The sequence below is a fragment of the Xiphophorus maculatus genome, chromosome 9, assembly GCF_002775205.1.
Source record: "Xiphophorus maculatus strain JP 163 A chromosome 9, X_maculatus-5.0-male, whole genome shotgun sequence".
In the NCBI taxonomy this organism is placed as follows: Eukaryota; Metazoa; Chordata; class Actinopteri; order Cyprinodontiformes; family Poeciliidae; genus Xiphophorus; species Xiphophorus maculatus.
Window position 1 is genome coordinate 16,336,038 of NC_036451.1, and position 141,132 is coordinate 16,477,169.

General features: G+C 39.1%; 10 protein-coding genes across 13 annotated transcripts in view; 5 read left to right on the plus strand and 5 right to left on the minus strand.

The window, feature by feature from the left end:
* The window catches only part of LOC102226072 (lipoprotein lipase-like), an 8,361-nt gene extending 5,891 nt beyond the window's left edge, over positions 1-2,470 (minus strand). The window contains exons 1-2 of the mRNA XM_023339901.1: positions 2,196-2,470; positions 1,279-1,484 (exon numbers count right to left, since the gene is read on the minus strand). Of these exons, the coding sequence (XP_023195669.1) occupies positions 1,279-1,484; positions 2,196-2,301 (312 nt within the window). The 5' untranslated portion in view covers positions 2,302-2,470. The remainder of the gene's footprint in view (positions 1-1,278; positions 1,485-2,195) is intronic.
* A 13,174-nt stretch (positions 2,471-15,644) lies between these two features.
* Positions 15,645-25,021, minus strand: safb2 (scaffold attachment factor B2). The gene is made up of 20 exons (XM_005806382.3): positions 24,728-25,021; positions 24,389-24,479; positions 24,018-24,079; positions 23,697-23,921; positions 23,126-23,159; positions 21,960-22,311; positions 21,598-21,641; positions 21,428-21,516; positions 19,874-20,023; positions 19,174-19,247; positions 18,966-19,012; positions 18,776-18,861; positions 18,479-18,621; positions 18,283-18,376; positions 17,979-18,172; positions 17,769-17,895; positions 17,478-17,542; positions 17,337-17,395; positions 16,386-16,440; positions 15,645-16,267 (listed from the first exon to the last, which is right to left on the minus strand). The coding sequence occupies exons 1-20, from the start codon at positions 24,878-24,880 to the stop codon at positions 16,150-16,152; spliced, it is 2,262 nt and encodes a 753-aa protein (XP_005806439.1). The 5' UTR covers positions 24,881-25,021; the 3' UTR covers positions 15,645-16,149.
* Positions 25,022-25,853: 832 nt separating this feature from the next.
* On the minus strand, positions 25,854-38,157 carry LOC102232994 (mucosa-associated lymphoid tissue lymphoma translocation protein 1-like). Of its 2 annotated transcripts, none has more exons than XM_023339133.1 (17): positions 37,946-38,157; positions 37,452-37,623; positions 37,111-37,277; positions 35,635-35,765; positions 35,391-35,547; positions 35,122-35,300; positions 33,926-34,022; positions 33,678-33,728; positions 33,409-33,501; positions 33,124-33,327; positions 31,444-31,621; positions 31,295-31,369; positions 31,068-31,195; positions 29,428-29,577; positions 29,176-29,333; positions 27,764-27,901; positions 25,854-26,999 (listed from the first exon to the last, which is right to left on the minus strand). In XM_023339133.1, the coding sequence occupies exons 2-17, from the start codon at positions 37,571-37,573 to the stop codon at positions 26,568-26,570; spliced, it is 2,460 nt and encodes an 819-aa protein (XP_023194901.1). In that variant the 5' UTR covers positions 37,574-37,623; positions 37,946-38,157; the 3' UTR covers positions 25,854-26,567. The 2 variants fall into 2 exon arrangements, with proteins under 2 accessions (XP_023194901.1, XP_023194899.1); XM_023339131.1 differs by having other exon boundaries at positions 33,409-33,504.
* Positions 38,158-39,791: 1,634 nt separating this feature from the next.
* mrpl54 (mitochondrial ribosomal protein L54) lies at positions 39,792-41,900 on the minus strand. The gene is made up of 3 exons (XM_005806384.3): positions 41,691-41,900; positions 41,449-41,605; positions 39,792-40,339 (listed from the first exon to the last, which is right to left on the minus strand). Exons 1-3 carry the CDS (start codon positions 41,815-41,817, stop codon positions 40,207-40,209), a joined length of 417 nt encoding a protein of 138 aa, XP_005806441.1. The 5' UTR covers positions 41,818-41,900; the 3' UTR covers positions 39,792-40,206.
* A 134-nt stretch (positions 41,901-42,034) lies between these two features.
* Positions 42,035-45,113, plus strand: fam32a (family with sequence similarity 32 member A). The gene is made up of 4 exons (XM_005806386.2): positions 42,035-42,161; positions 43,407-43,554; positions 44,627-44,680; positions 44,898-45,113. Exons 1-4 carry the CDS (start codon positions 42,088-42,090, stop codon positions 44,964-44,966), a joined length of 345 nt encoding a protein of 114 aa, XP_005806443.1. The 5' UTR covers positions 42,035-42,087; the 3' UTR covers positions 44,967-45,113.
* Positions 45,114-45,179: 66 nt separating this feature from the next.
* fh (fumarate hydratase) lies at positions 45,180-47,114 on the minus strand. Its single transcript, XM_005806387.3, has one exon. The coding sequence runs from the start codon at positions 47,019-47,021 to the stop codon at positions 45,522-45,524; it is 1,500 nt and encodes a 499-aa protein (XP_005806444.2). The 5' UTR covers positions 47,022-47,114; the 3' UTR covers positions 45,180-45,521.
* Positions 47,115-48,529: 1,415 nt separating this feature from the next.
* On the plus strand, positions 48,530-55,597 carry hdgfl2 (HDGF like 2). The gene is made up of 16 exons (XM_014471524.2): positions 48,530-48,773; positions 49,193-49,269; positions 50,181-50,322; positions 50,677-50,868; positions 51,106-51,228; positions 51,327-51,395; positions 51,499-51,679; positions 51,792-51,876; positions 51,989-52,286; positions 52,381-52,511; positions 52,613-52,680; positions 53,095-53,165; positions 53,249-53,350; positions 54,043-54,199; positions 54,270-54,387; positions 54,522-55,597. Exons 1-16 carry the CDS (start codon positions 48,702-48,704, stop codon positions 54,619-54,621), a joined length of 1,986 nt encoding a protein of 661 aa, XP_014327010.1. The 5' UTR covers positions 48,530-48,701; the 3' UTR covers positions 54,622-55,597.
* A 1,049-nt stretch (positions 55,598-56,646) lies between these two features.
* On the plus strand, positions 56,647-83,869 carry ap3d1 (adaptor related protein complex 3 delta 1 subunit). 3 transcript variants are annotated; one of them, XM_023339389.1, is made up of 34 exons: positions 56,647-56,990; positions 60,096-60,191; positions 60,929-61,009; positions 61,157-61,237; positions 61,349-61,456; positions 61,646-61,775; positions 62,533-62,672; positions 63,065-63,138; positions 63,244-63,293; positions 63,519-63,568; positions 63,886-63,934; positions 66,744-66,889; positions 67,354-67,502; positions 67,599-67,829; positions 67,916-68,147; positions 68,240-68,385; positions 68,514-68,655; positions 69,002-69,073; positions 69,392-69,467; positions 69,637-69,836; positions 70,502-70,575; positions 72,594-72,759; positions 72,949-73,098; positions 74,537-74,590; positions 75,822-75,917; positions 76,181-76,339; positions 76,478-76,525; positions 77,148-77,168; positions 77,534-77,723; positions 77,803-77,891; positions 78,593-78,678; positions 79,099-79,220; positions 81,150-81,229; positions 81,501-83,869. In XM_023339389.1, the coding sequence occupies exons 1-34, from the start codon at positions 56,895-56,897 to the stop codon at positions 81,594-81,596; spliced, it is 3,780 nt and encodes a 1,259-aa protein (XP_023195157.1). In that variant the 5' UTR covers positions 56,647-56,894; the 3' UTR covers positions 81,597-83,869. The 3 variants fall into 3 exon arrangements, with proteins under 3 accessions (XP_023195157.1, XP_023195158.1, XP_023195159.1); XM_023339390.1 differs by lacking the exon at positions 77,148-77,168; XM_023339391.1 differs by lacking the exon at positions 74,537-74,590.
* A 727-nt stretch (positions 83,870-84,596) lies between these two features.
* On the plus strand, positions 84,597-98,818 carry LOC102228562 (ubiquitin-conjugating enzyme E2 R2-like). Its single transcript, XM_005806391.2, has 5 exons — positions 84,597-85,041; positions 94,441-94,527; positions 95,071-95,168; positions 96,066-96,200; positions 96,295-98,818. The coding sequence occupies exons 1-5, from the start codon at positions 84,859-84,861 to the stop codon at positions 96,515-96,517; spliced, it is 726 nt and encodes a 241-aa protein (XP_005806448.1). The 5' UTR covers positions 84,597-84,858; the 3' UTR covers positions 96,518-98,818.
* Positions 98,819-107,122: 8,304 nt separating this feature from the next.
* On the plus strand, positions 107,123-118,292 carry c2cd4c (C2 calcium dependent domain containing 4C). Its single transcript, XM_005806409.2, has 2 exons — positions 107,123-107,658; positions 110,584-118,292. Exon 2 carries the CDS (start codon positions 110,636-110,638, stop codon positions 111,893-111,895), a length of 1,260 nt encoding a protein of 419 aa, XP_005806466.1. The 5' UTR covers positions 107,123-107,658; positions 110,584-110,635; the 3' UTR covers positions 111,896-118,292.
* The last annotated feature ends 22,840 nt before the right edge of the window (positions 118,293-141,132 follow it).

The following is a 141,132-nucleotide window of genomic DNA, read 5'->3' on the forward strand; positions in this document are numbered from 1 at the left end:
CAGGTGAAACTGTGATCTGCGTATGAACAAAAAAAAGAAAGAAATATCTCGTCAGGGCATTTTGCAAAGGTTTGCAGATAAATGCTGATAGTCATGTTTTGTGCTGTTGATGCACAAAACATGCATCAACAGCACAACAATCTTATTGTGCATCAACAATTCAAAGAACTGTGAAACATAAGATTGTATTAATGTAACCAAGTAACATCAGTTTCTCATCGAGTTTGCACTGTCAAGGAATCAACTGGTATGAGAATCTTCACTGTGCTAAATATGAGTAATAATCCTGAACATCAACATGGTGTAGTTGCTTTGAAAAGGGAAGCAAAATCACTCAAACTGCTGCTAAGATTATATAGCATATAATAGTTTGAGTATTGCTATCACAACTTTTGTATTTTGCATCATAAATATTGACTGTGCACTACTTCCTAAGAGGTTATTGGACAGTATTTTATCCCTTTTGGTTTGCCATTCTGCATTTTAAATGCCTCACATGAAGTGAGCTGGTTAATTAGTCAGGCTATCTGCTCTGATAGCCAACCTGAAGTCAGCTTGTGACCAGACATGCTGATCACAGCAGTGTGTGACTTCTTCATTTTCCACATCATAAACTGCCTGTGTTTTCTGAGATTTTAACCATTTCTGAAATATTCCAAATTTGTCTTTCTTGTAAGCAGAGGTGTAGAAGAATTATTTTCGTCATCTGACAGGCAGTGAACAGCAGCAGGTTAAAGGACAAAGCAGAGCTGTGTTTTCTATATCTCAAACAGCTGGAGAAAACTCAACCTCTCTTGCATTTACTATCAATATTTCTTATTAGCACTGAGCGAGATCATGTTTTCATTCACGTATATGTAACAAAAAGTGTTTTCTATATAGTAACCAGTTTTTTTTTTTTTTACTTCCATAGTAGTTTAGCTTGTGCTGCAGAAAACATGTGGGTGACAATGCACACATGCTCAGGTTAATGTCTGAGGTCAGCTGCCATATGGCGTGATGTATCCAGCACTGCCTCTGTGTTCTGTTGGAGACTGGCCAAGGTATCATCAGGTTCAAATTGTGCAGCATGACTGGTTTTAAATCAAATTACAGCAGAAGATGCATGCATGGACTGTGTGCTTTTCCCCCTGCACAGCTTGTGTTTTTTGCCATCATATGTTGGAGGATTTTTTTTTTTTTTTTTGTCTCAGTGTCTGTGATGCAATTTTAGCTTGCACTGCCCAAACATAGCTGCGCAGAAGCTTTGCGTACAAATTTAGTTTCAGTGTTACTTACCGTCCAGCCATGTATCACAATGAAGGTCTGGGTTTCTGGGTTGAACGCGCACTCGGTGATGGTTTCTGGTCTGCCGGCCACCATGTAGCACATGTCATCATCCGGGAGCTCGGCGGTGCGCAGGGAGAACTTGGACACGATGTCAGTGAAATCCGTCATCCATTCAGTGGTGGTTGGCACAGGTGCATCGGTGACTGTGCTGTTTGCTGTTGCAAAACAAACACCAACGGAGAGCGCGGCGGATCATTGGGGTTAATCTGTTCTGTCAGGTTGGACAATTAGGATTTGTTCACAGAGAAGCATTTTAAATGCTGGTTGGCTGATTGCTATTAAAGTAAATGTGCGTAAGTTAATTGTGAACGACATGGGGTTTTTTTACGCAAAAGTGACTGAATAAGGCGTGACAGTGTCGCCCCCTTTTGTCCTTTCTGAATCTTTACCGGGAAAACTTCATTTCTTGACACACGATAGCATTCCTACATTTTTAATTAAACCAAATAACTGAATGCGGGTTTTTCAGTTTCCCTTTAAATGAATCGTTCTTTATGGATCGGAGCGAGTGTTAAAAAGAGTCGGTCTAATTAAAATTCAACGCTCAAACGGTGCTCAAACAGTTGTGTTTTTATTATTTAAAGACGAATAAACCTTAACATCTAAATCAACTTTAACCAACGTTTCCTCCCTCTTCTTATCTATCCTCAGACAACAACAAAAAAAGCTCCTGCCTGCTGCTTTTCGCCACGCACAGATGGAGCTGAATGCAGATCTGCGCTCTTTTTACAGACGGATTATTACCGGTAAAAAGTGGAGCCGCGTGCAGCAATAAACCTGCTGTCCACATATTTATCCCCTGCACCTGTTTCTCGTTTTGTTCTGTTTGAAACTGTATGTCTCGTCAGAATAAATATGGTTCTTACCAAAAGCAGTCGAGTTGGCGGTGGGTTCAACATCTGAAGAAAAAGTTGCATGGATGTTTCCCAAAGTTATCCAAATAGTCACAAAGCAAATCATTTCTTTTCCCATACTGTTACTGAGTTATTCTTTTGATTTGGATTTCCTGATTTTAAAGTAATTAATATTATTATTATTATTTTGGTTGGTCGAATAGTTGTGGATCCACTTAAACCCAAAGCACCGGTGACAAAGTGGTGTGCTGTTTGCGGTTTAAGGGTGAAGTTGCTTATGGTCTGTAACAGTTGCTGCTGCAGGTCATCTTAATGGGTGGCTTATTTGAATACTCAAGCGTGATTGGCTGGAGTTTTTAGGGGGCGGAGACTAAACGCTGTCCCAGCTCTAAAAAAAAAAAAAAAAAAACCTAAGGAGGTTGGTCATCCTGCTGTGAGGAAAGCGGGGCCCCTGGCAGCCAAGCAGAAGGTTTCATTTACAGAGCACCATTAATGTCAGCTCCCAACTGTCCGCATGTCTGGTTTTAGTGATTACACGACACTTTCCTTTGATCTGCTGCCAAAATGATGTGGCAATAGGTATTTTTTGTCATGCATTAGGATATTCAAAGGTTTATAACTAATTTAAAAAGCACTTTTTAAACAAGTTAGAGAAAGAAAACCTAATTCCTTGTGTTTGTAGGAAACATTTTATTTTTAGGACAGCAAGGTTGTTAGCACTGCTGCATTGCAGCAAAACAGGATGGAATCCTGGCCAAGACATTTTCTGCAGCAGGTCCAGTTTCCTCCTCCAGTCCAAAAACATGACTGTTGGGTTAAATTACCCCTTGAATTGGTCCTTGGTATGAGTGTGAGTGTGTGTGGTTTGGTTGTTTGTTCAGTGTATATTTAACTGTCCTGTGATGGACTTGTGACCTGTCCAGGGTGAAGCCCAGCTGAAACCTTGCAGAGATATAGTAGTAGGCTTAGACAATGGATGGATTTACACTCAATTCTTTCATTTTATAAATATCTAATTCTGACAAATTTGACAATGCCAGAAGAGATGCACCCAAGAGACCTGCAGCTATAATTGCAGCATATGTAGCACGGATTTTTATTTGGTTTAAAAAAACACATACAGTATGATCATCTAGATCAGGGGTGGGCACTCCTGGTCCTCGAGGGCCGGTGTCCTGCAACTTTTAGATGCATCTCTACTTCAACACACCTGAGTCAAATAATGAGGTCGTTAACAGGACTCTGGAGAACTTGACTGCACTTAGGAGGAGATTCAGCTGTTGGATTCAGGTGTGTTGGACCAGGGAGACATCTAAGAGTTGCAGGACACCGGCCCTCGAGGACCAGGAGTGCCCACCCCTGATCTAGATACTGGACACTACTAAGTGTCAATAGTTTTTGAAAGGCACTGCAAAGATGTGCAACAAGCTCTAAGCAGAATCTTGAATGGCATTAAGAATTTATTAGTGGGAGATTATGTCATAAGGCAAGTTTTCTCTATTTATTCAGAACTATTTCAGTTTTCTGTTTGGTAGAAAAATCCAAACACTGAACAGCCTTAGTAATTCATTTTTTCTGACCCATGTTCACCACCACCAACCCATCACCCACCAGCCACATCAGCAACACATATTTCCCTCATGACGTATGCTGTACTGTTCATCTAAATTTTAAAACTCATTCCTCTGTAGTAGCTCAAAGGTCCCCAAACCCAAGCAGAACAAGTGATGGACATTTTCTGGCAGAAAGCTGCTCCACTTCCTTCGGCTCCTTCATGTAATAGAAGTGAATCAGGAGTTTGGGGAGTCCGCTTGGTCAGATCAGCTTTAAGCTGTGAGCCATGATGAGGAGACATGCAGCATGAACCCATCAGAAAACTTTTATTGTTAACCATCTGCTAGAGCACACTTGTCAAACTCCAGTCCTGGAGGGCTGGTGTCCTGCAACGTTTAGACGTGCCTCTGCTGCACCACACCTGAAAAGAATACCGTAATTAGGTCATTAGCAAGGCTCTGGAGAACTGATCTACACAATGAGGAGGCAATTAAGCCATTTGATTCCGGTGTTTTTTACTGTGGCACATCTAAAGTCTGCAGGACAGTGGCCCTTTAGGACTGGAGTTTGACACCCCTGTGAATCTAGAGTGTGGACACTAATCAGAAGCAGTCTTCTTATTCTGAGGAAAATATTCATGGTCCAACTGGCAAAGCTCCACTGCTCTGTGGGGCCTCACTGTAAGTGTGGGGGCCCCAAGCAGCTGCTCTGTTAGCGTGAGCATCAAGTTCTATGGCATACGCCGCTGTAGTTGCATTGTTACCCACTGTAGAAGGAAGACAGATGTTTCCTGTGTACATTGAAAAGAGGCAAAGGTTTAACATCACTTTTTCATGTTGAGAGAACTGTGTCACCTGAAACACACGATTTATGACTTTTACTAACTTCAGAAATTACATAGAAGACAAAGCTGAGAGCAACAAAAAAAGATTTTTTTTTAAAAACTGTCTGTCTTTCCCCTTTGTAAAGAGGATGGGGCATTGTTGTTGGTGTGCTTTCAGACTGGGGCCCACTGTCTGATAATCCGTCCATACATTCAGGATCTCTCACATACATGACAGCTGTGTGGGTGTGGTACGCAGTTCCACTTTCTCATTGGCTGACCAAGACTGAAACGTTTTCCAGAAGAAACCCTCATACCTCTTGAGAAGGACATTCTCTCCTCATATCAGGTCACGGGAAATAAAAACAAGATGTGGATTCAGACACCATGCACACTCTGTGCCTGAGCTTCAAGCATTTTGCCCCGTCAGTTCAGGGAGCCAGCTTCAGTACAAGACGTGAGTGTGAGTTACGAGATTTTGAGTTTAAAATTGACTGTTGTCATTACATCACCCTGAAAGCAAAAAGCATAGACTGATGGAGAATATAAAGTAGAAGAAGCACTTTTATGATATTGCTCAGAAAGATGCCATGTTTCTTAACTGTGATAATAAAGTGAAATGTGTCAAATGTGTTGTGCAGAAACACAGACATGTGACAAACCCTATCCATCACAATAATTCAAATTCAAAAATACTTTATTGATCCCAAAGGAAAATTAAATATCACCCTCTTGTCTTGAATGCTGCACAAAGCTTTTAACCCATGCCTCTTTCATTTTAGTCATTCAAAACCCCAAATTTTCTTTTTTAATCTTTTTACATTGTTTTTATTCATGATTTTTGCCACAGAAAGTCCAACACAGCTACCTTTTCTAAAAAGTACCGACCTCAAAATTTGGCATAGAATGGATTTGCGACTCGCAAAACCTTGATTGGGAACATACTTGAGGTGACAAACTAAACAGTTTTGAGATCTTTAGAAATAATCTCAAATAAGAAAAATGACAAAAAGTAAAAGTTAGAGAGACACTGATCTATGAAGTCAATTATTCTTCTTCTTTGAGCCCATCGGAGGACAGTGAGGCACAGTCATATTGTAGTAACCATTTTAACACTATCTGAGCTTTGGGACATGGTGCATTATCCTGCTGGAAGTATCCATCAGGAGATAAACTGTGTTCATAAAGTTAGCAACAACTCTCAGATGGGCTTTGAGTTTAAATGAGGGTCACTTGGTACATAGGAACCTAAGTAACACAAGAAAATTTCCCCCACATAATAACACTACCAGCAACTGCCTGAACTGGTGTTACAAATCAGGATAGATTCATCCTTCCCTGTTCTTTTATCCCAAATACTGACTCTACCATCCAGAAGATGCAGCTGAAAATGAGGTTTTCCACACCAGGTAGTAATCTTCGTGAACTTTTGTGAATTGCAGCAGCATCAGTTTCTGGTTGTCTGCCAGCAGTGGCTCTACAGCTGCTGTAGCCCATCTGGTTCGACATGTTCTTCATTCAGAGCGTATCCATTCCGCTCCGACCTCTGACATCAACAGGGCGGTTTTGCCCAGTTTGAGTTTCAGCGAGTTTCGCCTCATCGAGATGCCTAAATGCTGTAATCTAATTGGCTAAATTGCTATTTGTGTTAGGTTGATCTTAGGTAGCAAGGTCTACCTAAGATTTCTTGCCCAATAGCGTGTGAGTCAATTCTGTTGGCAAAACATTTCTGACCGGTCAGGTCATGGGGTCACTGTGGACTTGTTTTCTACTGACACACATCAGAAGTCGAATGAGCAGCTCACACAGGTTGATGTGAGTCACCAGCAGTCATGTGAACTCAGAGGTCCAAGCTGCTTTGGAGGAGTCAGGGGACACAACGTCTAGCTGTTCTGTGCATCTACTGTAAATGACTGCAGCATGTCTGTATGTGTCTGTGGAGAAGGTAATGCTTATGGGCCGAGCAAAGGGTCCAACCCAGCGATTAGACAGAAGAGAAACGCCTATTCCTTAGTTTGTGATTCCAGGTTCGGTCTCTGCTCAGCTACATGACCGAGGGAAAGGCCAGCAGTGATAACCGGCTAGGCAGAAATCCTGCGACACACACCCAGCCTCCAATTTATGTTGAACTTCATAGACGTGGTTTTGTTTTTAGCTACTTTACCCAGACCATTCTCAGCTGCTGGGAAGTTGTTGTGGCTCAGAAGAAATCATGTCAGATAAATACGGTGAAAGCGAGCAGGTCAGAGATAGCGAGGGCCTCAGAGGCCAGCAAAGACAGCTTCGTTTTTAAGCTCACAAATCACTCAGTTTGCTCTTCCTTGAAGGAAATCAAAGGGATCTTGATGGGAAAAAATACAGATTTCCTCCTCTTTCCTGTTGCTGCTTTTGTCACGAGACGCTCACAAACCCAAAGAGAGCGCATTTGTTTCACATTTATCCCATCTGCTCAATCTGACTGTCTGAAGCTGCTTACCAGATCTGAGCCGCGCATCCAACCCCATAAATACTATGTCGGCGTGTGCCGAGAGTTTCAGATCTAGTTGCAAATATTTAAATTAGCAATAAATATTTTACATGTGTCTCTTTGTTGCCTCTCTCATGCCTGTAGGGCTTCCATGTGTTTATAGGATGTTAAAATCCTCCCAGGAGCCACTCAAGCTCTGTAGGTGAAGCTGCAGGTGCGGCTGAAGTCTTTGTGACAACATAGTTAAGTTAAGTTATACGTTTTTAATGTGAGATGTAAACCTCAAGAACCTGTGTTGACGAACCTCCTGCCAACACACGCAGCTTGGAGCAAACGTCTATTTTGAAGAGATGATTCTGGGAGAAACTAAATAGGGGTTTCTCAGAATGATGCAGGTTGATTTTTGTTTTTCTTCTTCTTGTGTGTTTGGACACATGGAGTGTGCCTCTGTGCTTTAAATGCTACTCCATCCATCCAGCTTTCTTCTGAATGGCAAAGCAAAGCAAAAGATAAACTTCCAACTTGCTTCCCCTTTTTTTATTCTCTATCTGTCAGTCCATGTCAGTATTGTAGCAGGGTGAATTCACACACACACAAAAAAGTGATATCTAATTTGCGTCCTTGACGTAAAACACTGTGCTGCATGTGCAAGGCCGTCCTCTGTTTTTATTCTCCTGTTGGGACTCTTGACACTGCGTTCCTCTTTATCTGTGGCGTCTCCGCCTTCATTTCTGTCTGCATATCTTCCAGGACACAACAGAAAATGAAAAAGACCTTCAAGAGAGGAGGTGTTGAGGTTACATTTCCAGTGTTTGCTCCAATTAGCAGCAAACATGGTCCTTCTTCCAAATGGCTCATTCAAAGAGAGAGAAAGTCCCTCTGCGGGATTGAAAAGAAAGAGCGTCTGCACAGCAGGAGTTTACAAGCCCCTCACTAAAGACTCAATAAGGCTGTAAAATAAGTTGAACAAAGGCTATGAGAGAACATACCCGTATTTCAGTCTTTTATTCCTGGCTCATGCGAAGACATTTTAGGAGACACTTGTGCCGGCAGTTTAACAGCCGAGCTGCTTGTTGCATGAAGTTTACTGTGTGGGAGAGCATGGGTTGATTGAGTGCTTCAGAGTCATTTTTCTTTCTTTATCATCTCACTTGTCAAGACTTTGCAGTAAACAAACCAGCTTTTCAGGTGGAAAATGACTCGCAGGACACGGGAAAACAGCTCAGACACATACACACAGAAAAACTGGTTGGTAAACGTCCAAACTAAACAAAGAAAAAAAACATACACGCAGCCATCCTTGAAGCATGAATGCTTCAAGGATGCATCCATCCTTGAAGCATCTTCAAGCATCCTTGAAAATACATGAAATAAATTTCATGTATTTTCTTGGGATTTAAGACAAAGTAGAGCAAATTAGCAAAACTATTAATGTAGCATATTTGAACAGGAAAGTAGAGAAAGTTTTGCTTCCTTTAGTTTTCAGGGGCTTTTTTTTGGTGATTTCTTCTTATTTTCTCATGATGTCTCAAAAAGAAGCAATGTGTTTGAGGTTTAGCCTTGAAAAACATCCACGGGTCTTCCTCCAGATCACTAAAGTTGCTGTGATTTATCAGAAGCTTACAAAGCTAGGACATTATCAGCATCATCATCATCATCATTTGGGTTTCCTGATTTACCTAAAGCGGTGGTGTCAAACTCATTTTCATTTCGGACCACATAAACCTCACAAATGTCCTCAAAGCATCCCAGTGATATGGCAAAATGTTTTGATGAAACCACCTGTTACCGAACTGCTGAAATATTATGGCTTTCCCCTCATTCGATGAGTACTTCTAAACATGAAATAATATTAAACATTGAAGTAATTCGGCACTATACAAATAAAAACAGATTTGATTTGACTGAGCTGTCCAGAGACGAGCTGCAGGCTTTTAATTTGGCACATTTGACCTAAAGGCGCAGTAACATTATGTAGACTTCTGAATATGAACCAAGTAAAATGTGTAGTCATTTTGATCCCATCAGGCTTCAAGCAACGTAAAACTCTTTTAGTAATCCTAACTAACCCAAAACCCAGAAGAGTTAAGTTGATTTAATGTCAGACAAGTGGCAAAAAAAGGTCAGTTTACACAGCGTATGTAAAATATCTGGTTTCGTGAGCAAACACACAGCGTAATGTACATGTTTCTGGCTGCACGTGTGTTGTTCAAACATCTGTTGGCAATATCTCTCTCAGGACACACAGAGCTCCCTCTGTCCTTTACCCACTGTGACCAGTACACAGATACGTTTAACACACTCTTGCATACATATCGATTGTACAAGCAGTGTAGCACTTGTGTGGGCAGACCATCTGGATGTGCAGCCTGACCACTGCCCATATTTCATCAATGCAGGCAGCTGTGCATGCATGCATGCAGCCCTGAGAAACCGGAGTTTCTCAAGCTACTTCTGATGTCACAACTGGAGGACAAAAGGACATTTCGTAAACACTTTGGTTTCATTTGCTCCAGAGGATGCCAGCGTCTGGGAGGCGGCGGTGGGCTAAGATTACACGCAAGGACCTCTGACAGGCCTGATCAGCTATGTGGAAACTCATCTTAGCTGAGTTAAAATTTTACATAAGCAGCTCATTTCCTTTTTATTCAGTCAAGAGTGACATGTTCTTAAAGTTCAGGCTAATCCATGTGTGACTCTGGGACTGATTTTGTGTCTGGGCCTTCCAGCACAGGTGGTTTGTTCAGAAAAATACTTAGAGGGAAAATAATACCTACAAATCAAAATAATCTTATGATGGAAAATGTTAGGTACAAAACATCTTTTTTCTCTTTTAATAAGCATGATTTATACATTCTCCTTAAATTCTTGGGGAAAAGGACCTCATTTATCCAGAGATTTTTACTCAAAGCAAATTTTGGTGCATCCAAATCTGCTTAATTAATGAATTAACTTATTAAACTCGACTAAATCCACCAAGCATGGCCCAAAGAATGGGTGCAAATCCTGCTCTTACTGGTGAGACAGTTTTCAGGTTTTGTTGTTTTTAAGTTCTTGGGATGCATTTCATTTCATAAGGCAAACATGCAAAACAAGTTTTACATTTTGGATCAACAATTTACACATCCCTTTCCTACAAAAATAAGTTTTACTTAATCCTTGTAGGCAGAGTTTATTCCTGAGCAGGTTAAACAGGTCAGAATATATTTTTGTGGTTTTTGGAAATTACACTCCTCCCCCCAAAAAATCATTTTAACCTGACAATTTTGGACATTATGACAAAAAGTCTGGACAGCACTGTTACAGTTCCATTGAAGAGTTGAATTTTATATACATTTACATCCATAGACATGATCAGAGCACACAGCTTCAGATCTTTGGATGCAATGATGGCTGAATAGTTTATAGAGGACATTAGAAATCCCAGAAATCAGTTCTCACTGTGGATCAATCTTTTGGTGCAATGTGGACAAAAAAAACAGTTCCCTTTTCCGCATGAAGTCATCATCAGCGCACCCAAAAACAATGGGCTTGCAGAAATATACACATGCCAGGAAGACAACTGAGCAATCAAGAGTGGGAACAGGTATTTAGGTAAAAAGGAAACATCTGTGTAGAGTACTCAAGGATAAACAACAACCGACAAGAAAAAAACAAAAACATTCAAATCAATTAACGCTAGATGAAAAAATAAACTATAAATACCATTAAGAATAGCCCAGCTTAAATCACTCAAAAAATTACAGTCACCTCTTGAAATTAACCAAATACAATATAAAGTTAAAAAGGATGCAGCTTTGGGTCTCAAAACTAGACAAACCAGTAACAAAATGAGGCAAAAAAAAAAAAAAAAACTACTTTACACATATATTTTGACAAACACTTTCAACAATTCAAATGGAAAATAACATCTTGGATTAAATGTAACAAAAAATAAAAAGGTTTTCCACTGTATCTTTTAGCTAGAGTTGTAAAGAGATTATAAATAATCTAAAGGATCTCCTGAAAACAAAGGTACCAATTGGGAGGAGGACGGGAAAAAAAATTCTTACAGTTAGTTAGTAAATTCAAAGCAAATTTTTGTGTTTATTTTGTTCGCCAGGGACGACTGGGGAACTCTTCCAGGGGGTATTTTTTCCAGAGGTGGCCTTTCCGGCTGCTTCACATTCAACTGTGAACTTTTCCAGTTAAAGCCGGAGATCAGGCCTGCCAGCTCCGACCGGCATCCTCCTCCATCATCAGAGCCAACTCACCATCAGGCAGTGATCAGCTGACAGATCCGTATCTCTCTTCGCCCGAGCATCCACGACACGCGCCCGCAGATCGGATGAGACAACTACAAAGTCTGTGAGCAATTGTCTCGAGAAAATCGGATTTATTCATGATGAGTGATTTTAAATTGGCTTGTTAACTTATAAATCCTTTCAGAAAAAATCTGTGTTTTTCTGATTTCAGGCATGCCAGCAGCTCTTCCTGAAATGATCTTCCTCAGCTGTGGAAACAGCAGGTTTGAATCTCAAAAGAATCTAATGAGCCAGTTAGTCTGAAGTTCGCTGTCTTATTCTCACAGCAGGAAGTTTGGCTCGCATTATCCTTCTTGTGCCACTCCAGCAGTCTGTCACAGGGTTCCCACAAGAAGTACTTTGACACTAAAATTAGACTATTTGCTTGTAAAAAATAAATTGGTGCGTGCTAGTGTTGTGCCCATCTAAAAACTCTGATGAATTTCTCGTTTTAAGGATTCAAAAAATCTAAAGTTCTTAAACTCAAAAATCCGACAACATTTTTTAGCATGTAAGGAGCTACTTCTTCTATACTGTATGATGAAGAGCCAATTGTTTCTAATTTCAGCTTCACTGAGATATTTAACTTATAAACTCCCAGAAAACATTACATTTGTGAGAAAAGAAACTAATTTCTGCGTAGGCCTATAGGCTGTTCATTTCCACCTCTGTCTCTCATGGAACAGGCTTGATTTGGAAATCTTAGGATTAGGATAACAATCAAAACTCTTTAGGTCTGCGTTTGTGAGGCTTACCATATTAGTGTATAATATGAGATGCTAAACACATTTAACAAATATCAACCCTTTAGCATTTTGCCTTTGTTTTTAAATGTTAATAAAGCCTTCCTTACCAACAACAGAAAGCTGGCAAAACTGAAATCAGAATCTGCCTATCGGTAGGTTGAATTTTTTTTAAGATTTTAGATTTGAAATCAAAATCCAGATCAGTGAGTGTCAAATAAAAACTCACAGCTCAACTTTAGTTATTCTTCAATGGGAAAATGCATGTCACAGCTGCAAATGAAAAAACTTAAAAAAACCAAAAAACTAAATGTAAATTTGTTTAGAAATCATTTCCACTTGGCTTAGGGTGAAGAAGTGAGCTCAGATTTCACTCGATCCCACGCAGACCACATGCAGCTGATGCTGCCATGACAAATGTGCATCTCAGACTGGGTGAGTCAGAGACACCACTGCATTTTAGGTAAATGCATTTTCCCTCCTTCGTGTACAGTTAGGAGCCAGAGGACCAAAGTCTTTGCAGCGCCGCTGCTCCTCTGAACTCCACCTGTGCTGGAAAGATGTTGTCTCAGCTTTGTTTTGGTTCTGCCGGTGAGGAAGCTCCGGGTGGATCCCCCTGCGGTGGATCACACTGGAGTAACATTTAGGGCATCAGATCACATTTCAGCAGATTCTGCCGCACAGTTCACACATGCCCTGGGAAACAGCTGAGATCCACCCAAATAGTTTCAGAAATTTTTATTGATATAATGATACCAATCCTCACATACAGCTCTAGAACCTGCTGAAGATTTCAGATTGGGCATGCCAGCATCAAACATCATCTTTTTAAATAAAGCGAACAAAAACAAATATGCTGCAATAAATATCTAGCTTTTTGGATGACTCGCATCAGCTTCCCACTACTGTTGCAGATTAATCCATTGCACAGAGTTAAAGAGGTATAATTAGAAGTGAGCAACAGGGAGTCATGACCAAATTAGGCTTCATGTTTTTGGTTTGTCTCTTGAAGAGAATCAACTATTAACTATCCTATATCAGTTTGGTTTTAATGAAACACAAACATTGTTATTAAATCCATATGTGCCTTGACAGCCCAGAACAATTAAACTAGACCAACGAAAACACAAAACTAAAATAAACTATGACACATGAGTCACCACAGCTGATTATTCTTAATTAATTCATTAGAAACCATGCAAGATGTATTTTTGCAGCTGCAGAAAATAAGCTCTTCCCCCCCCCCCCAGAATCAGAAGACACATCAGAGAAAAACAAACACAATCATGTTCAAGACAGCAGGAATCTGAGAAAATGATGTTTCACAGCGAGGGGCCGACACTGATGATCAGTGGGGCCTCTTCTTTGCTCTGACCTCAGTTTGGCTCAACGGATGGACGCACATTTCTGTCTTGTACCTCTGAGGAATCTGCAGCCATTCTGAGGATCTAGCTGGTGTTTTTCTTCTCCCAGTGGTGCTTGTCATGTTGACCCTCCTACATCTGGTGGGTTATTTGTAGTTGAGGAGTGGTCAGTCAAAGCCCTGCTACTAAAAACTAACACTTTGTCGTCTTCATAACATGTCTAATGAGCCCCCAGACTCATATCTCCTTCTTTTCTGCAGAACAGTTGCAGCCAGACTGGCGTTTTAGAGTCGGACACATCGACGCCATGAATTGATGCTTTTTCAGGCATAAACAGCATAAATCTACAGTTCAGCTCATCCAATGTATTTACATCAGGTGATTCCTACTAATACATGCTTGGTTGGATATATATTTATGGTCGCACACTGCTCTCTAGTGGTGGAAATAGGAAGTCAAACAGGAAATTTCATGGAAAATAAATATAAAATAGAAAGAAAGAAATTTGCTTTACTTATTCAGTGAATACATAAATAAATCCTTGTCTATTTATTTAATTGTTTCGATTTGTCAGATAAGTATTGAATTATTTTTAGTTTATTTAAGTAAGTTTATTTCTATAGCCCCAATTAAACAAATGTCATCTGAAGGCCCTTAAAAAGGATACAAATTATATATCGAATTGTATTATTGGATAAATCCAATAATTCATATTGACTGATTAAAACTCAGTGACATACATTGCAATTCAGTCATAGTTACATTATGACATATGCATTTATGTCCAGACCAGTTTTAAATTGTTTGTGACATCAAATCATTTATTAATAGAGTTGTTTATTGATTAAGTCCTATTTTCTCAATACTTTGTGGATGCAAACATTGAAAAGTGTATGATGTGGTTCAAATGATTGTCACAAATATTTTTTGTGTGCGAGACAGATGATACCACGATGCTTGCTGAACGCATTTGATCATCAGCAAAGACAGAAAGAGCTGCAGGTAAAAAGCTTTTAATTAAACTGAGTTGAACCAGAACAGCTTTTAGATAGAAAAAGCCACATAGCAGATGTGGCTTTTTCAGAAACCACATCTTGTTACAGTCTTCTGTTACAGAAAGACTGTTACAGAAAGGCTTCTGTAACAGTCTTGCAACTGTGGTGCACCACAGTTGGTGCATCTATTTTTGAAAAATCTCTCCATAACATTACAATTGACATGGAAAGTCTGAAGGAGACATTTCAAACTTTTGTTGATGAATTTTCCATTTTTATTTCAAAATAGGACTTTAGAGGAAGTTATACAAATGACTAAATAAGGTTTGATCCCTTTTGTGTTTGTAACTTGTGCAACACTATCAGGATGTCATTACAAAGCCAGCGCTCACAATGACTGAGACCAGAGGTTGACATCGTTTCCTGCTGAGACTATTTTTCCAGTCATAAACTTCAAAAAGCACCATTTTGTTTATGAAAAAAATCAGAAGGCTGGGTTAAATGCAATGCTAATTGATTTGACCACATTTTATCTACAGGTCAGCATTGACCCAGACCAATCCCGGTTTCTGGCACAAAATGTATTTCTACTTGGAAAATAAATATGTTGCTGTGGCACAGCTGTAATAAAAACAACAGCCCTTACAGTGATAACACATGCGCTTCAGTCTGATGCACTTCAATAATTCAAAAGGCCAGATACTGAATCTAGCAAATTCATCTTTGCTTTAACAAAAATAAAACTTATGCCTGAGTCTTACTTGTTGAAAAAAGCCTGGAAATATATTTTTTAAAATATTCAAATTACATCTCATTACATCAATTACATCTCATACTTACCTTGGAGGGCAAAAAAAACCCAAACATTTTCTTGCATGAGTACAAAGAGCCACATGTGAGCAGAGAGCAGGCTGAGAGTTGGAGACTATAAAGTGAGGATTTGGAATCAAACGCTATTAATCAAATTCACAAAGATATGTGCACCCAGATCAGTCTCACTTGGTGGCACAAAAATCACACCATCCATAGAAGGGAAAACATTCAAGAATCGAACCCAAAACAGCCTAAAAATCTACCAAGCTCCACCATCTGAGCCACTGAGCAGATGAGAAACATTATTGTCTCAACCAAACCTGGGAGAATTTTATTTTCAAGACAAGCTCTACTAAAATGATGAAAATGTTATTATTTCGCCCTGTAAATTTAACAACACATCAGCTTTTCTTAGCCGATTCAATATTAAAACAATCTTTAATGAGTAACGGTAATACCCAAGCATTACAAAGTCAAAACAATCTTGACTTAACATTTTAATTCATAATTCAGCATAAATTCCACTTGCAAACGGTGGAAAAAGCCAACAAGTACAGTTTAATGAATTGTGACACTTAAAACTCCTCATAAAAACCTGTATTTCCTAGACGCAAAATAAAAAGCTCCTCTTTCATAAAGAAACTTCTATTGATTAAAAATAATCAAACTTTAAACAAAAACAGGGAGGATACAAGTGCTGAGGTTAGGTCCATGAAACCCAGATGTTATAAACATCTGAATTTATTACAGTCGGGGTGGATTCACAATGAAAATAGTCAATTTGTACAACTGACAAGTACAGAGCAAAGATCACTACCAATTAAAATAAGACGAACCTACCAGGAAAAAAAAAATACAAAAACAATGTTGTGACATCCATGAAAAAAAAAAAGACCATTCAAAAACTGTACAACATCATGGGAGTCAGTAGCGTCGACCGAAAGCTCCTCCCTGGATGCCGCTGCCCTGCATCATCTGGTTCTGTCTGTTCAGAGCTCCAGACAAAGACTGAGAAGTTCCTGTGTTCATGTAGCCTCCACGACTGCAACACACGAGACACCCACACACATACACACACATGACTATGTGCTGGCACTTTTTAAGGTTCTGGGCTGCGGACAAAATTTAATATATGGAGTAAAAGCTCATGATCTGCTCACCCTGCCATTCCTCCACGTTGCATGTGGCTCTGGCCTGGAATGCCACCATCTCTACCTGGATTCAGGAGAGTAAACATCCATCAGACGTGTTGGTCCAACATGGTAAAACTACCATAACCAGTGGAAGTATTCACACCCTTTACCGTTTTTCACGTTTTGTCATGCAAGAACAGAAACTAACATCCTTTTGTTACATTACTAAACTGTCCGCAGGTAAATAGATTAAAAAGCCTGTATAACATATATAATTATTTAACTACAGTTACAAATATATGAACTACGTAGCCACTTTAATATTGACAAATTAAATGTCAGTCATTAAAGATAGATTCAGGCAGTGTTGACTGAATAGCCAGGATAACCTGAATATAAGTAAGATTTATTATGAATTTAGTTCCTACTTCTCCTCTGGACTGTTGATGGATACATTTTCTTTTCTTTATGTACAGCACTTGTTACAACAAGGTTAATCTCATTAGTTTGACACACGCTAAAAATCCATAGACTATTTTTAAAGAAAACCATGTGAGAGCAAACATTACTTTTTGCAGAAGAGGCAAAAGCCTGCTGGATGCAGAAAACAATGAACATTAATATTTAATTGACAGAATCATGCAGTGGGATTTGCTTTTCCTTTGCACGAACATGGACGCTGGTCAGAGACCGATGGATTAAGAATCTAAGAGTGGCTGCAAGAGACTGGAGTTTTTCCATTTCCAGCAGGACAACGACTAAATATACAGTCAAAGCCACAATGTGTGTGTTCATGTGCTAGAACGACCAGTTGTAGCTTAACTCCAACAACAAAGAGCTGCAACTGAATTAACATGAATGAAACAGGTTGTTTCTTTTCTTTGTTGTTTAAGTTTCCAAGGTATTGAAAATACTGCCACTTATTTTACAGCATGTTCAGTATCAGGGTATGCAAGATATACAAGTTCACCATGGTACCTTGCCATGGTCTGTCTCCATCCATCTTTCGGCCAGAGTCCCAGTCGCGGCCACCGTCCCTGAAAGAAAGACAGAACTGACATGGTGAACATCAGATCAGAACTCAACCAGAAGCTGGGGCCAGATCTGAGTGCTGCTCACCTTGGGTTCATGCGCTTGTCGTAGCCTCCGCCCCACGAATCTCTGCCGTGTCTGTCTGAGAAGTGCTGCACAAGACACACAAGTTATCACCTTGATGCTCCCTTTGTGTTTCTTCAAACCAAACCAATTGGTTTTAAAGAAAGCTGTTTGTTTTCTAGTTAAGTGTTCACAGCACTGCTGTGAGCTTAAAGATTTAGAATGAAAGAAACTTTGTGATCAGATCCTCTGAACCTCGTTTCCTCCTGTTTTTAAAAGTGTCAAACTACAAAATGAGAATCTCGGTCATCTCACCTGTCCGTCGTCTTGGAAACGGCCACGGTCTCTGTGGTCAAAGTCTTGATAGCGGTCCTGGCGACCGAAGTCTGAGCGGCCGAAACGGTCATCCATAGCCATGCGCTTGTCAGGCCAGTCGTCCTTTCTGGAAAAAAGAAGCAACTATTGTGAGATGCATCTCAGCATGTTGACACAAATCCAGCTCCAGATGATCGCTGTGCTGCCTACCTGTCCATGTCGTACGGCCTCTTTACAGGCCGTCTGTCCTGTTCAAAGCGCAGCTGCTCCTGCTGCCTCCTCAGCTCCTCGCGCTCCCTCATTATCCTCTCCTGCTCGCGCCGCCGCTCGTACTCGATCCGCATCCTTTCCCGCTCCAGGAACTGGCGCTCCATCCGGTCTGCCTCCAGCCGCTGCTTCTCCACCTGACGACACAAACATCCCCCATCAACAAACGGGCTTTTAGGAATTCATTATGAGGTGAAGTACGACTAAGATGCAAGGACATTTTGTAAAATTGTTACTCTGATCGGACCTCCAGCCAGCGCCGATTATTCATCATCCTTTCCTCTCTTTCTCTGAACATTCGGATTCGCTCGCGCTCTGACGGGTTGTCACGATTGCGATCACTGGAGATGGAATGGAAATAAATCTTACCTTGTATCAATGATGTTCAAGTTAAATAAAGCTCTTATTATTTTATTTATTTATTTTTTTTAACTTATCCTGACTTGAATCTGAATCTTTCAGCCTCCCTCATCTCCCTCTCTCGCTGCCTCTGTTTCTCCCTCTTTCTCTGCGCCTTGATCTGGGCAAACGTCAGGATGTCTTTTCTCTCTTTGCTGGAAGAGGCACGACTCCGACTCTTAGAGCTCTAAAGAAACGCAACATGAGAAGCGTTAAAAATAAAAAGTCATCATCTGTACACCATGAATTTCATAATAGCCGTTTTCAAACTGGCAGAGGAAAAAAAGATCCAGAGTTTAAATGTCTTTCAAAGTGAAGCAGCTGAGGGATTGTTTTCTTACCCTCTCCCTGCTTTTGCTTTTGGTCTTGACGCTGACAACAGGTTCTCCCTTAGACTTGTCCATGACAACAGTCCTCTCATTTTGATCTATAAATAAAAAATAAATTGAAAAACTTTAGATGCTAAGTGACTTTTTATTTAAATTTGGTTAATTTGTATTGAAGTAAAAAAAAAAATAAAAAAAAAATCACCTTTGTCATCTTTGCCTTCTCCTTCCGTTTTATCATCCTTTTCAGACCTAGACAAATAAATAAAATCATTTTCAGCATCAACCTCATGCTTGACTTCAGTTTTCTGTAACTCATTCTTAATTTCTTACAAGATAAATAATTGGTAAAGCATGCTTTAAACAAACATCCAAGACAAAGTTAGCACACCAAATGAATTTTGTATTCTTACTTGGAGTCAGTCGAGTGTCTTCTGTCGCTGGCAGTCTTGTCAGCCGGCTTTTTTCCGGCAGGCTCATTTTTAGCCTAAAATGAGAAAATATAAGTTCTTAAAGAAGTCTTTTGTTTGCTTAGAAATAGTTTCTACTGATTTGACCTAAAATCATAAATATTCTTATTAAAACACTGAGTCAAATAGTGAATATTCATATAGTTCACAGCAACGTATGAGAAGAGGGAAACTCCCTTCGGGCATATGAACATGCACAATACAACATCTAATAGAGATAGATAATGCATATTTAATATGTGACGTCTATCCCCATGTGAGGGGTTGGTGTAAACATTTTATTGATGTTTACAGATAGACAGGTACAGCCCATTTCTGGGTATCATCCATGAAGTTGAAGCAAAATACTTGAAACACTCATCAACATTTGTTAACCTTTTGTTGAGATGTTGTCAATAGGACACTGTTTAGTTCAAATAAACAGGAGTTTAATGGTTACATTTCATTCTAATGTAACCATTAAACAAATTATACAAAGACTGTCAGGACATCTTCAGAGAGACTGGTTTGTGTGTTACTAAGGGGGCGAGGGGTTTAGAGTGTAAAATTTGTTTCTGTTGTACCAATTCAAACCCGTACAGAGATGTGCCGCTGTCTAAACTACTATTTCTGTGAATGATAAACGTGACATTCGTATTCTTACCCGCTCCACAAAGATCATCTTGCCATGCAGCTCGGTCCTGTGAAGGTGACTGATGCAGATGGTGGCCTCCTCTGAGGTAGACATGGTGACAAAGCCAAAGCACCGAGCCCCCGGGCTCTTAGCATTGGTCACCACCTTTACGCCAACAACCTGCAGGGAAGATAATAACGCCAACAACAAATAATTACAAGTTTTAGTTTAGTTACATTTCAACTAATGAAGGATACACAAAATTCAAGTGTAGAGTGTAAACTTTACTGGTTGTTATCCTTAAAATGTTTTGTCTGAATGGTTGTTGATGGATTTTCATGTTTATATAGTATCATTTATTCAGAAATACAGAGAGCTATAAAATAATTCATAATTAGCCATAATTTCCAACATCTGTTTAATGTGTAAAACATTAGATTTGTACCCGTTAGACAGAATGGGAATAAGTTTAAAAATGATACCCATCTGTCATAAGATGGGTATCATTGGCTGAAGTGATTCAATTTAACATTTCAGAACAAAGAAGTCAGACTCTGAGAAACAGGGAAAAACTTTTATCTTTCATTGTTTAATATGACAACTCTCACTTTACACCCCAGTCTAGTTCTGATTGGTCGAGCAGTCTGTAGAGATGACTCCTCTCCCAGAAGCACGTTTTTTTCCAAGGAGTTAAGTTCTGAGACTCAAGCAGAACACTCACCTGACTGCCTCAGGCAGACTGAAGAGTAATTTCAGAATCCGTTGCAAGATTTCGGTTTAGTTTTTCTTCACACACACTGACGCTTTAGTAGCCTAAACAAATAAACCTACTAAGGAAAGATTTTCTATCTTTAGTCACTTGATTCTGATGTGATCCAGAGTGAGGAACCCATAGACATCCACAAAGCCTGTATCAGGAGAGATAATTAACCTTGTAGCCTCGTGAGCACCCTGCCTTACGCAAACCAAAGCCCTGTTGGAGCAAAAAGTCAAATACTAAAAGTTGGTGGTGACCATAACAGGAAAGACAAGAGCTGATTCTGAGAGTGCTAAAATCTGGTTAAGTACGACATTTTTTCCTATTCAATTGTGTCGGTTCTGTTGCTGAAAGCTGATGGTTTAAAGTTGGTTTCAAGGATTAATCTTCCATTTTTCACCTTTCTCCCTTTTAATTTAAGTAGAAATAAGAACTCAGTCCTTTACGTTTTGAACAGTTTAGATAAAAAATATTTAAACATTCATTTCAGTTTACACTTTCAACTCATACAGAGGTTCGCAAATTAATTTGCATTGCTCATCTTTAGATTTGTTTGTCAAATTAATTAGTGCTTGTTAATTAAATCTAATGATTGATTCTGTTATGGATAATCTCTCAACAACACTTCCCTTTTAATTTCCCCTTGAATTGCCAATTATAAATGAAGTCTAAAAATATGCAGAATTCTCCGGATTCTTGATTCAATGTGTAACAGATTGCTCAAAGGGAAGGAAGTGAATTCATCCTTTAGATTTACTTTTTATCAATAATATCCCTGATTTTTGGCCCCAAAATAATTTGGCATGTCTTTGCATTGCTACACTCACCTTGCCGTGTTTGCTGAATAGTGCCTTCAGATCAGTCGCTCTGCTGGTGGAAGACAGACCACTGACCCACAGATTTCTGCTACCGCTCGCTGCAACAACAGATAAAAGATAAGTGAGATTACATACACTAAAGACTTGGATGACGGAGAGAGAGAGAAAAAATCCTTCACCTTTTTCATCCTTTGTCTCTGTCTTGGCGTCTTTTTCTTCAGAGCTGGAAAGAAAGGAAAAAAATGTGAATAAACAAAAATAACAGAGCATACCGGAACTCCTGACATATTTACACTTTTGTTATTAAGCGTTCATGTTTCAGTAAAGTGCTTTAATGGTGAATAAATGACAATACACTCTCACATTCATTACTCATAAAATAGTAAAGAGGGACAGGTGAGTGCAGGGAATGACAAAATCATCACAACTCCGCAGGAATTTTTTTTTTACCTCCAAAGAGCATCCAAATTTTTGAAATCACAAAAGGGCCAATGCAACAGAGATAGCCATTTTGGTTTCTAGTAGACAGAAAGCAACAAACCTCTTGTTCTGATCATCGCCCTCTACTGAAGAGGACTCTTTCAGTGCTGAGGTTGAATCCGCGGCAGCCTTATCCACAGTCTTCTCGTCCTCCTCACCCTTCTTAGACCCCTTTTCTGAATCAACAGATTCACCCGAGCCGCCCTGTTCGCTTACACTAACAGCCTGTGAGCTTTTGTTTTCAGAGTCAAGTGTCTCTTCTGGGACAGTATTCACATCCCCGGCCTCTTTGGCGTCATCCCCATCTGCAGATGCAGCGCTGCTGGACTTGGCACCAGCGTTGGACACGCCGTCTTCCCCTCCGGCAGCTTGCTCTTCTTCGGGGCTCTGGTCCTGGTCTTCTTTTAGTGGCTCTGATAAACAAGACGCGGCTACTTTGTTATTTTCTACGGATTTAACAGGAATAGAATGGCACAGAGTTTAATCACTTCTGAAACACATCAATGCTTAACGAGGAACTGGCAAGGCCTGGATTACGAAACTCATGGCCACCTGGCTGTGCTCTTAAAATGAAGTATTAAAACGAAGAAGAAGACCCTAACAAAGAGACTGGAAGAGACCCCAAAGGCTGCAGAACAACCAATCAACTAAGGTGCAGCAAACACTTTGGTTCGTCTCTCGAGGAGAACCTCCTAGCACTAGTCACCTGATCCAAAACACACAGATCGTGTTCAGCGCTGACACGAGCCACAAAACCAGCTATGCAGCAGCAGCCAAGGCTCGCTGCAGATCCATCTTCTTCCAGCAAGGCGCATCCAGGGATCCACGTTTTTTTCAACAGAACTTCAGCTCAACTTGAGTCGTTTGGTCCAGATCATTTATGAATCAGACAAATCTTATGGGATCTTCTTCATCTTAGTCTTCATGTGGCAAACCTAGAAACACTACAAGCAGCTGCAATGGCTCAGTCGGCCCTGACCATAAGGAAAATGCAATTGCTGACCAAGTGCCTAAGATTGTTAACCACAACTGTTTGAACAAATCAAAACAAATAAACTGTCCTTTTCAAGCAGTGTTGATTTTTATTTCAATAGGTTAACAAACCTCCGGCACAAAGTCAGCAATTTCCTTTGGGCTTCCAGTCTCTCCTTCTGGTTGTAACTAAACTGTTTGCAAATCCAAACTTGACACTAAAAAGATCCCTTGGTAGACCTTCTGCTACAGTACCTGTCAGTCCTTCTTCAGCGCCGTCATCTGGATTCTGAAAGAAAACCAAACAGACTGATGAGGTGCTGATCACTTTAACATCTTTTCAGAACTTTTAGATGGACTTTAAACCAGGTTCTTCAACATTGTCAATACTTTCCCATATTAAATGCATTACGTTTTTCCAGAGGTTGGTATAATATTCTGGAAATGTTTTTCAATACACACACACAAAAAATGTTTCCTTGCGTTCTTTACCATCTATACTGGACAAAGTTTTATCACGTCTGATGTGGTGAAATGAATGAAAAACAGAGGAAGCCGTGTGAATATAACAATAAAAATTTTCTTGCTTTCAAGAAGTTTTGATTTTTATCTTCAAAGAAATTGAATAAAGAACAGCCTGAAAACGAACAGTTTTCCACATTCAGTTCTCTTTCCTGCACAATTATCCACACAGTTGTAATACTACAGTGGCAGATCTCATGCTTCCAACTTAATTTACTAGATCTTCATCCCTTTTAAACATGTCAAACTGAGTCGTTCCGATTAAAAGTCTTTGTAAGTTAAGCAAATAATCGTATAATCTTACCTCTGGACCTTGAGCCTCTTGCCCTGACCCAAACTCGGTGAAGTCGTTTTCATCCTCCAGCAACGCGTCGTCGTCTCTGTCATAATTTCCTTCAACGTCCATTGGGTCCCCGGTTGGCATCCCGCTTTCATTCTCAGTCTCATCCAGAACGTTCATGTCAAGGATGTCCATGTCCTGCATGCTTTCGTGGTCGTCCTGCAAGTTCTCGTGGTCCAGAAAGTCTTCCTGAGAAGGACATATAAAAATCAATCACACTATTTCGGCAATAAGAGCAGCATTTTAACTCCAGTAAAAACAATTACTTTTCAAACATAAACTTACTTGTCCATCACGTGAATCCTCCTCCAAAGGAGCTTCTTCTGCTTCCTCGTCTTGCCGGGAATCTGGGGAGGGAATGTGTTTTTTTCATGCAGACATGAGATGGTGGTACAGTTAGCACTAAAACAAAATAAAACAGTACACCATCTGCAAATTCTAAGACTAAATTGTATTTTAGAACAAGGTAAAAATCAAGGTTTTTGGAACAATGTTTAACACTCTTCATATCTACATGTCTGCCAGACAGAATACCAAGTGTGTAGGGTGGTTGATAGCTAATATTCCCTCAGTGAATCAGCAGCTGCAGGCCTGACTGATTCAATCAGTTGAATGAGGTAGACGTTAGCTAGCTGCGCTTCTAGCAGCTGTCTTACCTTTGGCGGTTCGCTTGGGTGCAGATTTTTTAGGGTTCGAGTCCGGAATGAGGACGATCTGATCTGGATCCCCCCCTTCTTCCTCAATTGCCTGTTTGTGAACAACAAAGTAAAAACAGATCAATAGTGCGACTCTATGGTAACACCTTTGCAGACTGTCGAGATCAGCCCAGTTAGCCCAGCAAGCTAGAGGTGATAGCTTTCCGTTAAGGTTTGCGTTTCGAAAAATGCACTTGGGAAAAACTAACAGAAATACGGAATCAAATACTGAGCGCGTTTTGTAGAGCGATGCCCTCACAACACTGCGCTACAGTTTCGTTGAACAGGACAGAAGCGTACCCTTTTGAGGCGCTCCGACAGCACGCTCTTAACGCCAGTTGTGTCCAGGTTTCTTCTCTTGAGCTCGGCCTTTAGGTCGATGACTCGCAGCTCAGACAGCTTGCGGACCTCTGCGCCCTCCGGCATGTCCACGTCACCTGACGGGTTTGCCATAGTTCTGCGCGAAAAATATTTATAAACCCTTTAAACAGTCCTCGAAATAAATGTTTGGTTTGTTTGTTTCTTTTTTAACGCTGCCTCACAAATGGAAGCAGCGGACTTGCAAAACCCACAGCAAAATGGCGAACGACTGAAGCCGAGATGACGTCAATGCGCATGCCCAATCCCGAGCTGTTGCGGGGAGACAGTCTGTCCAGTCCAGACATTCTTCTTCTACCTAAATAAAACTCTTTTAGAGCGGCAAATGACTCCATTTTATTTACTTTAAGTTTTTTTAATAAAAAATACACTTTTGCAAAAAAAAAAAAAAAAAAAATGGACAAATATATTTTTCTTCTGTTGACATTTGTGGAAAGTTATGTAAAGAAATATAGTTCTCAACCTAAGATAAACAGGTCTAAAATATATATTTGTGGCACTTTTCGTATTGTTTAAAATTCATGCAATTACTTAATTAAAATACATTTGTTTTCTATGTTTAAATTTTTTTTCTTTATCATTTTTAACCAAAGTCATTAAGAGAAGGTCAAAAGATTCCTGCAGGTTCTGTTGCTCACTAAGCCAGGGGTCTCCAACCGAATTCCTCAAGGGCCAAATGTCGCCCTGCTCCATATTAGCTCATTAGAGGAGCTCTGCATGCTACTGAGACAGTTTCATCTTTTAATACAGGCGACATTTAACAGTAAATATAAGCGAAAGGTATAAATAAGCCAAAATTGTGGCAGAAAGAATGGGATGAAGACAACAAAGGATAGGATTCAAAAGAGTAGGAAAGAGAAAAAGAAAAGAGGGGAAACTTTTAGTTAGATTAAGATTTGGATACACTGCACTCAACAGCTCACTGTTTAGAATACAGCAACATAATACAGGAAATTATCAATACTGTGGAGAAAATGAAACGATAGAGCGTTATTTTAATTTGTAGAAAATATGAGATAGAAAGGAGATTAATGTTGGAGTAATTTAATAAAAAAAAAGGAAAAATATACAGATTTTAATTAGTTTTATTTGTAAACAAAGTTAATTAATATAATATGATAATGTAGTATAAAAGACATTTTGACCCATATACAATATCAGCAGGTGGCGGTAATGCAACCATAAAGTTTATTGCCAACCAGCTAACTAAAATAATAAACTCTTTCAGCTTCTCATTTTTCCAATAGGTCTCAGTTGGTATGCGTAGTACTGAATTATTTTATATACATTACTGTATGCGTTATGAACCTGGTTTTGTCTCTGCAACAAAAAGGGTATGCAACAACATCACACGCAACTTCCAATCAAAATGCATAAGAAGCTTGTAAAATGATGATAAACTAAACAAACCAGATGAAGTCATACTACATTTTAATTGTTTAATTTGATCTTTAAATCAGTAGTATCAGTAATGATACTACATGTGTAGTATCATACAAATAAGAACAGACTTATAACAAAAGAGGGGAAGTACATTTCTGTTAGCACAAAATATCAACTAAATAAACACATTAACTAAATGACAAAAATATATATATGTAGATTAACACCATACACAAAGATAATATTTATCTTTTACTCACAGTCTGTTTCATACATTTCATATTTTTTATATTTAGATGTAAAAAAAACTCAGTCTTAAATAGTTTGAAATGTTAATTTGCATAGAAAAACATGGAAATAATGCCCTAGAGTAAGATGCTTATAAAGAATGGAGGTTGTACATGTCACTAAATTTGTAGTTAATTTCATTGACTTGGCTGTGGGGCAAGCTTTTGCTGGCAGTCAGTGGTTGACGTGAATCCAATTCTCCAGGACTGTCACTCTCCTCTGGTAGGTTGGCACCCCTGGAAAAAGTCAGAGAGTCAGATTGGGAAACTGCGCTGCCAGTGTCTCCATAGTGTGGCCACGTGTTTGACGGAGAATCGATGGAGGCAAAGGAGGAGCTCTCCGGGTAGTTGAAGGAGTCGAGGCTGGGGCCCAGGATGGCAGAGCAGCTGCTAGACGTTCGAGATTCGTGGAGATTCAGTTTGGAGACCAAAGGTTTGCCCACCGTGACTGGCAGCCGCTCCACTACCTCTTCATCCATGTTGGAATACGTGTAGTGAAGGCAGACGGTGAAGGTGAGGTCCCTCTGTGAGTTCAATGAAAAAGCAAAATGTCTTCTTTAGGTAAGAGGCAAAAAGATAGAATAACTTTGTGAAATTACTCAAACAAAAATCTTTAGCGGTTTGTCTGTCTTTCTGAGAAGAATCATTCTGGGACAGGCACTTCTAATTTTGCATCAACATTATATCATTTATGTAATTATTGTGTGTCTATATTAAATTATTGATTTTTTCACTTTACACAATGAATGTAAATTTTAAAATGTCACACTGTTGTGCAAAAGTCTTGAGTCATCCAATTTTTTAATAAATTTATTATGTATTATGCTTAAAACTTGCAACAATTTTGCAATTTTTAAGCATAATACATTTTCGAAGTATTTTATTTAACAGAGACAATAAACTTAATGGACATAGAGTACAACAAATGTTCTGCACAAGGAGTATACAATAGTTTGCTAATTTGCAACTCCAGTCCCTGGCTGGGTTTTTAACAAATAATTTAGCAAAGATCCAAATTTAAATTAGATCTTAAGGCCCTTTACCACAACCTGTATGTCAAAAATATCAGGCTTTTCTTTATTTAAATGAATAAAACATAGCCATTGTCCAAGGAAAGCCTGGATAACAAATTGATTAAGTCAACATTTAAAGATGATGAGAACGTCCGGGTCCTTGAAAGTAATGTATAACTAAATTCAAGGCTGAAAAAAAGCTGCTGCAGATTACTTTTCAAAGTAGACATTTTAATGTTTTCATCAAGATATATAAACATAAACAGGTGTCTGACCTTGAGTCTCTGCAGACTGCGGATGCGTGTGTAAAGACTGCGCTCCTCCAGTGAGGGGAGTTCCTCCTTAATCAGCAGCAAACAGCCGGCTTCAACCAGAGTCTCCTGGTTACTCTTCTTCAGGTCAATGTCCACTTCCTGTGAAAGGAAAATTAAAAACATTGTGAAACTCCTAACCCAGTGTTTGCGCATCTTAAAGATACACATCAAGTCTTTAAAGATCTAAGATTAGCCAAATGATTTTTGTTTTGGTTTTACTGATTTTAAGAAGAATGATGTTACAAAACTCTGTCTATACACATTCTTCACAGAGTCATTCTTCTGTCATTTAAAAACAGTTTAATGTTGTTTTTCTGGGATGCTTAATATATTAGTATGAAATATTAAATAAAATCAAACCTTAAATCAGCAGAACCAATGTGTGTAATTTTAAGTTTGTGGCGGTCATATCAAAATTCTTATCTTGCTCAGAAAAACCAACAGCAGAAATAAAAGTGTGGGTTTTTTTTAATTCAACTATAAAAACTTTATGATTATTTGTTTACCATGATAAGCTAATTACTTTAAAAAGGTAATTTAGGGTTTTGTGGCCCAAGATAAAATTGTATTTGGCAGAAGCAACACCAAAATGGCTTTGGACTGAAAAGAGTACTAACATCTGCTTTACTATAAATTACTTTGAGTGGTCAGTATGTCTAGAGGATGGATGTTTAGTAACAGTTTATTAAGATACAATAAGCTTTTGGAGCGTACTCTTTGCTGCTCTGGTTACTAACTTTACAAAATTGAGGTTTATAGAAGATAGGGGGAAAAAAATCCAACACAAGGTAACAAGAACTGCTGTTAAAGGGCAACAAGGAAGTTCATAAAATGATTCACTTTACAGTCAGTACCGTACAAGAGAGAGAAAAAAGATGCTCATAAAAATAACCTGATGAATTTAATGTGTAATTAGGGGGCATTCTGGGCAGGTCAGCAGGTCTCTGTCAGAATGAAAAAAACATCCGGAGGGAAATATAAACTATAAAACTCCTTTCAAGTTACCCTGCATCTGTCTCCGCAAAGTCTTATTCATTAACCTCTTTTTGACAATAATTCATTAATATTAACAGGCTCTACCAGCAAGGCAGGATCCTTTTACTGGTTAAAAAGAAGTGCAAACATTTATAAAAAAAAAAAACCTTTAAAGCAGGATTTAAGCATCAAACTGGAAAAAAAAACTTCCATGAAAATAGAAATGGAGGACATTACATTACTAAAGGTGGCATCTTCCTAATACCCACTGGTTTTGATGCTTTTTATCATATCACTGAAACTTGATGCAAATAACATATAGTTTGGTGTTAATTTAGCTTCATTTTAAAGTGCATAAAAAATCTTGGATCAAAATAAGTCACCCCAGGAGAGCACACCTGTGGGAAGTCTGTAAGCTGAGCGCTGCAGGAGTCTATTTCTGCAGGTTTCTCAAGTATCCGAGTGTAGATGACCATGATGTTGGAGAATTCTGCCGCAAACCCAAGCTGGACCTTCACACCGCAGTCAAAATTGAGGGAGCTACTCTCAGGCAGAACTGGTAAAACAAAAACATCCTAAAATTAGCTGATCTAAAAGTATAATGAGTAACTTTAGTAGCATTTAATCAGATGAGTTTTTCAATTTTTTACCATGAGCGATGGCCCACTGCAGATTCCGAGCCGAATCGGAGGCAGAACTGTCCATTGGCTGTATGCGGTCTGTGAGGGAACGCCGCTCAGACAGGTTGCTGCGCAGCTCCAGAGCCTGCCTTCCTCTTGTAATCGCACAGCGACCCATGTCTGGAAAGAATCATCAAGTTTGAATAAAATGAAAATCTATATCTCACCACCAACAGTAGGACACAGGAAGATTAGAATTTATATCTAGATTAACCTGAGTGAGACAAAGATCCTATAAGCCTTGCTAAAAGTTTTTAATTCACAATATATGATTAACATATTGAATATATCATCATTATTAGTATTATTATTATAAATTAGAAAGAGCCTCACAAAAACAGTGTATTTATAATTGATAAGAATCTTAACTAAGTATGTGCATGTTAGTCTAGATAATAAAATATACTATTAGATGAGACTAATTATTAATTATTCAATAAATTCTAATTGCCCACTTTATTGAAAGGAACAAGAGAATAATATATTTTATAATTATTTTTTCTCAGAATGATAATACGGAGACTTCAATTTAAAATTCTTAATGCTTAATAGAGTAAATAACCAAGAACAAACTAGCATTAACTGATTAAAGGTCTCGCTTTAACAAACTCTGTTTTTGAATGTTAAAAAAAATCTTTTGCACACGTTTTTAAATACTTATCTTAACTCTCAGGAGCGTTTGAAGAGGGAAAAATTGGCAGAAACAGCCTTATGTAAATTGCTAAAACACCTCACGCCCAGCCTGGTCTGAACCAGGTACCGGGTACCTGGACCTGTGGTTCTAAACATTAAGCTCAAGAGCAAAGGGGAAATTTAGATGCAGCATCTGTTCGACCCAGCTTTAAGGTTCTCCTTTCAGGTAGAGGCTTTGACTGATTTTTATGGATGGATTTTTGAATGCAACAGCATTTTGACTCAAACCTTTTGTAAATTAAGTTACATTATCTCTCTATGAGGTCCATGAAAACTAAACTAACGTAATTTGGAACTCTAGAGAAAACCCAGAAATTTGCAGTGAATTTTAAAACAACATCTGGCCTCACTTTTTATGGAACAGGGTTAACTCTTGCTTAGTTCTGACCCCTAATTCTGTCTGTCTGATTTCTGCCTCCTATGACTCAGCACTAACTAGAATACAGAAGTCCACCCATTGAGATAACATGATGCACTTATTATGGACACATTAGAGGAACATTATTATCACAAAGATCGAGCAAGAATTAGAGGATTTGCAGAAGTCTTTCACTAGGTCACCAATATGCAACAGGAAGACCTACTGCATTCATTTGAAACAAAGGACAAAGGATAATAACTTAATTTGCCTAGTTTGGTATGCATTGACCAAAGACATACCAATAACAAAATAAAGTTTGTTATTAGTGATTTATAGTCATAAAACATGTATTTAGATGTGGTTTAACCTCTAAAGGATCAATACCTGCAGGGTACAAATCAATATCAGATCAATGTAATGTCATGAGGAACAGTCTTGGTCTAAGTGTGTTTGCAAAAACATCAGATATCAGATAACACTACATATTACACTATTATTACTATTTTGTAGCATAAGATCTGCAATGTGCAAGCAGTGTTGACTGACAGAGCTCTACCTTCAGCGACTTTGTCCAGCATCACGGTGACCTTCTCATCCTCACACACGTGCCGTTTGAGAAAGCTGATAAAGATTCCATTTGACACATCTTCTCTCTTTACCTCATATGCTTCAGCATCAACACATCTACACATGGTAAATTACACACAAGAATGATAAGAAAAACACGCTAAAAAACAGACAACAATTTTGGGTCAGAACAAGAGATCAAAACCAGCAGCTTACGTGGCATAACCAAACACTATGTTGGCTGTGACTTTCAGTATTCCCGGTTGTACGATCAACCCATCGTTTGGGTTTCTAGGAAAAGATGGGATTTTGAAAATAAGCTGCATGGCATACACACATACTTTAATGACTAACCTAAGGCATACCTTTTGCGACACATGTCCAACAGGAAGACATTGAGTCCAGTCTTTTTCTCTTGCATCCTGGTCAATATGTTCTGCACACACAAGCAGTGTTTCGATGTGTAGGAAGCCGGAGCATCAATAGGAACCATGAAACTGTTGCCATAGTTCTCATAGCCATGACCGGCAAAATACAGCAGCCCTGTAGAAGTAGAGAACAATATCAAAAACATGGAGCTTAGTTAAAAAGTTTACATACAATTATCGTAGATATGGATGTCACAGTCATTTTAGCCTTTAGCTTATTTATGGGTTAGGGTAGGGTTGAGTAGTTATTTTTGATGGGGAATGATGGTGCTGAATTTTTGCCGTGATTCTGGGGTGCTTTGAATGATTTGGGTTTCTGCTTTGTAAGAATTACTTGAAGAAAAAAAGTGATTGGAGGACTGAAGGCGAGGCTTTGGAACCGAAGGACTTTGTACAACCTGTCGAGCACAGTGGTGGTAGTATCATGCTGTGGGACAGTTTCACTACTAGTGCTAATGGTGCATAGCATAGAGCTGGTGGGATAGTGAATGAGGACATTGGCTGTTATTTTCAAGAATTCTTTAATTCGACCAAAATAACAAAAATGATCTATTCATATTCATAAAAACAAATGAATAAGCAGGCATTAACGTTCTGGGACCAACCTTAAAGCAGTAAAAATTTTGGGGTCTACGTTCAAATTTCTACCAAACATTTTAAATAAACTGTAGCAGTTTTACCAAGAACTGGTACAGTTTCCATTCAGCCAGATGTTTGTTGATGCCTACAAAAATACAATGGTTGAGGTGCAACTTGCTTGTGAATATTTAATTAAATACAGGTGGAGATGTATTTGTATTTTTGATTTCGTATTTACACTTTTCACCAGGTGTTAAATAGAGAAAATCCATATTAAATTCCAACTAATTCTTCTTTTGTAGATCATTGCAGCTGTCTGTTGTATTATCAATCCATGTAAAAAAAAAAATAAATAAACAAACCAAAACACAGTTTGATAGGTTTATTTTGTCATAACCTGCAAAGAATCAGCCAGAGACAGAGATTAGGTTTCTTTTAATTTCTTTTCTGCAGAATAGGAGAATTGAGAACAGACGCGACGAATCGCTGTCAAACACTGTCTGGACTCAATTCTGCCAGTTCTTTCTTTGCATTTCTCTTTATTGTATAGAAAAAGGAGGTTGGGCTTCTTCACACAGTCACACAGAGAATTGACCAACCGTCTTTACATTCTGGAACCTCCTATGGACATGCCCTTATAAGGGCATGTGGCTGACCACAACTAATCAGTTACAGATGGAACTAATAACACATGAATGTTTAATGTTTTTAGCTTCCAAGCAAACATCCTAAACAAAGTTAATAATATACTACAAAAGAAAAGAGAAGTTAAGTAAATATAAAAAGAAGAATAATATGAGAGTAATAATATGAAAAGAATAATATGAAAGAATAATATGAAAACATAACTTGTAAAATAAACTCATGAGTAAATGAACAGGAGGATAATTTTCCTAACACAGTTCAAATAAACAATGAGTTTTACTTTTAAATTAATCTTGTTTTGAAAAAAAAAACAACCTCATCCCACATTTTATTTAGCTGGACACAGACTTTCTAAACATCCATTGCCGCATGAAGAGAAATAAGCGGACTCACCGTAAACGCCCTTGTCGAGCAGCAGCAGGAACTCACTAACAGCGCTGTTCATCTCCTGGCAGTTGAGGTCCAGCAGGGAGACCACTTTAAAGTCCATCTGCCTGAGCAGGTTGGTCAGCTCATGGACGTCAGAAATGGGAGCACTCAGCTGCTGGTGGTAGTGGTAGTGCATGTTGCCAATCAGGAGAGCAACTTTGTCTGTAGCTGAGTAGAATATGATTGTGGACCCATGAAACCCACAACTTTTAATGTGGAGATACTCTGTGTAGTTTGCGTAAAACTAACCAGAGAAATTCTTGGTTGCTGGGGGAGGACAGGCCATCTGCTGTACTGGATTTACTCCTGATCTGGTCGTCGACCTCTGGACTTCCTGAGACTCTGCTGACATAAAAAAAAGGAAAGATGCATACCAATATCTGTGTTACAGTTTTGACAAACAGAACATGAGAACAGGAATAACGGTATAATGAAGGGCAGAGGAAGTACAGTATATTACTGATGTACAGTAGTTCCTATATTTCCCCCTCAATATTCTAGCAGAAAGTGCAACATACCAAACCCCCGATCAACTTCTACCCAGGAGGCATCTGTGACTGAACTCGGGCCTGTGTGACAAAACAGGAAGAGCTAGCTGTTACAAAATGGTTGAAATTCAGTGTGAAGCTGAACATGTGTAATGTCAGATATTCATTGCACTACTTGACGACAACAGTATTTTGTTGAAATCACTCAATCATAATAATCATTGGAGTTTTGTAATATAAGTGATAGATGAGAGAAAGGAATATTTATGATGCCTCACCAATTGTCACTGTTGCGGTGTCGCTCCAGGCCTCATGATACAAATTGAAGACCTTGCATCTGTACTCCCCTCTGTGCTCTGTGGTCACACATGGGATCTAGGAAACAGTAACAACTTACAGAAACAAGCTCATACAGAAACAAAACCATTGCGTGACTTTAGTCTGGAAAGTTTTTGCTATTGCCCCAGACAATCAGTCCAAAACCAAAACCACCTTGGACAAATAACATAACTAAACAGGTAAAAAGAAACAATTTGAAAGCCTCAAGAAAATGGAGAAAAATCCATTAACAACTATCAAGTCTTTCACAAAAGTTAGTATTAGAGCTACAAAACTTGGAAAATATTTTGGTTTTTCCAAACTAATTTCAAGTAACAGAAACAAAGTTTCTGACAACTAAGCTAAACTTTTTACCCACCAATATATCCACTAGTTCGAAATGTAGACAGTTTGCTGTCTAAAACAAAATAGGTAGCAAACTTAAAGCTCAGACTCAGCATGAGAATTTTGCCCTAAATGTTGCTCTAGGTTCTGAACACAACTAAAGCTGTGAACTTATACCCAAAAGCTGAATTATGCTTTAAAATATTCCTTGACTTTTTTTAAATTAAAAAACATTTGCTGAACATTGAAAATGATTTCCTTCAGATAATGGTTATTCTCAGTGCTTTTTAGGTAGCTTTTGTTTCTTAACAACTACAAACCGATTTCTAATTTACCGTGGCTAAGCTTTCCTTATTTTAAAAACAAGGATTTTAAACCAGTTAAACCTTTTTTTTAAAAATATTATTACAAGATAATTCCAGTTCGTTCCAGTTATGAAACATATCCAGGATCGTTAATTATTACAAAAAGGTTAACCTGGGTTTGTATTGGTATTATTGATGCACCAATTAATTCAGTCAATAAAAACATTTTACTTCACAGACTGAAAATAACTGTTTTTCAGTCATTTAAATCATATCTCACAAAAAATTGTGTCATACGCATGGAAAACTCGGCCTCTGTAAGTAAAATTTCCAATAACTAAGTGTCCCAACTTTCAACATTCATTTGTAACATAACAGCTCAACGAGTATTAATACTTTTGCAAGGAACTATAGTTCTAAAAACCTGCTCTTTGTTGTCCAGCTGAGAAGCATTCATGCGCAATAATTAAACTTTATCTCATTGTTGGTTTTCTAAATGAACTTACCCTGAGGGAGCATGCTTTTTGTTGAGACATGGGCATTTTGTTGTGATACCACTCATACTGGGGAGGGGGGTTAGCCTCTGCTCTGCACTTCAGGACCAAAACATCCCCTTCAGATGCTGCTTGGGAGCTGGGCTGCTGACTGATTCGCAGTCCACTTACTGGAAACATACTGCTGCAGCCTGCCACGACAGTTGTTTTCCATCACAATGCACCACATGCCGCGAGATGGGGCAAAGGCGGGAAAAGCAGGAAGTAAAAGGAAGGCATACCTGGGCTGGAACCTGCAGAGTGAAGCAGTTGAATACGAGCCCACGTGGAGAAGGTCCAATTTTCTCCATAGCTGATCCTGCAGATGTAGTGACCCTGGTGGGCTGGACCCAAAGGGCAAAGGACCAACTCTGGCAAACTTCCTGTCTCATGTAAAATCTAAAGCAAGAAAATAATCCACAAAGACTTAGATGAAAACAAGAAACAAATGAGTTATAAAGAGGATTTAGAAGCCATTGCTCTGACCTCATCTTTGCCTTTGAACCACTGGTAGCTGAATCCAGAAGGTCCAGCAGCCCTGCATGTCAGAACCACCCTGCTCCCCAGAGGAGCCTGTTGAGACTGTGGCTGGACTGTGATCTTAATCTGCTCCGACACTAAACAGTAGCACACAACATGAACAGCGAGGATTACGAGAAGGAACACACTATTTCTATTAAGACATGTTCCAGCATAAGCTAGTTAAACACACCATTACGCATAGCATGTAGTAACTTGTAAGTGGTTTGATGAAGCAAGTCTAAAAGTCAAATTTCACAAACTATAAAGGAGCACAGGATCTAAAACATTTTCTCTTTATGTTGTTTCACTCTGGAAGTCAATAATAACTCAATAAGATTAGTTTGTAAATTTAAGAAAGTTTACTCTAAAAAAAAGAAGGCAAAAGACATTGGGCTTGAAACTGAAAGTATTTTTCCACAAATACTTAGGGGAGAAATGTTGATCCCCTGGCTTTAAAAAAGCTCTGGTGCAGAAAGGATTTTGATCTACTTTCTAGGAAATGTCTAAAAGAAATCTTTATATGTATATATATATATATATATATATAGATAGATAGATAGATAGATAGATAGATAGATAGATAGATAGATAGATAGATAGATAGATAGATAGATAGATAGATAGATAGATAGATAGATAGATAGATAGATAGATAGATAGATAGATAGATAGATAGATAGATAGATAGATAGATAGATAGATAGATAGATAGATAGATAGATAGATAGATAGATAAATAAAACAGAGATACATTTGGCTATTGGTTATCTTGCCACAACACACAATGAGCAGGATGGCAAGGAAGGAAAATATTAGGAGCATTAACCAGCAGTAGATCTTATCCACTTTTGTGATAGTATGACTTTTTTTGCACTAGTATCACAAACAAATGCTATTTTTTTCCACAAATAAGAATCTAAAAAGCTCCTTAGAGTCAATTCTTTGTAGAACTGTCTCTTTGCAACAGAGCAAAAATGCTTGCACAATTTTGGTTTCAAAAAAGCTCAAATTGAGAAAAATGTAAGCGTCTGCAGAGGGGAATTCTTCTGGCTTTCTTTCACTTTTCAGATTAAGGTCAATATAACAAATAATAGTTGTTGTGCCAACAAATTATGATTTCCCCAAGACTCAATATTTCTCCCCAATCTATAAGTCACAGGTTTACAATTGTACCACACTCGCTACATTTTTAGATGATTAATTCATGGGTGAGATGTTTTATAACATAACCCTGCTCGACCTGGCTGAGTACAAATGGATGTTGAACTTTTTTGATTTTTATCTGTGCAAAATATGTCTGTTCCACTTCTATTTACACTACTTTGTAAGTCTTTATCACATAACAACAAATCTCTAAATATTCCAATGGAATGTGTTAAGTTTGTGGTTGTCAAAATGTCCAAAAGATCTTGAGTGAACCGCCTGCCCTCTCCGTTTTACCTGCGGTGGTGAGGAACTGCAGAGCTTCCTGGTGGTCCATCTTCCTCAGATAGTGCTGGAGGAAGTCAGTGGAGCAGCCACGATCCGCTAACCATGCCAGGAATGTGCGGGCAGGACTGCCTGCAGCGTCCAGCACCTGAATGGAGCAGCTGGTCAGCTCCGTTTCACTGCGAAGACAGAATTCAGTAGAAAGATGACCAGGGTCCGCAGACCTGGAGCGGCAACGCCCTCGAAAATAAAGGAACAGATGTTATAGAAGAAGATGACAGAAAGACGGGTTTTTGGTGAAATGTTTTGATCATAAGAGGCTGCTGACTCACGATGCCTTCAGGATCTCTCACCTGCAGCGGAATTGCGGGTGCTCAGTGGCCGCGTTGGCCAGCTGCCTCCATCCGCAACTGGAGTTGTCCAGCATCTTTGACAGCTTGTTCAACCCTTCTTCACCGAGACTGCTGATGTTCATTTTTTCCTATCTTCTAATCCAGCTTTTTTTGTTGTTGTTTTTTTTTCACCCTTCGCAACAAAAATCCAGACACAGGCACAGGTTAGATTGCATGCGTTGAGTTCACAGAAGACACTGTACCTGGCAGCACGTAGAGAACTGTAAATATACGCAGCCAGAAAAACTTAAGAGTTTATGAAAACCCGCCTGTAAAACACTAAAGAGCAAGAAGTCAGGGGAAATAAACACATGTTAACGCAATAAGACAAAAGTGTTAACTTGAAACAAGAACGAACAAAAGAAGCTGCAGTCCGGATTTACAGCTGAGCTGCCGCTTCCGCCATGAGCTGCGCCGAAAGCGACGAGTACTGAGGGAAATAAGTTTGAGTTTACCAGAAAAGTCCGAGCTGGAGGTAAATCTCGGAGCGAGTGACTGAGGAGCAGGTGGCCTTTGAGTCACACAGATATCCGCCACATTTTTTTTTTTTTTTTTACACCCTGTCGCTCTCCTAATCTAACCCGATTTGGTTCCCCAGATAGTTTGCTTCTCATTTCGGTTCCTCTTTTTTTTTTTCCTGCCATCCCTGGCACGTATTACGGTCATTTGCATGAGGCGTTTCCATGGTTACGCCATTCCTACGGTCCACCTTTAAAAAATAAAAATAAAAAACGTACTCAAAACTGTCCTGTTTAATAAAAGCATTAATTTTTACGTCGTATATTTTAGGACATCCTCAGGTCTTACGAATACATCTTCACACATTTAGAACAAATGGCGCCTGATGTCAGACAAAAAGCCAACAGACCTTCGAGTGAACGGTGTCAGAATAAAAAGTCTCAGCAAAAACGGCTTCAGAAGTAAAAGCGTCTGAATAAACGGCGTCAGAACAGTATTTGTAATAGCTATCCATATTTATACAGGGCTTTGTGTAATTATGCGCACCCTCTTTACGTATTGCTGCGCTTTTCATAAACAGTATGAAAAGTGCGGCGTGCATTTAATTCCTGAGTCAATACTGTTGAGCTATCTGCGGTTATAATTGCTCATTATTTTGTTCACACGAAGAGACTGCATTTTTGCCATTGTTTTTCTTTCATTGAGTAATTCTAACGCACTGAACTGCTTTTATCGAAACCATTCCTCTATAGCCGTGGCTGAATGCGTAGTTAGTTTCATATTGGAAGATGAACAATTCTTTCGCAACCGTAAAAAGAAGTTTTCTTCCAGGATGGACTCGTATTCAGCTGTGACCAATTTCACTGCCCCTGCTGCCCCTGCTGAGTAAAAAAAAAAAAGACTCCCACAGCATGATGCTGCCACCATCATATTTCATCTGATGCTCAGTGTTGCTCTACAGCATTTTGCACAAAGCGCAGAAAGCTTAATTTTGGTCTCATCTGACCAGATCCTTCTTTCACACTTGCCACATTCCCTACATGAAATGTGGTAAAACACAAACAGGACAGAGGTTTTTCCATGACGACGAGTTTCTCTTGCCACTTTTTTTTTATGAAGCCAGATTTGTAGAGTGCATCTCTGCAGCTCCTCCAGAGTTGCCAAACCTCTTGACTGCTTCCCTAATTAATGCTTACCGAGCCATCGTCATTGAAGAGGGACGGTCAGGTCTTTCCGGGTTTGCAATTGTTCCACTGTTTCTTTTCTAAATGATGAACTGAACAGTGCTGGGGATTTTGTTTTGTAATTTAACTCTGCAAGTTTATCCTTGACCCGTCTGCAGTGTTGCACACTATTCCTTATGTTTGTACAACAATGTTCTCCAACCAACCTTTTGAGGCCTTAACAAGCAGATGCATGTATAAAGTACTACACAAGTGGTTTCTATTTACTAAAATATGACATCTCTGAAGTTAAATGGCCGCACTTGATTTAGAGGCATTAGAGTAAAGATGGTGGCAGAGAGCTGGAGTGTGTCAATACAAAGATACAGCAGACATTTTAGATTTCGTAAAAAAGTTAAGGCATCCGTGTTTATTCTTTTTCTTTACAGACATGCACCACGTTGTGTTGATCGATTAGTCCCCAAAATGCACTGATGTTTCTAGGAGTCAACAAGCAAAATGGTAAATAATTCCAGGGGTGTGTATGTATTTGAACTGGAATTTATTTTCGTATTGCTATGAGGACTAACAGATACCATACACCAACATTTATCTAATTTACAACTATCTGGGATATTTGCGAAGTTCTGTGCAAATTAGTGAGACGCAGGCAGAATGGTGCCGTCAATATGATTTATAAAAGAACATCAAAACACAAGTACAGAGATGAAAACATATGTTTTTATGTCTCATATTTTATTATAGCAGTAAATCTGAAGTTTTGTTATCCAACAGAACCTTTCACTATTTTGTACTGAATGTCTTTAATTGAACTGGACTCCATTGTCACTTTGGGTAGAGCCTTTCCTCAACAGCAGCAACCTGAAAAGAAATTAACCAATTTGTTCAGTTTTTCACTACAATTTCCATGTAGCATGATTTCAGGTAACTTGGTGAGTAAATGGCATGTGACAAATAGTCCTTATCATTACAGACATGAGTTGTGAACATGAGTCATATCACTTTTATTCACTCCAGAGTGTCAAGCAGGTCCCTAAAACACAGACAAGCTGCAGATCAGTAGAGTCCATGTTCTACATCTTCTTCCCCTTGTGCAGTTTGTTGTTGTGCCACATGTTCTCCTTCCTCAGACGCTTCCAGTACTGCCAGGTGTCAGGTTCCAACTCGTGAAGCTTTTTGGCTTTTCCCAAGTTCAACTGGAACAACCTGAACAAGTGATAAGAGAAAGAGGAAGAAGTTAACACGTGACCAAACGATGTCCAGGAATGTCTATCTGCTGTAAACAATACAGGCTCAGACGGCACAGATTTTGACATGAGTAGAATCAGAATCAGCTTTATTGGCCAAGATTGTGTGCAAGCAAGATGAATTTGACTTCTGTTTTACACGCTCAGTGTACATATGTTAGGCATTAATATATAAACTTTAGAGGAAATAAAAGGACATTATGTGTGTGTATGTGTTTGTACAGGCATTTCTATGAAGAAAAGCAGGTTGTGGTATTGCAAATAAGCAGATTTTATGTAGACTGTAAGGCAATCACTATGTTCCTCAGAGACAGCCTGGGAGAAGAAACTGTCTCAGCGGTGGCTGATCTTTTTCACACAGCGGTCTGTAGCGCTGACTTGAAGGTGACAACACTTTGTGTTAAGGATGTGTGGGATCTGCAGAGATGTTAGCTGGAAAAGTTTTAAAAGATAGTAAAATGGCACGATAAACTTTTCATGGGACTGAAAGGCTAAAAAACACCTCACATGCCATCTTACATTGTTTAACAAAGTTTGTCAGTATTCTGTATAGCTCTCTCCGATAACAGGACACAGACACAGATTGCTTTACTGCCCTCAGAATAGTCACGATTCAGAGGTGGAGAGCCATCGAGGGTAATTAAGAAATCCACCATTAAAGTGGCCAGGGGTTTCTTCATCTTCTGTTTAATTTTTTTTTTAAATCCACAGTTATCAAACATCTTGTGACATGCTTTTAAAATGTGTTATGCGTGGTTCTTTTCACGAGGGTGAGGTTGATCAGACAAGTCATTGAGCGGACTCACAAAGGAAATCCCTAGAAAAAAGACAGTCAAAACCTGACAAAAAAAAAAAAAAAAACTCCAAAGAAATTCTCAAATTTGAATTTTAAATCTTGTATGGGGATTTGAAACCCGGACACCACAAAAATATATATTTATTTTATGGCTTAAAGAGTTTTACGAGGAGAAAGACCAATATTGCAAAATGCCAAACTTTTTTTTTAAAGTACTGCACTGATCAAAATCATATCTAAACTGTGCAGAAGACAGTGACATGTGTACTCACCACTCGGGATATTCCTCTGGAGGCTTTATTTTAGGGTCCTCCCCTTGTTTGTAGATGTTAACTCCGACTGCATATGATGTAAGTCTGACTGGGTCTTTACACACCTCTGGACCTTTCAGTTCTTCTTTCGCCATGCCTTTACCTTTTCCTTTGGAAACTGAGAGACGGTGAACAAGACCCGATTAGATCTGATGATATTTGACTAATAACTAGCATATAGAAGAGATGCTGCATTTACTCACCAACTTTCTTAGCATATCCACACGTCTGTATCCTGTTTGCCGTGCTTATTCTGCTCAGAAACGCTCCAGCATTGCTTTTTATGCACTGAGTGGACGGTGCTATCCGAAATAAACAGTAGGCGAACATTTTTATTCAGGGTTACCTAAAGACACAGCACACCATGCTACTATTTGACATTCATAACCGTATTCAACTTCCGTTTTCTGCGTTCTTTCCTTGGCTCTGTAGGGACAATATACTGCACCCCACTGGATGGGATGAAACACTACAGGCAAAACTACTCGGATTCATGAGCGTAACTGTTCCTATTTTTAAGTCACTAGGTGGCAGCAGTGATGCGCTCAGCTGACTGGCATCATAACAAAGGAGGAGAAGAAGAAGGAAAAGTTCTCGAACATGTCCGAGTACGATCAGACCCAGAAGAGCTCCCTAAAATTAAAGGGAGTAGGAGAGCTTTCAGCAGGAAAGAAGTAGGTGTTGTAGACCTAATGAAGCATTTTCACAACTCAGCAGCTGGTCGCTGTCTCAAAAACAGCTGGTGTTAACACGTTAGCCTCTGTAGCCAGCCAGCTAGTAAGCTAGTACCACATAGTATTTTTGTTAACGTTTGTTATTATTATTATTATTTGTAGGCATAAAAACGGCATTTAAATCAAGAACATATACGTGTTAATATGTCTCTCTATGACAATATTATGAATTGCTTTTATGGAAAGCTTAAAATTTTGGATTTGTAGCATTAGCACTAGCAGTGCTAATGTTAAATTACAAAACACTCATGTAACCGAAGTCGTAGTTTCGACCATACGGCATAAGACAAGTTTCGAAATATAAACAATACACTTGAGTTTTCCTTAAAATGAACACAAGTTTGATTAGTGAAACTCTTTCTCTTTTTGCTAAAAATCTCCAAATGACATTTGAATGCTTTAGAAGAAGCTAGGCCTCGAACATTCTTTTAAAATTATGCGAAGCTTCCGATTCGGCAATTCCACCTAATTTTCACTACCTTGATCGTATTTAATCAGCTGTTGTTTAAAAACTACAATATGTAAACTCTTCAAACTTGGACTAGGACATTCTACACAATTATCAGAATAATTTAAAACCAGCATGTAATATGTGAAACATTTGATTTTATTATTTACCTGACACAATTTAAAAATGAAACTAGTCACCTGCTCAGTAACTCCCATAAATCAAGCCTAGTACTATTGCTTTTATTATCTACTTTAAAAAGCAGATGTTTGCCCAAACAGTGTTGTGTTTTACATTTTTGTTTACTAGAAGCCATAAACAATAAAATATTTTCAATATGCATCTCTTAAAATGTAACAATAAATTACATGAAAGCATTTTTTAAAAAGGGAAACCATCTTACAGAATCTAAATCAATTAAATAAATACATTTAACCCCAGCCTATAGGGTCTGTGCTAAATATAGAGTGAATTTTGGCTGAAGTAGCATACTGCATGAAACGTATGTACTTTTTTGCATCAACAACACATGTGTTTTAGTTTCCTCTACGAAGTTTTTATATTTTTTGTTGTAATAAGTTAAGAGACAACAAAAAAGCAACAAAACACCTTTTTGTTGTTTTTTGGCAAAGTTGTTTTTGCCAAAAACAAAACAAAACACATACCGTAAGTTATCTGTTATGTGGTTCAGATAACTTAAGAGTTTTCTAATTTTTATTTTATGTTTATTTTGGAAGGAAAAAGAAGAAGAGTAAAGAGAGTAAGCATCGCCTGGAGCAGGTTGTGACGAGCCAAGATGATGACGAGGAGGTGAAAACAAAGAAGGCGTACATCAACAAAAGGACGCCAGCACAAATCGCTTTTGACAAGATGCAAGAAAAGAGGGTAAGTGAAAATCCTGAGTATCTCTGGGCTGCTGTCACTGGTTTTGGGACATAAACAATAAAAACACACAGCAAAAATTGGGTTTGGTAGAAAGCCTTTTTGGTCTCCATTGTCTAGAAAATTGCTACCCCTAATATTTGTGTAACACATAATTAAATAGGTGAGTGTTACAGTGCCTTTGTAGAAAAAGTGATAGCTCCTGAACCTCATAGCAACCACTTTTTAACAGGTGTTTGAGTTTACCAGCAGTGAGTCTTACTGTTGAGGAGTTTTGGTCCACTTTTCTTTGCAGAAATGTTTCACCTAAGCCGTATTGGAGATTTGTCAAGCATGAACTGCCTTTATAACGTCATGCCACTGCATTTTAATTATATTGAAGTAGTGAGATAGACTACGCCAAACAAAACTGTTTTTTTTTTTTTTTTTTGCAAGTTAAAGGGGGACTAGCTCGATTGTTTTGAATCTTTCCCATGCACATAACCCAAATGCATCTGAGCTAAATAATAAACTATAAACTGCATATAAAAAAAAAAAATCAGGTTATTTTTGTTTGATAACATTTGTTTCACCTGAAATCTGACAAAAAAGCAAAAGCTAAGAAGAAAATAATTATTTACTGCAAAGTATAGCAGTATGCTATTGGATATTGTCAACATTAGTCAAACAAACCCTTTTGCCCTCCCAAAACCAAACAAGCACTTTGACTGGCGCAATCGTTAGGAACTTTGTCGTTTTGCAAACTATTGACATATTCTACAGGTCTAAGGGTAGAAATCATGCAACAGCTGATCAGTTTTATTTAACTTAAAGTACCTGCACATGCACAAGTATAAGTTCTGAAACAAATACTGATGCATTAGTTTACCAACACACACACACAACTGTGTGTTTAAAATTGTCTCATAGTGATGAGATAAAAAAAACTGCGTAAACATTATTAACAAAATATTTTGGCAATCTATTTTTTTAGGTTGCGTCGTGATAAGCTTGATGAGTGTGTAGGAGGTATCGCATTGGGAATAAATTGGTCTTTTGTTTTAAAGCTAATTTTGCCATATCTCTTTTCTTGCAGCAAATGGAGCGAATTTTGAAGAAGGCATCAAAGACACACAAGCACAGAGTTGAGGTGAGTCGTCTCAGTTCTATCCTGCTTCCCAGGCATCTAAAATGGACCTCAGTCAGGTTATTTTTATTTAGAGAACTATTCATCATCACGTGTAGATTTTATTGCCAGTATTTTTTTTTTGTTGCTTTGTCATATAGAGATATAAAATTGTCTTGATTTAAATTAAGTGCAAATGTTAAGTGTATATCTTTAAGGCTGCTGCTTTATTTCTGCGCAGGATTTCAATCGCCACCTGGACACTCTTACGGAGCATTACGATATTCCAAAAGTCAGCTGGACCAAGTAAAAAACAAGCTGCGTTTTTTTCCCCTCAATCCTTGTACTTTAAAAACAAATTTTTTTGCATGTTTCTAAAATGCCATTGTTAGGCTTAAACTGGCATTCATTCCTTGGTTGTTACTGTGCACAATAAAGTATTTAATATCCTTTTTAATGTGCTCTTTTGTTTTTAACCTCCTAATACTTCACTGGTATAATGTTTTAAAGAAAACAAATGTAATCAGGATAAATATATTTTTTTTTAATCTTTCAATGGGACCCTGCTAATATGGCACATCTGCATAGTCTTTAAACATGAAAAACTTTACTGAATTCATATTTAAAAGAAAAACATTGTGAATCTAAACGTACAGAATACAACTTTGTACATTAACGGATTTACTGACACCACATTCTGGATGCTGAGGTCTTTAAATCAATAATACATAAGAGGTTAAGTCTCAATGTATGCAAAACGGAAAACAACAGAAATCTTGCTGTTTTTATTAAGAGATGTAAGGATTTAGAAAGTTATTTTCATCGAGTTCAACAATTTCCAAGGCTGTGGTAGTGTTTTCACAGTTCACTTTGGCCCAAGCATTTCACTGGGCTTTACCCACTGATCAAACTGCTCCTCGGTCAGGTAGCCCAGCTCCACGGCCACGGCCTTCAGCGTGGAGCCCTTCTTGTGAGCCGTCTTGGCGATGGTCGCGGCTTTGTCGTAGCCGATGTGCGGGTTGAGGGCCGTGACCAGCATGAGGGACTCGTTCATGAGCTTGTTGATCCTCTCCGTGTTGGCCTGGATGCCCACCACGCAGTTGTTGGTGAAGGAGACAGAGGCGTCGCCGAGCAGTCGAGCCGAGTTCAGGACGTTCTTCACCATCATGGGCTTGAAGACGTTGAGCTCAAAGTGTCCGTTGCTTCCCCCCACTGTCACGGCCACGTGGTTCCCCATCACCTGGGCGGCCACCATGGTCATGGCCTCACACTGGGTGGGGTTCACTTTGCCCGGCATGATGCTGCTCCCGGGCTCGTTCTCCGGTAAGATGAGCTCCCCCAGGCCGGAGCGGGGTCCTGACCCCAGGAATCGGATGTCGTTAGCGACCTTCATCATGCTGACGGCCACCGTGTTCAGAGCTCCGCTGAGCTCCACCAGCGCGTCGTGAGCCGCCAGGGCTTCAAACTTGTTGGGGGCGGTGATGAATGGGAGGCCGGTGAGGGAGGCGACTGTAGCCGCGACCTTCTCTGCAAAGCCGATGCGGGTGTTGAGTCCTGTCCCGACCGCCGTACCCCCTGCTGCCAGCTCGTACACCCTGGGCATGGCGGCCTTCACCCTCTCGATGCTGTACTTCACCTGCTGGACGTACGCGCTGAACTCCTGTCCGAGCGACAGCGGGACGGCGTCCTGGGTGTGGGTGCGTCCGATCTTGATAATATCTTTGAACTCTTCAGCCTTGGCAGCTAGGGCATCGTGCAGGGTCTGCAGGCCGGGCAGTAGGACATGGTGGACCTCTGTAGCCACAGCTATGTGCATGGCAGTGGGGAAGGTGTCATTGGAGCTCTGACTCTTATTGACGTGATCATTTGGGTGAACTGGATCCTTAGAGCCCAGTTTTCCTCCCAGTATCTCAATAGCCCTGTTGCTGATCACCTCATTTACGTTCATGTTGGTCTGAGTCCCTGATCCGGTCTGCCACACCACCAGAGGGAAATGATCATCCAGTTTACCTGCTGAAACCTCATCTGCAGCTTTTACAATGGCATCTGCCAGCTTAGGGTCCAGGCCGTAGTCTTTGTTTACCTCAGCAGCTGCTCTCTTCAGGATCCCGAAGGCCTTGATCACTTGGATTGGCATTCTCTCACTGGGTCCCCCAATCTTGAAGTTCAGGGTGGATCTGACAGTCTGAGCGCCGTAGTACTTGTCAGCGGGGACCTTGAGCTCGCCAAACGTGTCCCGCTCAATCCGGAACTCCGAGCCGGCCATCTTGGAGGTACAAATGGAGAGTTTTGAGTTGGCGTGGAGTCTCTGAAGAGTCAGGAGGTTGCAGTTAAACTGCTGGGCGCTTCTTAACAAGCGAAACATGGCTTCTCATTAGAGGTGAATTTGGGGGGAGGTCAACTGAGCTTTCCACATTGTAACCTGTCATTGGGCGACAAGAAGCCAAGAAGGGGAGTCAACCAATCGTGGCGCAGGAGAGGCGGGATTTCCGACTGCTTTATTCGGATGTGAAGCTCTTCAAAATATTTTACATCTGTACTTCCTGTAGTAAAGGGACTATTCGACTGGAAAATAAATCCGACATTTTTACTGTGTAAAAGTCCGCAGCTTTTACAAACAAAAAAACATTTGCTGCCTTCTGTCCTTCTAAATAAAATGTTAGAGTTTATTTTAATTATTTATTTTAATTTAGTTAATTTTTTAAAAGACTTTTCATAAACATCTGTGGCTTTAAAAGTACCAGAACTTTATTTCTATTTTTAAGTAAAACAAACAAACGCAAAACTTTTGTATAGAGGATGGATACATTTACTTCTATTTCTGTCGTAGAAATCCAATGCAATTATTTAAATAAAAAAAAACTGTAAAACATCCATTTGTTTGTACATGTGTATTTAAAAACAGATGGTTCTTTATTATTTTTAGCCTAGTTTTTAAGGGCTATTGTAGCTCAGAAGTGAGCTAAATGTATATCATAATCGGCTACAATTATGATACACATTTTACAGTTTTACTTTTTTTCGCTCTGGAATCAGCAACTAGCAATAATGAAGTGAAGTACAATAATGCCAAGTTTCTTTGTGACACTAGTTTAAACTTAGGAGCCATGCGTTTCCTTTAAATATTTTTTCTTGTGACAGAATATCAATCAGACACTCAAGCTAAGAAATTACAAAACATTCGAACACCATTAAATGTCTGTCTGGGTTTTGTTTGTTTTTAAAGAGTATACTCACCAATTTTGTCTTTGTTTTTACAGTGTGTGCAATACCCTTGCAAAACTCCAAAAGTCATGACCTTTAGACAGGACCGCCAGGTTTTACAAGAGCAGATCTTTTTAATTCTTTAGGGCAACTAGTGTGACTTATTTATTTATTTATTTATTTATTTATTTATTTATTTATTGAGACAGTTTTTGTACATTACATACATGTTATTAAACTACTAGACTATAGCAGTTGCTAATTAACAAATTTCTGTACTGACTTAGCAAGTTTATGTTTAAAAAGACATTCCTATTCCATGTGTTTTCAAAGTGAAAAAAAATCTAATGTTCCTGGAACGTGTGTAAAGTAATCAATTGGTATTATAAATACAAAAATGTGTATATATGGCATTCATAATAAACGGTGATAAAAAAATGTAAAGTGCGTAGGCCTATTGCCAATAGGCCTACGCTTTTGACTGCTTTTGACAGCCTAATAATGAGTTTTAAAACTGAAATGTTGTAAGAAGAATTCTCTATTTGTGTTTCGATTAAATTAAACCAAAGTAAAATCTGCTTTACACAAATTTATCAAGTCTTTTATTTTGAAGGCAATTTATGTTCCCTGAGCGGAAGTATTTGCTACACTCCTTCTCTACTGTTCTCGGAGTCTCTTCTCGCGTTAACGCCGAGCTCGGTTAGAATGCAGCTAGCTCGTTAGTTGACTCCATCGTTTCCAGGTTTCATGTCAACCTGAAAACATTAGACCAAGAGAGACACAAACAGCAAATTGACAGCCGAACGCTTTTAAAACCCAGGCTGCACGGAGAGGTGGGACAATGCCACACAACTTCCAGGCCGGAGACCTGGTCTTCGCTAAAATGAAGGGATACCCCCACTGGCCAGCTAGGGTAAGTAAGCAGCCGGAGGAGGAGGGGGTGGGCTGTTCTGCATGGGACGCTGTGGAAGCCTCTCTTCTGTATCTCTTCAATATATGAAATACATAAATAAACACATACGTCACTTAACTTGTGAGAGCTAGCAATTGCTTTTTTATAAAAGCCTATAGTCAAGAGTTAGGGCGGTGAAATTTGCATGTGATGCTGGCCTAATCTGCTAGGGAAAAATTTACAAGCGGAGCTAACGTTGTTAATTTGGAAATGACGTTTGAGATAACTGTGGCTTGTTTCCTGGATCATAAATCCCTCTCTATGGTGTCCAAGCGCGTATATCTGAGCTCTTCTCCAACAGCACTTTTTATTGATGGGGATTCGGACATGATGACAGAGTAATGTTTGAGTTGTTGCTTAGATATTGTGCTTGGTTACAGATTGAAGATGTGGCTGATGGAGCTGTGAAACCACCACCTAATAAAATCCCTATTTTCTTCTTTGGGACTCATGAAACGTAAGTGCATTGTTCAGCATTATTATACCTTTTGATATAATATTGACTGAAATTGTAATTATTTTTAAAGTTTTCTTCTAAGCCTTTCATTTAATTCATGAAAAACCATCTCTGATGCACTGATAAAACTTTTTCTGGCCATTTATGATGTTCTGTTTTTTTATTTATTTACTTTGGACTTAGTCAGATTTTCCCCCAAAGAACTAACATAAATAGAGAAAACATGTTTTACATGTTCTTTGATGAGAGTAATTTTGAATCAAAAATAAAATTAAGAAATTACTAGATTACAGCTACTTATTCATTGAAACTTCCGTATTCCATTTTTAAAAAGCCTATCAAAAACACAATCATAGTTGGTGAGTTTGTACATCAAAAATGGAGGGAATGATTAGTTTTGATATTTCTAATGAATGTTATCGTAAAAAATATATATTTTAGTATCTGAGTGTAACGCAGATTGGTCAAATCCAATTTCTGCTATATTGATTAGTGGATCTCTAAAATTAAAATTTGCATAGCTAAATATGGTGCATTTATAAGATGGTTCAAGTAGCATTAGCATTTATGCCTTTTAGATAAATGTATTACAACTGTGTTTAATTCTTTTAAGTCTAAGCCTGTAAGGTATAAATTAGATTTGATTAAATCGTGACTTGTGATGTATCGTATTAGCTGCTTAAGTGGAGTTTTAATGGTGGAACAAGAGATTTTTTTTTGACACATTATTTGACAAGATGACACAGGCAATGCATGAAGTCACCAGCAGGGGACAGAATATCTCACTTTAAAGTCTCATCAGTATAAACCTTTCTGTATGCAAGTTGAACTATTCTGTCACCTGAACTGCTAGCATATTTTTCAGCCATTTAATTTTCAACAGATTTTTTTTGTGTGTGTCTGTGGCACAGAGCATTCCTTGCAGCTAAAGACCTTTTCCCATATGAAAAGTACCGAGAGCGCTACGGCAAGCCCAACAAAAGGAAGGGATTCAATGAAGGTTTATGGGAGATCCAGAACAATCCACATGCCTCCTACAGTGCTCCACCTGCAGTAAGTCAGCTGGAACTTTAAAATCTTGAAGCTTCCAGAAGTGAGAGTGGACTCTCATATAAGGAACCGGTTGTTTTTACTACTGCGAAAACAATATATTGATCATTAGAATTATTATCAGGTTGTCTGCCACACTTTAAGCCATAGTACCTGAATAATGGAAAATTTTAATGGTTTAAAATCCTAACTTTTAAAACTTTAGTACCTCCCGTAACTGATAAAAATGCCAAGCCTAATGCTGACTTTCCATAAGAAAAAAACAGTTTTTGTTAGTTTTAAATCTTCTCTGAAGTTATGTTGGGTTGTTTTAGGACATACATGTTAGTTAATGTCTTTACTGGTGTATTTCTGCAGCAGGCTAGCTCATCTGATAGTGAGGGCAATGAAGCAGCAGGAGGAGAAGGAGGGGGAAGTGGCGAAGAGGATGACGATGAAGACGCTCCAGTTCCTCAAAAAGCCGACTCCGGCAGCGAGGACGAGTCAGATTCTGGGAGTGACAACAGAGGGAGGGGAGGTGGGATAAAGCGAAAGCCACAGGCTCCCAAGGTAAACAAAGTGTTTGAAAATTTATAATGGAAATACTTTTCTAATAACGTTTTTGAGCTGAAGAGAAAGTGGATATGATTTTATAAAAAGGGGCTTGGGGCCCCATAAGTGCACTAATTTGAAATAAGATTTTTTTTCCCCCACCTTTATTTGCTTAAAGAAGAATATACACACGAGGAAGCCATTAAAAAAATCAAATTAATTAAAAAACAACTCTTTCTTAATATTTATTTTAAGCGGCCTCCTCCTCCAAAAAAAGCGCGAGGCTCCTCCAGCGACAGAGACGAAGAGGAGAGCAGGTCTCCATCTGAATCAGAACCGACGGCTTCAGAGTCTGACTCTGGCAAAAACAGCGACAAGGTAATTTGGTCACTCGTACACATCGTGTTATGAATGCTAACTGTGGAGACAAAGAGTACCTTACAACATGAATTTGGCCTTTATTTTTCATTCTCTAGGATTTTACTCCAGAGAAGAAATCCGGTGGACGAGGAGGAAAGAAAGCCGGTGGCAGAGGGAAGAAGAAGGTGAAGCATAAACCCTGTTTTACTCGTTATTTTTAGTTTATTTTGTGTTTATTATCAAGAAACATTCTACTTACTCTCCACCGTATTCTCCCGGGTTCTCCAGAAAGGTTCTTCTGACTCGGATTCAGAGTCGGGATCAGGGTCAGAGAAGAAAGTCGCAGACAGCGACTCTGAGGACGAGAAGCCACGGCCGGCTCTGTCCGGCTCCGAGTCCCAGTCTGGCTCAAAGTCAGAGTCAGAGTCTGATCCGCCTCCCCGCAAGGGCCCGCAGCCTCGCAAGAAAGGTACGAGTTCTGAATCCATTTCATCCAAAATACTTAGGAAAAAGATTCTAAGCTTTTCTTATTTGTGAATTTGATTTATTTGTACTGAGTGCTTGTTTTCCTGGATTCACAGAGAAAGCCGCTCCTAAGCCTCGAGCAAGAAAACCCAAACCTGCCCCAGCTAAACGAGCACCGTCATCATCCTCCGACAGCGACAGGTCAGGCTGCTCTTTTTATTATTTTTGATAAATTATTACGTTAAATTGCTGATTATTTTTAATATGAAAATCAAATTAAGCAGCTGAATAGTTTCCCCCCAACTGCGTACAGTGACAGTGAACCGGACCGCATCAGTGAATGGAAGAAACGAGATGAGGAGCGCAGACGAGAGCTTGAGGAGCGGCGGAAAAAGGAGGAGGCTGAGGAGCTCCGCCGGCTACGTGAGAGAGAGAAGGAGGAGGAGGAGAAAAAGAAAAAAGACAAAGAAAAGGTCAAAAAAGAGAGTGATAGTGACAGCAGTAGCAGCTCGGATGAAGGTATAGACGATCATCCGCTGAAGAAGTCCAAGAAACCGCCTCCGCCCCCGATCCCCGCACCCTCTGACTCTGATTCTCCACCTCCAGCAGAGGTAAGCTTCCTTTGCGAATTACCATAAATTATTATTTTTTTTATTGCATAATAGTTTAGGTAAAACATTTTCTTTCTTTTTTTCTGTCAAAAAGGTGAAAAGAACATCAAAGAAAGTAGACAAACAGAAGGCAAGAATAAAGAAGGAGAAGGAAAGAAAAGAAAGAAAGGAGAAGGAGCTGAAAGAGAAGAAAGCCAGACGGGCGGAGGACAAGTCCAGAGCGAGGTGAGCGGACAGAAAGGGAACAGACCACAGAATGCAGATGTCATTAGAAGAACTTGATTAAATATTAAAGGACACTGATCACGCCGTTGTGTCTGACTTAGGTCTAAGCCTGAAAAGCCCAAACGCCGATCAGAGAGGCCACCCGAGAAGAAAGTGGAAAAGAAAAAAGGTCAGAAGCAGTCATAGTTTAATCTGCTCTGCATCTGGTTATCACTCACTGTTATTAGGCTAAGAAAACTGCAAATTCTTCTTATTAAAATCCCTTTTAAAATATTCATGCCCACTGGAGCTCTTTTCATTTAGACATGTTGTATCTGTAAACGTCTTCTTCCCTTTATTGTCACGCTGCTCAATCAAATCTAGTGCATGATGTAATTATCTTCAAAAGTTACCTATTTATTAAAGAGTCCTGTTAAGAGAAAAACAGCATCATGAAGACCAAGGGACACAGCAGACAGGTCAAGAGGAATCCTAAACACAGAACTACACTGGGATGGTTCAGATCAAACATATTCATTTATCAGGACTGCTTTTTCATTTTTTTCACAAGTATACACTAATTTTTTTCTTCATCAATATCTAGAGCCATCACCAGAGGAAAGGCTACAGAAACTCCACACAGACATTAAATTTGCACTTAAAGTGGACAACCCAGTAAGTGGCACAAAATGTAGCTTCCTTTATATCTTTGTGTTGCCATGAAACATTAATGGATGGATGTTTTTGTTGCATTCTAGGACATTGAGCGTTGTCTAAAAGCACTCGAAGAGCTTGAAGCTGTACCTGTCACCAGCCAGATTCTCCATAAAAATGCTGAAGTTATTGCCACACTAAAAAAGGTGCTGCTTGCTGTGCATTTTCTGTGGGATAATTCATTCTGCATTCATACATAAAAAAAACACAATGGCCTCCAGTTGAAACCAGATATTTACATACACAGACAAAAACGTAAATAGCCTTTTTGTCTAAATATTTTTTTTATATAATTTTTTTTTTAACTCAGAATATTTCAGTTAAACAAAGAGACCCCAGTGAAGGCATTTTTGAAACAAAACCTCAAACGTACTGCTTCCTTGTGTGGCAAAATTAAAAGAAATCTGTCAGGATACATGAACATTTTGGACAGATAATTCCAGAAGTCTGAAGATTTCACATTGAACTTATAAACAAGTATAAATATCATGGGAATGTCTAGCCAGTGTTTTCTTTGCAAAGGAAATGGGTCCTGTGTCCCAGAGATGAACACATTTTGGTCTGAAATGTGTGTTTTCACCCCAGAACAATAGCACACATTAAACACCTTAAAACCAGCCCTGTAATGACATGGGCTAAAAGGCCTCACAGAGAGGAAGAAGCCATCACAAAATGTAGTTTGCAGAGGCAGTAACATGCAGAACGCATGTAAATATCTAGTTTCAGCTGGATATGCATTGTTTTTATGCTGTATATTTTCATCTTGTGCAATTTGACTGATTCTTTCATAATAATCCATTTTTCTCTCAACATCTTAAATAAAAAAATCACTTATCAGATTCGGCGGTATAAAGCCAGCACTGCAGTCATGGAGAAGGCCAGCGACGTCTACAACAAGTTAAAACTTCGCTTCGTGGGAAAACCAGAGCTGCCAGCTAAGCCTCAAATAGAGAACAAAGAAACGGAGAATGATGAAAAGCAGTCAGAAAACACTGGTATGAAAAACATTTCAGATTGAGTTTTACTCTCACTGCAGCCGTTTCTAAGTCTGAATGTCTTTTGTAGAATCCACACCTGTGAATGGGGAATCGGAGGAGAAAAAAGAGAATGCAGAGGAAGACGAAAAGCCCAAATCGCCTCTGAAAGAGGAGAACAATGACGGCCAAAGTTCAAGTCCAAACAGGTTTGGGTCAACATGCATCAGATCGCTCTTATTCATTAATGCCATATTGGAACATTGTTTTAAAATGGAAACAGATGCATGGCTTAATTTTCAGTACACTTGCTGCTGCTGCTGAAGTGTTATTTTCTCTCTAGGCCCAGTTCAGACAGCCCAGCTCCACAACAGACACCCACATATGAGGAAGCAGACGGTTCGGTCTCAGCAGAGCCAGAACCGGCCGCTATAGAAACCTAAAAGACTCTCTGCAACCACTGGCAGCGGACCAAGTGCTAAAAGACGGTGGCCTCTGCTTGACGATCGGACGCCGCTCTCGGCTCAGCAGCATTGCCACACGCACCCAGCATTTCCTGCAGCACCTGTTACAAAAATAGAGGGTGCTTTGGACTTTTTTGTGGTACACTGGTATCAAGTCAGAAAGCCATCCACTCAGTCTGTTGGTCCATTGTTTCTCACCGTTAAATGAAAACTTTCTTTTTATTGTTAATGAATTTCCTTCTCATTTTGTTCAGCGTTCAACTTAAACTCCAGCTCCTGCCTCGTCGTCCGTCTACGTTCAAACTGCGCCCACATATTAAAAAGAAATCATCACTCTTTTTTCTGTTTTTTTTAGCTCTCGCAACCAGAATGAAATGGAACAAAGCTTATTTTAAACAGAGACCAGGACGACTTGGAGAGAAAACTTTTTTCTTTTTTTCTCTAAGGACTTTTTGTGTAAACCCTTACATCTGTTTACTTCCTTTTATAAAACCTGCCAAACATCACCAAGGCCTCTTTTCTGTGTGTGACATTGCCAGAGTGGTACAGTCCTGTTTATGAGTCTTCTGTGTTAACTATTTAAATATCTGGTCTTAAGTCCAGTTGATACAGTCTGAAATGTAAAGAGTCACTAAAAATCTGTTTTTTAACTGAGGTCCACCTCCTTTTTAATTGCCTTTGTTTTCATAGGATCACAGTTTTGTCTCTAAAAATAATTGCTGTGCAGTTAAGCACCATACACTCTCCTCTGTAGTGTCTGCTTTCAATGGATCATGATGAATTGGGGGGAAAAAACCTGAACGCTGCCCTCTGAAGCTATTGAGATCTCATGTAGCTGCAGCCTATTTTGACTTTTTTATGTGCATACATCATGTGTTTTTAGTGCTATGTAAATTGGTAAAGCATTTCTATAACGTAGTTGAGACTTGAATAAAAATCTCAGCATGGTTTTGTTCACTTTGCTTCTTCTCTGCTCGTACATCACATTGAGGTTATGATAAATGACGGAAATAATTGTGCAAACTGAGGAGTTGTTGAGAACTGTAGAAAAATTCAGAAGAAATCTTTTACTATATGTTAATCAGAAACTATGGCCTTTTAGGATATATTGTAATACTTTTGATGGTTTTTCTATTGCATGAATAGCTTTAATAAGAAGATATGAAATATGTGGTCTAAAAATAGGTTTTATTTTTAGGCCTACATTATTTGAAAATGTTATTTTAATGAATAATCTAGTATTTTTATTTAAATCTTTAAGTTTTATGGCAGTATTCTTTCTATTTCTATTAAAATATGTTGTGCTATTGAAAAGAGTCACTAATTGAATCTAAAGACAAGTAATAGAGCACTAAAATTATCTTTCTATAGATGGACTTTTGGCGTTCATTTTAATATAGCATAAACATTTATGACAAAAATAAAAATACCTAGTTATTTAAAATGCATTTGTATTCTCTAGTAGAAAAATATACAAATAAAGTCACTGTATGAAATATATGTTTATATGCCTATTATTTTGAAATATCTCAAAATTAATTTTGAGATATGACACTTTCTTGAACTTTTTTAATTTCATGAGTATTTCCTTTGAAAATATTGGAATACAAATTCTTAACTTTATATATAGTTCCTTTCTCTAAATTTTCAACAAGAACATCAAGCTAAAATGAAAGAAATACAGAATAATTCCACATGCATATGTATTAATTTTTTAAAGAAAAAAATTTCAATTGTTAAAAACAGTTGTAAACAAAATGTTTTACTCATTGGCTCATTCTTCAGCTTCAGAAAATTTGCAAAATCGTTTTTCCCAATATGTGAAATTTCCATTTAAAATTAAATTACATATCCTCTTGTTTATTAAACAAAAGCACCAAATTTAATAATACCCATCGTCAAACGAAGCAGGCTGATTTTTCAGGGCTCTGGACCTTTAATTCCTCTGATTCCCACATGAGAATCTTCAGCACTCCAGTCAGCTGACTTTAGACGCCATTTTGTCAGCCATTTCCTACGCTGATCCATTGCCAGCGTCTCTGCACAGCTCAGGACGCCCCGTCCGGCCTCAGCAGCTTCACCTACCCACCCGGGCTCGGTAGACTGTAGCGGACCGCCAACGCCACTGTACCCGGGTGGATGAGAGACTAGCCCAGCGGGTCGGTCGGTTCGGTCTGCACTCAGAAGGACCGTCTCTGCAAGGCGCTTAAGCCCCGAGGGACAGAGCGGAGCGGCACAAGTCACAGGCAGACATGGCTTTGAAGATTGTCAAAGGCAGCATCGATCGGATGTTCGATAAAAATCTCCAGGATTTAGTACGTGGCATTCGGAATCACAAGGAAGATGAGGTAAAAGGAGCACACTCGGCCACCTTGGAACACCTACTAGCAAACATTTAGCAATGTTTTTTATAATTCAACTCATTTTAGCATCACCGTTATACTGCGACTAGCTAACCAACGTTAACGGCTAACAGTGGGTAAGTTAGCCAGACGTTAGAGCCAGCGGTTAGCAGGTAACCAGCCGGGGTTAGGCAGCTGAGTTAGCTTTGCTTTCATGACATTTTTTTTTTACAGAATGAAACCCACCAGGTAGTTTTCAGAACCGTGTCAAGTGTTTGACGAGGTGGCTTATTGCAGGGCTGATACTGCCAGCTGGCTAACAGATGGAGGAAGAAGATGTCAATGAATCACAGTTTACCAGGAAATTACTGCTCAGCATAGCTGAGATCAAAACACACCGAAGGATTACTGAACTGGCCTACAGGCCACACACTGGGGGGCAGAGCAGGCTTCCCACTGGCTTTAATGCTATTACACGTATGATTGGGGGGGGGGAAAACTAGTTAATAACGTATACTACCCTAATATGTTGGTTCGGCGTCTAAATAGCAAAAATGTAAAGAAAACATCCCTCCTCAGTTTCGTTGTGCTGTGCCTTGCAGCCAAAGCTGAGGAGGTTTGTGTCACGTCACATTTTGACCCCCTTGTAGCTACATTATTGTATATTCTTATTTAACCTTCAACCCAGGGCGAAAAACATCCCCATTCTGCTAAAACAGAATAAAATCACAACAATTAAACCTTTTTCGTACACATAATCTGCCTCTGCGACGAATTCGAAGGCAAAAGTCCTAAAAATGTTTCAGCAGTAATTTCCTGATAAACTGTGATTCATTGCCATCTTCTTCCTCCAACTTGTTCTTAAAACGAATGAAGTGAACCTTTTTGAAGCAGCGGCTTTAACATACACATAATGACCTAGCAATGAGCCTGACTCTGTGTTTGATGATATCATCCATGTTGCAGCTCTATGAGCAAAGGCAGTGGGGAGCTCAAACCGATCTTTTAAATCATCTTGTGCTGGTGATGCTTAGCCTGGTTGTTGATGTTGAAATGCTCAGTGGGTACCAGGTAGTGTAATTGGTATATGCAGTCGTAACTAGTGGTTGGTGTTGGATTTCTGTCTAACTTTGGCCGCCTCACAGTCTCATCAATGTTTTGCAGCAACTAAACCAGTAGATTCTATTAAAAAGAAAGAAATCAAATGTTCTAAATAAAACTCTGGGACCTGCTGTGTCCTTCAAGCCTGTTTGGGTTTGATCTCTTGACTCGGATCGTGGTTTTGTACTCGCCGTCAGTTGTAACCTAACCCTGGTCGCCCAGATAAGTTGCTGGTTGCCCAGCCGACAGTGGACAGTTTGCTAAAATATTAATACTACGTCTCTGTGTTCCTGTGAGTGTGTGCTAACCGTGGGCAGCCTGCATTTTCTCTTGCTCTCCGTTTGCTTTTCACATGTGAGCGACATCTTTCACACGGTTTATTCATTCGTTCTCCCTTTGGTGCTTATGCACAGAGAGCAAACGGAAGAAATACGCGGGGATGTCGCTGAACGGTTTAAAGAACTCGTAGAGGAAACGATTTTGAGCTGTTTGTTGGTTTCTTCTGTTTAAAGGAAGGAAATTGGACAACTTGGAGAACTCGCACGCTCTAGTATAGTTCCAGCCCTGTTTAGGTAGAAGCCACTGGCATCAGTGTGTTGGCGTTGCCCCAGTTATTTGAGTTATTTTGATCGGTTCTGAGCGTCATTGAATAAGACTGTCTCTTTTTGTGCAATCTCTGCAAAACGCAGCGTCTCATGGATCGTCAGCAGCAGAGCTCAGCAACCCTTGCCCCCCTCCTCTTGTCACTGTTCCGTCTCATGACTGCATACACATGACCAGCACACTCCACATAGCTATATGTGTTTGTTTTGTGGGGTTGCCCCTCTCAACAATGGCTGACTTGGTTTCTTGCACGAAAGCTGTTGACTCCACACTGCTGAATTAAATGGGTGGTTGTATAAATACTTATTGAATAATTTATTCTATTTATTTGGAGATGATCATTTCAGGATTCTAATTGTTTTTATTTCTTGGTTGGTTCGAGCTTTTTGCTGTTGCATCTGAATGATTCAGAGTATCACATGAATGGTAATTATTTCAGTAGGTGAAAAAGTAAAACTTGTTGAATTGACCATTGTCTAGCAGAGTTGCTTATCAGCCCGTCATAAAAAGTGTAAGTCACAAAAGCTGTTCCTAAAGAAATGGACTTTTCAGTGCTTTGTCCAAGTATATGAAAGGAAAGTTAAGTGGAACGAAAAGATGCTCTACCACCCAGGAGTCAGGACATTCACCTGGATAGATTGCTGATGTGCAGTAATTCTCCAGTCAGAGCACTGAGGTCAACTTCTCAGTTGCTACTGAAAAGACCTGTGAAAAATGAACGGTTATCAAGATTCTTCATTCATCATCATTAAGTTATAGAAGGCTCTGCCTCATATCATGGTTTTTATATCTCTGCTTAAGAAACTCTGCTTTGTGTTTTCTATTTATTTGATTATTATTATTTTTAAATTGTTGGAACTTCAATTCCAATAATTCTAAGGATTTTATTTCACTTCATAATGTTTTTTTTTTTTTTAATTCAGGCTAATTTCACTCATTTGACCCATTTAGTAATAAGCTGCATTTCAATGTGCTTTTTGAAAAAAAAAAAGTTAACATTTGACACCAACAGCAGTAATAAGTTGAATTTTAGAAGTAATAAACCAGACACAGATTAATCAATGTCCTCTTCCATGTTTTACTGCTTTTTTTTTTATTTGAAGTAGTTCAAGACAATTGTATTTGATTACAGCTTGACGTATGACTCAGCTGCCTCCCTGAGCCAACAGTAGGCGCGTCAATAGATACAATCTTGGATGGAGAGCAACATAAAGGGCAGGACTTGTGCAAACTATTTAGTTCCCCCTTCTGTCGACTGGAAAGCGACAACAGAACAACCAGGATCGTTGCAGCTGGCTTTCTGTTGCTCGGTCGAAACGTGCCGCTCCGGATATTGCTCTACCTAATCTGATCTGGTGTCTGCTTTTGTCTATTCTCCCCTTGCCCGCTCCTTTTGTCTGTCCGCAGGCCAAATACATCTCCACATGCATCGACGAGATCAAACAGGAGCTCAAGCAAGACAACATTGCTGTCAAGGCCAATGCTGTGTGCAAGCTCACCTACGTAAGATCCCCTCTGCCTGCACACCCTGCCGCCGCCTGTCACTTCTGCTCCGCACATATACACTCATGCACACACAGATGAGACACTGTGTAGCGCTGACGGTTTAATCCATTCCCTCCCTGCTTCTTCTGGTAGAAGACCATGTCCTCGTTTTTAAGCGCCTGCTAAAAGTGAAAGCGTTGCTCCATGCAGTTTGCAGGGTTAAGTATTGATGTGCATTCCACTGCAAGACAAGTGAGAGAAGCACAGAAAACTGTAGTCAGTTTTGTTTTTGTCTTGTTAGACATTGTGCACTATACTGTTAATCAATTTGCAGTTTTTTTAAGAGAGGAAAAAAGTGATAGAATTTGATTATGTTCAGTTATTATGAATATATGGCGTTATTTATAACTGGAAGGAATGATGCAGATAGATTCACCTTGATATGCAAAACAAAATGATGGTGAAATATTTTTCATGGCTTCTTGTAAAACTTCGTCAGGTGAACTCTGTGACATTGTAGCTGCTTGTAATGTGTAGCAGCTGGAGATTTCACCACTACTAGCAGCAGAATTTCCAATTAAAATGTAATCAGTTTTGTATTTGGAGATTGCAGACGCATCAAGGTTTAAACCTCCATTTATTTTGCCGCCTTTGCTCACATTCAAAGCTTTAGTTTCTGTATTTATCACAGGCACAGTTTAAAGCCGCCCTCTCCTCCTCTTATGCCCACCGTATCCATCCCGTCTGTGTTTCAGCTTCAGATGCTGGGCTACGATGTCAGCTGGGCTGCTTTCAACATCGTTGAAGTCATGAGTTCCTCCAAGTTCACATACAAGGTAGGACTACGGTTTTGTTATTGCTGAGCTCATCTCACAACAGAAGGCTTTTCTGAAAGCAGTACCATGAATTGTCTCTGGGAAATGTGCTGTTCAGGTACATTTCTGTCAACTTGCTGATGAATGTGTTTGCCTTTCTTTTTGCAGAGGATTGGTTACTTGGCAGCCTCGCAGTGCTTTCACGAGAGCACAGATGTCATCATGCTGACAACCAATCAGATCCGAAAGGTCAGCGGTGCACCTGTTTTGTGCGCCTTGATGTTCATGCTTTATTGTGAGCTGACTGGTTTTCATTAAATCAACAATTTTTCTTTCTGGTTTGGCCATTTCCCCCCGCAGGATCTCAGTAGTCCCAACCAGTATGACACAGGTGTTGCCCTAACAGGCCTGTCTTGTTTTGTTACCCCTGATCTGGCACGGGATCTCGCTAATGACATTATGACACTGGTGAGTCACAGAAAATGTCAAGTTTATTTGGATGGTTCATTCTCCAGTGTCCTGTCTTTTTTTCCTGCCCTGCATGTCTGGTTTTCCCTCGAGGCCTTTTTTTTTCAGAATAGATAAGAAATGTATATTCTTTTTAAAATTTGAATAAAACTATCATATTTCTCCTTTCCGTTGCTGTTTTTTACTCAGATGTCCCACACCAAACCCTACATCAGGAAGAAAGCTGTGCTGATCATGTATAAGGTATTTTTAAAGTACCCAGAATCTCTGCGCCCTGCTTTCCCAAGACTCAAGGAGAAACTGGAGGACCCAGATCCAGGTAATTACCAAGACATGTATTTAGTTTGTTGTACAGATATGCATTTTCCATCAGTTTGTGGTGCTTATTGGAGGCATATGTGATGGCACTATGATATGTTGCCATCTAAAACATTTTTTCAAATCATAGATGAATATAATCAACAAAATTATGGGAGCCTGGTGTGTCTTACCAGGACTGTTTTACAGTGAATGGGAAATTAAGGTTACATGGTGCTGCTGTAGTGTTAAAATTAACTGGGGTGTGACATTTTCAAGTGTTAAATCTCATGTCAGCACCCAGCTGAGGGCTGCAGCCTCACAATATAACACATTAAAAATACTTGCAAACAATGTCCCAGGTTTCAGTCTTGCTGCTGTGAGTATTTAAAAAGTCAAACATGAGCTGTAATGCTAAACATTTATATACTTCTACTCATCCATTATTGGAACTTAGATTAAAATGTGGATTCTATTCTATTCTGCAACATAATTTTGTACACAATTTAAAAAACGGTGTAAAATATTTAACCAATTTTTGTGTAAAAAAAAAAAAAAAAATCGGCTGTGCCTGCTACACATAAAACATAATTGTTGTTCTAAATTTTGTTTTTCGTTGTTCTTGCATTGTCATTGGGTTTTTTTCCCCCACTATGCATGATATACACCTTTGAAATAGTCAATTAGTAAAGGTGATTGCATTATAATGCAATCGCATTGACATTGCAATCACATTGGCTTTTTTTCCCTCTGTTTAATTATTTTCTGCTCTCTCTCAGGTGTCCAGTCAGCAGCCGTCAATGTGATTTGTGAGCTGGCGAGGAGAAACCCAAAGAACTATCTGTCTCTCGCCCCCCTTTTCTTCAAGCTTATGACCTCCTCCACCAATAACTGGGTTCTCATTAAGATCATCAAACTGGTAAGTGAACAGGACGACTGGAGCAGCTGCAGCAAACGGAAAAACTAGAAACACGAGAATTGTCAACACCAGTAGGTCTGGAGCAAATAAATAATCCGCTCCAGTGCTTTTTGTTCTGGTGTATTATTTTTTTGTGTGTGTTATACTTTTTAAGTATTTTACTATTTAAAAGAGCACATGTACACTGAGAAAATGATGCTTCTTCTTCCCACAAGATCACATGACACTTTGGATACAACAGATAAAGGATTTCCAACAGAGTTGTGTTGTTTGTAGCTTTACAGTCAGGTTTAATGTGTGCTGAAGCGTCCACATGGAAAACTGGCAAATTCTAACACTGTAACTCCAATATTTAATTTGACAACATTGTCACCCTTTTCCTCTCCTAACAGTTTGGTGCGCTCACACCTCTGGAGCCAAGGTTGGGGAAGAAGCTTATTGAGCCTCTGACAAACTTAATCCACAGGTGAGATCAAAGTCCTGCTTATATTTTTCCTGTGGATGCTAAAATATTCCAATTTGAGGCAAATTAATCTGTTCTTGCTCTTTAACTCTTCTTTCTCTCCCACAGCACCTCTGCCATGTCTTTGCTGTATGAATGTGTCAATACTGTAATTGCAGGTCAGTACTGGGAATCTGTGGGGAATGCATTCAACAAATTCTTGCTGTGTTTCTAAGAGATTAGACTCCGAGATTTAAACCACAACTCCTACTGTTGAGTTTGTAAGCCCTGGAAGTTAAAAATGCATTTTGCCATCCAGTAAATCCCATTTATCCAAATGTGTAAGTCAAACTTCTGTAAAGATTCCAGACCTGAGCTAATCGCCTTGTTGTCCTTCATTGCAGTGTTGATTTCTCTGTCCTCTGGGATGCCCAACCACAGCGCTAGCATCCAGGTAGGGAGCTCCAGTTTTCCATCCCATCTATTTAAGTTGCATTGGAAATTACACTCAATGCAATCCTTTCCACTCCAGCTGAATCATAATGCATGATGAGCAAATGGTCTGTCTGATTGGAAAGCCAAAAGACATTTTTCATTCAGTCAATTTTTCAGTGATCCAGAAAGTTAGGTGCTCCAGATTTTTTTGCATGATATTTCCTTTTGGGAATCAGTCCTGGTGTGGAAAGGTCTAGAAAATTATTAATTCCTCTGCTCCCTTTGTTTTTCTCCTGTTTCTCTGTTTCTTTTTTTCTTTCTCTCTCTCTCCCACAGCTCTGTGTGCAGAAACTGCGAATCCTGATAGAAGACTCGGACCAGAACTGTGAGCCCTCTGTCAATGCCTGCAGTGTGTCATTTTCTCATTGTCTGTGTGTTTCTGACTGTGGAACAGTCGGCCCCCGTAGACGACCAGACCGTAGACCTCCTGACTCTGGATAACTCGAACTTTATTGCACTTTTACTAAATTAGAAGGCCTGCTTGGAATACCATTGTTCCTAAGCAGCATCTGCAAATTGCTGAGTATGACTGTGAAGAAGCTTGCAGTGTTCATTCTCAGACTGCTTCAGTTCGTAGCTCAATAACCATCCAGTTTGAGGGGGGAAAAGGCTTTAAGCTGGAGTTGTGTATTCACAACAGTTTTGGTTTTTATATTGTTGTAGTCAGCCATTCGAGTTATCCGGACACCCATTTCTAGGTAGGTCTGTGCATGTGGTGTAGACAGTGGATTTTTGGTGGTAGTATGTTAGAATTTGAGGTTTAACGTTTTGTTTATCCTTTTATCTTCCGCTGAAAAAATATTCAAGATATTTTGATCAAATGTGGCTTGGTTTTAGAGCATCGTTGTTGGTCCTCTGAGTCTGCTACGTCTAAATAGCGGCCTGTACTGTGATGCAAAACGAATGCCTTCTTATGGTAACTAGAGGTGGTAAACCTTGCTGGAGACTGAACCTGTTTTGTAACAGAGCTTTGGAAATCAGAATAAACATACTGACTGAGAAAGCACTGCCTATCAACCAAAAATGGAAAAAATGTAAAGCATGCATGAACATCATGACCTTTTTTCCCCTCCCTCCTCTTTAGAGCTGGGCTTTGTTTCAGCCTTGCATCTTGCCTTTATCAGAAATTCTTTGAGATATTTTACAGCAGAATGGACACTGAATGCTCTAAAGTTATCAAAATGAGCAATTTTTACTCTAATTTGCTCAGTTTTGTGATCAGCAGGTCAAATAGTAAACAATTATGTTTTCTAATGTATTAAAATTAAAATCCCACAGATTCTCATCAATAAACACGTCAACCAACCGCTTAGTTGAAGTTGGTCATAAGTGTCAGGTAAAAGTTAGATAAATTAGCTTTTTATTCATAAATGAGGATAATCTTAAAAATCCTCACTTAAGTATTGAATTGAAAACTCCTTCTGTGGCCAGACTTAAAAAAATATATAAAAATTTGAAATCTGCATCTCTAGTATTTTGTTAGAAGCAAAGATTAGGCCCTAACATTCATTTATTTTTACTTAAATTCTGAGCTTTCATTTTAGGAAGACTTGCAGAGCTCATAACCAGTTTTTTGATGCTAAATAAAGCGATCTTAAGTGTTTTGTTTTCAGCTCCATGATGAGAAATGGCTCAAATGCAGAGCTAATGCAGCATTCTAAAATTATTAGTTCCCCTTTGGGAAAGTGGTTTTAATGTTTACAGAACAAACTGGCACACTAACAAGCGTGTAACCAGCAGGCTGGCAAACTTGTGTCTTAAATATAAATGGACAATGACAGGGTAAATAAACACTAATGCATAGTCAAGCTGTGTGGTTTTTTTTGAGTTACACTTTGAACTTTTCAGCTTGAATTTAAAACCTGAGGTTGTGTCTGCAGTATTTCAATGAACATGAGTAAGAAATGACAGTGTGGAAAACTGACTAAATGACTTATTTATTTTGTTGCTCACAGTAAAAGAAAATGCATTGTGCAAAAATAGATACCGTTGCATCATATAACTTGTCAAAGATGGTATTAATCGTTATCTGCTGTTTTTGTGAAGTAGCGACGTCAGTGGCTGGCCGTTTGTGTGATGGCGTTCACTGCACCTAGCCTTTCCTCACCCCAAGGTCACTGCTTCACGTTTATTGATTGAGAAAGCTGAGAGGCTTTATTATTCTCTGCCCAATACGATGACTGACAGAATGCCTATTTTAGAAAATCCTTTTGGTGTGTGAGGAACATCTGTCAGGGACTTAAAGGATAAATCAAAACAAAACTAGTCTCCTGTGTGTACGTGTGTTTGTCCTTTCCATTGTCCTGTGTGTTTTGTCTTACTGTTTTCCCCTTTTTTTTTGTTTTTCCTTTTTGAATCCATAGCTTGTAGTAGGACTTATACAGGATGATCTCAGTGAATTAGAAAATCATGAAGTTAATTTATTTCAATAACTCAGTTCATAAGTTCATGACAAAGTGATTCAAGTGTTTATTTCTCCTTAGTTGTGATGATTATGGCATACAGCTAATGAAAACGGAAACTTCTTGAAGAGTCTTTCCTTCACAGTCTTCTTGAGGCTGCCATTATGCTGTTACTTATGCATAGTTTTCTACCACACTTTTTCCATCCACTAATCTTTCCAGTAATTTGCTTTTCTACAAGAGGGTGTGGGTGACTGCAAAGTCATGCCTCTTCCTATTATTGTGCACATGAGTGCAACATTCCTGTAAAAATTCTTCAATTGCTCTTAGGTGATATTCACATTTTCTGAGAAACTTCACTTTAACGTTTTCCTCAGTTGTTGGCCATACTCATTAAAATGAACTGAAATATTTTTTTATATCAGTCTTTTTCTAATTATTCTCATCAAGCTGAGTTTTATTCCTTCAATGGAATCACTGAAGTATTTAAACTTTAAAAAGCCTATTTTACCTGGTTTAGTTCAGCCCTTTTAGGGTGAATGCATTTACAGCTGGACTGGAATATAGCTTAAAATTTCTGAGATAAATAATTAAAATATTAATATCCACATAAATTAATAATTGGCTGTCTAAACAAATTGCTAATCAGCAGACATAAGAACTAGTAAAACATTCGGAACTGTAATCTATCAGGTTCATTGTATGAGGTTGTGTGTTTTCATCTTTGTGCAGTGAAATACTTGGGCTTGCTCGCCATGTCCAAGATCCTGAAGACGCACCCCAAGTCTGTCCAGTCTCATAAGGACCTTATCCTGCAGTGTCTCGATGACAAAGATGAGTCCATTCGTCTCAGAGCGTTGGACCTTCTCTACGGCATGGTATGGAGCTGAAACGACACTCCACACTGTTTGACCCTTGTATGATATATGTAGTCATGCTTGTAAAAGCTATTTTCGTCTCGGTGAAATGTGTAAAATGAAACAGGAGGGAGCACAAAGACGTGGAAGCTGATCTTAATATACATGAAAGTTGATAACGCAGCAAGATGGTTTGAAGAAATTAGTGCTTATCTTATCCAGAATAAGATTAAATCTGTATCGTCAGCTCAGAGTTTTACAAAAATTGGAAGCTGGCAACAAAACCGAGTGCATCTTCAGTTAATTTAGTTTCCTGCAGTATGACGTTTGTTCAGGATGAGTAAACGGGAAGCTCATTGAGCTCATGCATGAAGGAAAATGTGTGTTGTTAGCCTCAGCAATTTGTTTTTATTGTCTTTTTAAGGTAAGAGACTTTGAATCAAACCTTAATTCATCATTACGGATCGCATTTCTGCTTTGTCCAGGTTTCTAAGAAGAACTTGATGGAGATTGTAAAGAAGCTGATGCTGCATGTGGACAAAGCTGAAGGAACCACTTACAGGGATGAACTTCTCACCAAGATCATCGATATCTGCAGCCAGAGCAACTACCAGTACATCACCAACTTTGAATGGTTTGTTTTGCCGTCTGCCTGCGCTCTTTTCTGCCTCATTCAGAGTTTAACTTGGTTGGATTGAACGCCACTCGCTGCCCTGTGCGTGACTGACAGGTACATCAGCATCCTGGTGGAGCTGACCCGATTAGAGGGCACACGACACGGCCACCTCATCGCCTCTCAGATGTTGGACGTTGCCATTCGGGTGAAGGCCATCCGAGCGTTCGCCGTCGCTCAGATGGCCACTTTGCTGGACAACGCCCACCTGCTGACGGGCAACACGCAGCGGAACGGCATCTGCGAGGTTCTGTACGCTGCGGCCTGGATCTGCGGCGAGTTCTCCGAGTGAGTTCACATTTCCACACACAAATGTGCCGAGCGGAGGACTACTCCTAAAGCGGGCAGTTATATAAATCGTATCGTTTTGGTAGACACCTGGAGAACCCGATGCAGACGCTGGAGGCCATGCTGCGGCCGAAGGTGGCCACGCTGCCGGGCCACATCCAGGCTGTGTATGTTCAGAATGCAGCCAAGCTGTTTGCAACGGTGCTGAAGGGCGAGGAGGGGAACACAGACGGCACAGCTGCGCAGGAAGCCAGCCAGCTAATGATAGACAGGCTGCCGCTGTTTGTGCAGAGCGCCAACCTCGAAGTCCAGGAGAGGGTGAGGCAAACGGGGAGCTGAACAGGTCACGCCCGGACAAACTAATCTGGTCAAGTATGTGTAATGCTGACTGGCTCACCTTCTGTCCTCAGGCGTCCTGCATCCTGCAGCTGGTCAAGTACATCCAGAAACTTCAGCAGAAGGACGTGGAAGTGGCAGAGGAAGTCAACGCGCTGTTTGCAGGAGAACTCAACCCTGTGGCCCCGAAAGCGCAGAAGAAAGTTCCTGTTCCTGAAGGGTCAGTATGTTTTTTTTTGTTTTTTTTTTCTTTACCATGTACCGACATATTTAACTACAGCTAAAATTTCAGCGCATTCATAATTATTTTGACTACTGAAGTGTGAAAATCTTTCTATGTTTGTAAAGCCTGGACCTGGACGCCTGGATCAATGAACCGCCGTCTGAAAGTGAGTCTGAGGACGAGCAGCCGAAGGCGATTTTTGCAAAGGAGGAGCCGAAACACTCCAGACCCCGTCACACAGAGGTGGACGAGAAAGAGCTCGCAAGGGTAAGCATGGAGTAACGCAGCGGCTGCACATTTTACTGGCTTCATTTTGTTGCAGAAGATTTTACTCCTGTTATCTGCGTTTCATTATTTAGTGCAAGGCGATGGTTAATGCAAATCTCTTCATTTCACCTTCATTTGCATGTTCTTTTGACATTCTCAATTCTCAAAGATATAGCCTGAATATATTCCTGGCCAGTGTTTGTTTTATAAAAAAAAGTATTGATCTTTAGCTCAGGGTTTAAGCATTATTTATCTGCCTTCCCCTGTGGATCCCTGCTTGTTCTAAAACAGAGTAAGGAGGTTATCCATGGATTAATTCATGATGCAGATTTTATTTATTTCCCAGAGGAGGGAAGCGAGAAAGCAGGAGCAAGCCAACAATCCGTTCTACATCAAGGCTTCCCCGTCCTCTCAGAAGGTATGTTGGTCTTTTCACTCATTTTTTACAAATAATAGTGCTTTGTTTTGCACTCTTTAAATGAAACACTGAGTTAATAGGCAGGTTAGAAACTTAAGGATATTTTTTTATCATTGTTCTTTTGTTCAGGATGATTTTAGAAGAATGTAGAGTATGAAAAAAAATATTTGTATGCCCAGATTTTATTGCGTCTTTAGTCGTCAATGGAATATATCCAATGTTCTGCTCATCCATTTGCGCATCTCGTCCATCAAATTAACAGATATTAACTGCACTGTAATTAAGTTTTTAAAAAATGTTTCTTTTTTATCTCTGTAGGTGTATCAAGAAGCTCCTGGAGTGGAGCACATCCCAGTAGTGCAGATTGACCTCAATGTGCCTCTCAAAGTCCCAGGTGGGGTCAAATATCATAACATTAATCAAAGAAACTTTAAAAACATCTTAATAGTTAAATTAGTCACCAAAATCATATTTAAAATGACTATTCCACAGTGTTTTGCCATTCTCTTGCTTCTTGCCTTCTTTCATTTGTCTTATTTATAAACGACGCCCCTGTTGTTCAGGTCTGCCTATGTCTGATCAGTATGTGAAAATGGAGGAGGAGCGCCGTCAGAAAGAGAGAGCAGAGAAGAAGAAGAAGGAAAAGAAGAAGAGGAAAGAAAAGCGCAGCGGACGAGGGAAGAAACACGATTCGGCTCCGGAGAGCGAAGAGGACATCACTCCAGCTCACATGGTGGACATTGTTACAGAGGAGATGCCAGAGGTAGGCATGCTGGGAGATTGCAATGGTCAATTAGAAACGCCATGAGTTAAGTATCGACCCAGACATCAGTTACTACTACTGTTTTGCTTTTTATTTAAACTTTTCGCTGCTATATGAGTTGATGCATGAAGCCACTAGTAATTTAGGAAAACAAAACTGATTCATCGAGCTGAAGCAGAGCAGTAAATTCACTAAGATACAAAGTAGTGCTTTCAATACGTTTAGGTGCCCTAAAAACCTGGAATATAATAAGAATCAGAGTTTATTTTTTATTTTTAAACCACATCAATGCAGCTAAATCATCATGACTAACCACTACACAAATGGATTTTTATAAACTTGTATTGATGTTACTCTGAATAACTTGTGTAGCTTAGTACCTCTCTGATTGGAGAAAAAAATCAATGTAGATGTCTGAGATATTGGGGAAACTCTGTTTAAATTCCGTTTTAAATCAAAAGTGCTTTCTTTGTTGACATTTTTAGGCATATTTCATATAAAAGAAAATACTCTGGGGAATAAATTGCATCGGATTTCTTAAGTTAATAATTACTGTTACATTTGAGTCTTACAGGGTTAATGAAATCAAGATTTCTTGTTAAAATTGATATTTTGCCAAGGTACTAAGTCTTGTGTTAATTGCTGCATCCTCTTGCTGCCTGCAGAATGCCTTACCCAGTGATGATGATGAAAGAGACCCCACTGACCCCCACAAAGCTCTGGACATCGACCTGGACAAGTGAGTCCACATGGTTCTGATCCTGCTTCAATTTATGTACTGACTAGTTTAACTCTTCATTTCAAACTACATCTACAAAACAATCAGCCCATTTGGTTTTTGTGTTTGTTTTTTTGAGGACTGGGAGGCAACTTGCCAGGAACTCTGTATGGTTTTTTTTTTTTCCTTTTCTTTTTTTGGTAATTTTATCTTAATCTTTTATTTTGAAGTTCTTTGTTTTTTAGTACAGGACTAATTACAGGACTAATAATTATCAAATTCCTACATTTTTTGTGTTAAATTTGTCCTAAATTTTTTTTTTTTCCATTTTCTTCCCACTTTAACTCCTGTTTCCCAACATACGAAGGATTTTAGCCTTGAAACACCTGATTTCTTTTTTCTTAAATACTGTGGGACTTCTCTCAGTGTTCCTGGATGGCTCACCTTTGAATCTAATGGACATGATTAAGAGGCACACAGACGTCAATAATACGGCTCGACAGTCTGGAGCAGATTTGAAAATCTCAAAGCGAATGTTTTCCTGCAATAAAAAAAGCTGATGTGAGAACCACTGAGACTATTTAAGCTCAAAGCTGTTTGACTGAGCTGAAGCTGTACATGTTTAAACAGCTGAGCTAAAATGCCTTTAGAGAAGTATAAATAGCCTGAAAACTTTGACTCTGCACTTTGTGTTGAGATTTCTGACCAAAGCATCAAAGTTGATGCCACTTGGTCCTGTCCTTCCTCACACCCTCATTGCTTTCTGCTTCCTCTTTTCTGTGCTTGCACACAACCGTCACTGTCTCTCGGTGTGGGCAGTTTGATGGAGTCGGCTGGGCGCAGGTGAGTAGAACCCCAGCCACAGGAAGTGGGCTCTGACTGCACACAGACGGGTTTACCGGCTTTGTCTTTCCGCTAATAGATGCCTATATACTTACAATGCAGCTGCCTCATCCTTTTCTAGTCGGAGCTTGCCCTACCTGCTTCCCTTCTTTTCTCTCCCTGCCTTGTGTTTTCTATAACTAGCTGCTTTGGACAATTTATGCAAGTTCTTGTTCTCTTACCCTGATGCCTCCTCCATTCTTTCACGCACCTTTGCACTTAACTTGACAATATCAGCATCTTTTAATTCAAACAAATGTTTTATTTTCTTTTTTGCTCTTTAAACTAAGACTATCAATAAAGCGAAGCATACAAACGTTCATTGGCATGTTGGTGCTGATATTTTCAGGTCTTACAGATCATTAGTAATCTGTCCTGCTGGCATAGGCTCCCAAAAAGCTTTTTTTTCTTGTTTTGTTTCCTTCAAATAATGATATGGTGCATGCATTTAGAGACCTTATCACATGTGGTACATGCCTTAATGCTTCTGTCCACAGTTCCCAAGTCATACCTGACTGCTGGGCCTTTGATGTGCCCTTTGATCAGTGCTAGTGTGTATGTTTGAAAAGCATAATATCAATTGGTTCTCATAAAACTTTTCTATTAAACCCTATCTGTAAGTCATCCTGGGTGAGGTTGGATTATTTAGTTTTAGGAGTAGAATGTACCTTCAAAGGAAGTGAGCATCTTGTTGGACAGTTGTTTACGGATGGATGGGAGGCTTACAAATAAAATGCGTTTCAAGCTAGAGCAGTATGTCTTCTGGCTTCTAAATTTTGTTTTTTACCAAAAAATTACAAAATGGTGTCTGACATCAGACAGAAAGCGTTGTCTGTCCATAGATCTTCACCAGCAGGGGGACACACTGCATGCTGGCCTAGCTTTGAGGGTAAAAAGACATGAAGACTTCTGTGGAGAAATGTTCTGATGTCTAATGTTTCAGGCTTAGAGAAATAGCACAGCTCTGCATTTTGGAAAACCGGAATGTGCCTGAGTATTGCTTTCTGTTCCACTTTAGTATGTCTTGTATTGTCAGCTTGCAAAACAAACTAATACTCATAGTTTTCCAGGTCTTGGCACCAAATCCAAGTGGGTCAGTAGTAACAAAGTCTTGTGAGTTAAGTGATGGGGTTGTGTACATTTTGCTTTTTGTCCAGGCCACTTGCAGACAGCGAGAAGCTGCCGGTCAGGTCACATCGTGCCGCTGAGTCCCAGAAAAGCCCAACAGATGGAGAAACTGAAAATGCGACATTGCAGGAACCCAAGAAGAAGAGCAGCAAAGAAAAGAGAGAGAAGAAGAAAGACAAAGAGAGAGATCGGAAGGTGAAGGAGTTGTTTTGATCATAAAGACCCACACTATTCAGGTTATCTAGTATCATAAGACAGACTGAATATTTAAAATTGTTAATCAGATTTATAAAAGGACATCAGCAAGCTGTCAGCTGCTTTGACTTTGTTCTTTAGCCTGACTGAAACATGAATCTTTTTTTTTTTTTTTTTTTGCTTTTGCAGAAGAGCAAAGAAGAGAAAAAGAAGAAAAAACACAAACATGAAGACAAGGAGGAGGATCTTCTCGGGGGTCAGGCTGACGAACCTGTGCTCCAATCAGAAGAAACGAGTCAAGTGGCAGATCCGCCCACTTCCTCCTCTACCACTGCTGAGGTACTTTCAAAACAAGTCTAAGCCAAAAATGGCTAGCATCTAATAGAAATGATAAATTATGGTGCCGTGCAAAAGTTTTTAAACCCCTCAGCCTAGTTTGGGGTTGACACAATACAGAAAATGTCAAACTTGATACCAATACTAACAAAAATACGCAAGACTATATCACTGCAACTATTTTTCTTTCTTTTTTTAAATTCAGGGTTCTTTTTATTAAAGAGCAGAAAATATTATCAAATATAAAATGACAATGATTTCATTGTTATGATTGGGGGAAAAAAACACAAAGTATAAATCAAATCAGCTCTGACTTTAGAAAAGCATCAACTTAAAAGTCACCTTTTTTCAAAACAGTAGACTACTCTGTTTGACAAGTTTCTGCTCCAATTGTCGACTTCGGTCTGGAACCACTGTGTTAAAATTAAGTTGCTTTATTATCGGTCACATTGGCTTCCATTTCATTTGTCACTGAATAGAGTAGTAATGAAAGGGACGTGCTGATCATTTCGCCACTTAACTACTAAAACAGAGTCTCTGCTGAGGCTCGTTACCCTGTTAACTCATACCTGCAGTTATATCACGATGTGCAGGAACTTTACAACTTTATTATAGCAGTATTAGTTGTAGCGCTGTCCCTCAACTTTTTTCTATTTTGCTGTTTGTATGCCTTATGGGCAAAATGAGCAATGCTTCTGCATTTGCTTTGTCAGCCAAAGAGGGCTGTGAAGACTCTACAGTAACAACCTCTGGCCAGGTTGTTACTGAAGTTTTAAACTTCCAGCAGCAGCAGCTCAGTGTTTAGATTCTTTGACCTGACTGTTCTGGTGATGCTCAGAAGGATCTAAGAGTTTCTGTAGCACTGCTGTGTGACAATGACTTGTTTTCTATCGATTTTGACACAAATGAATTTTGTAGAAGACTGTTTTTTTTTTAGTCTCTATTATATTAAAATAGCTCTTATTTTGACATCCCCAATTTGATTACATTAACACACTGGTGGACTCGGTTTTCCTTCCACTTCGATATTATGCACTACTTTGCTGTCCTGTCAGACATTAAACTTCTCTAATGTCACAAAATATGATGAAGTTTAAGATGTATGAATACTTTTGCAAGGTGCTCTAAACAAACCTACTTAATCAGAAACACTATAACATAAATATTACAGTTGCTGTGAAGAAGATCGCATGTAAACAGATGTTTGATCATCTTCCCTGACTCAGCACTTCCGTTGCTTCTTCCTAGCCTGTCTTTCAACCAGCTCCTCTGGTCTAGTATCAGCTTCCTCATAGCTGACTGCAGTCTCTTGCCAAATGCTTGATTTATTCATGAAATAGCACAGTGTTGTCTCTTGTCTGTTTTCATGAATAGTAGTACAATACAGAAACTGTGTGGCCCTCACCTCCTGCCCCCCCTCTCCCCTCCCTTCCTCTTCTAGGTATCGGATCTGGATTTCTGGCTCTCAAACGCTCCAGTGCCCTCTAACACCCAGGTTGAGTCATTCCCACCCTCCCTCTCTCCACATCCTGCCCTTCTGTTCTCAGTTTGCACATCCCTGTTTCATAATCCTGTGTCTCATGGACCTTCCTCACATGTTGGACCAAACACTGTTTCAGTGGCTTCTCTTCCCTTTTTGTCTCCCCCATCCCCCTCTTCCTACCCACAGGTCATATAAAAGTCTATCCACTCCCACTTTTAAGCGCACATCTTTTTTTCTAGCATGTATGTCTGTGTACTGTCTGTGTGTGCTAGTGGTTCACGTTAGTTCCTGTTTTGCCCAGCGGGTGTCCTTCTATTATTGAGGTCAAAGTGGGAATTTGTTTTGTTGGTGTCCGCGCTGCATCATGATGCGTCTATTGAATCTTCCTTAGCAGTCATGTGGATTTTTGTTTGCTTGTTTTTTTGGGGGGGGCAGGGGTTTGGTCCGTTGTGTGTTTTAATATTAGTCCTGGGAGTATCACCTAGTGAGAGGAAATTCCTATTTGTGAGACTAATTTTGTAGTTAAAAATTTGTCTGAGATTTTCTGATGAAGTCTTTCATGATCTGAGAAAACACCTAAGCAAGGACTTACCTTCAGAGTACTCTGGATTTTGTGTATATTCAGCCGTACAATAGGCATGTTTACTTTAAAAAAACCATTACAGCATTTTGCAGGTGTTTATTTTATATTTTCAGGAACATTATTATAGCTTTTATAATTCTTATTCTTGGCAATGTATGAATAATTGTTTCTTTAAAGAAAATGTAGTTCATAGAGTAGAGCAGAAATGTACAATAACATTTTCAGGTAAGTGTGCCTTTTGCACAGCTTGTTATTCCTATTTGACAAAGCAAAATTAACCTGTCAAGTCAGGATCAGGTGCTCCTTGTTACTGTGACGACAGCCTGGTCACTCTTGTCATTTTTTTCAAAGGTCTCACTAAAATAACTTTAAAAGCATAGGAGTGATATGACAGAAAATCTTAGCGGTTTTGAAGCCGTAGCTCTGTAAAACCTTTGTCCACCCGTTCTGCTAACTTTTAAGTGTTTTCACTGTAGTTTGTGTCGCTGGTTAATGCAGCAGTTTTACACAGCATATAAGGCAGTGAGGCATGTTTATCGTCCTCCCTAATTCACTTGCCTCTTCCGACACAGATGTGGCAAACTTGGCCGTATGTGTTTGTGGTTGCTCCTGCTAATGCATTAATCTGGTGCTTTATGTTTGGGTGTGTGTTCTGAGCAGGAAGCAGCAACAGTAGCAGCAGCAGCCCCAGAGCCCTCCGTCACAGCGCCAGACTCCGAGCCAGATGAACCCAAAGACACAGAAATGGAGGAGACGGTGAGTCACGCTAATAATGTGATCAAAGTTAAACGTTCTGCCGCAGCCCTCAAGATTCCAGTTTACAACACCCTGGCAGGGTTTGTCGCATTGGCAGCTCTCCTTCCAACAAGCTGGGGTGAATGATGTGACATAAACCTGATGGCATCTGTCATATTCTTCTGCTTCAGTCACTTTCACTGTTCAGCTTTTATATATATATATATACTTATTTGTCTGGTCTAACAGTAATTCATGGCTATGTTCTGTGTTTTAATGATTAGAAGTCCTCAAAACACAAGAAGAAGAAGCAGAAAAAGGAGAAGGAGGAGAAGGAGAAGAAAAAGAAGAAGAAGCATCACCACCATCATCATCACCATAGTGACGGTGCTGGAGAGGAGTCTGTTCAGAACGGCACCGTTGAGGAGGAAGAGCCCCTCCCGGTCAGTGTTAAAGCAAATTTATCACCATTGTTTTGCTAGCTCTGTTCAAACTCACTTCCTGCTACAATCACACTTTAGCATATTAAACATCAGTGGCACAGAATGGCTGATGTGACCTGAGCTTTTCTCTCCTTTCAGCCAATGTCCAATTACTGCCTGCTGGCTGAGAACTCCTACATCAAGATGGTGAGTGTCTGGGACGTTTTCTTTTTAAATTTCATTCACCGTTTGGCATCAATATGTTATTTATCTCCCCAGTTTGGTTTCTAATGAACATGAATGATTCTCAGAAGTTGGATTATGTTTGACCTTAAGAAACAGTCAGTACATTTGTCTTTGTTGCTGAATGTTGTTCATCTTAGTTTTTTTGTGTCATTAGCTAAGATTACCCAGCTTTCAGCAGCTGGTATTTCATGTGATAGAGCTACACAAAGTGGTAACTGTGTGAAGTGGAATGAAAAGGAGACATTGTTTTCCACAACTTTTCATTCCACTTCCCTATTGTATGACATTTTGTGTTAGTCTGTCTAATCCCAATACAATGCATTGAAGTTTATGAAATATTAATGTTTTTTCCCCGAGGCTCTAAATTCCACATTGGATTAAAAATAATAATCATTTATGAGAAATACAAAACTTTTCCAACACAATAATGCACTGAGTAAATGAGCTGTTTTCATGTGAAAATGTTACCAATGTATTTATGTTCTGGATTTTCCAATTACGACCTAAAAAAAACCCCCAAGTATTATAAAATAAGAGGGAAAAAAAGCCTAAATTACTTTCTGGTCTCTTGCTCTTTTTAAAGATGATGGAAGATGCTGACGAGGTATTGCTCACCATTCTGTCAGTGACAGAATATCTTCTAAACTCCTTCCTAGATGTGCTGTTCTCTGTCCTTGTTGTTTCTCACAGACTTGCCCTCTGGGTCAGAATACATGAAAGCGTCTGTGGAGTGTTGCTTCAGTTTCTAAGGCTGATGTTTGTCCCTGTGTTTATCTTATTGTGTTCAGACTGGTTCTATGAAGCCCTGCGTCCTCTCATTCCAAACTAATTAATCTAATTTTCTGTGTTTCTTGAAAGTCTTTTTTTATCCATTTTTTTTTCCAAGTTCTGAAATGCTTCGCGAATTAATTAGGTATTGTGACTATGACGTAAAAAAATGTTTGGTTACCTGTCCTGTGTATTCTCAAGGTGTATGACATCCAGGGGAACCTGCAGGATGGCAGCCAGGTGGTTGTGTCTGTTATATTTGAAAACAAGTGCAACAGCTTCCTCAAATCCATGGAGTTCAACGTCTTAGACTCTCTGAACTCCAAACTACAGAGGCCAGAAGGCTCGGGTCCTCACGATGGCCTCGTCGTCCCCTTTCAACTTCCTCCAGGTCAGAAAGGATCTGCAGAATGCCTCATGTGAAAGTCGAGTTGGGCTTTCTAACAATTTCTTTTTCTCTGTTGGTGAAGGAGTGTCCAATGAGGCACGGTTTGTCTTCACTGTGCAAAGCATCGTAATGCCACAGAAACTGAAGGGAACTCTAACCTTCATTGTTAAGGTCGGTATTAATATTCACACGAACAGCGCTGTATCTATAAATAAAACAGAAGCATTATAGAAGAACCGCAAGAACATTTCTACTGACGGTGCTTAACTTATTTTTGTCAAAGGTTTTTCTAAAAGTCTTCATTTTCCTTCTTTTTCATTTTTTAGAGCCAGTCATGGTCTATCGAGGAATTTTTGTTGTTGTTTCTACATTTATTTACACAAATTTCTAATTCAGTCCTCAGACTTTTCAGTATATGTTTTAGAACTTGGTTCATTTCCATTTGAATATGAACTAAGTTATTCTTATTGAATACCATAGAGCAGTGGTTCTCAAACTTTTTTCAGTGATGTACCCCCTTAAAAATATAATTTTAGTGAAGTACCCCCTGACACGGGCAAAACATTTTTGGAATAAAAAAGAGGTACAGTGCTGTAAATACCCTGTAAATACTGAATATAAAATTCAGTGTATGAACACACATTTATATTTTATCGAACTTTTTACAAAATAATTTTTCCCAAGACTTATTATGAGGAGCCTACTGATTTTTTAAAGATATTTTGAAAAGCTTCACGTACCCCCTGCAGTACCTCCACGTACCCCCAGGGGTACGCGTACCCCCATTTGAGAACCACTGCCATAGAGGATGTAATTTATTAATTTTACCAAAACAATAAAAATATATTTGTGTATTGTTTTTATTTTTGCAGAATGAAGACGACTCTACTCATGAGAAACTGGACTTCAAACTGCACTTTACCTGCACCTCCTACTTAATCACTACTCCTTGCTACAGGTGGATGATTTAAACGCACACATGAGCAAATATTTAAAAATGATTGATGTCTTTTCTCAATTTAAAAATAAAAATAGTACAATAACAAAATTCTTGATTTATTTGGGCCCACAAAGCACTTTAATGGAGACACTGTCTGATGTCCATGTGTTCAGCTAAAGCTGGAAAATAACCTTGAGCAAGTCCCAGGGTCGTGACCTCTGTGTGCTTTGTGGGTCATTGGTGCTTTCACACAGTCATGTACACGGCCTAAATGTTTTGTAACCTCAACAGTGTTCTTCATGCTTTAGGGACTTTTTGTAAGTTTAGTTGTCTCTCTTTGCTTTGACACTAACACTTTTGGAATGTGCTTACCGATAACTGCTGAACATTTTGTCCGCTGTCGCAGGTATGCTTTGTAATCTGGTTTGTTCTTTTCAGCGACGCTTTTGCAAAACTGTTGGAGTCGGGAGACCTGAAGAGCAGCTCAATCCGGCTGGAGGGAGTCAACATGCCCTTCCACCATCTGCTGGCCAGGATCTGCTTCCACCACCACTTCTCAGGTAGTCTTTCTGCTTTGGTTTTCAAAAGTTTAAATCACAGTTTTCCATTTGTGTGAGACCATAAAAGCACCCACTCTTGAGTTATTCCACCAACTCTGTTGTAGTCTTTAAGTGGGCAGGTGCTTGCTTAGCACAAGCACCTTCAGTTTCTACTGCCATCAGCATTAGCTGCAGCACTGACGCTTCAGTGCTGCAATAACTCCAGTCGGGCCTGAGATAAAAAAAAACAACAAAACATGCAATTGTTGAAGACTTGAAGCAAGTTCCTGCAAAGTAGTTAAAATATTCTGAGGTGAAAATTAAAATCTCAAAGTAGTTTTAGTTTTTATTTAACAGGAGAATAATAAGAACTCTGAGCTTCAGCTTTAATAAAAGTTATAGAAGAATAAGAATAACTGCAATAATGAGCTCTGTGTCTCACATTGTAAATCCACATTCAGCTCTTTCTTATTTTGTCTACATTTGCCCCTGATGTTTTTTTAACTGAGTTTATAAACATAAATATTGAGATTGTTTTATGTCACAGGTTGGTCTTTATAAATCCCACCTAAAATGACATAAAACTCCAGTTCCTCAGCGCTATTTATCAGTTCAGAAGTAACAATGTATGAATATAGATTGTTGTTTAAATCAACTCTTTAAACTCATTGAGCATTCTTTAGTTGAACTATGGCAAGAAAATTTTTTTATTCTGGCCCCTGATGTCGTCGTACTGGTTAGACATGAACTCCGAGATGCATATTACTAGAACGGAACCTGCTCTTCTTTCTTCCATCTTAGAAATATTGCCAACGCTGGAAATGATCAGTTTCAGGATCCTTTTAAAAAAATTCTCATTAATATAGAGCTCTCAATGGTTCAAAACCTTTATATCTGTCTGACTTGCTTCACTTGCATGCTCCAAGTAGGTCCCTGAGGTCAGCTGATCAGGGTTTTCTGGTTTTCTCTCGTATCAGATTTAAAACTAAAGAGGACGGAGCCTTTGAGGTCCGTGGCGCTGAGATAGTGGAATGCACTTCCACTGTGTGTAACAAGATTAAACAACTTCAGACATTTGTAGAAACGACTTGGGACTTTTTTTTTCTCAGGCATTTATAAATAAATCCCAAGTCATTGCATTTCACATTCTTTGAATTGTTGTCTTTGTTTGCAGGACCTTTTTTATGCTTGTATTCTACATGTGTCTGTATTTTAACTTGCACAGCGCTTTTATGTGTCTCCTCTTTGAGAAGCCCCATATAAAACTTTTTTTACTCGCTTATAAGTGAGACGTAAGATCTTGAGACGTCTGTTTGCAGAGATAACATAAAGTTAAACTTTAGGTTGTTTTGAAAGTAGTCCCAACCCCCATCAGCCAGTTAGATTCTGCTCTCTGTGGGCACTTACCTTCACTGTCCTGGAAAACATCGCCTCTACCAGAGTTTGACATACTGTTGTTACCACTGAAAGAGAAAACATGTAATAGTTAAACATTTTTTTCAATTTAACAATCCAAATATGAAGAAAAAAATGCCAAAGAGGGACCATACCAAGAAGTAACTACAGAAAGTTTTTTTTTCTTCTGAGCTAAGAATCTTGCCACAAGTTTTACTTGTCTTTACTAGGTGTTGGTTATTATCAGTGCCCCCTAGTGTTTCATGTATAGTAAACTTTGTAAGTAGGCTTTGGTTATTAAGAAATTATGAAGTTTATGCAACTCGCCACACAAAAGTCAACCTTTTCCTGTCTTGTCGACAGTATTTCAGTATCAGGCTTTTACAGGGAGAGATGCTCTCATTGACATAATGAGGCTTCTGTCCGAAAAACCAATTAAAATATTACCTATAACACCAGTAAGGAGCAGCCGTGGGTCCACCACAGATGCCTCTTTAATGGGAAACAACCTGAATAATGCTGCTAAGTTTATTCCTCTTGTGATTCTTTGATTAGTTGTGGAGAGGATCGACTCTTGTGCCTCCATGTACAGCAGGTCCATCCAGGGTCACCACGTTTGTCTGCTGGTCAAAACTGTAAGTGACTCTTTGCTTGTTAGCTGTACCTTCATTACCATAGTTAATTTATATGTAAAACATGTAAACAAAAGAAAAAAGAGACGATTAAAAACAGATGTATTTTTAGAGCAACCATTTTTGTTTAATGTGTCCAAAACCTTTTAGTTTTTGTACAATTTAAAACAAAATCATGCTGATTTGCTTTTCTTGTAGCTAGAGCCTCAGATCTTTGTTTAAAAATGTTAAACCTCATCATAAAATGTTATCTTTGTTGCTTGTGCTCTCCCAGTCTGCTCAGACGGTGTCCATCGACGCAAAATGTGACGAGCCGACGCTGCTTGGGAATGTGCTTGATGAGATCAAGCAGACCTTCTCTCAGTGCTGATTGTTTCTGACGGCCCCAGGGTGCACCCGGCCCCTCCATGCCACCCACTCCCTCATTATGGCAACACAATCACATTACGAAACACTGCGACTGGCACCTCCAACTTCACCCTATTTATTAGTCCTCAAATTTTCAAGATTTCTTTCTCCTCACATCCACTCCGATTCCTCTACACTTCTCTCTTTTTTTCCTTTTCAAATTATTTTCCTCTGCACTCTCAGCTCTGTGGTCGTTCAGCCTCGCTGTTGTTTTACAGACTCACTGTCTACATGCATCGTCTTCTCTGTTGTGTACCATGATTTTTACTTGTGTTTTCCAGCTCCTCCTTGCTCTGGATTGCCTCACGTTCTCTTCTCTCCCAGGCCTTATCCCTCCTCCCTCCCGCCCTGCTGGCAGTTCATTCTTTGACAGTCGTGTAATGTAACAACTGGATGTTTGCTGTTGATGGTTGAATTGTATTTTGAGGTTATGTTTGAGGTTTTATGTTTTCGTCTGTAGTTTGTTTTTGTTTGACGTATGGGTTTCTTCTCCTCCTCTTTTGTTTGAAGCCTGTCTTCGCCTTTGTCTCGACTCCCTGCATCCCTCTTACTGAACATTATTGCAGCTCTGCTCTGTGGGCCTGGAAAAACAATGTGACTGACTTTTTTTTTTTCACCTGGGTCCTAGCTGGAAAAAATGTAGTACTCTAACTTAGTCACCTCACCTGGTATATGAAGACTAAACATTTGGGCAGCTGCATTGCCGATGGAGCAGAGAGAAAACCAAAGCTAAATACACTAAAAGGCAGGGATGTTTAAAGGTTTAATAGAAAGCTTTGTCCCTGATTTCTCATTGGTCATGCTCAGAGCAGATGTGGTGTTTTTAGAAACAAAGAAACTTAGTGGGTCAATGGTTCTTTTTTCTTTTCTTTTTTTTTTTGCTCTGTGCCTTTTTTCCTACAGTCTACTCAAGCTCTTCTGAAGAATTGACATATCGTTCCTTCCATGAATTAAATGGCTTTAAATAGTTGATAATAGAAAAACTAGCCACCAGGAAGGCGTATTCTGTGCTAGCAGACGCCGTTCAGGGCCTCTATAGTCCAGTATTGGTTAAATTCCACCGGGAGGAAGCACCTGCTTCGTCTTCTTCTGTTCTTGTGAAATATTTCCGCCTGTGCCACTCGAGTGTTTGCAGCATGATTGTTCCACCCATGTCAGCCGGCACCCAGGTGAAATCCCCGATGTTTCCCTGCCCTTCGGAAAACCGCCTTGCCTCTTTTCATGCTCCGTTGTCATTTTGTTTTTTTTTTCCACCCCAAGGAAGAATTTGCATCCTCTAACAAAACCTTTTTTTTTTTTTTTTTTTAATTGAGTTGTTCATTTTTGACTTCTGACCTTGTTTATCAAGATAAAAACTAGTTTGTTCATATATACTGTTAAGGCCCTTCTTTGCATCAGTCTGCTGTTGTAGATAATGTTGATGTCTGTGACCATCGGGTCAGCCATTCCACTTGATATTCAGTCTAGTTGTAGAGTCTGAATACAGAGGTGATCTGTTGTTTTTCAGGAATGTCAAAAGAAAACGATCATGTATGTATTCCTTGTTCCTGAAAACAACTTCGCTGAATCCAAGAGAAATTGTCTCCTCATTCATTATTATGATCATTGTGTGCATAATATTAGATTAAAATGTGTATATTGCATGATTAGGAATGTAATTTTTTTTCTGTTATTGTTCTATCACAGGACATGCTTAAACAAAGTCATTCCATACTGTCCTTTTTTTTTTTCCTTTCCCTTGAATATGATTTTGTTTACTTGATCATGCTCTATTTTCGATGGCATTGTGTTTTTGTTTTTACCTGTTAAGACGTGATATCACTGAATGTTTTAAATTATTAAACACAAGGGAAAGAAGGGGTTTGGTGTCATGAACACCGAGGGCACGGGGCTCAGAAAACCAGTTTAAAAGTTCACCTGAAGCAGTGTATGGAGAAGCAAACCACTGTCTCAACTCTCTTTGGTTAGCTCATTGTGAGGTCTTCTTCCACGTTTGGCTTGTTACAATGAAATATACGCTCGAATGAAAGATTTTCAACAGTTATTTTTGTTTTCCTTTTCTTCTCCATGCTCAGCTATCAAACATACATTGTAAATGGTCATGATGTCAAGAGGACAACATAAATTATATACTCTCCCTTTAAAGAAAGTCCATCAAAACTAGAAATAAATTCTGGGAGAAGCTTCTGTAGTCTTTTTTTTTTTGTGTTACAAAAAATAAATCAATAAAAACTTGCCTATACCAAATGACTTTTTTTTTTTTGGTCTTTTGACTTTATCTGAACCCTGTCTCTCCCCAGGTGTTACTCCAAAGTTGCCATCAATTGGGGTTACTGCTGGTGTTTTTTTTCCTCTTTAAAATAAGTGTGATACATAGTTGCACAAACTTTCTAAATTAAACTTTTACCAAATTGTCAATTTGTGTTCTGAAAAAATGTTGGCCTTACAATTGTTTTTTGCTTCCTTTTTTTTTGTCACCAAAATATTTCATATCAAAAAACCAGAACTTATTACATAATAACCCACAACATGTAAAGGACACATCACTCGCCACAGTTATGGTCAGTGTTCGTGATTTTGCAAGAAAATGGTTAAATCCATGGTGAAAACCAGTGCGTTCCAGCACATTTGGTGTAAAGTTAATACATTTATAAAAATTACTCAAATATAATACATTATTAAACTGACAACAGAGGTCATAGCATGACGGTCTAGACCTGCTTTGTTGCTTCAGAGCTTGGATCCATCCATCCATTTTCTTGCACCCCTGTTCCTAGTCGGGTCGGGAGGTGCTGGGGCCTATCTCCAGCTTAAGTTCCGGGTGAGGCGGGGCAGAACTTGGATGACTACAGTGAATCAGATGTTTACGCTTTATTTTGAAAAGTCGTAACCGGAAATGAGGCAAACATAGTGTCTGACTTGATTGGAGCAGGTTTATTTAGAATGTGCTGAGCTCCCCGGGAACCTTCACAACAAGAGAGGAAGAAGGCGCTCCAGCTGTGGCCAAATAAAGCCCACTCGTCGCGGTTTTTTAGAGCCTGTTTTTTTTTTTTATTTCCCCTTTCTTTCCCCGAACAACCAACGGAAACCAACGTTCACTAACACGCTCGGGGGGCTTCGTTGTTCCGTTGGTAGCCGTTGTTTCCCACCGACCTAGCTTTGTCCTTCGCAGGCATAGTTGGCAGTGGGTTGCCGAAATATATTAATATTATTCGCTGTGGAATATGGCTCAGCATGGGCACCATGTAGCCAGTTCACAAAAAGCACTGATGCTGGAGATGAAGAGCCTCCAGGATGAACCGGTGGAGGGATTCAAGATAACTTTGGTGGACGAGTCGGACATGTACAACTGGGAAGTGGCGATATTCGGACCCCCAAACACGCACTACGAGGGTGGTTATTTTAAGGTGAGTGGCTAGCGTTAGCTAGCTTCACATCTATTGTTCTTCGGCGAATTTTAATTTTCCTACCTTTCCCACATAAGGGGCAGCACTCTTGTTGGCTTCACCATTTATGTACCAGTTCCCAACATAAGCATGTTAAAGTTATTACTGTGAACTCATTGTTTAATTAGTAGTTGTTTCCTGTTTCATCGTTGCTGTGATACAACACAGCTCTTTGTTCAACTTTAAACCAACTCTGCTCAGTCAGATGTCTTCAGGTCTGATGGTGAGTGCTTACTTCTAAAGAAGTTCCTTCTTGTGGCTAATTTTTCTCAGAAAATTCATATTTATGGACCCTTACAGTTACAGTCGGGATATGATTGATACCTTTACTGTGGAACAAAAGGCTGTGATGTACACCCGCCTCAATGGGACGCTCCTAACTAATTCAATCATCTCCTTTGTGCTCAGCACAACCCTGGTTGCTTTACTTTGAAATGTAGATAGTTTACCTGGCAATATTATAACCTAATCAGTTTTAGCACACCAATCTGATGTAATCAGGATTACTTTAGCATCAATGTACATTTAACTGTTCCCTATTCCTCAAAATGGCTTTAACTACACAGCAATAAGTTCAGCAAAGATCTATTTCAAATTTTAGTATGTCAAAGAGCTTAAAATGCATCTCATTTTTTCATAGTCAGCATTTGCAGTTTGTAAATGAAAATCAATGCCACAAATTACACATATGCAGGAACAAAATCAGTATTCATCGTCAAAGCAAACCATCCAGACATTTACATTAGGTATGCCGGCAAACATTTCCAATAGTTTTATCACAAAACAGATTATTTTATTTGAATATTAAAGAGAATATATATTAATGAAGTTACAGATTTTTAAAACGTGTACACTCAGTTTTGCAGAGGCTAAAACTGTGGTTTGTTGTGAGTGATGCACTGGTTTTTGTCCTTACTGGTATCATTTTCTGGTTTTCTTGGAAGGGTTATTTTGACCCATTTCTATTTTTTTTTTTTTTTTTTTTTTTCCCAGGAACTAAAATTGATAACCGTGAACTACAGGTAGTATTTCTCAATCCACCAACCCAACTTCTTCTTTTTTTTTTTAATCAAACTCTAATCATTTACCAAACTGAAAGTCCATCCAAGTAGACTTTGTTGGTTATGGATTTATAGACCAAACATAGAGGCAGTTCTTTTAGTGAATATAAAACTATATATGTATAATTTAGCCCCTGACCTGCTGATTATCAGCTAAAGCTGATCGCTTGCCAATTAATCGGTTCATGTCTTTTATGTATTTACCTGAAAACATGAACTACTGGGTTGTTTCTGAAAATCATTTAAAAGACCTAAATCTCTGAAGGTCTTCCATCATAACACAGCTATTACTCAGTTTAGTTTTACTAATAAGTTCATTGTAATACAGTATTTTCACCTGTTTGAAGAAATGTTCATGGTTTATTGAACATACCTCTTAGGGTAAAACTGGGCAAACCAAGTGACTTAAACAAAAATATCAATGCATTGTCAACACATCCACTTTTAAAGAATTTTCTCTTTGTAAGAGTTTATATTTGGTCTGGTGAAAATGAATCTCTCTCAAAACATCACCAATGTCTTGCTTTGGCTCATCCTTTAAAACTGTAACCTTGCAAGTCCATCTGGATTGTTTTCATGTGCAATCAGACCTAATCATACTTGTTTTTGTCATCTGATTGCGTTATCTGTCCTCTACTGTTCTTTATTCTGTACCCAGTAGATAAACTTGTCAGCTCACTAACTGATTCAATCACTTTCTTTGTGTTCATTTTAACTGAAGCCTTGAGAAGGATAGGCTGCTCATTTTCTGATTCAGATTCACTTCCTGCCAAATGGTCCCAGTTTTATGCATACATGATCCGTTCAGATTTTCCCCTTCTGTGTGACAAATAACTTTGTTAGCTGACATACTTCCTCCTTCGAGAGTAAAGACCTTTAACAGATGTTCTTCCTCTGCTTATGTTTTCGATAGTGATCACCTTATCAAATATGTTTCTTGAAAGATACTCTATATGTCTGAGTATTCAAAGTTGACACCCTGTTTATGTACTCTGTAACCCAACAGTTGAAGCTAATTACAATAGCTGACTCACTTTAAATCCCACTGAAAGCTACACACCTACTTTGTAAAAGGTGTTGCCATAACAAACAGCTTTCTGTCAATTCATCTCAAACTTAATAAATAACATGATCATCAACTATAGATTCAACAGCAAAAAGATGATCATATTCTGTTTCTGGCTGAAACTTAGCACTGATGCTAAATAAAACATGATGGCCCTTTATTAATCTGGTGAAACAGCCCAAGTTTGAAAACATTATTACATGAGTGAATCAGCAGAAGATTTAAATTTAAACTACTGCTGTAATGGCTGTGTTTGCAGTGTCCAACTTAGTCTGATGGATCTGTTTTTGTGAAAACACCCCTTCAGCTGTTTGGGATTGAGTAATTCCAGTACTTGAGAAGTACGCTCAGTCCGCCTCTGTTTTTTTTGTGGAGCCTGTGAACACAAGCAGAGGGCCCCTGTGCCTCTGGGGACGGTGTTTCTGTGTGTCGGTGTGGGTGCTACAGGATTCCTTTGTCGGGACAGGAATGCACATCCCGACTGTGAAATCCACTGCATGGTTATGACTCATTGTTCTTGTCTGGGTTTCCATCCAACCAGTTTGCCCTACTCTAACAGGCAGGAGGAGAAAAAATGTTTTTGGCCGGGTTACCTTGCTCAACTGAAAAGGGGCAGATACTAATGAAACCTGGCTGAGTCAGCGTTTGTCTTTTTTCTCAGTGGGTGTTGCTTTCAACCGCACCGTCACTGTAGGCCACACAGTGGATTGAGACATATTATAATATCATTCAATCCTGATTAAGTAACTGGGCTGTGTGCACGGTGACTGGGGCATTAGGATTATAAACTGGCCGTTGGCCTGCAGGTTTCAGGTGCTCCTCTAAACGTTCGCTGTGCGCAGCAGACACATCTCAGGTTTCTGTTCGTCTTCTGCCTTGTCACATGAGGTATCCCCAATCATCCACCCCTTGCTCTGAGTGTCTGATTACAGGCAGAGGACCATTTTGTTTCATAGCTGGCAGTGATCCTGGGACATGTACAGGGCACACCGGCTGACTTGGCTACTCTTGTAGTACAAGCATGCTACCCCAGGTGGTGATTGATTTGAATGTTTCAAGGTTCTTAAATGGAAATGTTTCTTGTCAGATAACAATACACTCTTCAGGTAAAAATAAGAATAGTTCTGTTGAGTGGAAAAACTGCTATGGCTTTAAACTGGATAAATATTTGGCATACTGATCAAGAAAAAAAATGACTAATTCTGATCTCTTGCCCACTGATTTGTGTATCTCTGAAAGCAACAAATCATTCTCACAAGGGCTGCACAATATTGGAAAACCCGGGGTGCTGTGGTGGCGCAGGGGCAAAGCATGACCCACGTTGAGGCCTTAGTCCTTGTAGCGGTGGTCGTAGGTTCGATTCCCGGCCTGGCGACATTTGCCGCATGTCTTCCCCCTCTTTGATTACCCTGTTTCTTGTCAAACTACTTTCAAATAAAGGCCACTAGAGCCAACAAAACCTTAAAAAAAAAAATAATTGGAAAAACTTGACATTGCATTTGCACAACATGTAACAATCTCATTTGTCAAGAATAGCATCAATTGAAGTAAATTGTGCAACACTGTTTCCAGTAGAGATGTCTGCTAACTGGTTCAAGTTTTTATTCTGCACTTTAATAGTTTTAATCAAATGACAAACAATGCTACTGAACTGATGAATCACCTGGGATTAAGTGGCTGTTCTCACACTTCCAGCTAATATTAGACAAACCTGTTGCCTTGCCTTGTCTGTCTCTCTTTCCTTCTCCATCATCACAGCTGAATGACTAAGTTTGTGTTAAGTATGTTTAAAAAAAGTCAAACCACATGAAAAACTATTAAAATTTAGTTTTAAATGATATACTTGTTGGATAACAGTTACTGGATACTTGTCTGATCAGACTTATCAGATAAATCTCAACATTACTGTGGTGTAAAGATATTTAAACTCAAGTGTGTCACTGCCAAGTTCATTGTCTGTTTCATGATTAACCATCTAGTTAAACACATGATTAGCTACTGTCTGAACAACAAAATAACCACAAACAGGTTTCTTTTTTCCTTCTCATCTGTTATATTGTAAATATATTCACTTTACTAGAAGTAATTTCAGCTGACCTGAATATTTCCTCGCCTCCTCTTCATACACTGGCATAACTTGACTCTTGTTTTTAAACCACTTTGAAAATCTCTACATCTTCATTCTCTTCACTCTTCCATTTGTTGTTTCGTGCTCCCGAAAACATTTTTTTCTGCCTCTCCATCTTTTGCTCCCTGTCATCAAATAACACGATTCAAATGAAAAAATAAAGTGTCCCAAGTCTTTCTTGAAGCCCCTATTTTATGGACGAACATTATACACACACAAATGGCTAAGTACAGAAAATGTCAACTAGAACTTTTCCGCCATTGCTTTAGCGCCTAGTAGCGCTAAAGCAATGGCGCTACTAGGCGCCATTGCCTAGTAGCGCCACTGCTAGCGCACTACGTGTACCATGTACCACGTGTGTCAGATGGTACATGCGTCATGAGGTGCATGTGTCATGACAAAACATAACATAGCACCTGAGGAGCTATTGTGGCTACCAAAAAAAGGAAATGAGAGCAGTCTCCTCCACAAAAGTTTTTTTTTTTTTTTCCCGAAACAAAGCAGTGTATTTAGATTAGTAATAAATTTTACAGTTTTTGTATGTTTATTTTCAGTTTCTCTTATTGATCAGCCGTCCAGGACATGGCTGAGAGGCCCGGGTCTATTGTAGAGTGAAGTTAAGAAAAGTGCGTGTTCTTTTCCGAGCATTGTGAGGTTTCAATATCTCGCACTGTATATGGAAAATCTTTTATCACAATGATGTATTACTTTTTTTACATCATATACACGTGTTAACAACATAAGAGAAGAGTATTTGGTTTGGCTGATAATGGCAAGCTCTAATAATTACCCAACAGCCACCCTTTCCTGTCAAACAGTTGTCTTTGTTTCGTCTTAGCTTGCTTTCTTCTTCAGCAGCAGTCAAGGGACGGGTACAGGCAAGACGACCCTGCCCAGCTGCACGAGGATCTGCTGGGCAGAGTTTCCAGAGTCATGTTTCCCCCTCTGGCTGTGTTACGGCAAAACAAGAGCAGGGCCGAGGAAAAAGGAAGGAATACTGAAACGGCTCACTCAAGAGCAGACAGATCCCTTCCTCACAGTGCAGCCCCCTACCATTAGAAAGCAGAGCTTGGTGCAGGCAGGGGTGAGTGTGAGGCCCCAGCTAGTTATAATTGTCCCCCGAAGCACTGGCAGTGTTTTTGTTTCTTTCCTGTTTAGGCTAGCTGTGTGATAATCGTATCTCTGAAAAATGGCTGTTTGTGCAGTTCAATGTCATAAAAACCCTTCTGACCGTCAGTTCAACTTAATTTTTTTTTACTTCTTTGTTTTTAGAATTTAGATAACGAGTTGGAAGCCTGTTTGATTAGCTATACTGTATACTCTGGAACATGTGTGCTTGACATTAGCTCTTCTCTCTCCTCAAGGTCCGTTTTCCTCTGTCATTGGGGATGACCATAAGCAGTGTGTGTGTGTGGTTAAGGTCTGTAGAGACCTTGAAGAGGTGCAGGAGAACAGAATGAGTTGTTCCTCTCAGGGTCTCTTCATTGACCTGCTTTACTCTTCCTTGCTGCCATTTTTCAGAGGGTGGGTGTGTTCTCTGTCTCATTCTTGTTTTGTACTCGAGGCAGTTTTTTAGGTCACAGTCCAGGAAAGATTTTCATAGAATGATCCAACTAAGCTCACATTCTGGATTCCTAGTAGCATTAGTAGAAAAAATCTTTTCTGAATCTTGTTTTTGAATGTTTGTCAGCAAATTGGCTTCTCTCATGTATGCTGCTCTGATTTTTAACCCTGAGATGCATAAGTGGTTGAATCCTGGATGCACTCTTTCTTAAGTAGGTCAACAATTAAGGTGTTTTTTTAATGCAACTTGTATAAAAAAGTTGCATAACAAAAGAATAATTATTAGCATTATGTTTGGATTTCTTTTTGTCCAACATAAGAATTTTACTATTTCACAGTTCACAGTTTAGCAATTGTAAAATTTTTAAAACTTTAAGTAAGTTGACAAATTTTGGAATAAAAACAATATTTACATTTAGTTTTGGGGTTGGGGCTTTGTGTGCATGTGTGTATGTCTGGGTACATGTATCTTTCTAAACATTTGTCTTCCTTCGTGCCTCCTCACTGTACGCTGTTTGTGTGTCTAGCTGTGATTCTTGCCTGCAGGTTCATTGGTTCTGCCTCTCTGTCTATTGATTTTACAATCTTTGTTTGACCATTCCAGCTGCACACCTTGCAGCATAAAGGGAATAGAACGCTAAACAACTGATCAATATGTGGCCATATATATTGATCAGGTAGTGACATTATTACCATAGAGATCAAAAGTTAATAATACTCATTATCAAGATATTGTCTATATCCTTTCTATCTTCAGCAGTCATTGGATGAAAGGTGGGGTAAACCTTTAGTAGTTCATAATAGCACCTGTTAGTGGGTTGCCGTATTAAGCAAGAAGCAAGAGTGGACAAACGTGACTTAAGCAGTGTGGTGAAGGTTGAATTGTAATGACTGGTTCCTTGTCTGTAGTGGTCTTTATCCATCTAAGGTAGAGTAAAGCAGGAACAGTGATGGACCAGAAACATGGTCTTAGGGTTAAAGATTCAAGGCATGTGGCTCAGTCCAACAGATAGGGTTAAGTTTCTGAACAAGTTCATGTTGGTTTTATTCTTTTGAAGGCTCATTGAAGGGGATTTCTCAATGAAAGTATTGGTTGCCTATTAAGGAAAATATGTATGCAGATTATTCATGTTCGACAAACATGCAGAAGCCCTTGTTTTATATCTAAAACTGTATTTTTTATTATTTTTTTGTTTCCTATCCTGTTTGCCAAGTACCGAGGAAGCAAATACAAATTCCATAGTGTTGTGTAAAACAAATGAGCCAAGTAGGCTGCCTGTTGCACTCTTAGCTTCTTTATACCATCTCAATCAGTCTTAGTGTCTGCTGGGCATGAGGGTTATTAAAACCTAAAATGATAGAAACTTATATTTTGTAGGAAGGAGGAAAGAAAAAAAACACAAACTAGAGAAAACTCTAGTACTTAAAGGAATCATTTTTGCACCACTGCATTTCTCCACTTTACAGTGTTTGCTTGCGTTTAGTCTGGCGGGGTTGTGATGAATGAGGCCTTTTTCACAAGACGCACTGTGTAAATGTGCACAGGCATTTCCAGAAAGAAGCCAAAAGAGTGAGATATTGGCCCTTCTATGAACAGATATCTACAAAAATAAGTTTACTCACTGATGCACAAATAAATACAGAAAAACTCACTTTGCCCTTCAGTAGACAGTTGTGTAGGGCTTCTGGCATTTAATGCACGTGGCTGTTTCTTTTCCTAATGTCTGAGGAAATTGGGGCTTGATTTGTTGACCAAAAAGAAAGGCAAATATGTAAAACGTTGAATATAAATTCACCTCAGCTTTTTGTATTAAAACATTTAGAACAGAAAGTTAGGTGGTTAAATTTGATTACTTTTTTATGTGTGTTTGCTAGTGTCTAGACAAACTATTAATTCTTGGACTGTTTTTGTTTTTGAAGACCACCATCCAGCAACAGTCCCTGATGCTGTACAGTTTTTGTCCGCCTCCCCTGCAGGCTCTCCCCTCTTTGCTGCATTGCTGCCAGCCTCTAATGTGTTCAGTGTTGCCTTGAACCCTGGCTTCTGCCTGTCGGCCAGCTTTCTGCCAAGACCAGTCAGAGCCAGGGATTTAATGTTTTCCCTATTTGTGATCATGTCAGCATTTTCTCTCTACTGCTGTTTCATGAGGAAGAGCAGATTATTTCTCCTGATTGTTGATCCCCTTTATGTAATATATGCCAAATGTTTATATTTTACTGTACACTGCCTGGATAAGGACACGCATACACACAGAGTTTTAGTCACACTTGTAGAGCTGCTGAATTAGATTTTTGCCTTAATTTGGCTTAAGTTATGCAACACAGTCAAAGAAGGCTAAAACCTTATTATATATAAATATAACCCAACCCCCTCTATTCACTTGTTTTCACCCCCCAACACACACACACAGACACACACGCCATCTGACCATGCTAAATCAACAAATGTAGGCAACTGTGTGTTTGAATCTGACATGGGTATCAGCAGAACGGTTCCTGCTGCGTTCTGTGCATACGTGTAATCGGTCCAATTGGTGGATGATCCCCTGCTGTGCCCGTCTCTCCTGACACTGTTTGTGTAGAGGAAAGGGTGAGGGGGGCTCTCTGCACACTGGTTCTCCACATTACTTGTTCATGTGGCAGTGCTTCACTGTTGGGACATATAATAGCAGAACATGAATGCGAGTAGTGGATTGTTTTGAGCCGTCTTTATGTGGACCAAGCTCCTCTCCTCCCAGTCACCGCTGTTTCCCTGAGCTCCACATGCTGTGCGAGCCTCCATCTCTCCCTTCCTCCACACCGTATTCCATTACCGTCGTTAGCTCCTCCGTGTGCAGCCACCTTGGAGTGGCTTACAGTGACTCCACAGTTACTTTTTTTGTTTTTTCTCTAAATTGCTGTTGGAGGTGACTGGCAACATATTCAAGAGTATTTCAGCAGCCTTTTGTTGACTCTAGTTTTTGTAGTTTGACAAGAAAACAGATTGAATCCTTTTTTTCTGACTGCTGGATAAGTGTTTCTAAATGTGCACTTACTGTATATGGCTGTCTTTGTACATTTTTGAAGGATTAAGGCAAATAAAATCAAAATCCTGATGTAAGCAGCAATTTTAAGAAAGTGGTTTCTTTTTAATGAAGAAAAAATTATTCCAATCAAACCTGCAATTAAAGCTAAATATTGCTCTGGATTTTCACCTTAGTTACAATGTCCTAAGCGCTCTTCGTGAACTTTAGGATGGTAGGCTCTACCCAAATGGCCAAATATATCATCATGCAGATTGCAGATGCTTTAGAGCAATCCACCAAATATAGCCTCAAATCAGTTCATTTTGATGGAGATATTGGACACTTTTTTTAAATTATTTTTTTTATGCAGACTGCAGTTCAATATTTTGTACAGTTCAGCCCACCTCAGCTGGTTGGAAACGTTTCCCAAAATTCTTCTGTCTGGATTCTGGAAGTACTTGTGATTTACTTGATGTCGGCAAAGAAGGATAACTGAACTTCCTGTTACATCACCTATGTTTCTTCTCTCGTCCTCAGGCTCGGATCAAGTTTCCTATTGATTATCCATACTCTCCACCTGCCTTTCGCTTCCTCACCAAAATGTGGCATCCCAACATCTATGAGGTAATGAATATTAAATTAATTTTGTTTTTACAGTTTGTGAACTCCACTTCGAATTATGCTCTTTATCTTCTTTATTACTCGGTAATAGTGAAGTCAGTGTTCTTCTTAAATCTGATTGAAATTCTGTATTTCTGCAGCACTGAAAAGCCACGTTGGGGATTGGCAGAAGGGTTTCATGTTAAACAGGATAGCATAGCATAACTGGGAATGGCGACAAAAACTTGAAAACACAGCCTAAATTGTTTCTGACAGAAATAAAAAGATGCTCTATTTGCTGACTGATATTCTATGCATTATCACAGATTGGTTTTCAATGCTTCAAATGTATTGACTCATGTCTACACTCCCTGTGCTCTAAGGCTGCAGCCCCTCATATTGCACAATAAGTCAAGAGAATCACCACTGTAAGGCTGCGTCTCTACAGAGAAATTAGCTCAAGGTCTTTAGAAATAAACAAGCTAAGAAAAAAATATTTTCTTCAATTGCATTCTCTGAATAGTTAAATTATTTGTGTAAGCAAGCTGTGTGCTGCTTTCTTTGCAGAATGGAGACGTGTGCATTTCTATCCTACATCCACCGGTGGACGATCCTCAGAGTGGAGAACTCCCTTCAGAGAGGTGGAACCCCACGCAGAATGTCAGGTAATCCTCAGATGCAAGAAATAAACTCATCAAATTTCTTTCAACAGAACATATTTTTGTTAGTTAAATATTTAAACCTAAAACTGCCTATTTGGCAAAAATAAATGGTTAACTTTCCTGTTACATGACTAACAGGTTATATATCAAAAGAATAAGTTACTCATGAATGATGATTAAAACAAAACACTTTAGTTGGTTTAAAATGAAGGACCTGATGCTGATCTCTTCTAAATAAGATGAGATTTTGTGCTGGTGGCAGCTTCTATGGCTACAGAAAGGCAAAAATAAAATCTTACCTGCATGTTTTTACTTTAATATACTTGTGAGGAATTGTTGAATACAAATTCATTGGTGGAGTGAGACTGGTTGACTGTAGTGCCCGGAGAAGTCGGGGTTCTTTTAAAATAAACATGTCACATCATCTGACTTACAGTTGGCTAAAGAGATATTTATAGAAGGTAACACTATCAATTAAAATTTTAGTCCCCTTCTAATCAATCTGTTGCAGATTAAAAGCCAAATTCATCCAAAACTGCATAAATATGCTCCAATATTTTAGATGATTTATGGTTGAATTATTTTGAGGTTTTAACAATCTTTAGCTGTTGTATTTTTTCCACTTAGTTCAGACATAATTTCTAACTACCTTGCAGAAAAATAGTGTTTTACATATTTCTGGCTCTGTGCTGTACAGGCTGCTGATGACCGATTACCATCTCTAACGAGAGGCTGTATGAGCTAAAATTTCCTGCTTGTTCTTTGTTGCTGTTTATTTGTTTAGTCCTGTTATGCGTTTTTTTTGTCTTGTTTTACCTCTCTGTCCTCTTCGTCTCAGTTTTCTACTCATTCTGCATTACTTTTCTGCATGTTAATCCTCCTCCTCTGCCTGTTCCCCAGGACCATCCTGCTCAGCGTCATCTCTCTGCTGAACGAACCCAACACATTCTCCCCAGCCAACGTGGACGCCTCTGTGATGTACCGCAAATGGAGGGACAGCAAGGGGAAAGACAGAGAATATATCGAGATTATAAGGTATCGGGAGGGGAGAACACGCAGCGTCATTCAAACCAAATCTTGCTGCACAGTGCCGGCTCAAAGCTTTTGTTCCTCCCCCCCCATTTCAAAGGAAACAGGTGCTGTCGACCAAAGCGGACGCGGAGCGGGACGGCGTCAAAGTTCCCACCACCTTGGACGAATACTGCGTCCGCACTCAAGTCCCACCCACAGACGACGGCTCCAACCTCTTATACGACGACTACTATGACGACGAGGAGCTGGACGAAGATGAGGAGGAAGACAATGAGGACTGTTGCTATGACGAGGATGACTCTGGCACAGAGGACTCCTGACCACGCCTCCTCGTGACATCACCCACCCCTTCCCCTGACCACGTCTCGATCGTACCCACACACACTCAAGCCTCCCTCTCGTGTCAAGGACCGAACTTTAACCCCCTTCCTCCTGCTAATGGACACACTTGGCACGAGGCTGCTTGTCCAGCGTCTGCTGCGTGCAATCACAGAATGCACACTAAAGCCTGGGTCATTGACGACACAGCAGCAGAGTTATTTTGGATTCTTCCATGTTCTTTTTCATTTTCATTATGTTATCTGAGTAGAGGTTACACATGATACACACAAACAGCAGGACAAATGTAAAGGAATACTTCTGCACTGTTAGCTGTTAAAATGTCCAGAAAAGTCTCTTAAAGCCCTGAGACTTATTTCCTCCACAGATGTCAAGTTTCTCTCTTTTGCAACAGATCAGATCACTGTAAGACAGGAACGTGTCTACAAAGGAAGCTAATTAAGGCAAACTGTTCTGCTTGAGCCATATTATGCGCGACCTCCATTTAGCACGAGGTTCAAAGCCCAGACACGCTTTCACCTTTGACTTTTAAAGCCGCGGGGCTTGGGCTGCTCCGAACGGGGAAGTTATCCATTTCAGCAAGCTACTCACACTTCCTTGTGCCTTCCTTTATCCTAGATCTAGGTGACCAGTCCGAGCAAGCCTCGACCAGAAGAGTGATATTCAAGCTCTGACTTAAGGGTTCAAACTTCTGTCGGATAACCTCGCTGCTTATTTATAGAGGCACCTGTTAGATTTATCCGGGGTGTAAGCTGAACTCACGAGTCAAATGTAGATCATGCTACCAGTGTGCTGTTTTAAAAATGAAAACAAATCTATGCAGTCAGAGCTTGAGTTGGTGTTGCATGCAGTGCTTTCAATGTGGCAGTAAAGCAGAGCCTTGCAGCAGTTAGACCAAACTCCAGTCGGAAAGGATCTGAGGGTTTTTTTTTTTTTGTTTGTTTTTTTTTTTAAGTGGCGCTTGCAGCTGGATCCGTCTTTATGTTCAGTGTTGGTTCGTCATTCCCACTCAGAGTAGCACAGACGTCCACAGCAGAGGAGTTGCATTGCAATCTTTCGCAGAGCTTGCCTCCTACTGGCGACTGTGTGCACAAGCAGGATTGTTGTTCCTTTCTTACCCCTGAACTGCTGGACTGGGCTGCAGCCATCTTGACTCACCTGAATCAATGAACCCAGTCGTCTCAGCTGAGATCGGGCAGAAAAATGAATGAAAGTCGGTTGAATTTCTAGACTTATTGGTTAGTTTTCAGCCTCCTTTGTGCCAGCAGAGGACTGGAGATTGTACACCACTAACAACCAGCAGTATTTCCAGTGAAAAGCTGAACTTTACTGTAACTGTTTCCGTTGTATGAATAGCCGCAGATCGTTTCAAAGATGTGCTGAAAAATGTGAAAAGGAAGTTCAGGATGGGTCTTTATCTGAGCATGAGCAGGACACTGGTTCTTCACTAGCATGCTGATAGGTGTTTGTGGTTTTAGGTATGATTTAATGGTTGGGAATGTGTGCAAGGTAAAAAGGTCCTTGAAATTGATTTTTATCTGAAACTGTCACATTGTGAATGGCCTGAGGGTTCACTTCTGTTTTAGTTTTACTTTTTTTTTTGTCTCCTCAGACTTTGATATGAGTTGCAAAGATTTCATAAGTATTTTGATTATTGACTTGATCTTTTTTTCTTTTGTTTTACCGTACTCAAGTTTGTTCATGGAAGTGTGGAGAAGTAAAATGTTGAAGCAGAATCAACCAAAATGTTGTATCAATCCAAACGGACAAAGCACACAATATTTTAAGAACCTTTCTCTCCACAATGAGTTATTAATACTGGATCACTAACCGATTCCCATTTTATGACCTTTAATGGTCTCCAACCCTATATTACGTTTTTGGAGAATGGAATTTATTTGTTGTTTGTAAGACTACTGTTTTTTCTTTTTTCTTCTAGTCATCTTTCCTTCCCACTCACCCCCTGAGTTTTATGATCTCTGATTGGTTGAAACACCAATGAGGGGAAACCCAGCATTTGATTGATTAAAAAAAAAAAAAACTAACTAAGAACCTCAGGAAAAACGACCACCAACAAATTGTATTCCAATTGAGTGAACCTGACGAGGTGGGGATGGGAGGAGTACTTACTTTTTGGCTTCAAAGGACTGTTTACAATCTCTACCTTGATATGCACTTGTGGATAGTTTGACGATCATTTGATGTTTGGTTTTCTTGTTTATATTTTCTTTTCTTATGGTTTGTAAATCTATTTAAATTCTGAAATAAAGCTCTTTATTAGATATTGGTGATTTTATTTATTTTCAATACAGTTCATATTTTGTTTTTTGTAGTTTTTTTTTTTTAAACAATCTTTTCATTTCCTGTGCTCCTTTGCAGGTGCTGAAGGGGATGAATGCGTGAAACCCTGAGTAATCTCTGACATGTAAGAATTGGATCTTTCTTTCCTCTTTTTGGATTTTCAATTTGTGTCAGAAGTTTACATTTATAATTCCCTCTCCTTTTGCCATACAACAAACGACTTTAATCAATGTTGCTAATCTCTGACTGCTGTTTTTGGCATGATTTGCTGAAGTTCATTTCAACTTTTTTAATGTTCTGTCCACAAGCTAAATGTCGGCATGCTTCAGACATTACTGATTTAGTTTTTATCTGTGTTGGGAGTCGTAATGCTCTTTAAGCGACTTGTTGTGTTCAGGCTTCAACTACTTGACCAAACCTGGCAGTCTGAGATGAAAATCAATGGCTTGGGATATTCAAGGATCCCCCAACCGCAACGCTTACAAAAGGTCTGGAACCGTTCAGGGAGCCATTTTACCCTCGCTCCTACTGAATTAATTTGTCAAGCTCCAGTCCTATAGATGTCCTTGCAAAGTTATGTTTTTTCTGGTTATAAAACAAAGAAAATCATGAATTCCTTACAATGTGGATAAAAAAAAAAGTGCTTTTTTAAAATTATCTGTTTCATACCATACAAACTTGTAAAAAGTCTTTTTTAGAAAAGTTACTTACTGCAGCTTTTAAACAAAGGGAAAAAAATCTCCATTATCTCCATGTTGTTTTTTTAAGCTTTTATTTGATTCCATCTAAATTTTACGTTTATATTTAAGGTCTGTAGGCTGTGAGTGTGTGAAACAAAGTCAAATCCTTTTCTTGTACATAAAACCTGTGTCAATAGACTTGATTCTAACATAGACCTGCCTCCAAATTCACCTTACATCAACATTTAGGTGATTAAAAGATCCACTCACCATTATCCATTAGAACAATAATCATGCCCTCCTCCCACACAACAAAATTGGCTTTGGAATGGATTAAGTCAAACATTATGGCTTTTGGAAAACCCAGAGCTCAAACAAATAGGAAATGTGTTGGCTGACTGCTAGCCTGATGAAAACCAGCCCCTTGTTCTGCGCTGTGCTCCATACAAACGGTCTGGACCTTTGGCTATTGAGAAACTATTCCCTGCTGGAGGCGTAGAGTCAAAAGTTTACATTTACTTGTTGCTGAACGTAAATAAATAAACTACACAAATAAACTTGCCTTGACTTAATAAAGGGCAGAATATTTAACGGGTGTCCTAACGTTTCACATGGTGTGTCGATACGTGTTTGAGTTTGTATGTATACTTTTGTCTCTGTGTGGATTTGAGCTCAAATTCAAACCTGTGCACCCGGTGCTTCAAAACTGTATTAAAGTTATTTGTTGTATGAATTGGCAAAAGGATCAGCTCAAATAATTGAAGCATCACATAGACTGTGTTTATCGCCATGGGGACCGTGTGTAAACTTCTCAGCAGAACTGTATTGGTGCTGAAAGTGCATGAAGAGTCTTGTACCAGCAGTCACCCTGCTACAGGGTGGTGGAGACTTTAAAAGGATTTTCTGATGCTTTCTGTGTTTTGAGTGACGAGAGGGAACATGCGAAGCAACGTCTCTGATTTTAGATGGTTTTTTTTGTTGTTGTTGTTCTTTCCCCACTTTTTTCCCCACTTTAGGAAGTTTTACTCTCTGAGAAAGCAAAGGTAAGATTTGTGAAGCTTTAAGGCTCAGAGTCCCTCAAGAAAACTCACACAAATCTGTCCAAGAGGTTTCTGTTGGAAAAGTTGCTGTAAGAGTTGTATAAATGTCATTTTTATCATTCTAGCTCCTTGCTTTACTTTGAAGGACACATTTTATGAAGGAGGACTGAAATGTTTGTGATGGTTCACACATATTGTGTTGATAAATTTTATTTGCAAGAAAGTGCGTCATGTCTAGTCTAGACCGTGCCAGAAGCTTTGCTGCCAACTAGTGGTTAAACTTGTATTTTCATTGAAAGTTTTAAAAGTCTTTTTCACCCAAACGCTCAGATTGAAAAACAATAATTATAATTGTATCAATTTAATTCTGTTTATAAATAAACTGAATTAGCAACAGTGCCTATGTATGCAGTGATCATATAACCTTTACGCTGTGAAGGAGCGATGACACTTTTTAATCTTGATCCATATTATTAAAGTCTGAAAAAACTGTTAGTATAAACACAAAATAATGGCTACTAAAAGTAACACTTAGGTAAAAGGATCCAATTTGCTTCTCACAGAGCAACCTTTTTGAACAGTAAAATTAGAATTTGATGTTTTTCAGATCATCAGCATAGCTCTATAGTATCAACAGATTGTTTTCTTCAGCATGCTGAGGTACATGCAGACATTTACCAGGTTTTTAGTCGTAGTTCTCAGCAAAACACATAATGGGTACATTTGTAGTGCCAAGCACATAGCTTCCATCCCCACTTAAGGATATTTGTGTAAATACTTTATGGTGCACATTTAACTGCAGCAGCTTAATCTCCCACTGAAACATTTTAGACAATCCAACTTTTGATTTCTTTTCTATTTATTTCTAGGCTTGTCGCACATCTTCATTGTTAATGCCAGCACATGTGGCCAACAGAGAAGGCTTGACAGTTTTCTAAATGTGTTTCTATATTTAATTTTCCTTTGGGATTAATAAAGTATTTTGGAATTTGAAATAAGAAAAAGTATGAGTAGATGTTGAGACGTCTGCAGACATTACTACTTGTGGTTACGAAAGAGTGTTTCTGGTTAACTGAGCCTTGCATTGTTTTTATTGTTTTTTTGACTGTCAGGGAATTGTGAGAATTGTCAGATGTACCTTCTTGTTCCATTTAAATTTTGAGTGCTGTAAATATTTTTGTCACCGGGTGTTTTTATTTTTATTTTTTCTTTGTATTATAAATACAGAAGTGAAAGGTTGAGGTAAGACAGAAATGTCCTCTGGGATGAACTACACAAACAGCACAGACCAAATCGTCTTTATTAGCTAAGAGAAATTAGTTTCTACTAACAGTTTTCCAGTTTGCTTCTTTAACTCAACCAGTTAAATCTTTTTGTAACGCAGTGTGATCTCTGCTGTTGCAACGATCCCACATCCAGCCATTTTGTTGCCTCTCCAAACAGTTATTGACGAGACAAAGTTTAAAGGTCATCATCCTTAAGTTGGCTGTCATATTGATGTTGGGCCGGATTTCTTTACCTTTCTTTTTTGTTTGTTTTTTTGGTTTAGTTTTTCCTTGAGCGTTATCGTCTCCTTTGTTTCAGTTAAAGGCCTCTAGGGGGCAGCAAAAGGTTGTGCCTGGTTACACCCAGCACTCTGTCCCTCATCTCTGCACAGGGTGAGAAAAAAAATCCACACGCATGAGTCAGAAGCAACTTGAGTATGAATATGGTGATATAGTTTGATCTTCTAGAAAGTAACACTTGGTTTTCTTTCTCTTGTTTTCTTAGCTCACGCCTCTGATTAATCCACCAACCTGCTTTAGCTGGAGGCTCTGCTCTCCGCTGGAGGATAGAGAGCAAGCAGAGCTTTATGAAGAACCTTCTCAATGCTGCATGATGTGCCAGAGTGAAAGCAAACTTATCTTACAGAATGTGCCCTTGTATCACTTCTGAAACTAAGATACAGGCTCCGGTTACTCCTTTTTCTGCCTGTCGTATTGGCCTGTAATTTACCACCTGAAAATGAAACCCATTAATCTGTGAAATGCTATAAGAAAAAGGAGGTTGTATCTGGCAATAACACACACCAGTAATCCATATTTTAGGGCTTCAGGCAGATCATAAGTGCTCACAGCAGTGTGCTGTCCTTTCTTGGGCTATTATTGTATTTTCCTTCCACTCTTCTAACTTACTCCTCTCGTCTCCCCGTCGCAGGAATGTACCTTATTTCTGTGGAGTCCATCAAATTTGCTTCCTGTTGCAACAGTTTTGACCTTTGCCCTGCATGTGTCCATTCCAAATGCCAGTTCAGTGAAGCAGAGAAAGCAAGACTCTCAAACAGTCCTGGCATTTGCCAAACTGCGTCCCTCCCTCCCTCCTTTGTGATTTTTATTCATACTGCACAATGTTTTTTTATATATACATATATCAATTTATTTTGGCACTTTCACACTGTGACCATGAGTCACATGTGTTACTATGTCCTGTGTTCGCTGGCAGATTGGCAGGAAATCTCCGGACCGTCAGTGGCTAGAAGGCAGCTGAGTCCGAGCCGTCGGTGAGCTCCAGGGAGAACGAGGGACCTGCAACAGACTGGAGAGATGAAGAGAAGTGAATTGAGATAGAAGGGGGGGTTAATCCATATGTCAAGCTATGAGATGTCTCCAAGGCAACAGAAGCTGTGATAAAGGTGGGAACGGGTCGGCTGGCAGGGAGAAAGATGGATGGCAGCAATAAGGGGATGGGAGTAAACAAAAGTATGTGTTTCACTTCTGTTGTCCTTATTTGATCATAATGAGTGACAGCAAAAGCTGTCTTGATAAAGATGAGTGTCAGTGAGTCCTGTGCAGGCATGGACTGAAAGGCCACTCAGTGAGGAGGAAGCCATCACTTCAAAAACAGCACAAAGAGTTAGAGACGGTTTGGAACTGCACAAAAGGGGATTTATTTTTACAGGCATGTCCTGAGGTCTGATGAAACGACAAAAAAGAAGCATTAGGCTAAAGTGACCCATGTTGTATTTAGAGGGAAAAGGTGGAGAACGCTACCGCAACTGTGACACACGGATGTCAGTTAAAGTAGTTTTGTCAGGAAGATCGGGCCGACTCATTCTGTTTAAAAGATAGTTTTACCAAAATAGAGGAAATTTAAGTAACTGTATAACAGAATTTTAAAAAAAATTCTCTAAGACATTTAGCAAACACAAAATGTATGTAATTCTAACAGACCTTAAACTAGAGAGGTTTAGTCTTACTAAATGTCAAAAACTGATATAAATGAGGTTGTCTTTTTAAACCTGTGTAAACGTCTGATAGGCTGTGTGAACATGTAGTACTACAGTAAACTTGAACATTCACAGGATTTCTTGCAAGGCTTTTTGTTCAGCCTCCGTTCTGAATCCAGGTCCTGACCACTTCTTCCCCGTCTGTCCAGGAACCCGATGAGACATCAGCAGGAGTAACGATTCACAGCGATGCACATTCTGACTTTTATCCTCCAAATGATTTTCCTTCCTCCTTTTTAAACGTGTCATTGTCTCGGTCTCTGCCTGCATCGATTCAGGTCGGAGAGGAAGCGCACTTTTTCACGTTGGTCTCTCTAGTAGCTCATGTGTTCCTCCTGCTGTGTGACAGACAGAGTTGTAGGGAGCGGCCTGCGTTAATGGGAGAAGAACAGACGCATTAACCTTTTCTCTGAAGATCCACTGAAGGTTCTGTATCGATCTCATTATTTTAAAACTGTTTAATTCCACAGTTCTACAAAGAGATCTTCTGTTCACCGCTCTTTTAAAGAATTTAATAAAACATGTAAAATTGTTGTTAAAATTCTATTACATTCTAAGTAATAACATGCCCCAGTCCATGTCTAGTGTATGTCTACCTCCCCTGTTATATGATTTTGATTTTAGACTGAACAATTCAAACACCCATTTTTAAAATTTCTGTAAAAATTACCTTTTTTTTTTTTTTTTAAAGCTTTATATAATGTTATAATGCTATTCCCTCAACAAAAGCCTATGTGGTGTACTGGTGTACTGTTTTGATTCTTGAGAAATCCTTCAATGACAACCTTTGCCTTTCTACTGCTCACAGAGCTGTTCTCCCACACACCTTTCCCCCACTCAGCTCCTTCAGACTAGCAGCAGCAATTAGCAAACGCCTGAGGGAACTTTGCATCTGCTGAGCTCATTATAGGAACTACTTCTCAGGCCAACACTCCTAAAAGTGGTGGTTAAAGGCTCAATGAAGTGATGTGTGAGTGTTGTGATGACCTGCTGAAGGCGGAGTGTCAGAAAGAGTAGGTGCCTCTTAAAGAGATGGAGGCCAATTCCAAGTCATTGAATTGTAAAGTCAAATTTCTCTTAAGTCATGTTATATACGTATGTGCAGCCTTTTAATAACAGCTGGTAACACAGTTACTTGATTGTGCTATAAAATGGCACCATGTGCCTGGAAAATACACGGCACTGCCCCTTTAACTCCGGTTCCTGTTCTAAAACTGTAGCAGGTCGATTTCTGGCCTCTCTCTTCAGGACAAACAGCAGTTGGTTCAGATGTTCTTCAGTAATCCATATAATAAATAGATTTTTCCACAAGTTGATCGTATCAGGCAGAAACATCTGAAAGTGAGGTATATAATGTGCACCAGGTTCAGGAGTAATGTGCCACTGAAAGCCTACAACCCCATCATCTAGGTCATACACCAGGAAATTCTTACAATAATTTTTTGCGTATACATACATGTATACTGTGCCATGCATCTTAACGTTTTCACACTATAGTTACAAGGTTAATTCTGAAGGTTAATTCTTAAATCTGAAAGGTCTGGTGAGCGTTTGGGTTCAGCCTTCAAGAGTCTGACATCAACCAATCAGATTTTATTTGTTTAAACACAGGAACCAAAGTGCTTTCCATTAGTGCAGTAATGAAAATAGAGAACAGAATAGAAACAAGACGAACAAAGGGACACATTAAAGTGTCTCACTGCAACAATGTGCTAAAAGTGGTTCTAACCATGAAAAAACAGAGGCATTTTTCCATAGTTCTGGACCATCAAACGATGGTCACCTCAGTGTTTGGATTTTGATCTGGAGATTTCCTAAAGATGTTGGTCAGAGGACCAAAGAGCTTCATCTGGGCGATGTTCTTGGAAAAGATTTCATAAGTAAGAAGGTACAATTCAACCCATTTGGACAGGAAAGGTATGAAAGTAGGTCCACTTTTGCTGAAAGTTTTTATGGGCCAAATCTCTACAGGACAATGAACTTTTAGTGCTTTTTGCTAAAGAGTTTATGTGCTCGTTCAAATCAGATGGAGGGTCTCTGTGAACAGCAGTTTTTCTAACACTAACCAACTTTCCTGTCCCTGCTGTATAAAGCATCCCCACAGCATTAAGCTGCCACCACCATGTGTCACCATGAGATCTGGTCTTTGATTTCCTTCATATGATTATGTTTGCAAGTACGCCACAAGACCTAACTTTGGTCTCATCTGACCAAAGTTGGTCACATTCACTGTTTCCACTACTTTGCAACACATCCATAAATTTGTGTAGAGGCGACAGAGCTGTGGATCTCTGCGCCTCCTCCAATGTTACCATGTGTTGCTTTACTTTTAGTGCTCTTTCTTATCCAGCCTGTCAGCAATACCCTTTCCATTTTCAATCGATTCGCTGAAATTTGCTTTAAATGCCTACACAACACGTATTCCCGACCATTCCGCTGTGTGAAAGTGTCTTCATGATGGTGGTTGTTCTCTTATAGCTCTAACAAACTTTTGAGGCATTCAGAGAACGGCTGAATGTACAGTGAAATTGAATTACACACAACTGACTCACTTTCAGTTTACTAATTAGTTTATTTCTGAGGATGGTTGGCATCAGATTTTATATATTTATTTATTTATCTTGGAATAAACCCTCAATGACCCAGAATGTTGTTGCTTGCCTTGACATCACTCCTGTACTTCCTTCACTGGCTCCCAGTTTGTTTTAGAGTTGATTTTTAACTTTTAGTGTTAGTTTTTTTTTTTTTTTACTTTTCATGGAATTGTACAACACATTCACCATGCACTACTTTGTGCTGGGGTGCCATATAAAGACACAATTAAATAAAGCTAAGCAAGAAGTTACCTGTTGTTTGGTAAACATAAATGCATCTTTATTCAGTTTCTTTTCCAACATAAACTTAACAACAAAATAAAGCACAGCAGCTTGCCTTTGAACGAGTTGAAAACGTGTTGATTTTCCACTTTCATGAAGTTCAAAGCAACTAAAATTCCCGTCAAGCGAACACAGAGGAGTTGGTGATCTGTGGCGAAGCAGAGGCTGCTGCGCCACTCTGAGTCCGCGTGATCCACGGCACTTGAGCTCTAAACCGGGCAATCTGGACAAATAAAGTGCTTTTTTTGTTCCTCAGATCAATGAAGTCATGGGGCCCATCCTGTTTTAGACAAATGTAGGTTTGTTGCCATAGCACAGTTACCTGGGAAACCGATCAGCTGGTTTAAACCCAAAGATGGAGAGACAAAGAAAAAGACGGAACACGCAGCACTTATTTTCTGCTGCGCTGCGTGTGTATTTATATCCTCCCGAACACCAACCTGTTCTTAATCTCTGTGTTGACGCACAAAAGCTGAAGCCATTTGCAGCCTGTAGAGTTTTTTTTATTTTTATTTGGGGACGCTCTTATATATCCTGTCTTGCCTCGAGAATCACCGATGCACTCAAAAATGGATGCAACCGAAACAAAATCAGAAACATTTCCCCGAAAAAACAAACAAACAAACAAAGAATCACAAAGATGAAGTAGAGTTTGGGCTGCATAAAACAAGCTCTATTCCACTTGTGTAACTTCAGACGCAACCAGTGCTCCTCTAACTGGTTCTACTGGGAGAACACGGAGTGCCACAGGTGGATCTTATTGGTCAGCCGAAGCTTCTGTGCTGTCCATAAAAACGCAGCACAGGAGCTCAGGAGCGGAGACCGAGCGTAAGGGCGCAGAGCAGCCGCGCCACGGAGCTCACAACACGGCCGTGTGTCCAGAGAAAACACCTGTCACTGCAGGACTACACGCAGAGGAGCGCAAAAAAAAAAAAGGACGCCACGCTCTGAAACAAGCTTGTGAGTACATCCATATGAAATATGAGTTGATTTAACTTGGCACCGAAACGAAATGTGTACGGTTTGGGGAGCAGCGGAGATGGAGACAGGAACCATTTGCGCACCTGTTGAGCCGCTTTGTCGTTTGTAACTTTTTAAAATAAAATACTTTAGATATGGCAGAAAGAAAACAGTTAGTTTATTTAACAATCCCAGTTAATAAAATGTGCTTTTACTCAGACTAGTTTATCAGAATTAAATGAATTTTGTTCTGTTATGTGAAATCACTAAAATAAAATAAAATAAAATAAAATAAAATAAAGGGAACACTGGTGCAGTGGCAGACTTTTTCTTATTTTGCCCTTCTCTCGGGATAATGTTATTTATTCCCGAAGTTAAGTTATTCCCCGTTTTGATGTCGATATGCATGAATTTAATCCAGATATCTTGTAAAGTGCATTTTATTTCTCTTCGCTCCAATAACATTATTCTTCTGCATGTCCCACGCTTTCGAACTGAAAAAGGGAAGCAGGCATTCAGTGTGTTGGCCCCCACAGCGTGGAATCAGTTGCAGTCTGAACTTAAGATGTGATTTCACTGGACTTATTTCGAGCAGTTCTTAAAGATAGGCAACAAGATTCTATGAAACAGTGTCATTGTTTTTAAATTGTTTTTATTGTTTTATACTTGTGCATATGTATTAATTGTTTTTATCTTGTAACCAGGTTGCTATGTATTGCAAATTTTTGCTCAGGTCCCTCTTGAAAATGAGATCTAGATCTCAACGGGGTTTACCTGATTAAATAAAGGAATATAATGCAGCTTACCTGATCTTTCAGAATAACCGGAATAGTTATCTTATTGACACCGTTTAAATTGTTTAAAATAATTTCACATGCCCAGGGTTTCATTTATTCCCCGTTTTGATGTCGATGTGCATGAATTTAATCCAGATATTTTGTAAAGTGCATTTTATTTCATATTGTCCATTGCAGCCACTTGCTGTTCAAGTTGCAACCAGATTAAACTGATCAAATTTGCATTATATGACTGTTTATTCTCGATATGCATTTAAACAGAATGACAGTTTTTAAACATGATAGTCACATGAAAAAACGAAAATGAGAGAAATGTCCATTTGTTCTTTCATGTATAATAAGTGCAAATTGCATTTAACTTCATGCATATAAAAAAAATCACGTGTTATTCACATAAAACGATGCATATAAACAAAACTGTATTTTTTTAGTTTAGGAAAAAGTTTGGACACTCTTCTCCATTAAAAGCTCTGTAGCCTTTTCCTGAATTTGGCTGAAATAACTTCAGTTAGATGCTTCTTGTAGCATCTACTTGCCTCTGCAGGCTCTGACATCAGTCTGAGGAAGGTTTGCCTCATGTTTGAGGGTTTTATTACACATACAGCCTGTTTTAAGTCTCCCTACAGCCTCTCGTTGAGATCAATATGTGGACTTTGATTTGACCCAGGACTTTCCTTTGCTCTGTTCTTTTCCCGTCCTCAGTGGGTATGTTTAGAGTTATTGTCGTGTTGCAGGACCAGTTGGTGGTCTTTTATGTTTTTCTTATGAAGCAAATCCTTGCAGGCCTCAAAAGTACGTCAAACTTGTTCAGTCTGCTTCCGATTGTAAAGGCACATGAACTTCTGTATAAACAACACCAAGAGTAACCTTTTAGGTGTTTTTGGAGACTTCGTTTAACACCTTGTAGTTTGCTGTTGGAGTAAACCAGATCCAAGGTTGGGTGCCTTTACTGAGCATGTTGTTTTGAACATGCCTCTGCGTTGGACCGTTTGCTTTCTTGGTAATGGCTGATTCCAAGATCATTGGGGACCTCATTAAACATTTAAGGTGAAGGTGCTACAACCTTCTTTCTGAAGGCCTTTGTGAGCCCTTTCAACTTCACCATGATCTAATAGTCAGAAGCCCTCTAAGCTAAATGTCTGAGGTTTAAACCCTCTTTAGCGATGAGGAGCACCGAGTTTCTCATCATGTGGACCTGATGTGATCCACTTCACTCAGATTTAGCCATTTTAACAAGGAAGAGATATGAAATACAATATAATTGCTTTTTCATAATCTTTCACCAGGATGTTTAAACTTCTGCTCTGCAGATTGATTTGTTTGATTATTGATTTTAACATTTGTTTGTCTAAAAATGTGAAACTTTTAAAGGATTTCCTATATTTTTATTTTTTATTCTTTTTGCTGATAGCTGATTCTTTGCAAATTGCTGCTGAATGCAACAATTTTTTGTGGCATGGAGGCTGGTATTAGATAACCCCAGTTTGCTTTAATGGAGACCTTCATCATGTCTGCATTGTTGGGTTTAGTGTCTCCCATGTTATTTTTGACAATACCACATATATTTTCTTCGGGCTTTGGGTCACACAGTCCTGCAGAGCAATAAATAGCACTGATTGAGGGTTACTGGTACATGTGGAAACATGCTGAGTTGTCCTAAATTGGCTTTTAAAAAAAATAAAAATAGTCCAAACTCTGCTGTTCTTTAAACACTTTTTCTTAATTTAATTTTTCATTAATATGATTGGAAACAACTCCTTTGTCAATTATCTTTTGTGTTTTTTACCTCTTTTTGAAGGAACTCAGTGACTGTCTGCTGGACAACTGTCAACTCAATAATCTTGTCCATTATTGTGCCATTGTGTAACTGTAACATTACAGTTTCTGCTTAAAAATATATTTTCTATTGGCCATATCTAATATTCAAAATTTAAGAGAAGTTAAATTTGGGGTTTTCATAACTCATGCCCATAATGAAAACGACTTTATTGACATGTTTCACCAAATACGTGGGAGTTTAATTGTAGACTGTGTTTCAGCTCTTCAGCATTCAGGTGTTTTCATCCCCTCTCTCTGTTGGAGTGCTCATTTACACTTCTCTCCGTTCAATGTGTGTTATTAATTACAGAGGCTCCTGAGTGAAACCTGCTCCCTTGCTCCTGCCACTGTCTGGTGGAAAAATGTGGGTTCTGGATAAGATCCGTGGCTCGGTGGAGACCAGTGTGCTGAGACAAGGAGACAACGGTGACAGAAAGGCTGCAACTGCGCCGTACAGCAACGTGCTCACTCCCGACAAGATCCCAGACTTCTTCATCCCCCCAAAGCTGGTCAGCTGCCCTCCAGAGCCCGAGACGCCGAGCATCAAGCCCAAAGAGGGGCTGCAGCCGTCCACTTCTGAGCAAACCATCAGCAGCAACAGGAAGATCAGCAGTCCGAGGAGCCCTCGCCTGGTGGCCAAGATCGCAGGAGATACAAAGAACCTGCTGAGAGCAGCGAACCGCCACATCATCCAGATAGAGAGTGCGGATGACGTTGTGGCTGGGGACACCAATGCAGACCCCCAGTCGCAGACTGCGATGTCTCTGCCGTACGTTCCCAAGACTCAGACATCTTATGGCTTCGCAACCCTGAAGGAGAGCCCCCACACTCGACGCAAAGAGTCCCTGTTCCACTGCGAGCTGACCAGTCCCATCACTTCTCCAAACACCCAGAGGAAGACTCCAGGGAAGGGCAGTGAGACAGGGAACCATCTGACCCCCGCTGACTGCAACACCTCCCACATGAACCCCTACCGGTACTTCAGTGGTGGAGAAAGTGACACCTGCTCTTCCGCTGAGTCCTCTCCCTTCAGCTCTCCGTTGCTGTCCCGCTCCGCATCCCTCCTCAAGATCTTCACGCATGAGACGCAGGCCAAAGTGGTGAAAGCCAAGCGGACGCTGGCTCGCCACAGCTCCCTGTCAACAGACGAGTGCAGCTCGGCCGAGCCCAGCCCCAACATCCAGCGGCGGCTCCGCGTCCCGTCCCTTCACGGCGCCGGAGGAGCGTCTGACCACGGCCTCCAGCGGGAGCACACCATCAACCTGCACAAGGGCGGCACGGTGAGGATCAGCGCCAACCACGACTCCGGCACGTCACGCCTGCTCATCCGAGTCCTGGTGGCTGAGAGTCTGTACGACAAGCACGTCGACATCAAAAGCATCAATTGCTGCGTGTCTGTGTACCTGAATCCAGGCAAGCTGCAGAAGCAGAGGAGCAACATCATCAAGAACAGCCGCAACCCAGTCTTCAATGAGGACTTCTTCTTTGACTCCATCAGCTCTGTTCAGGTGAAGAACCTTTCTGTGAAGTTCAAGGTGGTGAACAAGGGCACCAGCCTGAAGAGGGACACGCTGCTGGGAGAGAGGGAGGTACCACTAGCAAAGTTGCTCTCAGGACTCTAAAACCACAGCAGATGGAGCTTAAGTTGATAACTTGGAATTTTCAAAAAGCAGTTCTGATAAAAGTTTACAAGCAGTTACCATCTGACCTACTGTAGATGACTCTTTAGGCATCTTACTTTAGTTTAAATCCAGATCAGTCAGTCATCGTGGCTGAAGCTGTTGCTAGTCTGAAATTAGCGACCAAAGTGGATTTCTACAGTCTTGAAACAACTCAGATCTCAAAAACAGCACTGTGGTTTATAAAAACTTGATTTTAATTACAGAGTTATCTGTGATTACTTACATTTTACACAGGAAGTGGGGGCAGCGCGTCTGCAATGATCTTCCTGTGTGAAACATAAGAAGAGAGAAAAACACAAAAAACTGAGATCTATTTCCTTAATTTGCCTCGTTTTTCCATCCCGTTAAAGCTCTGAGGTTCTGGTACAGTTTTGTGTGGGTCCTCTCCTGACCTACTTCTGTCAAAGCTGCTTCTGACCTGAAACATGCTTGGCCCTGGTTAGACCAGCTGTTAGCTTCAGGCTCTGGGACCAACAAACTTGGGTTCATAATTAATAAAGATGCCAAGAGTTATTTATTGCAGGTAAGCTATTAACCGCTTGTGACCTTTCCACAGAACCTCTTCTGACTGAAGCTGTACTTTGGTGTTTGCACTGTTTTCTCCATCACTCATTGACTTTAAGGAGGAAGAATCTATGAAGAAGAAAGGTATTTACCATAAGCTCAGAGAACGACCTCCCTGGTGTACACGAAGGAAGGATTTACTTCACTTCTTCTCCTAAAAATGGATTCTCATCGAACCAAACTGAACCCAACAGTACCAGATGAATGTGGCAGATGAAAGCTCTCCATTCTGAGCACGTCTCCCGGCCGAGTGTCCCGAGCCAGGCCCTGCTGGTTCAAAGGTTGGACGGCACCTGTGCGTCAAGCTGTCTCCTGTCCTCCAGCGCCAACGTCCTCGTCGTGGTTTTATTATTGTAATGTGACTGAAATCCGCGGCAGCGCAGGATTTTTACATCGCCTCCACCACCTGCGAGCACAGAGATGCTTTTGAGAACGAGTGCGCGCTTTGAAGTGGCCCTAGATCCTGATGTGCAAATGATCCTTTGATCTGCACGGGGAAGGCAAGGAGCGAAAAGAGTGCCCACATTTACATGCACATCAAAAATGGAATTACAATATGATTGATTAAGCAAAGGACTGCAATGATCTGATTAAACTTGATTAAAACATCAAAATTAGAAATGTTACACAACAACCAATACCTGCTTCTTCATCAGTACCGCACTGTCTCAGTTTTGCTCTCACAGACCAGATCCAACCAAGGTTAAAGGCTTGCCTTGCTTCAGAATAATTAGTTTTCTCTCCAAAACTGATTATGCTAATATAGAGATGCCTGTTTAAAATCACAAAATAGTTCTTGCTTTGGGGGCTCCCAATAAAGTTTTAGTAGAATATATTTTGACAAACTGAAAATTCACTATATAAAAATATATGAAGTAAAATGCTGGCACCAGTAATTCTAAATCAATTAATGCCAGATTATTACATAAATGTGCAGTTATTTTATTTATCTGATTTTCAACATTGTGAAAAGAAATGATAAAAAAACCCACTAAATCTAAATCGATATAATAAAAAGTTGATAAAGTAGAAGATTCAAACATCAAGGCAGACAGAAATAAGTCATGAAAATACAATCGATTTTTCAGATCTATTGTGAAATCTATTGTCTAGATCTCTGCAAGCAACAGATCATGCCTGGATGCCTGATGTCCAGGCTTCAGATTACATGCTGAAAAACATGCCTACATATCAGAAGTTTATGCTAATATGTAAACAGCATTTCCTCAAATAAGGTCGTTGTCAAACCAAATGTCATTTTCTGAGATTATGTGTTAGGACAGATTTAGAAGGGTTTTGTGATAAATGTGTCTCTTTTGATGCTGAGTTAGTGGAGAACTGGACAGGACTGTGGAAGAAAAACAAAGAGAGCCTGGATTAAACTTGAATAACAATCTGTTTTGAGGAATAATAATATTATTAAACCTTTGTATATTGGATAGCAGATAAGTTCAAAACTCTAAACATTTCTGTATGTAAATATAGTTTTAACTGCTGTCCCTTAAAAGGCTCAGTATAAACTGTCTTTAATTTTTTCTACAGTTAAATATTGTAATTACAGAACTCTTTTAAACAATATTTCCCTACATGAAACCCTAAGAAAGCAAGTGATACATGCCAGTGCAAAAAAAATAAAATAAAATAAAATAAAAAATACACAACCACACACTTCTGGTGGGTCAGGAGACATTTTTCAGATTAAGGGTTGGCAATACAAAAAAAAACAAAAAACTCTCAGTTTTACTGAAATTTCCTGTAAAAGTAAAAATGCTCTGAGTGAAACGTAGGAGAGGATTTATGCCCAAAAACATCCCTGAACAAATGTATCCCATTGTTTGAACTATTGCAATCTTGTATCAAGGACAGTTGGCACAATTTGACCCTAAAACATATTCTTGTTTAAAAGGTAAACAAAAAGGCCACCACTCAGGTAAAGTGCACTCTAGTGATATAAACGCTAGTTTAAAGGAAGAGGAACAAATATCAAACTGATGCATTTATTCGAGAGCACAAAACAGCAACAGGATCAGCAGCAAGATGCATCATGATCTTGCTGCTTCGGAGGATTTCACTTGAGTTAAACTCCGTCTTGCAACTCCAATGGTTTGTTCAAATCCAGCACTAGAATCAGAAACTATTTTATTCAGATTCAAACAGCTTTTGGAAATCGCCAAGGAAAAACAGAAACAAACAGTTGGACGCTCTGATTAGGATTTTTTATGGTGTGGGTGAAGGTGGGTGAACAACAGACGAGTGTTTGCAGTAATAAATGTAACATATCTATCTGTTTGATGAAGCTTGTTTAACCACATGATTGATTTCCCAGCTGCAGCTGCCCAGTGTGGCAACCTGATTAAATCTTGTGCAACCAAGCAACAGGCACTCACTAAATTGGTACATGACTATCATCAGTCTGACTGCTGATAACTTATTGGGCTCTCATATCAGCTTAAATGCTCTTAAATGGGCAATTTTTCTCCACTTTAATCAAGCCTATTAAATTAGCACATGTTCGGTAAAACTTTGAACGCCGCCTAAGCACATTTTGAGTGATGTTGTTGGCAGGAGGACAAAAGACAAGTTCATTAAACTCATTAAACCGTGTAAATGTTTTTTAAAAAGTCAGTCGTCGACGTATGCAACCAGTCTTTAGCCGTAGTGCCTCTGTATTAGCAGTGTGCATGTTAATGTGTTACTTTTTAAAATATATGACATTAGAGCAATGGCGTCAGTGAGTACCAGCAGCATGGTATCAACAGGTCACTGGTGTTTGCATGACATGCTCAAAGTTTTCTGAAACCCTAAAGCCTTACTCTGTGTGTGTGTGTATGTGTGTGTGTGTGTGAGAGAGAGGGATGGTGAGAATGATTGAGCTGCATGATTTTGTCTAGAGTTGTTCACTTTCTATGTATAAAATGGAGTATTTTTTATTTTTTTGTAAAATGCTTTTGAAACTTGCCGTACGTTGGATTTGTACTGTATTTATCTACTCACTGTAAACAGGAGTTACGTTTGTCGAATGACTTAATTATGCACCAGCTAGCAAGTGCTGACGAGCAAAATCAGAGTTTCAGCTTTAACGAAGCCCGTTGGTGAGGGAGAGAAAACAACAGGCGATACTGACAGCAAAGCGGCACAGAAAGCAACATGACTCTGTGCTCAGGCGTGAACGGCAGCCCGATCCTTTTCTGTGGCTTCTGGAGGAATTGCAAACCATTGCAGCAGAGAGAGAAAACGAGTGATGCTTCTGTTAAAGACTTTTCCTCTGCCCACCTGCAGCTCCCTGTTGATGTGCTGTATATTACTTCGCTTACAGTGATTATGTTGGCCGTTCTCTGATGGAGTAGATTTGGTGAAATGTTGTAATCTCTGCTGCCTTCTTGTGTTGAGCTGCTCGTAGACTTGCTGTACTTTGGATTCAAGCTCCCGGTAAAACCAAACTATATCTCTGAGGTTTCTTCTAGAATGCCTGAACTTTCTCAGATGTGGCTGTGTTCAATTTTAGCATTTTTTTAAAAAAAATCGTGCTTTTGTATACTGAGGTAAAACTTTGCTTCACTCAGAATGAGTGATTCTTATAGTAATGCACATGATAGCTGTGATTTGCTGATTGTTTGATAGTGTCTTTCTTTTAAAGCTGTACAGTAGTGCTCTGACACTTTTTAGTCCCTGTTTTCCGAACAAACTATTGCTATTAATGGTCCATTGTACATGAAAACTACTTTAAAAGAAAAATGAAAGTTTAGCTTTTATTTTATAGGCAATTGAAAGTGTAAGCCTCAAAATAGATAAAACATTTATTGCACAAGCACAGTCTCAAACAGAAATATGTTGAAAAATCCAAACTTTAACTTGGCGATGCTTACTCAATAATGAAAACAATGTGTTAGTGAATAATTGATCTCTTCAAAAATGTTCATAATTGTTAATGTACACTTCAGTTAATAAGCCTTTTATTTACTTTTAATCAGCCTTTTATTTAATCAGACTTTTGTGACTTTCAAATTTCCTGTAATATTAAAATGACTTGAAACAGGGGCCTGTTTCTTTAAGACACTCCTCAAAATGGGAAAGACAAGAGAGCATGCCATTTTTAAACTAAACTTCTTAACTTTAATACATGATCAATTTTAGGCTACTTTTTGAATATTTTATTTTGCCACCTATTTTTACTGATAATGGTTCTGACCCTGATTGAACACATTGACTCCTGTGAAACATTTGTAAATTATGATCTTTAATAATCACAATTTCGGTACGAGTGATCTCATGTTGGACACACATGTTGACAGATATTCACGCAATTTTTTTCCACAATAATACAGATTGGGAAACTGAAATACCAAGGTCCAATGCTACTTGACTCGTTATTGGCTGGTGTTTTCAAAGCAGCCAATCCTCGAGTGCCATTCATTTTCCTTATTTCCAGAAAGAAGGAAGACTATAGATTTTAGCTTTTCTGGAAAAAAGACAGTTTTGACTGAAATTGGCAAATATGAGTGTTTTTAGAGGATTGAGGTATTTGAACATTTTAAAGTTCGTAGAGACTGTGGTCCCAAACTCCTGTGAATGCCTGGGGTCCACATACCTAGGAGCAAGCAAAAAATACGCAATCGAAAAAACTTTCAAATCCTCAGACTGGTACAAATTGGTGCCTGGCAGGAGGAAAGAGTCCAGGCTTCTTTTTGAGAAAACCTCAGTTTTTAAATGTTGACATGACCAGCAAACAAGGCCCTTCGCTGCCTTTGCAGAGACAATTAAGTTACAATGTCAAACACCTATTTAGCTTTTTAAAGAAAGTAAAAACTGATTGGATTATCTTTTGCCAACTTTTTATCTTTTACAACAAGTTAGCGCCACGGTCTTGATGAATATCAGACACAGTGAAAGCAAAGCAAAAGTTGCAGTTTTAAATCTCACTGAGTTTTGAAACAAAAATAACATTGTGTCCTTCCATGATTACATTGTTCTGCACCAGAGGTAACTGTAGGACATGCAGAAAACTCTCAGGCAACACGGAGGGTTTGAGTCACGAGTCAGTGATAAAGTTGTCAAAGGGTGGTGTTGAAATAAACCTGAAGAACCACAGGTTAGTTCTCCACTCAGTTTCCCCTCAGTCAGCAGAGTTCACAGCTCTTCTGTCTGAGTCCCTTCTGCAACTTTATTTAATTTTTTTATTATTTGGTGTTCTTTGGTTTGTACTTTCTGCTTATTTTAAGCACCAAAAAATTTTGTATTAAGGAACCTGGAAAACAAAAACTGCTTTAAACTCAAACCGGAATCTACAGAGGAATTATCAGCATTAACTTTCCTTAATGGCCATCCTGCTGCTGTGGTTCAACTCTGTCCACTCAACAGATTTCTAATTAGATAAAGGCCAAAGAGGCTCTACTGATGGCAATTTAAATAAGAAACCCATCAATATCCATATATGTGTGTTATACTGACGGTGACTTTGTTTCCTTTTGGCTTGTTGAGATTTTGTTTTTAATGAAAATGTAAATGTGCTGATGTTTTTACTTTTTTTTCCCTGTCTCGAGAAGTTTGCTCTGACAGATGAAGCTGAAAAAGTGCCAATCCTATACTTGACTCTTGATCCTTAACTTTTCTTTAAACGTAGACCAGTTGCGTAGTAGTTACTGTTGTGTTTCTGATCTGTGTGGTTTGATTACATTCACACTGTGATGTTATGACAACTGACAGCTGTTCTCTGTGTGTGTGTGTTAATGGGTTGGAGATGCTTTCAATAAAACGTCACTGCAATCACTGGTAATGTCGTTGTTGACTTTTATTGTGATCTTGAAAGAGAGAAACACTTACTGTGTTTGAAGACCAGCTCTAAAGTTGCTGGTGTTTTTTTGTGTAAAACATTTATTCCACTCAAACTTTTTCATATTTTCTCCCTTTCAAACATTTCACTATATTTATTGGCATGATAAATAGAAAGTGCTGCACAGAGGGTCCTGGGTTTGAATCTCACACTGCTGTCTTTTTGCATGTTGGTCTTGCTCTTAAAGATGCAGTTTGTTTACTAATTATCTTTAACAAACAACAAGGTGGTTGAAATATTTGAATAGGCAAACATTGCGTCCTTGGAAGTGCTTAAAATTGTATATTTTTGTCCATCTTTCAGCATTGCCTGCTCTTTCCAATTACCTGATGAATGCTGTTTTTTTGCTCATGATGTCCTGCCACTTAAAATAAAATAAAAAATCTAGCAGAGTTGCTGGGCCTTATCTACTTCTCATTTGGTATTACCTGGAATATAGCATCAGACGTGCGCACACAAATGGGAACATAAAAATATCTTATCACTGCCATACTATCAGTAATTGGCAGGAAAAAGCAGCACACAATATTTTTTTTGCCTCAGGGAGGAATTAGTCTTAAACCTAAGACTAATTCCATGTTTGAGACAAATTGTGTGGAAGTCAAGGTGAAACAAGAAGTAATGAGCACAAACAGAGCTAATAATGTCAGCATCTGTCCTATTCTGCTTCCCTTTGTTTGTTTTGACATCTTTTTATTTGGAGAGAGGCGTCTGTTTCTGCAGTGGATATGTCTGTCGTCTCAAAATCAGGGAACAGAACAGCACTTGGTTAATGACACTCCAACGAGGTTATATTGTATTTAAAGCTCTATATCCTGGTGAACCTCACAGTCAGTCCATTACAAAATTCACAACTAATTCAAACGGAAACAAGCCAAGAATGACTCAGTTTCTGCTGGATTTAGTTTCTATATAAAACAGGAGTTTGATCTGATAGTTAGATTCTGATATATTAATTTTTTTAAATAGGCAGTTACTGTATGTGGTTGTTTTAAAATAAAGTTTGTGTGCTATAATAGGCTGCCCTGCGACAGACTGGCGACCTGTCCAGGATGTACCCCCGCCTCTCGCCTGGAATGTTAGCTGGAGATAGACACCAGCACCTCCCAATCCCTCTAAGGGAAAAGGGTGTTAGAAAATGGATGGATGGATGGATGGATGGATGGATGGATGGATGGATGGATGGATGGATGGATGGATGCTATAACAGGTGTGATGCATGTAAAGCTTTAGAAATGACTCATGTAACCCAACAGTCCCAAACTCAAGAACTCAAGACCACCTCACATTTATTATTGTATGCTAAGAAAAGGAAAAGCTGTGCTAGGTCTACACACACACTCACAGGGATAATTTAGGGGTCAATTACCTTAACGGACATCTTTTTGAATTGTTGCAGGAAGCTGGAGCACCCAGAGAAGAACAAATACATGCACAGGGTAAACTTCATGCAAAAGGAGACCAGGTTGGGATTCAAACTCAGGACCTTTTTGCTCCAAGGCAACAGTACGTCACCATGCTGAAGAGTCTTTAGCATTAAGATTTTTTTAGATTGTTTTTCTTGTATCTGGATCTGTCATTGCCTCCAGATGCCTTTCCAATGGGTTTGGCTAAAGACCTTTGTTTCTATGTTCAAGGAACTTCCAGACATGTAATTGATGGGGCATCATCAGCCTTAGCTCTAAAACAACCTATTTACTGTTCTAATTTTGATCATTTAACAAAACGTAGTGTAAAACCACCAGCAAACCAAGACTGACTGAAACGACTGAGTGACTATTGGTAGAATATTGTTTACATAGAAATCTGACATTAATTTACACACATTAGAAAATATCAGTAAATTGGTTGTAAGGATGTTTGTCAGTAACAGAAATAATTTGCTGAAGTCCTGACTCATCGGTGTGGGAACGCTGCTTTTTCTATAGTTTCAACTTAATTAGGTTTGGAGCTTTGCTCTTAAAATAACCGTGTCTTTAACAGATGTAAATGAGGCAGAAACCATCCAGATGATGGCTCATTGGCACTGAATTTACTCCATTAACAGAAGAAGTACATCTTTCTCCTCATACGTCATACTTACATGGTTTGAGCTACTCTTAGAAAAACATGTAGTGGAAACTTCATGCCAATTGCTGCTCCGTCAACTTTACTCTTTGTTTTAAATGTCTTTTTAAACCACACTATTCACTGAAGTGACATTGATGCTCTCAGTGGTTCTTAATGGATTTTATCTCATGAATTGTATTCATGTTTTTATTTCAACATGTTATTTATATTAATTTTATTTAAGTTTTATGTGAATGGTTCTGGTTATATTGATCTGTGTTCGTACTTTTTAGTGTGTGTGTGTGTGTGTACATGTATTGTATGCTTCGTGCCACTGCAAATCTACCTTTGGGTATAAATAAAATAACCTAACCTAGAGTTCAACCCTTACAACCAGGTAAGCCAACCCATTTCTAGTGTATTTTCTCAATGCTTAGAGGTTTTCAAAAATAGAGAGACACAGAGAGAAAAGGGTAAAAGTGTCAATTTGTAACCCGGTTTTTCTCTGAGAAGTGGGTAGACTGTGTGAGATTATCAACTATTCAGCACAATTAGCTTAGCTACAGACTACTGTATGCCTTCATTTCACTAACATTTAATGAATTAAGGGAAAAAAAGATTTCCAACATATTCATATATTGAACTTGTACCTGCACCTTTTACCACAGTTAACAACAGGTGAGTCAGTCACCAGCAGCTCTAGCCCACGTCCCTCCTGACCTGCCCTCTTCTAGTGAAATTAAAGCTGCAGTATGTAACTTTTATTATTATTATTACTTTTTTATTTTTACATATTTGTTAAAATTGTCATTATGTTGTCACAGTATGGGATGAGAGATAATCTGTGACAAATCTATTTCCTCTGCCTATCTAGAAACAACCAATCAGTGGCAGGAGAGTTTGAGTGTTTTTCAAAGTATTTCAATGGGTCTGAAATTTGCAAACATAATGAAATATTTAATAAAGTACAACAGTAAAAATTATGGTGATGGCAAGGCAGTGCACTAACCTGAGAGAAAAAAGATAATAAAGGCTAATATTATTCCTTCGCAAGGCATTTCAATGCTTCTCCTATGTATTGCTATGGCAGGCCCCAATAATATCTTTTCTTCTAGTTATACATATTATTACAGAACAGATCATGAGAGGGTAGCTTTTTATTTAGGAAAAAATCAAATGAGTTGATCTCGTTATTAGTCCACCATATATTCACAACAAACTCACATCGATCCTGTGTTGATCTGCCTGAGGGTAATTCAAAGTGGAAGCCTGTTGGTCCCTCATTTACCAACACATTCAGCTGATTCTACCTCCAAAAACTTTGGCTGACGCGAATATTTTCATGATTTGATATTGTTAAAATGCAAGCCAAGCACGAGATTCACAACTCTTTATCCTCTCTGGGTCCTCGCCGTCTCCAATTCATCACCTTCGAAGCGAATGCACATGCAAACATACTATTAGGTTTCCTTTGCCAGCTGCACAGGAGATGCTGCCGCTGCACTTGGCGGGGGAAGAAAATGTTTTCCAATATCCTCCATCTGCCACTGTTGATTTCCATCCGATGCTGAACGTCTCCCACAGCTTGTAAATTGATTTATGCTGCCGTCTTCCTCTGAGTCAGGGAAAGACGGCGGAAACACGAGAGCGGCTGAGGGTGAAGGGAGTCGATTCTGGACACGGCGCAGCATCATCAAAGAGAGCAGATACTCTGTGGGGCAAATTTGATTGGGGCAATTTTCATCCACGGCTTTCCTGACTTAAGAGGGGAAAGGTTTAGGGCTGTTATTGGCTTTCGGATTACTATGGCAACCATATTGAGGAGCGCTCTCAGAGTGAAGGAATGAGAGAAAAGAGGGTGCGTGTGTGTCTTGTGGGGGAGTTGATAGCAATGTTGTTAAAATTGCCATTTAGTCCAATGGCCGCCTGCTGTGTTTATACCTTAACAGCAATTTTCTGACAACTTTAAATGGCGTTCCTCAGAATCCGTGTTATTCCTTTGAAAAATATGAAGGAAAAGGCAGTGGGGAATACTGCTGTTTGTACAGCACAAGTCAACAAGTTTTACTTAAATCATAGGAAACTGAGATTTTACTGATATTAACCACTCATTAATGTCTCTAGTGACTGGTTTCAGGAAAAACAGAGTTTTCTCCATTTTCATTGTCACTCCCAGTGACAATAGATGTGTAAGATGCCTTAAAATTAAAGTGACTTAGATTACATCAACAGAATCACCCACTGGACATTTGAAAAACTATTTTTCAATTGGACAGCATTTTTTTTCTACCCCTCCAGGGGGTCTTTTGTGGGCTCTAGTGTCCCTTATATGGCAGTAGGCTGACAGGAAACGGGGAAGGAGAGGGGGGAAGACACGCGGCAAATGTCGTCGGGTCCGGGAGTCGAACCCGCGACGGCCGCGTCGAGGACTCAAGGCCTCCAAATACGGGTCGCGCTAACCACTACGCCACCACAGCACGCCCCTTGGACAACATTTTTATTGAGAGCTGAAAATAATCCCTCAATAATCTCATACAACAGCTGCAGTTAAAAGCACTTCCATCTCTACCTCTACAGCAGTCTTATTTTCTGCCATCTTACTTATATCGAAGTGCTCAAAGGAAACTCTAAGTAGCTCACCGCTGTTTGAGTCAAGCTGTAAAATTATACTGTAAATCACAGGCACAGTGATTGTTGTACTGATTATCATGAAAAGTCCAACTTGCTTGGCCTGTTAGCAGGTGATAGGTACAAAGCCCACAGTACAGCTGGCTGATTGTCTGTTATTACAAGCCTTTCCTTTCCTTATAGTGTCTCCTTAGTGTTGAAATACTAAAGTCCACACTATATACAGTACAGACCAAAAGTTTGGACACACCTTTCTAATTCAATGGGTTTTCTTTATTTTCATGACTATTTACAAGGCAATAAATCCCACTTATTAACCTGACAGGGCACACCTATGAAGTGAAAACCATTTCAGGTGACTACCTCTTGAAGCTCATCAAGAAAATGCAGAGTGTGTGCAAAGCAGTAATCACAGCAAAAGGTTGCTACTTTGAAGAAACTAGAATATAAGGGGTATTTTCAGTTGTTTTACACTTTTTTGTTTAGTGCATATTTCCACATGTGTTATTCAACTCGTCAAGATGGCGCCGGCGCAGCTGGCTGCCTGCAGACGCAGCTCCCGTCGTGTGTGTTTGTCTGTGTATATTTGCTGTAACCGATTAAGGATCCGTGCTTGAAGAACCCATGGATCATCAGTTGGGCTTTCCACAATGGCTGGATGTGGTTCTATCGATGTTCTCTGCGTTCTTCTGCTACTTTTATACTCTTGGTTGCGGAGAACCTTGCCGCAACCAAGAGTACCTATTCTATTCTATTATTCTATTCATACTTTTGATGCCTTCAGTGTGAATCTACAATGTCAATAGTCATGAAAATAAAGGAAACTCATTGAATTAAAAGGTGTGTCCAAACTTTTGGTCTGTACTGTACATATAAATACAGTGTGGAAAGCTTTGTAAAATGGGTCTCCATGACCGTTTTACATCTAAACCTTACACCATCAACTGCAATGCATGTTAAGAGATTATTAGACTCCAGAACAGAAAATGTGTGTTATCAACAGTCACAAAATATGCTTTTCTATCTATCACTCTGCATTTGGTAGTTGTCAAGAAGTCAGCATTAGAATCAGTTTAAAGACTGTGAGCCACGCCGTCTCATCCAACACCAGCGTCTGACCTCACAAATGCACTAATGGGATTAGGGTTAAAAAAAAAGTCTCACTCTTGAAATCCTTGTGAATCCAAAACAGCTGAAGCTGTTGTAGATTAAAAATGGTGGTTCAACATTATAGTAAACTCTACGGATTAAAAATTACGGTCTCTTTCGGCATTAGTACTATCTCTGAAAAACAAAATTTAACAATAAAAGACTCTCATGTTGCTTATAAAGCATGCAGCTTCTTTTATCTACCAAAACAACCTTGAAGTTTTTGAAAAACATTATCAGTGAAGTTTATGAAGTGGTCATTAAAAATAAAGTACAGGAAATGCCACTTTTGACGGTGCAAGTGTTGATTTTAATCATGGAATCCAAAATGATCATTTCATAAAATGAAATGAAATAGCTTACTATTTCATTTCATGAAAAAAAGTCTAAACTTTAAGATAGGAAATGAAAGCAGCTACATTAAACAGCCATTAGACCCTGCAGACGACGAGAGAGCTATTTTTCTCTTCAGTCTCTCGTCATTCTACGATAATCCTGTACGATAGCCCTGTACTGTTTGTTCTCTCTCCGAGCAACAAATTATTCATCTCTTTCATCAAAGTGACAAGATCCTGACATGGTGTCCTCATCAATAAACACAGCTGACACAGTTTCAACTCTGTAACTCCTGCTTCATCTCCAGCCTCTTTCAGCATGTCGCTCTTTAAAGATGCATCTCCCATCTGTCAAAGCAACACTGGTAAAATAAGCGTCACACATGACTCTTTGATTGACACTGAAAACGTCCACAGAGCCTCACAGGTAAAAAAAAAAAAAAAAAGCGTTGATTTTAAGTCCATGTAATTCAACAACACATTGGCGACAATAGATGTGCTGCTCTGGTGTGTAATGCTCACACATCCATCCGTCCAACTCAACAAGTATAACTTTTGGAGAAAAGTCTACAAATGGAGAACATTTAAGCCAATGACCAAAATGTCCAGGTCTGATCGTCTAAACAATCTTAGCCTGAGACCAGACTGCAAGATGTGAAATGGCCAGGCACGTTTATATGTATATACGACCATTCACGCACAAGATATTGCAAAGTGTTTATAGGGCGTCAGAGGCAGAAAGAAATGAACAAAGCACAGCATCAATCACAACAGAAATCTTCAAAAATGCTGAAATGTCACCAGGGGATCTACAGCAGCCTGTTGTTGCAGACGATGGCTCTACAGTGAGAGAGAGGCTGCTCAAGCTTATTGTTCATGAGACGTGGGCATCATCATCAAAAGAAGTTATTTTTTGGACACTGTGGCTAGTTTACTGGATTTTAGCCATGGTCAGTTTCTACAGTAACAGCAATGGCTGAAAATACAACCAAACCAAGGAGGGACGCCGTGTCAGGGAGAATGGTTGGTCTGTTGTGTGGATTGTGATAATTTAATGTATAACACAGGAGCTTATTCTCTTTAATTGGCGATGTTCACCACATATTTTATATAGTGTGTCTCTATATTTGAACCCTGTTGAGTACTACTGCACACCCTTTGTGTTTTACATGACATGGTCAGCTTTATTGGTGATTAATGAATCAAATGCAGGGATTTATTTGAGTGCATCAGTTTCGTACAATAACAACAAACAAAAACACATTAGTCAACATGAAAAGTTCCACTTGGATTATTTTTATGTCCTTTGTAATCCAGAGAAACCGAATGGAGTGAGACAGGATTATCTGCAGACTCAAAGTGGACGTTTCTAAAACGTAGGCACTTTTACAATTCAAACCCTGATTGGCTACTTCTACTTCCTGTGCTTTTTTTCCTCCTCACTGCTAAGATGCAGAGGAACTATAATTGATGGAAATGCAAACTTCCGTCATCAAGCTAATTATCAGAATTATATTTTATTGGTTGTTAATTTGTATCATGTAGCCTACATGAACAAATTAATTTATTTAACAAGAGTGAGTCAAGAAAGGAAAAGAAGAGAAACCAGAGTATTTGTATTTTAAAACTCTTCTCTGTGACGCTGAATAATTTCAGTCGTAGAGAAAAAAAACATAAAATGGTGATTAAAATTTGTTTTTACATTTTAGAAATTAATGATTTAGATTTTTAACGATTTTGTCGAGGTATGCTATCAGCGTTTCACGATAGCAAAACACTTCCTGCTTCAACTGTGGAGCAACATTTAAAGATTGTAGTGAAATAAGGTCACTTACTACAAAATCAACACTTTATAGTTTTGTTTTTTTTTTTTAAAGAAAGGCAGTCGTGATGTTTGTTGTTTTGACTGAAAGTTAATTTCTAAAATATAGATGCCACAGTGGTCAGTGGTTTTCATGATTTTATGCAGCATGAAAATCACTGAGTATTGGCCAGTGGGCCAAAAGTGTGTTTTCTTACTATGCCTTTCCTTATTGTTGGGAAATTTGAAACATGGACAAATGAGACAACACTAGATTTTCAGGCAATTTACACAAGCAAAATTAAGGTTTCCAAAAAAAGAAAGTTACATTTGCTGCTAAATATGAAGAGACTCTGGTTTGTTCTCAGGTTGCTCCTGGCACAGGTTGGCTTGAGTCTGCGCTGGGTTCAATGAAATATCGAGGCACATGAAGTGAAACCTGCTCCCATTTGTCAGAAAGCAGGGACCCAATCAAAGGTCAGGAGTACTCCTACGAGATAATGACCCAAAACAAAAGCTAACAATGTAACTTGCTCTTTAAAAGTGGGTTTCTATGAGATCTGATCCATGTAAGGAGCTGAAATGTGGAGTGGAAAGGAATGACCTTTAAAACCTGAGACAGCTTGAGAAGTTAACTAACTATAAAGCAAAAATACCAGCTGCAGAAACTGATGGGAATCACTCATCTGCCAAGATGGCTTTGAAAAGTTGAACAAGAAAATAAGTTAAGGATAACATCCTTTATCTGAAGGCCAGGTTAGATAAAATAATGTTTGAATGATAATTTTACTGTTATTTTTTTATTTGCTTTTAACTACTTATTTTCAGTTTCACATTATTTCAGTGACCAAATATGATGTTTCTCTTTTACATAAAAATTTATGTAAAATTTCTGATTTCTAAAAATTTTAAGTCATGGTTATCAAATACATAACTGGTTGCAGATGTGATGTTTGATCTAGTTTCTAGACCTAGAATTCATCTTTTCATGTTGGTTCTTGCAATAAACATCAGATGTAAAAAAAAAAAATCTAAGACATTCTTTCCTCTTGCTTGCAATAATAATTGTTGACTCGCGAAAATGCAAACGAATGCTTCAGATGGTGTGGGATAAGTTATGAGACTGAATTGATTTTCGATCAACAATGAGTCTGGCTCCACTGTGAGCAATAATATCGAGCAAAGTAGCTGCTGGTCGAGACAATAACGTCGTAAAGACAGATGTGCAAACATACAGGGAAAAATGCTGCAGTAAATTAATGTCAAAAGTTGTGTGTGTGACTCAATAAACCATGTGCAATATGCTGTGGTTTGCTCAGGCCATAAAGCTTGGATGGGTGGGGAAACACAAACAGACTCCAGCACCAGAGAGTTGGTGAAAAAAAAAAATAGGAGCAGACTTCACTGAACGGGGGTTTGAATCGACCCTGCTGGGCTCAATCATCTTTCCTGATCACTTTTAAAAGAAAACAAAGCGGGACTGAGGAGCTTTAGTGCTTAATCACGACCATCCCTCAAAGGTCTGTTTACAAACAACAAAGCAGTTTAAGGTTTGACTTTTACCAGAGAGCCTCAATTTCCTGTTGAGGTGAAATCAGCGGCAGGTTGCCCACGCCGCAGAGAGAAGTGTTCGTTGTCCGGATTAATCAACTCTGATAAGAGAGCTGGAATAAAAATTCATGTGGGGGTGCGCGCGCATGTGTTATGGATTAGATGGCATACCTTGAGGTTGTCATGGTGACTGCCAGGCAGCGGACACCTGTGAATTACCATTAGTGCTGCAGAGCCAGGATCTTAATTAGAAACGCAAAGGAAAGAGCAGGACAGCCAAGCAAATCAGTGTGTTATCCCGGCCCTTTATCAATGCGCTGCCTCCATAAAATCGGAGAAAATGTACCTACAAATGAACAGGTGTCTGATGCAGAGACTACAAGATGTACAATCGGTTTATCACCACACAAACCCTGAGGGGCTGGGAGGGGAATCCTGCTGAAAAAAAAATTCACAAATTGATCATTCAGTTTTACTTTTTGCTCATTTCTGTTAAATAAAAGTTATTAATGTTTCTGATCAAAAAAGATTATTCCAGCTAATGCACTTCCATTTCTCACTCAAGCAATGTGCTGCTGCCTCTTCTGAAGACATCTCTGGACTCAAATATCCTGAATCAAACCTTGCAAGGAAAAGTTGAGTGAAATGGATTCTTCTTTCCATTAATCAAGGCACACAACAAGCTACCTGCGTCGTAATAAAAAAGGTTGGCTGTTACCATGCCTCTCAGCAAGCATCTGGCTGAGACTAATGTGCAAATAGTGCCAGTAGCCTCTGTTATCTGTCATGTTGGCTACAGCAGAGTATGGTTTATTCAGTCCTGTAACCTGCACTAAAAGAGTGGAATTAAAGATAATGCAATTTTTTGCTGTTTGAATCAACATCTTAGTCTTTATGACCATATACTTGGGGAAAAAAACTGAATTTGCAGATTTAACGTTACCAGGCAGATAGAAAGGTGTGTCCTGGCTTTGGCACTGCTTTCAAATGAGCGTATCAGCTAGCGGGCTTTAATTATACCGCACAAATATGTCTGGACAGTTTTAATATGAGAAAATCTGAGGTTTACAAGTAATAAAAAAAATTGCAGATGAGCCCAGAGTCTGACTCAGGGGCCAATGCATCCGCTTGAATAAATTTTACAAGGCTCCTAACTTCCATCTCTTAATGTGCTTTTTATGATCTACTGAGCTAAATGCACATTACACAAGATTGTACTGAACCACCAAAACAGAGCCAGAGAAGCAAAGTTGGCCACAAAGTGTTACCAAACCAATTCGACTGGTGTAAAATCAGAAGAATTGTTATTTTGTCGTAAATTTTCTGCTGGTGGTTCCATCTGCCAAATGTCACAACAAGGAGTCTACACTGACCCTTTAACTCCAACAGCTATTGTATCCAATGTTCCTGCAGAACATAACATGCTGTTCTTTAAGACCACAACACCTTTTGTCTGGATAATCAGTCCCCACATCCTAAACTAAAAATTCCCCCCCACACAGAAATCTCTGATACTCTGAGCTTAATACAGGTCCACTAACTGCAACACGTTGCTTACCCAGATACAAAAATCACACACTCGTTCTATCCGTACTATTAGTGTCAAGGTGAGGTCTTGCATAACTCCTTTTCAATTTAAATTACATTTCCAAATGTTATGTTGATCGATAGTCTTGAAGAAAGCTTCTCTCTCCACCTGTGCAGAGATGATTCTATCTCAGACATTTTAATAATCTGTAATTTCTTTTAATTGGACTCCTGAGTCACTCAGCTGGTTGTTAAAGCTAAAGCTGGCTGCCTCCTATTCATCTTACTCAGGATGAAACTAAATTTTTTCCCCCGCTGAGGAGTTATTGCCTGTTTTACAGAATCCCTCGCATCATTTCTGTTTCTCCATCTCAGATAAGATGGTGATTAATTCCTTTGTTTCATTGTCCTGCCATCACATATACCTGTCCTATGGCTTTACCAATTTGAAGGGGTGTGCATAAGACTGACATGTCATAAATATGACATAACAACTGTTATGAACATGAACGAGTCTTTATGAATGTCTATGACTGTTGTCATGAAGTGTCATTCAGTAAATAATGACACTTTTATTGCAAAGTTCCACTAAAAGTTACATTAAAAGTCCATTAAAATTGCCAACTTTGGATTATTTGGTAAATAATGACACTTTCAATGCAAAGTTGTACTAAAACTTTGCGTTAAAAGTTCATTGAAAGAGTCAACTTTGCATTAAAAGTGTCATTATTGACCGAATGACACTTCATGACAACAGTCATAGACATTCATAAGCACTCCTTCATGTTCATAGCCGTCAATGTTTATGACAGTATCATATCAGTCTTATGTTCAAATAAAGTGTTACCCTGATTTCCCTCGTTCGTCACTTTTTGAAAAGCAATCGATGACTGAAAGTATGAAGAGAAGCTTATATGAATACTTATAAATAGATAAGTATTTTTCTTCTATTAATAAATCACGCACTATAGTTATTGTTAACTATGTAATTTCAATCAACGTAGGTTTTCCAGAACCTCCTCAAATTCAGTTTTCTGTAGTGATGTCCAAAGCACCAGAAGGTGAGTTGGTGTTTGTAGTCAGCATTTAAAATCATTCCAGCTTTCCTACTGTGATCATAACTAATAAAAAAAATCACTGCACACGCAGAAGGACGTGAGAATCAAAGATCTTGAGAGTTTTCTAGTTTAATATTTTCTCTTTATTATCTTATTAATTACTTTGTGTTGCAGGAAATGTCAGATCGGCGCTGCTTATTCTGCCTGCCACCTCTTCTAATGAGCAAGTAAAGGAGGGTTTTCAAATTGACACGAAAGCTCCTGCAGAGAGGGTGTTCATGGAAACTCTAGAGGGTGAATATGAAGACAGTCTGTGCTCCCGACTGAGTGGATCGCTGTGTTTTTCATTCTGCCTGAAGACGCAAAGAACAGTTTAATCTTAAAAGCAGGTCCAATTAAAGGAGCTTTGTAAATGGGAAATCCTTAAAAGCAAAATAAATCTCGCAGGATAATTATAGTCATGTTGGGAATTTGCTGCCCAAATACAGTATTGTGACTGAATCATGTGTTTGTTTTGCATTTTAAGGCAATCTTTAAGATACGCAAGGTAGACATTGTCTTTGGAAATACTGATAAAGATCCACATAATGTGGAAATATTTTGTTTGCAGTAACAAAATGGAAGTAGAAAAGGATTTTTTCATCTTTTCCCTATGGTGATACAACAACTATTTTATTCTGCTTTGTTTGAAATAACATCTTTGTTTTGATTTGTTTAAATTATACACACAACCAGGCTTCACATGCTTTAACTACACATTTTCTTAACATCATTTTAATGAATATATTAAATTTTGTCATATTATTTTACATACAGAGGGAAGACTGATTATTAAATGTAAGTTAAACTTTAAATCCAACCACACCAGGAATAATGTTGTGCCTAAATGTGAAAAGTTTAGTCTGCGATCAGCTGCAGTGTTGAAACATTGTCACAGTTGCTGGATGCAGAAAAGATACAAACTTGAGCAAAACCAGTTTCCCTATTCCAAGGTAGTGAGAATATGCAGTAGAACGTATTTATTTAGTGTCCAATGTTTGCTGTTACTGGTCTGTCTGGTTTGGTGGGGCGGTACAAGTCAGTGATGTTTTCACGGATGTGTTGTGTTCACACCGGGATCGAAACCGGACAAAGCAGCTGGAATATTTGATCACAGAAATAAGAGACACAAACATGAATCATTCTCCAAACATTCGGACGTCACTAGCTAAGCATGCACCATCAAAACACACACTCGGATCATTAGTTTAATGTTTTCATGCTGCCAGAACTAAAATAACACCGGAGTTCACCGGGGTTCTCTCTGGCCTTGGAGGCTGGGAAATACAAAAACTGATTGCCAAAAATAATATTCTGCTGGTAATGATCTACTTGAATCTAGCTGAATTATTTCTTTCTTATTAGATCACATTTAGCTTTGGTTTCTCTTTTCCTTTTATTCTTTATTTGTGAAGAATCCTGCAATTGACAGATGGTACACTTTTTATTTAACACAACAGCTCTGTAGCAGCATGCTACCTTCGGATGTGACGCTTTTAACAACTATTTTCTACCCAAAACAATTCAACTTTCCTAATTGCAGCTTGCAGTGAGTGTTTTATTAGCAGAGTGAGGCCTTGAGATACATAACTGAGCCAGATAACCTATAGTGTTGTAATCTAGATGGTTAAATCCTTTTTAGAAATATTTTATAGCTCTGCTTATTATTAGTGATTGTGTCATAGTTTCAAAGAATGAGTTTGAAAATTGATGATCATTTAAACAGGACCTTAGACTGCTGTAAACTAGACCAAAGATTAGGAAACACTGAAGCTTTCAGACCCCGGCAAGCTACCTTTCTACCAAACATATGCTTTCTCTAAAATTAAAGACACACTTTAGCTTGGTTCAAATTGGGGATATGAAAAAAAATGTAATAAGCCTTCTGTGTGCCATAAATAATACCTTTTGAATATAGAAAATGACATCTACACTACTCTCCATAGACTTAGTCTGGCTTGCAGTAGTTTTTTTTACAAGAAAAGCTGTGCTTTTAAGACAAATTTAATGTCATCATCATCTGCTTTGCTGTTATTTTCTTGTTGCTTTTATAAGCAGCTAGCATTTGTTCCTCATTACATCTTAACAAACTCCACTCAGAAATTTGTATTTCTTATTTTGATCCACCGAAACTGTCTACAGAGCACAATGGCTGTTTGATTCAGTGTTGCATCTTACCATTATCATCCTGGTAATGATGGTAAGATATTTCCCTGCAGGGGTTGATATGTAGCTTTCTTTCTTTGAACCTTGCTGAAGGCAACTAAGAGAAGATGATTATATGTTGATAATATTGAACTCCAATATTGTGAGCATGATTACTCCAACAAAGACTCTAATGGAGGAAGCGCTGGTGAATGCATCTTTTAGAGTATGTCCAGTATGTCCCCTGTCATTGCTATTCATGTTCATGACATTGGTCTGTATAAAAAGAAAATCTGTTTTTGTTCTGAAATCAAGTGTGGGCTGAGACTAAACACTCAGAAGAACAAAAATAAAGTCTCTAGTGTTGATAATTGTTTGCATTTGTTTATGTCACCCGGCATGTCAAAGAAACAAAGGCTGAATAAAGCAGCTAAATCCCTCACCAGCCATTTTTTACCGCCTGCATGTTTTTATTCAAGTTGTTGTATAGTGAAAGACATAGCAGGGAGGAGGTTGACGTCACTGTAGCAAAACAACAACTTAATTGTTGACATGTTGTTGGTTTTCATAGTTTGAATAATCCACTCCTGCTGCTTTTCTTTACTGAAGCAGAGTTTCCCATAGCTGCCATCACATTTTATGAATTTGTGGGTATATATAGGAAGTGGCTCGATACTTAATGTTCCTCTGACCATCTAATCTGAGGATTAAAGTTCAATGCTTTACACAGACAGTGTGTGACGCCCTACAGGGCCAAATGCTTATAAGGAAGAGGTTAGGCTTTGGCAAATTGTTAGAAGTCAGGAGAACTGCCAAACTACAGTAAATGGGTTTATGCACATTTATTAATTTCTTAATACTTAGACTTATTTCTATACCCAAAGATTCCAAAAAACTATCAATTATTAAGACAGGTTGAAAATTGATAAAATGCCCTTAATAATGTGTCTGTGTGTACTGAGCTAAATTTGAGTGGTGGCACTCTGAAAACAATAAGTGGCTTTGTTGACAAAGGAACTGCTCAGTGTGTGGTCGAGTCACAGATTGGAAATAAACAGGCTTGTGATGGGAATGAATATCAGATTTTGGAACAAGACACATTATTTCACTTCTACAACTCCATTCTGTTTTCATTTTGTGTTGGGCATCACCTTGTTTTGGATTCATATTCAGGGTTTTTTTCAGAGCTCAAACAAAAATTAGTAAAAAAAAAAGTTACATTTGCCCACCTTTGTCTGAAACAGGGGTCTGCAACCTGCGACTCTGGAGCCAAAAGCGGCTCTCTGGACTCTTAATAACTTTAACTGAAGATGATACAAAACATAACAAATCCTTATAAAAAATAGATATAAAAACAAATTCAACTTTTAGCAATTTTACTGTTTTTTCTTGGAGTAATTTAATTGTACCAATAACATTCTTCTATCTAATTATCTTGTCATTAGGTTGAAAACAATGTGCTTATCTTTTGCCAATATTAAAATCCCATGAAAGAGTTGCATCCATCTCTTTTAGCTAAAAATGTTTGCGAATCTAGACATTCATCAGAGGGTTTTGTTTCAGAAAACTCTTCTAAATGCTGCATAATTTCACTAAGGCTGAAATTCTTCACGTCTAAAAGACATCAGAGATCGTACGATAAGGAGCAGCGTAGCTTTAATGTTTGAAATTTGATTTATGCCTCGTATGATGGTGCTGCTGGATTTACAGTTTCTTTGCTTCTCAGAACATTGCAAGTGTAAAAACCCAAAAATACCATTCTAGCATCTGTGTACCATAGTTACATGCCCCTCAATGTCTCGGGCTTTGCTCTCTTTGCTACGATGACAACCCACTACTGTAGGTTTCTACTAAAGTTTTATTTTTAAACAACAGCTCTTTCCTTGCCACACAGCGGGCACCCGTCAAAAGGCTGGAAGAAAATCCCCTCCTCTGTGTTATTTGCAGCTCCAGACAGTATGGGAGTAAATTATGGTCTCTGCTTTGTGGATGTTCTTTAAGTGTACATGTCATGGTAACTTCGCAGGACGCAGACGGAGCACTTTCTCTTTAATGCTCTGCAGCTTGAGCCTTTTGCAGAGGATAATAATCGCTGGGTGAGGAAAGATTACAAGGGAGAAGAGCTTTATTGATCCAACGTACATGGCAGAGGACACTTGTTCCTTCTGTATTTATGCCATTTACTTCTGTTTCTGTTGAAAAATTAAAACATTAAAAAAATTTAAATTGTAATAGAGCAAAACATTAAAATACTTAAGAGATCTACAATGGTTTTTTTAAGAATATAGAGCTGGATTGCGACGTGCAGACAGAAATCTCCACCTTGTTGACATCAAGCTGGGGAATTTCATGACTTTCAGCAGGAAAATGAGCAGATCTCTTGGTATGAGGGCGTTCACAGATTCCAACTGGGGCTGAGAGCAAAGCAGCTTAAACCTATTGATTGGTCACAGAGCTGTGAGAGGTGCAGATAAGAGTCCGACCTCCAGCTGCACTTGGGGATTGAACATGATTGAGATGATAGCGATGGCCTGAGCTCGCTGTGTCTAATTTCGTTTTTCATTTTATTGTTTTATTAGCCTCAGCGGCTTGGCATTGCCTCTTACGCGTTTCGATACACATTTATTTTTCAGATGCACTGGTGAAAGATTCAGGGAATTGCGTTGCGAAATTAATCAATGACTCTGACTCAAATGAGTTTGCATGTTTGTTCCAGCCAGGCTTCAGTGGTCATTGTTTACTGTTCTACTTTTTTTTCTCTTTGCGGTTCTTCTGTTATGTTCCCTCATCAGACTGCTAATGACCAAAAGGAGGGAAAGCCATCAGAGAAAGACAAACACAAGAAAACCTAATTAATCCAGCAACAGCCTGTGAATAACACAATTTGGGCCAAACAAGAATGTCTTCAGTAAAACTGGCAAGCATAAAAAAGTGAATGTGTGTACTGCTAAATTATTTACTTTTTCAGATGAAGCTGGATCAAGGAAGTTTATTCCTCTTTAGTACACAAAGAGTCTTGCAAAAAGTTTGGATCATGTTCTGCAAAATGTTTTGTAATCCAAACAAATTCTACTGTGATATTTTGATGTAAATCTTATGAAACACCTAAATGAATGCGTAATGAACCTAGTATACTCGCAGAAGCTGTTACATATTTTGACTATTTCATACTGAAGACTTTGCCACTAAATCTAATATTCTAAAAGCTACATTGTCTAATCTGAGAGCTTTAGGTTTAAAGAGGTTTTTGGTGCTGTCATTTGTGATATAGTTAAAGATAAGATTTAAAAAAAACTTCTCTGATTGCTCCCAATTTACGTCTTGCTAAACAGCGTAAACATTTGTTTTGCATTTTGTTTTGACTTTCTCATTATGATGCTTCCAAGTGAACTTTTCATCAAAATAAGTGCCCAATAGTACTTTTTTTTTGGTCCTTTCACAAACCAAATAATCTGAGCTTTGGTTATTGAACAAAGAGCTGACAAACAAAGACTTAAACTGTGATTACTGAACGAGGGGCAGCTGGTTGATTTCTAATTGGGTAGTGAGAGGAGGCAACTAACTCAAGTTGAACTGAATGAGGAAATGCTGCTAGAATAAACAGAAATGCACATTGCAGTCAACATTTTATCCACATGCTTTCCAGATACTGCAAAATGTTCTTGTATTTAGTCTTGAGCTGCATAAATATTGAGAAGATGTGGAACAAAATAAAAGAGCAACATGCATGAATCTGCTGTCAGATTCACACATTATAATATTGACGTCAGCTGTTCATTTTTTAGGTTGAATTTGTTTATTTGAGCAAATGACAGGCGACCTTTATAACGTTTTTTTTTAGTTAAGAATGATTTGGAATATTTTGGACCAATTGTGCATTTAATCAATCAGGTATTGTTTACTATTGTAGCAGCAACTTTTTAATTGAGTATGATGTGCTTCAGTACTTCATAATCCTCTTCAAAATATGTTTTCTTGTTTAGTGTGATGTTTGGCATATGCAGTTTATCTAGCATAGCATCAATGAATTTCATTGGTTTCCTGAAGAAACTTGTGGACGCTCATTTCCCTGAATTTAAGCCTAACCGTACGTAGTCACACCTCCTGAGCCTGGTTTGGTCTTCATGATCAGATAAAACCAGGATGATCTGACAGCGCTACATCAAGCCTGGCTTTACCTCTTATCCTGGATTTCGGAATCCAAGTTTTGTGAAACAGCCCTCAGTCGTTCTTTTCCCATGTTTTGTAGTTGCTCTCTTAGGTCAGAGCTCGTCATGTTAATTTGCCTCATTCTTAATCACTGGACTTTTTTTTCTCACTTCCTACTCTCTGGCAGTGACCTGTGACTCCATGCATCTCTTCATTTGGATCCTCTTGAAAGCTACAAACCACGACATTTTTGGGCTCAGCTGTATGCCTTGTTCATTTTCAAAATAGTTCACAACAGTTCATTTAAACATTGTGTTGAGGAACAGTTTTTGAAATGACATAATTGGTGAATGTGTCCCAAAACATTACATGTTTGAATTCATAACATGCTATGAAACAGAGTTTTACTCAGCCTGGATCCCACGTATCAATTTTAGAGTTGGTTTGAAAAGGAAAGTTTATGACCATTCTGGCAGAAACAGCAGGATTATGGCCATTATGTTTTTAACACTTTGCTCCCTCCAAGTAAACGCTTTTCTAAACCACTTAGTCAAACCTCTTCGTTCAGTTCTCCTCTCTGGTTGTTCTGCCTCTTCTGGCCTCATCTTGTCATTTGGAACGAATTGAGGAGAATGATAAGAGGATTGGCTTTAGATCTGATTTAATGTTTTTCACCTTTAGGCAAGAGATCAAATGCTCCTATAAAGCAGACAGAATGAGGAAAAATAGTTTCTTTTGAAACCTTGGCTAATAGGTTTTCTTCTCTTTTAGAGGAGACATTTCACCACACTGCTGCAGTTTTTCCCCCAGCTATTTAAATGTGATGCATAATATGCAGCACCTTCCATAATCATAAGTGGTATTAATAAAGATGAGCCAAAAAAAGACTGCAGCAGCCGGGCAACACATCTAATGAGCTGCGATTTCTTTTTGATTTTTTGTTTTTAATAAAAAAGATTTCTTCTGAAAGCAGCTTCTGGAAATGTTTTCATGATGTCCAATAAGCACCTTTAAAAGGTTTCACTGCAGAAGCTTTGCATAACTAAATCAAGTCTAAAAATTAGAGGAAGAGTGTGCTTGTTATCTCTATCGGTTCAAACTTGATGATTACAGATGATTTTATCCTTTTCCTGCTGTTTTTTATTTTAATAGTAGCTGGGAAAATGGAAGATTAAAGATTGGATTAATGAGGCAGTGAATGAATACAAAGCTTTGTTTTCTCTTCTACCTGCTTTGCAATACATATAAATATATTTTTCTGATGTTTTCTGTTGCTCTTTCCTCTCTCTATTGAAACCATCGGGTTCCAGTGGGTGCAGGTTTCTAAAATCACACCTGGCCATGGCTTTGTTCTGTCCTCTGCATGATTTTACACCATGCAGCGAATACAAATTTTCAGGAAATTCACACTTCACAGTGACCTTGGTAGTTGTAGACCAAGAGATTTAGTGCATTTTTCACGGAAGAAGGAAAAACAGAATCTCATGCATTGTTTAAAACATTTAAATATTTAGAACTGCCTAACTTGTGAAAGTTCTACGAAGTTCTGAAAACAGTTAGCTCTTTGGTTAGGTTGTCATCTTCCAGTGGAAAGGTCATGCTATTTGCACTCAGGCACAAAGATGCTCACCTTTTAACTTTTAAAATTCATATTTGTTGCCTGACTAACAATTTAAATTGCTACTTGTTGTACATGGATTATTTTTTGTCCTGTATGTCTCTGTGTGGCGCCCAGGTTGTACCTCGCCTCTCACCCAACGACTGCTGGAGCCAGGCACCAACCATCCTGCAACTCTGCAAGGAAAAGGAGGAAGAGACAATAGATGGATGTAACGTAGTCTCTAAAAAAAGATATGTGATGGCCAAATCAGATAATCACATAGCATCAACTGGGCTTTAACTTTGAAGGGTTGAGGAACAATTAGCCTGAAGCAGAAAGCGTAATAACATTATGCAAAAAAAAGTAGACTGGAAATCTGATGTGCATGTGCTTGGGAAGTCCTGTTTAGCCCACATTTATTTAAAGAGCGAAGATGTTGACATTGTTATCCAATAATTTCCCCCAATATGTTTTTTCTTTAATATGTTGTAAAATTCTCCCTTAAAACGTGCAGTCTTTATTTTCAAAAGACTGTTGGGAGACTTGTTATTCTCACAACCATTGGCTAATGTATTATCTCCACATAGAAAGATAAGGAACAACTGATACTTTAAAGTCAGAATAATGGCAGCTGTGACTATCACACACATGCACTTACATGCATCCTGATCCCAAATGCTGCCAATAATACAGCTCAGGTTCTGGGGAAAAAAACCCCCAGCAATGCTTGGAAACACAAATCACAGTGAAGGAGTTTGTGAAAACAAGATTATCTCTACACCCAATGATTAGTTATTCCCAGAGACACATTTAAAGAACTTTAACCCTCCAGACAAGAGGAAAAAAACTAGTTCCAAGGCTGATAAATATGAAATATCCATGTAACAATGACAAATGTCATCACTGCCATTCTTGGAAGCAGCATCTTCATTCTTTGTTTGCCGTCTGTCAGAAGCACCGTGATGTCTGCTGAATAATGAAGGTCTGATTCAATATATTTGTGACCTCCACGGCGTGTGATGTTCAGTCTGCAGATAGAACAGCACAGCAGAAACCTCTCTTGAGAGAAGAGTAATAATAGACCTGCGTGAGAGCACTTATGGCAGATTGGAGGAATCACAGAAAGCAAGACAACTTGAAATAATTGTGCTTTAAAGTAAAAATTATATACACAAAAAAATAACACAAAAGCTTCTTTGTGGTACTCAGAGCTTTATTAACTACATGAGGAGCATACATTTGATTATGATATTCTATTTTTACTGGTGAGACATCACAACTTCCATTAAATAACTCAGACATGGTCAGACACACCAAAATGTGCTTCTAAGCAAGAAGATTTGTGTGACAAAAAATTACAAAATCTATTTTTTATGTAAGTTTTTCTATGACCTAGTGAACTGAGGATGCAACCTTGCCTCTGACCCAATGACTAATGGGAAAGACTCCAGGCCTTCTCGGACCCTGAACACACAGAGTAAGAAAATAAGAGAATAAGGGAATCATGATGATTTATTTCTAAAAATTATTGTCTTTTCCCCAGTAACTATTGTTAACTATTAAAGCCAGCAGAAACAATGAAGAAGCAGGATTAGTTTCAAGCTTAAGACAATAAGAAGTAAATACCCTGTCAAAAACAAGTCACACGTCAAGAATGTTTGAATGTCAGAAAGCCTGAAAGACACAGGTGGACTGCTCAACAATAGTTTGGATTAATGGCTACCTGACAAACGGTCCACAGTGTGTTTTGGGGAGTGTATTCTCATAGTTTCCTTGTCACTCTGTACATCTAAGACTTCCTGTACAAGTCAGAGTCCTATCTTCTGCAGAATTATGTGTGTTAGATTGAAATTAGTTAATTTACCATTCAGAGGTACATTTACTCTTTATGGTTTATGGTTACAATGATTTGCCAGCTGTTTGGGCAAAAATATGTTAATGTGTGGTCTGATTTGGCTGATGTAGTGATCAGATGCAACCGGCAGGGGGAGTGTAGCGCTTGCGCTAACTAGAAGACCACCAGAACTTCCTCCTTAGTTAATAATACACGCTGGGGCAGAAGCGACGTGTGCTCTTTCAATTTTTATTTATTTATTTATTTTTTATTTGAAGATGTATAGTAAAAAAATCATTTCTGAAGTTACATCTCCGTCCAGTTGATGGCGGTAATGCGCAAAGTGTGTAAACTGTCATAAAACGCAACATAAGAAGAAGAAGAAGAAGAAGAAGAAGAAGAAGAAGAAGAAGAAGAAGAAGAAGTGTGCTCTTTCATCAATATCCCCCTGCTTCAGGTAAGAGTTTATATATAAACACACCTGTACGGTTGTAAATTAGCTTGTGAGTACATTTTTGACACTCCGTATGTTGACACACTGCGTTGTTAGCTCTGTTGCTAGCGCCTCTGTTAGCTACCATACTGTTGTTTCAAGTTTGGTATCATTGTGTATGTTTGTAATCTAATTGAGATTGTAATATACGCTGGAGCAGAAGCGACATGTCTTGCTCTTTTTTATTACAAATATTCTCCTTCAGGGCTTTTATGTTAAGTCTGTCAGAGCTAAACAATCGGCTGAGTACAGAGAGCTAGTGGCCCACTCTGTGGCAAGACGTGGAAAAGATTATTATGTGAACAAAACAAAGGAGACACTTGCAGCTTTCATAAAGAGCAGGAAGGTGGCACCACTTTGTCCATCATGGGGGAATTAAATGCTTTGGTGTTGTGATTCTAACACTGCTAATTGCGGTAAAAATG

What these genes read in the sequence shown, in the direction of transcription:
- safb2 (XM_005806382.3), bottom strand. Translation starts at nt 24,880, where the DNA reads ATGGCAAACCCGTCAGGTGACGTGGACATGCCGGAGGGCGCAGAGGTC. An exon ending in AGAGACAAAGGATGAAAAAG is followed by an intron (nt 21,517 to 21,597) that starts GTGAAGGATTTT and finishes CTGTTGTTGCAG; the next exon opens with CGAGCGGTAGCAGAAATCTG. An exon ending in AGACACTCGACTGACTCCAA is followed by an intron (nt 19,013 to 19,173) that starts GTAAGAATACAA and finishes TTATTTGTCTAG; the next exon opens with GTCTGAAAAGGATGATAAAA.
- LOC102232994 (XM_023339131.1), bottom strand. Translation starts at nt 37,573, where the DNA reads ATGAACATCAGCAGTCTCGGTGAAGAAGGGTTGAACAAGCTGTCAAAG. An exon ending in GCAGTTCCTCACCACCGCAG is followed by an intron (nt 35,766 to 37,110) that starts GTAAAACGGAGA and finishes GCTACTGTTTAG; the next exon opens with TGTCGGAGCAGATTAAGATC. An exon ending in TTGGACATGTGTCGCAAAAG is followed by an intron (nt 31,370 to 31,443) that starts GTATGCCTTAGG and finishes ATCTTTTCCTAG; the next exon opens with AAACCCAAACGATGGGTTGA.
- mrpl54 (XM_005806384.3), bottom strand. Translation starts at nt 41,817, where the DNA reads ATGTTCGCCTACTGTTTATTTCGGATAGCACCGTCCACTCAGTGCATA. An exon ending in TGGATATGCTAAGAAAGTTG is followed by an intron (nt 41,606 to 41,690) that starts GTGAGTAAATGC and finishes ACCGTCTCTCAG; the next exon opens with TTTCCAAAGGAAAAGGTAAA. An exon ending in CCAGAGGAATATCCCGAGTG is followed by an intron (nt 40,340 to 41,448) that starts GTGAGTACACAT and finishes TCACTTGTTCAG; the next exon opens with GTTGTTCCAGTTGAACTTGG.
- fam32a (XM_005806386.2), top strand. Translation starts at nt 42,088, where the DNA reads ATGTCCGAGTACGATCAGACCCAGAAGAGCTCCCTAAAATTAAAGGGA. An exon ending in GAGCTTTCAGCAGGAAAGAA is followed by an intron (nt 42,162 to 43,406) that starts GTAGGTGTTGTA and finishes TTATTTTGGAAG; the next exon opens with GAAAAAGAAGAAGAGTAAAG. An exon ending in CACACAAGCACAGAGTTGAG is followed by an intron (nt 44,681 to 44,897) that starts GTGAGTCGTCTC and finishes ATTTCTGCGCAG; the next exon opens with GATTTCAATCGCCACCTGGA.
- fh (XM_005806387.3), bottom strand. Translation starts at nt 47,021, where the DNA reads ATGTTTCGCTTGTTAAGAAGCGCCCAGCAGTTTAACTGCAACCTCCTG.
- hdgfl2 (XM_014471524.2), top strand. Translation starts at nt 48,702, where the DNA reads ATGCCACACAACTTCCAGGCCGGAGACCTGGTCTTCGCTAAAATGAAG. An exon ending in GAAAGCCACAGGCTCCCAAG is followed by an intron (nt 50,869 to 51,105) that starts GTAAACAAAGTG and finishes ATTTATTTTAAG; the next exon opens with CGGCCTCCTCCTCCAAAAAA. An exon ending in CACTTAAAGTGGACAACCCA is followed by an intron (nt 53,166 to 53,248) that starts GTAAGTGGCACA and finishes GTTGCATTCTAG; the next exon opens with GACATTGAGCGTTGTCTAAA.
- ap3d1 (XM_023339389.1), top strand. Translation starts at nt 56,895, where the DNA reads ATGGCTTTGAAGATTGTCAAAGGCAGCATCGATCGGATGTTCGATAAA. An exon ending in AAAGTTCCTGTTCCTGAAGG is followed by an intron (nt 68,386 to 68,513) that starts GTCAGTATGTTT and finishes ATGTTTGTAAAG; the next exon opens with CCTGGACCTGGACGCCTGGA. An exon ending in ATCACTACTCCTTGCTACAG is followed by an intron (nt 78,679 to 79,098) that starts GTGGATGATTTA and finishes TGTTCTTTTCAG; the next exon opens with CGACGCTTTTGCAAAACTGT.
- LOC102228562 (XM_005806391.2), top strand. Translation starts at nt 84,859, where the DNA reads ATGGCTCAGCATGGGCACCATGTAGCCAGTTCACAAAAAGCACTGATG. An exon ending in ACGAGGGTGGTTATTTTAAG is followed by an intron (nt 85,042 to 94,440) that starts GTGAGTGGCTAG and finishes TCTCGTCCTCAG; the next exon opens with GCTCGGATCAAGTTTCCTAT. An exon ending in GGCATCCCAACATCTATGAG is followed by an intron (nt 94,528 to 95,070) that starts GTAATGAATATT and finishes CTTTCTTTGCAG; the next exon opens with AATGGAGACGTGTGCATTTC.
- c2cd4c (XM_005806409.2), top strand. Translation starts at nt 110,636, where the DNA reads ATGTGGGTTCTGGATAAGATCCGTGGCTCGGTGGAGACCAGTGTGCTG.